The 104729-nt window shown below is 51.1% G+C and overlaps 2 protein-coding genes across 6 annotated transcripts; one reads left to right on the forward strand and one right to left on the reverse strand.

Annotated features, from left to right (window-relative positions):
* Positions 1–14216: 14216 nt before the first annotated feature.
* Positions 14217–51324, reverse strand: Itgb2 (integrin subunit beta 2). 3 transcript variants are annotated; one of them, XM_052164570.1, is made up of 16 exons: positions 51205–51324; positions 38802–38862; positions 38365–38453; positions 35366–35546; positions 32496–32666; positions 30702–30943; positions 29387–29542; positions 28455–28550; positions 23055–23144; positions 21668–21808; positions 21036–21223; positions 19735–19979; positions 18999–19221; positions 18199–18404; positions 15091–15257; positions 14217–14736 (listed from the first exon to the last, which is right to left on the reverse strand). In XM_052164570.1, the coding sequence occupies exons 2-16, from the start codon at positions 38857–38859 to the stop codon at positions 14674–14676; spliced, it is 2316 nt and encodes a 771-aa protein (XP_052020530.1). In that variant the 5' UTR covers positions 38860–38862; positions 51205–51324; the 3' UTR covers positions 14217–14673. The 3 variants fall into 3 exon arrangements, with proteins under 3 accessions (XP_052020530.1, XP_052020531.1, XP_052020528.1); XM_052164571.1 differs by lacking the exon at positions 51205–51324 and adding an exon at positions 50371–50395; XM_052164568.1 differs by lacking the exon at positions 51205–51324 and adding an exon at positions 49896–49988.
* A 17701-nt stretch (positions 51325–69025) lies between these two features.
* Positions 69026–98150, forward strand: Slx9 (SLX9 ribosome biogenesis factor). Of its 3 annotated transcripts, none has more exons than XM_052163582.1 (6): positions 69026–69239; positions 71207–71315; positions 82625–82693; positions 88488–88638; positions 94715–94783; positions 96354–98150. In XM_052163582.1, exons 1-6 carry the CDS (start codon positions 69102–69104, stop codon positions 96475–96477), a joined length of 660 nt encoding a protein of 219 aa, XP_052019542.1. In that variant the 5' UTR covers positions 69026–69101; the 3' UTR covers positions 96478–98150. The 3 variants fall into 3 exon arrangements, with proteins under 3 accessions (XP_052019542.1, XP_052019543.1, XP_052019545.1); XM_052163583.1 differs by having other exon boundaries at positions 94718–94783; XM_052163585.1 differs by lacking the exons at positions 69026–69239; positions 71207–71315 and adding an exon at positions 82285–82390.
* The last annotated feature ends 6579 nt before the right edge of the window (positions 98151–104729 follow it).

Below are 104729 nucleotides of genomic sequence, written 5' to 3' on the forward strand. Positions count from 1 at the left end.
ATTGTGAGTGACCAGAACCGAGACAGTGAGCAACCAGACTACCAGTGTGGCCATGAGTGTTTAGTTATGCATTCCCTCGCCCTGCTCAAATTCCCCGTCCAGTAAACCAAAGTTAAACCCAAAGATAGACTTGGGAATCGTGAACCTCTTATGCTTGAGACCTTTCTTTGGCCAGCGCTGGTGTCAATAGGAGTAATAGTATAAACACTCGCATTCACTGAGCCATCTCTGCACTCCTGTATGACACACCTTATGGCCATAGTCTGAAGTTCCTATGGGCAAAATAGAATCTCAAAAAGGAAGTAGGGTATTTGGCCATATTATGATATTACATATCGTCTTAGGGTTTCCATTGCTGTGAAGAGATACCATGTCCAAGGCAATTCTTATAAGGAATTTAATTGGGGCTGGCTTACAGGTTCAGAGGTTCAGTCCATTATCATTAAGGTGGGAACATGGCAGCATCCAGGCAGGCATGGTGCAGGAGGAGCTGAGAGTTCTACATCTTCATCTGAAAGAAGCCAGGAGCAGACTACTGTTTTCCAGGCAACTAGGAGCGTTTCAAAGCCCACCCCCATAGTGATGCACTTCCTCCAATAAAGCTGTTACACTTCTAATAGTGCCACTCCCTGGGCCAAGCATATTTGAACCACTGCAGTCCACTCCCTGGCCCCTATAAGCTTGTTCAAACACATGAATCTATGAGGACCATACCTCGCCATAGAATAACACAAAAATACATTTAGTCCAACTTCAAAAGTCCCCATAATCTGCTGGAGAGATGGCTCAGCAGTTAAGAGCACTGACTGTTCTTCTGAAGGTCCTGAGTTCAAATCCCAGCAACCACATGGTGGCTCACAACCATCCATAATGAGATCTGATGCCTTCTTCTGGTGTGTCTGAAGACAGCTACAATGTACTTACATAATAAATAAATAAATAAATAATCTTTAAAAAATAGTCCCCATAATCTATAGCAGTTCTCAACAATGTTAAAAGTCCAAAGTTCAAGGTCTCCTGAGATTCATCCAATGACTTAACTGTAATCTCCTATAAAAACCAAAATAAAAAAAGCAAATCATGGGATATACATTACCATTCCAAAACTTCATAATGAGGAAATACTGGACCAAAACAAGACCAAAAGTCAACTGGGCAAACCCCAAATTCTGCATCCCCATGTCTGATGTCCCATTCCTTTCAGCTTTGTTGACTATAGCATCATTCTTTCTCCTGGGCTGGTTCCTCTCCCTGGTAGCAGCTTTCCTTGGCAGGCATCCCATGACTCTGGCATCTCAACCATCTTGGGGTCTCCAAGGCAACTTCAATGTTACAGCTTCTTGTTTCAACATCTGGGATCCACACATGATCTTCTGGGCTCCTCCAAAGGGCTGGCATCACTTCTCCACCTCTGCCCTCTATAGCACTCTAGGCTCTGGTTGACTCCATTCCAGTGCTGCTGCGGTTCTTAGTGATCATCCCATGGTACTGGCATCTCCAATTTGCTGGAGTCTTCTGCTGCAACTAGCCCTCACCAATAACCTCTCATAAGCTCTCTTCCTGGTGCCAAGCCCCAACTGCTTTGCATGATCCTTTCAGTCCTGGGCTACCAACTGCAACTGAGGCTGCACCTTCACTATTGGCCTTCTCTGGCGTCTCACAGGGCCAGGCCTCAGCTGCTCTTCATGACCCCTTCATACGTTCAAAACCAGTATCACCTGGGTGGTTTTTATACATCACCAAGTCCAGCTGCAACACAAGGTACAACCTTGGCTATCTCTGGAACACAGTTTCTTTATGCTCTCAGTAAACACTTTCCAGAAGATTTTACTGCAGTGATGCTGGTCTCTTCTTAATCACTGTTAATCTGTTAATTTTTAGTTCCAGCTAACCGGCATCAATTGTCCCAGAAGTCCCTTCTAGTCTTGACTCTAAAGCCAGAGCCACGTGGCTGAAGCTGCCGAGTTCTGCTGCTTGCAGGAGCTGGAACATGGCCCTCTTGTCCTATTACATTATCACCAGCTTTCTGTTTTCTAACTGCCTAAACTTGGCTGTCCTGGAACGTGCTCTGTAGATTGACTTTGAACTCAGAGTTCTGCATGCCTTTCTCTTGGGGATTAAAGGTGTGGTCCACCACGCCTGGATTTAAGCTTTTCCTCACATAGAACTTGCTCTGTCCCAGGTTGGCCAGGAACTCAGAGATCTGTTTGCCTTTGTCTTTTGGAATTAAAGATGTGTACCACAGTCTTTTGCCCAGGTGGTGTGTAGCATTACCTGGGCTATTATTTCATGGCCACTATTTCTCAAGATCTGGATCACGAGTGTGCCCTCCATGGTAGCTCATCCCAGATTAAAAATACAAACCAAAACCAAAACCAAAACCAAAACCAGAGAATGACACCTAACACAATATAACTATTCCTGGTTTAACTGCAAACACAGAAACAATAAGCTTAGCCGGGTGGGATCCTGCCCCGAGGTCACCACTCCCTCACTCTGCTTATCTCCTTCAACACTGGATTCAGTTACGTTCTACTTTTTTTTTTAAGGTTTATATATCATTATAAATAAGTACGGGGGGCAGGAGCGATGGCTCAGCAGTTAAGAGCACTGACTGCTCTTCCAAAGGTCCTGAGTTCAAATCCCAGCAACCACATGGTGGCTCACAATCATCTGTAATGAGATCAGAGGCCCTCTTCTGGTGTGTCTGAAGACAGCTACAGTGTACTTACATATAATAATAAATAAATCTTTGGGCAGGAATGAGCAGGGCCAGAGCAAGCGGTCCTGAGTTCAATCCCTAGCAACCACACGATGGTTCACAACTATCTGTACAGCTACAGTGTACTCATATACATTAAATAAATAAATAAATCTTTATAAAAAGTAATAAATAAGTGGTGTCAGATCTCACCATGGATAGCTGTGAGCCACCAAGTAGTTGCTGGTATTTGAAGTCAGGACTTTCAGAAGAGCAGTCAGTGCTTTCTTAACCTCTGAGCCATCTCTCCAGCCTCTGTTCTACTTCTTGATGCCTCTTTATTCTTGGAGCCATACATTTTGTACTTTTCCTTTTGAAGCTTGCTGTGCTTGATCGAAAAGCTCTTCATGGGGCTAAACCAGAGAAGAAAGCCTCTGCTGGGCTTTTTTGAGACTTCCTTTGTCAATGCAATTAATAAAAATCTCTATTTTAGTCTCAGGGAGACTGTTCAGACAAGGGCAAACAGTAGCCATGCGCTTCACCAAAATATCACAAGAACACATACTGAAATTCTTCTCCACTGAAACCTCTTAGGCCAGGTCTACATAGTTAAAATCAGCGCCAGCACCAATGTCTTCCATATTCCTACTAGGATAGCCCCTTAATCCCCCACTTAAAACATTCTACTGCTTTCCAAAGTTCCAAAATCCAAACAAATGTATGGTCAGGCTTATCACAGCAATACCTCAGTACCAACGGCAAGGAAGGTACCCTTGGTACCTTCGGTCTTAGGGTTTTACTGTTGTAAACAGACACCATGACCGAGGCAAGTCTTATAAATGACAACCTTTAATTGGGGCTGGCTTACAGGTTCAGAGGTTCAGTCCATTGTCATCCAGGCAGGAAGCTCAACAGTGTGCAGGCTGACATGGTGCTGGAGGAGCTGAGAGTTCTACATCTTCATCTGAAGGAAGCCAGGAGCAGACTACTGTCTTCCAGGCAGCTAGGAGGGTCTCAAAGCCCACCCCCCACAGTGATGTACTTCCTCCAACAAAGCTGTGACACTCCTAATAATGCCACTCCCTGGGCCAAGCATAGTGAAACCACCACACATATTATGACAGGAATGTATGTCACTGTCTGCTCCCTTTTCAAGGCAATGGCTTTCACCTGCATAGAGATTGTTTAGGCAAGGAGTTAGTCACGGAGTAACTGGTTAGTGCTGGGTCTCAGACCTGGGGCAAGTGGGTGAGGTGTGTATTTAACATACCAAAGTGGACCAGGCCTCCAGGTTCTCCCAGCATTCCTCAATCCCTTACCTGTTACAGGGCATGGCTGGCACACCCTGCGGGCTTCCCCTCTCCTAGAAGCTCTACCCTATATAATCCATACATTTACATTTTTGCATTTCTCTCTGTCTGTCTGTCTGTCTGTCAGCACATGCATGCATGCTTTGCGCTTTCTTTCTCTTCCCCCTACCTCTGTCGTCTTCCCCATTGTGACTTGCCTGTTCCTTGGGACCAGGGAACTCAGTGCCTGATAAACCTGCCTCTATATACTTTAATTTGGCTTGAACTGGCTCGTTTTGTCAGTGGAGAACAACGTATCATCTGGTGCTGGAACCCGAGAGAGCTGAGTCCCCAGCTACGTGAGGGATCACTCCTTTTCCCCATCTTTCTCTCTGCTGATCTGATGCGATCGGCTTTGGACTTGGTGAGTGAGATGAGGTGAGTAGCCATCTCACCTTGGAGCCTCTGAGCACCCGGCTGCTCCTCCCAGCTCTCCAAACGCCCTGGATCCCTGCCCAGAACTAAAGTCATGTAAGAGGAAAGTCAAGAATTTCCACCATCGGACTGGTCTGTGAGCCTGACTGTAGCTTTTGTAAACATTTTTTTTGTTGTTGTTGCTCTTAAAATTTTTCCTTTATATTCTTTTCACTACTTTGTGGGTTCTTTTATCTTCCGTGGCTCACGTCAGCTTCCCCGGGCTCAACGGTCACCGACTGTCTTCTCAGTCGGCTAGCCCACTTCACTTTCGACTGTCTCTTATTTTCTCTCTTCAAAAATCTCTTCTCTCCTTTAGCACTTCTCAATCTCCTTTCTTCCTGAACCAACTCTCTTCTCCGACCCTACTCTTTCATGTCCTGGAACCTACTTCTGCCTACTCCCCAATCCTTCTCCTCCTCCCCCTCCTCCCCCTCCTCCTCTCCCTCCTCCCCTTCTTCCTCTCCTTCCTCCCCCTCCTCCTCTCCTTTTCCTCCCCCTTCCTCTCTCCCAGCTAACTCTCAACCTCCACTGGCTTGTATATCCTCTCCTGCTCCCAGAAGTCCAAGAGCCAACTATGACTGAAGAGCAGAGGGTCATTAAAAGAGCCAGGCACATGAAATATTTCATACTATTCCTGTCTGTGGGGCATTTTACTGATCAATGACCCTTGGGAGAGAGCCATCTCCTGGTAGGCGGAGTCGGGTTACAGGAGAACACAAGCCGAGCTAGCAACGAAGGGAGCAAACGTGGAAGCGGTGTTTCCTCTGAGATTCTACCTCAGTTCCTGCCTTGAGCTCCTGCCCCGGCTTCCCTCCATGATGGATCGTGGTGTGGGAGTGTAAGCCGAGTAGATGCTTTCCTTGCCCCGTTGGTTTGGTCGGTTGGCTTTATCCTAACCACAGGGAAGCTAACTCATCCGCCAAGGAAGCCGCAGCTGTCTTTAAATACCCTGTTGGAATTAGGCACTGTTCTTTCTACTGTCTCAGAAACTCAGGCTCTAGTGGGGTTGTCCACCTCATGAATATACACTAACCTTACACAAAACAACAAGCCCCAGGCCCCTTACTGTTGCCAGTTCTTAGGCTAGCCAGCTCCTGTCATCTTTGAAGTATACTAACTATTTATTTATTTCACTAAATAAATCAGATTTTCTGATTATCTAATTCTGTAGATGTGGTCCATCTACATCTGTTAGTGAATTCTTTCTTCATTGGACCAAGAACCTCCTGGACCCCTGGGTCTAATAACAGCTCTATCAGAGCAGTAATGGAAAAATCAGACCCAAGGGTTATGGGTTGCCCATGGTCAGAAGTCCAGAAGGCTCACAGGGACTGGTATGAACTAAAGTTCCTAGGAAAGAAATATATCTATGCTGAAGATTCTACAAGGTCACTTAGGTTAGATTGAAATGTTGTAGGTTGCAGTTCCAAAGTCAAATCTAACCAGAAATTAGTTTTAGTTTCCCTAATAGCCAACATTACCTGCCTCTGACCTAATATCTTTCTTACGATTAGGTACAACTTCTAGAAAACATTTTTTTGTTTGTTTGTTTTTTTTTGAGACAGGGTTTCTCTGTGTAGCCCTGGCTGTCCTGGAACTCACTCTGTAGACCAGGCTGGCCTCGAACTCAGAAATCTGCCTGCCTCTGCCTCCCAGAGTATTGGAATTACAGGCATGTGCCACCACCACCCGGCTACATTTTTTTTTCCAAAAAACTTTTTGAAGATTTATTTATTTTATGTATGTGAGTACACTGTCACTGTCTTCTGACAGTGCACCAGAAGGAGGGTATCGGATCCCATTACAGATGGTTGTGGGCTACCATGTGGTTGCTGGGAACTGAACTCAGGAGCTCTGGAAGAGCAGTCAGTGTTCTTAACCTCTGAGCCATCTCTCCAGGTCCTCTGGGAGACATTCTTAGCAGACCATTACATTCTGCCAAGTGCAAATCTAAGACTGCCATCAGATAATATCTGAGACCTACAGGGGAGCTTGGCCTGCTTGGTTGTAACGTGCCTAGACGCAGTTTAATATATTTGAAAAGCGCCTTGATTTATGACTTTGTTTTGTTCGGTAACTGTGAGAACTTTATTAAACTGCCTGCACGTTTGGAGCATGGTACTCAGGACAACCCGAGTCCACGTTCCTAAGCTGTGGCCATTCCTCTTGGGCTTGAGGATAAACCATCTCATTTCCTTTGAGGTCTGCATTTTGAGTCAGCAGGAAGCCATGAGTTCAAGTCCAAGCTCCTCCCATTCCCACCGCCATGACCTCTAGTTTCAAAGCCCCAGTGAGTGTCAGTGGCCACTGCAAACAAACGCCAGCCAGCACAGGATAAGATCCTGGGACACAGATTAGAGCCCAGCGCCAGTGTCCCAAACCTGAGCATGCTCAGTGCCTGGTACGGCGTTCACAGGAAGTCTCTGCCTGCTGCCCTTAAACAAGGACAAAAAGTCATTGGTGTGTTGGTGTGCTAGGGAACATTTAGCAGGCTGGTCTCACTTCCTTCTGGTGCAGCATAAAGTTCCCCTCTGCATGCAGCTGTGAACAGGGAATAAAAGCTTACCATGCTCCCAGGCAAACAGCCCTCATGGAATCCTCTATTATACAAACAGAGGCTTGAGAACCTACTTGCATGCATACCTTTAATCCCAGCTTTTGGGAGCCAGAAGCAGGCGGATTTCTGAGTTTGAGGCTAGCTTAGTCTACAGTGTGAGTTCTAAGACAGCCAGAGCTACACAGAGAAACCCTGTCTCAAAAAACAAAGAAAGAAAGAAAGAAAGAGAGAGAGAGAGAAACAACGAAAGAAAGAAAGAAAGAAAAAGCCCACTTGTACAAAACAAAACAAAAAAACAGTAGTCATGATGAGCCTGGTATAGAATGTCTAGAGAAGCTTGCATGTTCTTATCCTAGCATCAAATCACACAATATTAATTCGACATTTTGTTTTCATTTAAATCACCTGTGTGCGTGTGCACAGGTGCGCGCCACAGCACTTGCAGAGATCTGAGGACAATTTTCTGAGGTTGGTTTTCTCCTTCCACCGTGAGATCAAACCCAAGACATCAAGCTCTATGGCAAGCTTTTACCCGCCAGGCCATCCCACTGGCCCCACGGTGCTAATGTAATGAGGGTAATGGGGGTCGGAGGACACCGATCTATATTAGCCCATGTGCAAGAAATGCTACTGGTAGCAGCCTACAAAACACAACCGAGTCTCGGGACAACCTAGGCAGAAGCCGTAGAGATGGTCCCCTGTCCCCAAATGGCAGGGCAGGTGACATTGTCCAAAATGACAGGGCTCTGGCTAGGTAAACAAGAAGGATCATTATCAGGTGAACAAGCCTAAAGGTTTCAGTTTACCAGAAAAGCAGATCTCTCAAGGCAGTTTCTGTTGACCAGAAACCACCTTCAATCCTCCAGTAACCTTCCTGCAAAGGTCAGCTACCCTCTAGCAAGAGGACCTAGCTCCCGGTCAGTCTGGACAGCCTAGACAGTCGCTTCAGCTCAGACCCTTCCGCTGCTGTCACAGAAAATCTACTTGCAGCCGGGCAGTGGTGGCACACGCCTTTAATCCCAGCACTCTGGGAGGCAGAGGCAGGTGGATTTCTGAGTTTGAGGCCAGCCTTGTCTACAGAGTGAGTTCCAGGACATCCAGGGCTACACAGAGAAACCCTGTCTTGGAAACAAACAAAACAAACAAAACAAAAAACAAAAAAACAAAAAAAGAAAACAAACAAACAAACAAACAAACCCCCCCCCCAAAAAAAAAGACAGCTCTGCACAATTACGATTCAAAGTTGGCAAATATAGACAAACTGTGGAGGAGCCTGAGGACACTGGGATGATGCTACTCACAAGACCTGGTACTTTTGATCTCCAGCTTTTCCTTTTCCCCTTCCATCTGTTCTCACTATAAGAATGAGTGCTCCAGCCCCCCACCCCCACCCCGTCCATACCAGGCCGCTGCTATGCCAGTTCCCACAGGGTGAGCATTGTGAATGTTAAGATGGTTAAGTCACCTTCCATTTAAAAGGTGCTCCAGAGCTGGAAGGATGGCTCTGTGGTTAAGAGTATCGACTACTCTTCCAGAGGTTGTGAGTTTGAATCCCAGCAATCACATGGTGGCTCACAAGCATCCGTAATGAGTTCTGATGCCCTCTTGTGGTGTGTCTGGAGACAGCTAAAGGGTACTTACATATAATAAATAAATAAATCTTAAAAACAAAAAAAAAAGCTACTCCAGAAATGTTTTGATGGGTATTCCTTGCCCCCTGGCCTCTGTGTTCTGCCAGTTGACTGACCATGCTTCTCTGAGCTGACAGTCCACGCTTCTCTGAGAGGCTCACCATTTACCACTAGCTTCTCTTTTAGAGAGGAAACTTAGCATATCTGCCTAGCTCTAGTGTTGTTAAGGGTTATCATAAATATAAAGATTTTGTCTTTATCTGGAAACTGAATGATCAAAGGTGGGTTGGAACCCCCCCCCCCATTAATTTTTACTACAACAGTGTATGTGGTTTTTAGAGACAGGGCTCCTCTGTATAGCCCTGGCTGTCCTATTATCCTAAAACTCACTCTGAAGATCAGGCTAGCCTCAAACTCAGAGATCTACCTGCCTCTGCCTCCTGACCACTGGGATTAAAAATGTGTACCAGCATACTCAGCTAACATTAAAAGGAAGAAAGGAAGGAAGAAAGGGAGGGAGGGAGGGAGGGAGGAAGGAAGGAAGGAAGAGAAAGAGAGAGAAAGAGAGAAAAAGAGAAAGAAAGAAAGAAAGAAAGAAAGAAAGAAAGAAAGAAAGAAGCCTGGCCTGAGGGCTTGGGAGATGGCTAAATGGAATGGGTGAGACTGTTTGCTGTGCAATCATGAAGAACTGAGTTCAAATCCCCAGACCCAGTTGTGCAAGGTGGTAGCACTTTGGTGAGCAGAAACACCAAATACATATACTGTATGTATATACACGCATGCGTGCGCACACACACACACACACACACAGAGCAGCCTACATCCCCACAGCTTTAGGCACATGGCAGTGAAGAGGGAGAAGGGCACCTGATGTGACCATACATATGACATCCACAGGTTCCTCTTCGGGTGTTCAAGAACTTCCACCCAGGAGTGACTCACAACATAGCCTGTGGCCCAGAAAACACAAGCAATAAAGATGAGAGAAACAATGATACTGGAAGTCAGGGGGTGCTTGCTTTCCCAAGGAGATGGCTAAAGAACTCCACAGACACTGGTGATGGCGCAGGCCTTTAATCCCAGCATTCTGGAGGCAGATGCAGGTCCATCTCTTGAGTTTGAGGCCAGACACGGAAGTCAGCCCAGGCAGTGAGGTAGTTGCGTCCAAGAGCCACAGAAAAGCCTCTCTCAAAGCCCGGCCCAGCCACGTGGTATGGGTGCCACAGCCCAGCAAGTAGGGGCATTCTAGGGTCACAGGTCAGAATTTCTGATACCTGAGTCAGCTGCGGGGATTTTCTGTTTTATTTGGTAGTATCTGTGTGACTGGTCTCTTGCCAATGTGAGGACATTCCTTAGTTGGCCACAGAATTCCATTCCCACCGCAGCATGAAAAGTGATAATTGGGACCCATCTCGTCCCCTGGCACACTTCGTCACCAGGTGCTTCTCTATGTGAATGGGACAAATCGGCTTGCTTGCTGGGTAGGGACTTTGAACCCCCGGAGGGGAGCTGGCTAGGGGTGGGGCTAGGGTCCTTGGGAGACCCAGGTCATCAGCGCTCTGGGGCAAGGGAGGGGCTGTGCCTGGGGATGAAGCCCAATTTTCTATGGTTGGATTAAGCAAGGATGAAGAACCTGTTTCTCTGGAATTCGGAATGGCCACGATGGGGCTGTGAGGGGTTGTTTGCTTCACTGGTTTGGGACCTGGTTTGTGCTATCTGCGGGCTTTAGAGCTCAGGAATTCAGAAAACTAGTTTCTCAGCCCAGTCCTTCCCGGGAGCCAGGTGTTCAAGGATTTCTTTATTATTATTTATAGGTGTGTGTGTGTGTGTGCATTGTGAGTGTATGCAGTGTGTGAAGGTCATGCCAGGAGTCAGAAGAGGGAGACAGATACACACACACACACACACACACACACACACATGCTTTAGCTGGAGTTGCGAGCCTCCTAATGTGCCGCTCCTCTGATAAGGTAAAAGATGCTCTCAGCCACTGAAACATCTCTGTACCTTCACCTTCAGCAAGATGGAAGATGTCATTTGTTCAAGGTGACATAGTAGAGACTCAGCCCGGGGATAGAGATTCACTTTTTTTTTTTTTCTTTTTTCCTATTTTGGTTTTCTCAAGACAGGGTTTCTCTGTATAGTCCTGGCTGCCCTGGAACTCACTCTGTAGACCAGGCTGGCCTCCAACTCAGAAATCCGCCTGCCTCTGCCTCCCAAGTGCTGGGATTACAGGTATGCACCTCCACTGTCTGGCCAGGAGCTTCACTTCTGTTAAGTCCAAAGTGGCCCCTAGGCTCCGCCCCACAGTTGCCTGGCAACAGTTAGGCGTGCCTGACTCACTATAAAAGGGCCTGCTTGCCCCCTCCTCTCTCTCTTGCTCTCTTCTCTTGCTCCTTACCCTCATCCCACTCCCCTCTGCCCTCCTCTCTCTCCTGCTCATGGCTGGCCCTACTCCTCTCTGTCTCTCTCTCTGTCTCTCTCTCTGTCTCTCTCTCTGTCTCTCTCTCTCTCTCTCTCTGTCTCTCTGTTTCTCTCTCTCTCTCTCTCTCTCTCTCTCTCTCTCTCTCTCTCTCTCTCTCTCTCTCTTGACTCCCCTCCCCATGCCCTGAATAAACTCTATTCTATACTATACCATTGTATGGCTGGTCCCTCAGGGAAGGGATGCCTCCGCATGGGCCCTCAGAGGCACCCCTTCCGCCACAGGGGACCATAGTTCCTCCACCAAACCTTTCCCTTCTTCTCCTTATCTTTTTATAAAATACAACACAAATGGCAGTGCAGATGACAATCTCAACAGAAGGACTTTGGCTGGGTAAACAGAAAGCCTAAAAGTGGGTTTCTGTTTACCAGGAACCTCCCTTAAGACAACCCTTGGGCAAGGTCATCTAGTTCCCGGTCAGTCCTACTGCCGGTATCAGCTCACAGATTCCCCCACCCTGTTAACATATAAAATATGTTTGCTTTTCTGCCATTTTGTTTTCTCTCTGTCACCCAACCCCTACCCCAGATACCCTCTGCAAAAATTTGATCCCCAATAAACTTTTATTTCTCCAGGCGGAGTGGTCCGTTTCAGTGCTTTCACTGTTCCCTAGCTTATGGCCTCCTCCCTGTGGGCTCAGCCTACTGCCCCTGGGCCATGTAGATGCCGGGAACAAAGCCCAGGTCTTCTGCAAGAGCATCAAACATCCTTAACCGCTGAACCATCTCTCCAGCCCCTGCTTAATTTTCTTTTAATGTTTCAGATTAAATAAGACAAAGTCAGATTCATTTCCTGAACGTAGAAGGACATGGCTTCGTTAATGAGGGTAAAAATTAATCTTTGGTGACTATTTCAAATACACATATTTTGGAAGTAAAGTATGTCTCAATTTGTTATTCTTTCTGTTCTAACAAAAATACCTGAGGCTGGACATTTATGTGTGACACAAACCCGTCACCCACAGGTCTAGAATCAAGGCACTAGGAGATCTGGCAACTGCTGACGATCAGCTCAGTTTGCAAGACAGCTCTTTCCCCCTCCCCTACCCCCACCCCCACAGGGTTTCTCTGTGTAGCCCTGACTGTCCTGGAACTCACTCTGTGGACCACGCTGGCCTTGAACTCAGAAATCTGCCTGCCTCTGCCTCCTAAGTGCTGGGATTAAAGGCCTGGGCCACCACTGCCCGACTGCAAGACAGCTCTTACAAGCTTCCTCGTGTCTAATTCTACCGTGAGATTTTGGTCCTTTTACTTCTCAAAGTCCTTACTCCCTTCCACCACTGCACTTTGGAAGCATTCACACACCACCACACAGTGAGTTCGCAGGCAAGAGGTGATAGTGTGGTACTCAAGAGTAGCCAGAGCCGGAAGCCAAAGACTGGCCCACCAGCCAGCCAGCCACACGCAAGGACGACAAGAGAGTTGTTAAGCCCATCAGAGGGGGATCGTTGCCTTGGCTGAGGTCAAGCTCCTCCAAAAGGAGTGAGTATTGTCCAGGAAATGTTTCAAGGCCTCTGGGAGTAAAGGCTGACTGGCGCTGTCAGGGCAGCTCCGGGTGGGTGGGTGGTTGGGTGGGGGTGGGGGGGGGGCGCTGGCAAGGGCCTTCCGCAGGCCATGGCAGGAAATCTTCCAGCTGACGGTAGACAGCAGCTAGTTGTGCCAGCAGGTGGCGCTAGACAAGGGTCCCTGCCGCTGTGCCTTGGTCCTGGCTCTAAATTAACTACCATGCAGGCTGAGTTCTGGAGATCTCCTTGAAGTCAGAGGAGATCCACTGTGTTATTTACTCTACCTGAAATGCATCATTTGCTTTCCGACCGAATGGAATGTTTTTTCATCAACAGTTTTCTCTGGACTTTGAACAATTATAGTCCTGAGAAATGGGCAAAGTATCATTTGAAAACACGTTTTACACAGGGAACGTGCCGACACACTTCACTCGTGTGTGTGTGTGTGTGTGTGTGTGTGTGTGTGTATGCAGATTTGAATACGAGTGAGCGTGCCCCCTGTCTAAAGGTGAGAACCCTTGAGGACTTCTCTGGCCACACCTAGCCCTTCTTACTCTAAGGCTCGGGCCCATGAGCTGGGTGGCCGGTTACACGGCTGGGCTATGGTTTGGATATGGAATGTCCCGATACAGAAGCTCCTATACTGGAGCCTTGGTGATTAGTTAGTGGTACTATTTCAGGAGGTTCAACTTAGCTGGTAGAAATAGATCCTTGGGGGGAGGAGGCGGGGCTGGAGAGATGGCTCAGTGGTTAAGAGCATTGACTGCTCTTCCAGAGGTCCTGAGTTCAAATCCTAGCAACCACATGGTGGCTCACAACTATCTGTAAAGGGATCTGATATCCTCTTCTGGTGTGTTTGGAAACAGCTACAGTGGACTCATATATATAAAATAAATCCTGCCGGAGCAAGTGGGGCCGAAGCGAACGGGGCCAGGAAAAATAAAAAAATTAAATAATGAAAAGAAATAGGTCCTTGGGGGTCGGTCCTTGGGCTAGTTTCTCGATGGCCGCATCCTGTCTGTTTCTGCTTCCCGACAGCCATACAGTTTGGAGAGAATGCTCCAACTGACAGGAGCTCTGCTAATGGGGCCAGGCAACTGAACCACCAGAGACCATGAGGCAAAATGACCTGGTCTGCTGGGTCATAATTCTCAGAGACCCAGGAACACCAAGATCACTGAATACAACTTGGGGTGTTCATTCACTCCTTCAGAACTTGAGTCAGCAGTGATTTCTGGGTCACTTTCAAAACAACCTCTGAGGAAGGGGCTTCCTACTCATCCTCTGCTTTGGGCTCTGGTTACCGCCCCGCCCTTCTAGGCTCGGGAGCAGGAGAGGGGAGGTTGGGCGACTTTCTGTCATGTGACCCCCTCGTTGGGCAGCCACACAGGATTTAACCCTGGGTCTCAGAGGGCTCCATACAAACAGGCCCACGGACAGGGAAGAAGAGAATTAAATCTCCCGTTCCATGGCCCAGATCCCACCTGAACCCTCAGGGTGTAGATGGATGACAGCAGGCGGGACAAAGCACTTTACCTCAGCCGCCTTGCCCCAGAGGACTCCACACAGCTTACCTTCCATGGGCAGCACGGATGGAAGTTTTATTATATTACATACATGATTATGATATAATCCGTGGAGTATCGTTTTATACTCACATATAATACAACGGACAGGATATTAACAATATAATAATAGTAGTTTTATACCCTGATGAGTTTAAATATAAATAAGTTGGGGCCACCTTTACTGAGACTACTGTCTCTCTATACGCAAGAAAACCGTGGGCGGAACCTCTTGGGACTCGGAACAATTCTTAAGGCTCTGTGGCAAAAGTGTATAGGTCGAAAGATGAGTCCGTGGAAACCCTGGCAGACTTGATATAACGGCGGAAAGAAACCGAGCAGGTTTTGGGATCCTTGGAGGCATGGCACGGGGGTGAGCTGTAAGGCACGTGGTGTTTGCAGAGGGGAGGAGGCGTGGTCTGGGGGAGGGGTCTCATCTGCTTGATTTTGCTATCTCGTGCTCTGCTCTAGCCTTCGGCAAACTTGGGGTTCATGACCGTGGTCGTGGCACTCTTGAAGAGGGGGTTGTCCTAGAGAGGAACCGGAGACGCTCTTGTCAGTGCGGGGAGGGTGTCAGGACTCCAAGAAGCCACCCGATCAGTTCCAGTCACTCTGAGGAGCCACCCGGGACAGGAAGCTTTCCCAGGACCAGTCTCAGGGCTAAGCCTGCGCACCACAGCACGCTCTGGGAGACTGGAGGTTAAGCTAAGCTGGGGCGAGGCGTGCGCCATCTCCCCAGGATGGCCCCAGTCCCACTGTGAGAAGTGATGGAGTTGGGGAAGGCCCCTCTAGTGGGTCTCCCAAGCACCGCTGGGACAGAGAGAGGTCAAGAAGAGGAAGCACCCGTGCGCCACGGGGTTTCCCGCAGAAAGGCCACCACTCACGTTGTTCCACTGGGACTTGAGTTTCTCCTTCTCAAAGCGTCTGTACTCCCTGAGGTCAGTCAGGTGGGTCAGGGCCTTCCAGATGACCAGGAGGAGGACACCAATCAGCACGATGCCTACCACGGTGCCCCCTACGATGGCAGCCACTTTGGGGCCTTTCACACACTCTGAGGAAGAAGCACACAACCACAAGTGTCAGCCCCCTCCCCACAGCAGCCAGTGTACCAAGCTATTCCTGTCACAGGGGGAAATCGCCCATTGCCACACCTTGTGAGGAGATGAGAGAATCTAGCCACGCCCCCACGAGAAATAAGATCCGCTCTGGTGCTTCTGAATGAAACCTAAGGGCTGTTTGGCCAGGTCAATGGCCAACCCGAGGAAAGCTTGGTTGAGATGACGTCATCCCTGGTTGCCACCTACTGAGCTGTGTTTGAGGCACCCCTGACTATCAGTCTCATCGTGCAGTTATGGGAATTGGCAGAACTGTCTGAGCTGGCACATTCAGGCAAAGGGATTCCATGGTAACCAATGCCAGTCAGCTAGGGGTGACCATGTGATGAGCAGAACCCTGTCCCAAAGTCCAGGGTTGAGCTGGCCTCCCCTGGGTGTGGGTCCTGGAATGTAGTGAGCTATCCAGCAGACTGTGACTGTGGGACCGAGGTGGGTACTAACAATGTGAACCTCTCCCTGCTGGGTGGGTCCCCAACAACATTGTCATAGAATCTTTCATATCACTGTGGCTGTTTCAGGGAGGCCTGTTTGTCTTCACAGAGGTTAAACAAATTTGGCTAAGGTGGCACGAAACCAGACGTAATCTCCAATGTGGCTACAGCCAGCAGACTCAAACGCCAAGGGCAGAGTCTGGATCCTATCTGCCTTTTAAGGGTTCCTGACTTGAAGACAGGCTCTGGGGGCTGCAGGTCTTGGTCCTGTAGAAACCTGGATGCTGCTGACCTGAGCTTCCGGTGGTCACCTGAGCGGTTTCTGTGAACAGTTCCCCTCAGCTCTCTGAGTCTAGATGCGATGGGTAGCTGACATCCCAAGGCTGTTTGCCTAAACCTATAAGGCATTCTGTTCTATCTTTTGCCCAAATCCATCATGCCCAACAAAGGTTATTCAATATACTTCCAAGCTATTTAGCATCTGGTTTTTTTTTGTTTGTTTGTTTGTTTTAAGACAGGGTTTCTCTGTGTAGCCCTGGCTGTCTTGGAACTCACTCTGTAGACCAGACTGGTCTCAAACTCAGAAATCCATCTGCCTCTGCTTCCCAAGTGCTGGGATTAAAGGCGTGCGCCACCACTACCCGGCAGCATCTGACTTCTTAAACCATCTTTTAGGGACCCCAGGATCTATCACCTGTTTCTCTCAGTGCCACTTCTTTGGGTTCCATTTAAAGGGGGGCTCAACACCACCCTCCAGCCCATCCTGCCTGCTCATCTCTTCTCTGTTAAGTCCTAGACCAAACAACAGTTTTACCTGCGTCTACTGCTGCCCCAACATAATTTGTCCGCTTGGCTAACGACAGGACACCATTTATACAATAACAAGATTAAATCTGCCCTGTCCAGCTCCTGACAAGAACCTTCACTACTTCCTAAAGTGACTGTGTTTCCCTGGCCCCTCACAAAACCATGCACCTTGTTCCCTGACAGGACTGTGTCTGCTTGGTTCCTGATAGGATCGCATCCATGCTATCCTCCAGCAGGGCAAGACCCACCTTATACCCTAGCAAAGGAGCTGATGGACGGGACTTTTAAAAACACCACTTGGAAGCCGGTGAAATGGATCAGCCGGGTGACCTGAGTTTGATCCCATGTTTAAAAAGGTTACCAATGGGCACGCATGTGTGTATGCACTAATCATGATAAAGAAGTAGAAATTACAGAAAAAAAATAAAGACTTTAAGGAAACACAGCCAAGTATGGTCACTTTCTGGAAATTTCTAATGGTTTCCCAGAATGTTCAGGAACAGGCGTGTGCTCTTCCAGGACTTGTGGGGCATCATGGGGTGTTGACTGACCAACCACACACCCTCTGCTTCCCCTGTCCCATAGCTTCATCTTCATATCTAGGAGAACTGGCCCCAGGAACCCTTCTTCCTTTAGCATGTGACACTAGAGACCAGGTCATGATCTCTAAGCTCACCGGTCTTTCTGGGTCTGGCAAAGACCACAGCCATGTGGAGGGCCAGCCAACAATGTTTGGGGAAGGAATCACCTCCACGTCCCTGAAGCCCTCCACGGGGCATTCTGAAGAAGCAACAGATACCATCCCTCAGGATCCTGCCAAGGGATGAGATGCTCTGGCTAGACAAGGAGCCACTGAAAGGGCATCCTGCTTGTGGTGGCTTGAAATGGGAACGGTCCCCATAGATCCATGTATTTGAATGTTTAGCCCATGCCTTGTGGCACTATTAGGAGGTGTGGCCTCATTGGAGTGGGTGTGGCCTCGTTGGAGTGGGTGTGCCTTTGTTGGAGTGGGTGTGCCTTTGTTGGAGGAAGGATGTCACCATGGGAGCAGACTTTGAGATCTCCTTCTCCCCCTGCCCCCCAGACAGGGTTTCTCTGTGTAGTCCTGGCTGTCCTGGAACTCACTTTGTAGACCAGGCTGGCCTCGAACTCTGAAATTCGCCTGCCTCTGCCTTCCAAGTGCTGGGATTACAGGCGTGCGCCACCACCGCCTGGCAATGACAACCTTTAATTGGGGCTGGCTTACAGGTTCAGAGGTTCAGTTCACTGCCACGCTTCCTGCCATGATGATAATGGACTAGATTTCCGAAACTGTAAACCAGCCCCAATGAAATGTTTGCCTTGGAAGCCTTGGTCATGGTGTCTGTTCACAGCAATAAAACCAAACTAAGACAACACCCAATGTGTAATGGAGTAACCACCAGGAGACCCCATCTGCTGTTCATCTCCTTACAAGGCCAGGTAAGGAGCAGGAATGAGAGGGTCACAGGACAAGGCAAGTGAATGGCTGTCAGTTGCCCTGCCCAGGTCTCCCGATGGCTCCTCCTCCTGCTGCTCAGCCTGCCTTGTTGCTATGCTCCACGGAGCCCAGACCGTGAGCTCTCATGAGCTCTCATCCCCAGGGACCACTCAGCCTCACCTCGATTGTCTTCCACATGGATGTTGTAAATGCCCCATCCGTCCTTCTGCTGCAAAGTGTACTCTATCCAGCAGCCCTCCGAGTCCCTCTCTTTGCAGGGCTTTTTCTCCACAGGGGGAGTTTGCAGCAGCGTCATATTGGCACACTGAATGCTACAGTTCTTCTCATAAGGTCCCTTATCAAATTTCAGGCACTCGGCACAAAAGCTGCGGAGGAGTCGGGTAGGGTAGGCGGTAAGAAGAGTAAGGGCGTGTGGTGTGGGTGTTCAGGGGTGTGCGGGTAAGCAGAGATGCATGCACTAATGTGTCAAAGTTTGTGGGCCAGGACGTCTGGGGGTATGTGGGTACACTGGTATTTGAAGGGGCATGGATGGACCCAGCTGCAGAGCTATGCAAGGTGACACGGGTGACATGGATGATTCGGGGGAAAAAACATGGTCGTGTCTGGTGCGCGGTGTGAAGAGAGTGTGGTCATTTGCAAACTAGGTGGTCCCAGATAGAGGTTCTGGGAGCTTTCAGGTCTCAGGGTAACCAAGTGAGGGACGAGAGGCACAAATTGTGTTCCTAAGAGGGTGTGGAAGGCAGAGCCAATGTTAATGGAAACTTCATCCAAAGGTTGAAGGGGGCAGAGGCCTAGTACCACTCCTGTGAAGCCAGAACTCCCATAGGCATGCAAGAAGGTGGGTGGTGGCAGGGACACTGGGCCTGTGGAATCCTGCTATGAACTCTGAAGCAGTGGTGTCCCCAAGGGCTCCCGGGTTGGGCAGCAGTGAGGGTGATATGGGCAGTGGGAGCACTCACGTGTGGTTGCTGAGGCAGGGCAAGGTGCAGCCGGGACACTTATCGCACAGAGGTGGCTGGTAGTTTCCATCACATATACACTTGTTGCACTGGCACCGGCCACGGCCACTGCATTCCACCAGCCGTGCATTCAGACAGCCTATGGTGGACCTGTCACACTGGCAGGCTGAGCCCTCAAAACCATCCTTGCAATTACACTGGCCACAGGAGCAGGAGCCCCTGTCTGGAAAACAACCGAGGTTAGCACGACTCACTTCCCTACAGGCTGCTAGGAACAGGGATGCATCCTCCCTCCACCGTGCTCCTCAGACCACCGTGCTCCCCATACTGATCAAGGAAGACTGGACTTAAGCCCCCGCCACCTTTCTCCCTCCTCACATGACCCCTGAGCACCATGGAAGGATAGCCTGGCAAAGCCACAGAGACCAGGGATACCTTCCTGCCCTGCATCTTTGGCAACATGGCCGCCAGCCAGCCAGATGGGACTTCCATGTTGTCTCTGAAAAGCTCTTGGATCAGGACATGACTATTACCCACCACTGCCTTCCCAGGACAATGCTGACTAACATGACGCAGACACAGATGCAGACACAGACACAGACATGCAGACGCGCATGTGCAGTTGCAAATGTGGACACAGGTCATGCAGGGAAGGCTTGCTTGCCTGTCTGTCTGTCCCCAATGTCCTGCTTAATATCTCTTGGTATGCATGGACAAAAAAGCCCCCAACACTCACCTGTGCCACCGCAGACTTTGCCGTCATATCTCTCACAGTTGACATTGTCGCACTCGCAGTATCGCCCAAAGATCAGTTTGTTGGGGACATCACTGGTGTGGCACACACACTGCCCACAGATGCAGTCTCCCAGCCCCGAGCACACAATGGAACTATTGTCCTTCCGGCAGTTGCCCTCCAGCTCCTGGCTGCTCCGGCCCTGCGTCTGGCACTCACAGGTTTTCCCAATGTAGCCAGACTCACACCTGGTGTGATGAGGGAGGGGTTGCGATTAGGTGTGCCCTTTGGATGCAGACACCCGTCCTTCTCGGCCCAGCAGTCACCCAAACACTTGTAAAGTATGCCATAGCATACCCGCTCTCTAAAGGTCTCCTGAGCATGGGTCACGTACTAGGCAAGGATGTCTCCGGGGTCATACAGTAACTGGTCTATGGGCGTGGTACCTCTGGCAGTCTCAGCTGGGAGCTGCCTGAGACTTGTGCTAGTGGATTGTCCCAAGAAGCCAGGATCTGTCCCCCCTGACCTAGCCTTGGAAGGAGGTCTGGTGGGGATCTGAGATCACAGCCTTATCATCGAACTAGGTAGACAGAAGAATGTATGGACACCGTATACAGCTTAGTAAGAGGAGAAGAATGGCAACAGCTAACACAGACACACCCTGCAGTGTCCTCCTGCAGGAGGAAGCCTCAGAATTCACTGACCAATGGCCTAGTCCTCCAGGCAAGTAAGCTCAGCCTTGTAGAGAAGCCACCTAGGGCTGTACACTTAGAACCAGGGCAAAGTGCTACCGGCCGGGGGCAGCCGCAGAAACCACCACTGTTAGAGTTTCTGGGAGGAGGTATAATATATAGCCAGTGCAGGTCTGAGGTGTGGGATAAAGCGCCTCAAAGATCAGAAACTGGGACAGCAGTGGGGAAAAGATGGCTGGTACCCAGACCAGTAACTATAGCCTGTTCACTGGTCACAGCCTTCCTCCTCCATGAGGCAGAGCATCTTAAACTGATGCCTGCCTGGGTTTACGTGTCCACGGGATGGCTTTAGGGCCCAGGCTACTGGGAGTGGTCATCTGTCCCAAAGAAACTCTGACTGCTCAGAGTCTCTGAGCTAGGCCCAGAGGAGCACCTGAGCTAGGCTATGGGAGCACCTGCTGAGCATGGCTTCCCGCGTGAGCTTGGCCATACCTCCTTCACTTGAAGACATTTGTCTCATGGGCAGGCAGGTCGTGGGTTGCTCGTGACTACCTCCACACAGACACCTTTTTCACAGACTAACATCCCACAGGCCACACCTCCCCTCCTCACCTGCAGATGCCACACTCCATGACTCCCTTGCCTCTACAGAGACTCTGCTCCCGGCTCTGGTCTCGGCACTGGCACTCGCACAGGGGAAGGACATGCACGGTCACTGTGTCCGTGAAGCCCAGTGCCCGGATGACAAAGGACTGCTCCTGGATGCACTCCGATGCCGTAACCTTTACCTGGAAGGTGACCTGTAAGAAAATGGCGGTGTTCAGTTGGGGATTGTGGGTGACCAGGGTAATAATAATAGCCTTGCTTTTTGTCCCTTGCTAGGTGTCCAGAGGTGCATGTCCAGAAGTTGCCCCTAGAGGGTGCTATCATCCTATGCCCATTTTTCTACCCAGAGCCATTGTAGATGGAAATGTGCAGGTATTCACTGTGTTGATAGGTGTGGAGCTGCAGCAGAGATCATGTCTGGTCCCTCCCCTAATGTTCCATCTGGCCTCCTCTCAGATGTTTAAAGGGAGGAGAGGCTGAGTACTGATCCCTAACGGTTTCCTCCCTTGTTTATTCCTGTGATCCTCCTTTTTCTTCATAGCCATCCTTGGGAGTGAGTGGGTCACCAAGGTCTCCACAGGATCCTCCAACACCCTGGTATAGAGACCCTGGTAGGTGTGCAGGCAGGCCAGGCTCACCGGGATGTTGATCTGCACGCCGTCACAGTCCCCTCGGGATTTGCCTATACTCGATGCTCCGTTACTGCAGAAGGAGTCATAGGTGACTTTCAGGGTGTCCGGGAGGGTGGTGTGGTCCAGGAAGACTCTAGAGGAGAGTTTCTATGGGAAGAGAGCAGCTATGCTCAGGAGTGACAGATGTGGCTGTCCCTGCCCCGCCCCAGCTATCTCACTCCTCAAGTCCCTCCTGCACATCAGCAGATGACTCAGACACCTAACGGGAGCTGAGTGGTTGTGGCAGCATGGGACAGCTGGCTGGGGTCATGGGGTTGCTCTGAGACGGGTTACTGGCAGGTGACTGTCACAGACACGGGCTGTGGACCCTGTGAGGACTATCCCTTTGCTGTTGAACCGCGGGGTTAGCAGAGGAGGAATGACAGACTGGTGAAGTGATACGAGATCTGAGGCACAGCTGCAAAGAGAAAGAGTACAGGTAGCATGCAGCAAGTAGGCAAAGATGGCGTCACCTAAGTCATCCCTGTGAAGATAGAGCTAGGCACGCCTGGGCAGTGGCCAGGTAGAGGAGCCTGCTTGTGGCACCTGGGGCTCACAGGGCCAGAGAAGAAAACAGGATTTCCCCCACCCTGGCCCTGGGCTTGTATTCTAATCAGCAACAGTCGCGAGAGGCTTCCCATATGGTATGTGCTGCCAGCCTTCGAGATGTTCGATAACAGGATGCGGGCCAGACCTTTGGGGATACCTGTCACTGAGAGTAGATTTCTGTTATTGCTTGGGACTGGACGTTGTCTGAGCCCTGGGCTGTGTTTGGTGCATGCTGGTGTTCACCAGGACACTGGGCCAATGAGGCAAGCAAATCTGCATGCATTTGGACAGATTGCCCATCCCAGAGAAGGAGGAGGAGGAGGAGGAGGAGGAGGAGGAGGAGGAGGAGGAGGAGGAGGAGGAGGAGGATGGATGAGGGGTCAAGGAGGGCTCACACAGAATAAGGTTAGGGGCTAGCATACAAGAGGCACAAGGAAGTCTTCACAAGGCCACTGTGATGAATTCTGGGGTCTCCCCACACCCTGAGAAGTTCCATTCTGCCTTCTCCAGCCCTCTACTTCCTGCTCTTTCATGGTGACTGCAAGGAAGAGCCAGGAAGAAGGACCACTGGTGTTTCAGGAAATAGCAGTTAGGGTCTGGGACAGAGCAGCCATGAAAGGACACAAACCGTCAAAGTAGCTGGTACGTCTCCCCTTCCTTCTTTCCCCTGCCCTGCCTGCCCAGCTGTGAGGATCTCAGCAGGAGCCCCAAGACAATGTATCCCTCTCAGCCCTCCCCAGCCATTCACATGCCGACCCACAGGATCCTAGCCAGTCTGACACGCCCAGCTTTGCTGGAGACTCACATAGTAGGCATTCTTGATGAGCTGCACCACGTTGCTGGAGTCTTCGGACAGTTCCCCCACTGCTGACTTGGGGATAATCTCTGTGAGTTTCTGTTGATGAGAAGATCAAGCTAGCGCAGGCCCCTTCACAGCCATGAGGCTTGCGATGGGTGCCCAGGGCCTCCCTCTCTCATGAGCTGGCTCGTAGGACGTTCAAGTTGGTGATAATACCTCTGAATGCCAGCAACAGATTCTTGGAGCAAAAACCAAGCAGCCAAGGCCTGGTGGAGCAGCCTCTCACCCTAGCTGAAGAGCCATCAATCTCTTAGGTTCTGGGCCTGGAAAGCGGCAGGCCCTGAAAAGCTGGGTCGAGTGTACCCAGGCCTCTCTTCACAAGTTCATGGCCTGTCTGGGTTACTCAGCTAGTGTCTCAGAAGAAAAACTGAGTAGATGGCTAAGGGAGAGAGACAGAGAGGGAGAGGGAGAGGGAGAGGGAGACGGAGACGGAGACGGAGACGGAGATGAAGACAGAGACGGAGAGAGAGCTAATTCCAGGATAGCCTATTCTACACAGAGAGAGAGTTCCAGGACAGGAACTACACAAGGTTACACAGAGAAACCCTGTCTCAGCTCCAGAGTCCTGAATGGAGGTCACACTCCTGGGCGTGATTGTCCACAGCAGACATTTCAATCCGATGGCAACTCTGAATTAAGAACACATGATGGTATTCCTACCCCATCAGCACAATATACAGATAACAGTAAAGTGTGGTGAAATCACAGGCAGTGGTTAAGTCTTGACCAGATCAATAATTTCAGATTTCTAACTTAGTAGTGATGGTTACATTACCCTGTGACAAGGCCGCTCCTCAGAGAAGGTGGGCCAGACAGAGCCCTTGAATGACAGACATCCTGCCGTCTGTCCTTTCCTCACACCTTTCCTAGTGTTACTCATGGGCACGCCACACTTCATGAATGGGGAGTGGTCATCCCTCTCCCACACACCTCCACATAACTGACGTCCAGGCCACCCAGGCACAGCGCCCTTCCTTGAGTCTCTGGAATAAAGTCTGTCTGTCCCTCTTGTGAGTCCATCAAAGCTTAACATCCACCCCGGGTTCTACGGTCCACACTTCATTTGCCCCTGCACAGGACCAGTCCCGGCTAGGAGAGCCGGGCTCTTCTAGGCCCTGTTTGTGCATGCCAAGGAGGATCTGGTGTGGACAGTCTCCACATGTTCCCTGTGTTCTTGAGCATCTCCCAAGAACAGAGAGGATTAGGAAGGCCTGTGACCTCTGCTGTGGTCAGTCTTGTCAACTTGATTAAATCTGGAGCCAGCTAAGACATGCCTCTGGACAAGCCCAGTTTGGTTGACTGGACAACTCCTCTCGGCCTTTTGAGGAAGCAGCCAGGAGCCTTTGTGGGATGCTCCAGCTGTTACTGGTTGCCAGGCATTCTAGTGGATCACCTTGTACAGTATGTATGCAATTCTGCCAGCTTGGCTCCTCTACAGAGCCCCGCCTGATTCAGCTGTCAAAGCGCAGGGAGCGGTGGGTATGGGACTTGTCTCCTGTCTGCAGATTTCTCTCTCACTGCCATGTTGTCTTCTGAGATACAGCTCATGCCACCAGCAGTGAAGAGTTGGGGCCTGCTACGACTGTGAGGAGAGGACAGTCCATAGCCCAACTACAGACAAGGACACTGGGTGAGTGCGTGCGTGCGTGTGTACGTGCGTGCGTGCATGCGTGCGTGTGTGTGTGTGTGTGTGTGTGTGTGTGTGCGTGCGTGCGTGCGTGCGTGCGTGTGTGTGTGTGTGTGTGTAATGTTCTGACTTTGGAGCAGTCTCTTGCTTCCACTGGTCACCCTGTCCTGTGCTGAAGCTAAGCCACCGCCTTCCATGGCTGCTCCATCCTCCACTCTAAGGATTCCCCAAGTCTGTCCCTCCTTGCCCCTAATGTCTCTTCAAGGTGTACTCTCTGGAGCCTGACAGTAGAAGTGTTGGCATGGCGGTTACCTCAGTAATCAGGGCTTGCCTCAGACCTGCGATGTGGCTGACTCCCCATTTCTCATTCAGCAATGTGCAGCTCGCAAAAAGTCATCTTCCCAGATGTTGTGTGCTCCCCGCCCCTCCCCCAATCGCCACACTCCACCTCACATCCGAGCCCTGTAGCCTGTCCATTTGGAAGTACCTCGGTTGCTCAGAGCTGTGACGCAAGGAAGGTGGGCTTGGGTTCACACTGGGCTGCTGTCTGTGAGGATAGGCAGGGACTGCCGAGGAGCTGTGGTTACTCTCAGATGACAGGGCGGGTGCTGTCTGAGGTCACTTGGTGACTGAGCTCAGAGTCCCCACAGTGGTCTTTCTGGGTGGGCATTGCTGCCTCTCTTGGAGGAGGAAGCTGGGTCCCTTCTTTAGATGTGTTGAGAGGCCAAATCTTTTACGTTTAGACTCCATTTTAGAGAACTTGACCTAAGTTTGAACTCAGGTAAACTAACAGGCTGGTACCTAGCATTAGTTTCCAAGTTGACCCCCCAACAAAACCCGAGTCTAGCTCCAGTCTCTAGGCTAATCCCCAACAAGACCAGTGTCTCCAGGCTATTTCAGCGTCTCCAGGCTATTCCCCCAGCAAACCTGCACCCCCAGGTCACAAGCCCATCTCCTAAAGACTTCCAATGCAGAGGGGAACAGAAATTAAGTTTATGACATGATTCCCAGCACTAGCCAATTATGTTAAAGGCCATGGTAGCTTCCTTCCTTCCTTCCTTCCTTCCTTCCTTTCTTTCTTTCTTTCTTTCTTTCTTTCTTTCTTTCTTTCTTTCTTTCTTTCCTTCCTTCCTTCCTTCCTTCCTTCCTTCCTTCCTTCCTTCCTTCCTTCCTTCCTTCCTTCCTTCCTTCCTTCCTTCCTTCCTTCCTTTCTTTCTTTCTTTCTTTCTTTCTTTCTTTCTTTCTTTCTTTCTTTCTTTCTTTCTTTTTTTTCTAGACAGGGTTTCTCTGTATAGCCCTGACTGTCCTGGAGCTCACTCTGTAAACCAGGCTGGCCTCGAACTCAGAAATCTGCCTGCCTCTGCCTCCCAGAATGCTGGGATTAAAGGTGTGCACCACCACCGCCCGGCCATAGTAGCTTTCTAATTAGATATTTGTACACTTATCCCCTGCTTGCTGCTTACTGTAAAGCCTTGCCCAGATAGACATTGAGGGCTCCTCTCTCCACCAAAACTGTCTTGAGGGTCGGTGGTGAGCTGAGGGGCCCGAGCTAGCTCAAATAGAATAAAGACCCTGCTGTGAGTTGCATCAGATTGGCTCCTGTCTGGTTTTTTGTTTGCTTGTTTTTTGTTTTTTGGGGACCCACTACCATTTCCTTGGCACTACAGTATCTGGGGTGGCTGAGATCTGTGGTTCTCTGACCCTCATGAATGAGCCATCAGACATTACAAATTGATTATAGCCATCGTGTTCCAGCCTTCAGGTCACATGACAGATAAACACATCTCATTCTGGCTCGGGGTCCTATGCTGAGCAGACCCTGGGAGCAGAGATTCTTCTAGAGAGAGAATTCATCATGCCCCCGATCCCAGCCACTGTCCATTAAGATCAGTCCACAGGTTGGGCTGCCTATGCCCTGCACATTCCAAAGGAAGGTAGCCCTGGGCAGTAGCTCCCGGCAGGTGTGGGTGGGTGCCCCCCAGGCCATGAAGGGTCCACTTACTGTCAGGTGGGACTGGAGATCCTGGTCAGCCATGAGATCAGCCCTGAGAGGGGAGGAGCCACGGAAGCTCAAGCCCCAGCTCTCTCTTAGCCTTTCTAGTCGCCGCTGACTTTACCCTTATACTGTGGCAAGCTGACTGGCAGTCCAGTGGACTTAGCTTAACTCTTCAGGCCTGTCCAGCAAGTCGCTGAGCCAGGGAGAAGGCTTGGGAGACTGGCCACACCAGAGACACTTGCCTGTGTGAACTTGTCCTCTGAGGATACGGCCTCACCTCCCCAGCTAGCTTGTCAAGGCAGGACATACACATGATATAGCAGCAGAAACACAGGGTGAGCCTCAAGTAGCATTTTGAGGGGCCACGGGGAGCCGCCCCAGCCACCAGTGAATACTTCCTAACTTTCTGGCTGCTTTTTGCTCCGTGACACCATGGGACCCAATTACTGCCATCATGAGAGGTGAATGGATGGAAAGGGGAGTCCTACAGTATGAACTGAAGGGTCCAAGGGTCTCCTGACTACAGATGTGGAACTTCGCCTTCCTTTAGGAGCCACCCTAGAGGTGAGCTCCCTGAATGCAGAACCTTGGGGTCACCAGGTGTGACTGCTTTACAAAGAGCAAAGCCAGCTGCTTCCTCCCCAGGAAGATGCACTGCTGTTTCAAAGCCAACGGCAAATCCAAGATCCTGTTTGCTTTGGTTTTGGCTTCTGTTTGTTGAGGTGCTTTGGGGAGACTTGTCTCGAACCAACACATATAGGAAGGAGGTGTCCCCCTGTGGGCAGAACTGAGGTCTCCTGAGGTGGTAGCAACACAGGAGTTTGGCTCCATCTGAAGGCTCAAAAGGAGCTTCTTTTTGAGGGAGGGAGGGAAGGAGAGAGGGGGGAGAGAGAGAGGGAAGGGGAGGGAGAAGGGAAGGAAAGGGAGAGGGGGAGAGGGGAGGAGAAGGGGAGGAGGGGATGATGGGGAGAGGGGGGGAGGGTGATGGGGAGAGGGGAGGGGAGGGTGATGGGGAGAGGGAGGGGGAGGGGAGGGAGAAGGTGAGAAGGAGGGGGAAGGGGAAGGGGAAGGGGAGGGAGGAAGAGGGGAGAAGGTGAGAGGGAAGGGAAAGGGGAAGGGGAGGGAGGGAGGGAGGAAGGAGGAGATGGGGGAGAGGGATGGGGGAGGGGAGGGAAGAGGAGAGGGGGAAAGGGAGGAGGAAGGAGAGGGGGAGGGGGAGAGAAAGAGAGGGAGAGAGGGAGGGGGAGGGAGAGAGGAGAGAAAGAGAGAGGGGAAAGGAGAGGGAGAGAGGGAGAGGGGAACGGGGAGAGGGAGGGGGAAGGAGAGGGAATGAGGGAGAGGGGGAGGGAGGGGGCAGAGGGAAGGGGAGAGGGAAGGAGAGGGAGAGGGAAGGAGAGGGAGAGGGGGAGAGAAAGAGAGAGAGAAAGAGAGAGAGAAGTAGTTCCAGACAGCTTTGTTCCAGGAGAAACAAACAAACAAAAAAAAAAAAAAAGCAAGCAGCCCTGTGAAATTTCAAGACAAGCCGTGGACACTGTGTGGCCTAACAGCAACTTCAACTTCCCTCACAGGATGCTCACTCACAGAAAACTGTGGCTGCTGGGCAGGCCCACCACCCACAGGGCAGCACAGAAAGCAGAACTAAGGCAATACTGGGCAGGGCCCGGCCAGCTTGTCACTCCCAGCTGAGATGGCCTGTCGCCACATTGCACAAGGCTCCGCTTACCTCATAGGTTTTCACCATCTTCTTTGTCACCGCAAAGATGGGCTGGATGTTGCTCTCGGAAAGTTTGTGCGCCAGCTGGCCCACGGATGGGTAGTCCTGGAGAGAGGGGACAGCTTGTCAGGCAAACCTTCCAAGACACGTCCAGGCTGACAGAGCATCATGAGCCCCGGCTCAGGCTGGGCCTCGCTTGGTGTCAATCTACTAGCAGGTGACAGGCTTGGCAGGGAACCAACCAAACCCTTTGAAATCCACGAAGAGAATCCTGACAACTGTGGTGGCTAATGCTAGGTAAAGAAACTACAGTGAGCCACCACTCTGGGTGCCAGCAGGGCCCTGAGGAACTGGCCTATGGGCACCTAGCAAATCTCTACGCTCCACTAGCACTAGATTTTAGACACTACCCCTCACCTCCATGATGAATAGCAGAAGGGCATGATATCCAACTTGGGGGGGGGGGTAAATGGTCATAAGATACCAGGAACCCCAGATTGTTTCTGCCACCAGCTCCAAATCACTGGGTTCCAGGTGGTCCCTGCAGTGTTTGGGCTCAAAAAAAAAATCCTTTATGGTAACTTTGGGGAGGCAATGAGTGTGCAGGGATAGCCTGGGGCTCTGACAAGGTCATTGCAGGCAAAGCAGCACTCATAGAGACCGTGTGGTGGATGGAGAAGGCTGTGTGAGGCCCTCTGCTGTGAGGACCACGGCCAGGATTGCCTTGCGGGCTAACATGGGTGCCGGGAATCAATCTTGTGTTATCGCCAGGCTCTCCTGGGATCGCCTCTGTGATCTGTTATTTGTATTAGGAGGAGTCTGGGTTCTGTTTGGGTGACCTGGGCATGTGACCCTGCTCTCAGCCTGTCCCCTTGTCATTTCCGCGACTGTTATGTAACCAGTCTTGGTACGGGGCGTGCCAAGGCAGGCAGAGCACTCACAAACTCATTGCTCCTCTTGTACATGTTATCCTCCAGGTGGCAGCGGCCATCGTTGGGGGTCAGGATGGCACCCAGTTTCCCATCGCCGGCAAAGTGGAAGCCGTCGTCTGTGGCGAACACCAGCAGCCTCGTGACATTGCGCCAACCAATTTCTTCCTGGAAAGAAGGCAGCCGGGGGTTACCTGGCTTGGTTTCCCCGTTGGGGCACTCAGGGGAGAAGAGGTGTGTGTGAGAGACAGAGAGAGACAGAGAGACAGAAAGAGAGAGACAACCAGAGAGATAGAAAGACAGAGAAAGAGACAGAGACACACCCACAAAGACAGAGACAGAGTCATAGAGAGTGAAAGAGACACAGAGACATAGAGACGGAGACAATGAGACATAAAAACAGAGTTGCAGAGAGAGACAGAGAGATAGAGAAACAGAGACGTGGAGACAAACAGATAGACAAACACACACAGATCAGACAGACAGACAGACAGATAGACAGAGGAAGCTAAAGAGAGCCCCAACCCAGTGCCAAGGAATTGCCTAAGCCGCCAGCTCCCAGCATGCCCTGCAGCAGTATGAGGTAAGAACGGAAACACATCTGATCTAAAGAAAGATGTCTTCGCAGCTCTCTTCAGACCCGGAACTAGATTCCAGCAACACAGCCGTGAAAGAAACAGAGCATGGCCTTGTCTGTTAAAATGCAAACACCTCCCAGGCACAAAAGAGGGGACCAAGGGACGTCCACAGGGGAGCTGAGTGCCCGGAATGATTGAAGTCACATCCACTTGTGGCACCCATGGATCGTACCCTAGTCCAACACACGTGTAGAGTGTGTGTGCCCACAGCATGAACCCAGCAAGGGAATGAGAGGGGACCCAGGCTGAGTTAGGATGGGCTCGCTGCAATAACCACATGATAAAAGACAGTCTGGGACTGACAGGCAGGGATGTGGATGAGGTGACATGGGAGCTAATGACAGTCCTCACACTCTTGATCAGAGAGGGAAAAGGCTTTAGGAACCAGAAGACCTGCTGCTGGGTGGCCTAGCTCACAGGAACATCGCTATGAGGGCCTGTCAGTCAGCACGGACATGGGCAGGTGTTTTTTGTGTTAGGAGGAGTCTGGGTTCTGTTTGGATGACCTGGGCTCACCCAATACACTGTGGCTGGGAGTGATGCGGAGGCTGCCCTTCTGAGGCCCAGGGTGACCAGATGGGGGTGAGTCCCTGAACAGACTCACCGACCAGAGCAAGAGGCTCCAGAGCCCTGGTGAAGGGCCTGAGTTTGAGGAAGCTGGGAAATCTGAACAGGGACAATGGCCTCACCGGACAGGCAGCAACTTGCATGATGGCGTCCAGCCCACCCTCGGGGGCGTCCAGGTTTCCAGAAATCAACTGCTTGCCGACCTCTGTCTGGAACTGGTTGGAGTTGTCGGTTAGCTTGAGCACGTGCCGAAAGGCAAAAGGGGGTTGGCAGGCCTTCTCCTTGTTGGGACACGGGTTCCTCAGCTTCTCGGGATGGGTGTTGACAAAAGGCAGCACCGTCTTGTCCACGAAGGACCCGAAGCCTGAGGGGTACATGGTATGAGGCAGGGGGACAGGGGACAGAAGCAGGAGCCAGGACTCTAGGCAGGACTGGGAAGCCTGAAGCCTGAGGGATATAAACAGGCTGGAGGCGCAGGGTTGAGGCGGCAGGCAGGACAGTGAGCCTTCCAGGGAACTAAGGACCAAGCCTCAGTTTCCCCAACAGGGGAGAAAGCAAGATGGTTGTGCGAATATGACAGCTGAGTGCGTGGTGCAAGCGCGTGTGTAGCCATGTGCGACTGAGAATATGTGAGCCCGTGTACAAACATGAGTGTGCGTGTGGCAGAGCATGTATATGGATGTGGTCATGCACATGTATGACCATGACTGCACATGCAAGTATCTGTATGGATACATGTGGCCTTGTGTATGCAGCCATACAGGCACACACGGGTGACTAGACATGTGCAAAGGCATTCCAATGTTCTTGTGTATGGGATCCTGGACGTGTGTGTGAGCATGTATACACACATGAGTGTACGTGCACACAAGAATATATGCGCTTGGGCTGGAGAGATGGCTCAATGGTGAAGAGCACTGACTGCTCTTCTAGAGGTCCTGAGTTCAAATCCCAGCAACCACATGGTGGCTCACAACTATCTGTAATGAGATCTGATGCCCTCTTCTGGTGTGTCTGAAGACAGCTGTAGTGTACTTATAATAATAAATAAATCTTTGGGCCGGAGCAAGCAGAGGTCCTGAGTTCAATTCTCAGCAACGACATGACAGCTCACAACCATCTGTACAGCTACAGTGTACTCATATACATAAAATAAATAAATAAATCTTTAAAAAAAGAATATATGCAGGGTGGTGGTGGCACACGCCTTTAATCCCAGCACCTGGGAGGCAGAGGCAGGCAGATTTCTGAGTTTGAGGCCAGCCTGGTCTACAGAGTGAGTTCCAGGACAGCCAGGGCTACACAGAGAAACCCAGTCTTGAATAAACAAAAAACAAACAAACAAAACAAAAAAATGAATATATGAGCTTGCATCCTATGTTCAACTGTTTATGTGGGCATCCTTAGATATAGATGATGAGGCAGAGGAATGTTCTGGAGTGAGTAGTGGTACCCTGTTCCCTTGTCCCATGTGCTTGGTGAACATGGTGGTGTTAGTCAGTGTTGTAACCCTCACCCTGTGACACTTGCCCTGAGACGCCCTGCCCGGTGACCCCTGCCCCATGACCCCTACCCTGTGACCCCTGCCCTGTGACCCTTTCCCTGTAATTTACTCCCACTATTCTGTTAATGCATGGTTGCTCTGATGAGATAAACTTTTTAGTACTTAGCATTGCAGGACTTTTGTCTTTTAAACATCAAAATATAAACTAGAGAAAAAGAGGTTGGAGGAGCCCACAGGTCGTAGCAGCCTGTGACCAGATGTGGCCCCGGAAGGGAGTCAGGATTGACTATGGCTCCACAAACACTGCCAATGCAGCTCCCCAGCTTCTGCCTCTGTGGATCCATGTGCATGGATGTGTGTGGCGGCAGGGAGTTCCCGAGGTTGAAAGGCGTGTGTGCACTGCAGGTCTCACCGATGCGGCCCGACTCAGTGATCTCGTTGAGAGCCTGAAGCAGGTCCCCGCCCAGCTTCTTGACGTTGTTGAGGTCATCGAGCATGGAATAGGAGAGGTCCATGAGGTAGTACAGGTCGATGGGGTAGCCCTTGGCCCGCCGGAAAGTCACGTTGAATGCGGCAGCCTGCCCTGTGTGGCAGAGGAAAGCCAGGGACACTCTGAGCCTGGCTGCAGTCTCAGACCTCACCCAGTCCCCAAATTCCTTTTTTCCTCCAAAGATTCATTTGTTTATTATATATAAGTACACTGTAGCTGTCTTTAGACACCCCAGAAAAGGGCATCAGATCCCATTACAGATGGTTGTGAGCCACCATGTGGTTGCTGGGAACTGAACTCAGGACCTCTGGAAGAACAATCAGTGTTCTTAACCACTGAGCCATCTCTCCAGCCCTGTCCCCAAATTCCTATTGTGCTCCCCCCCCCCCATTTCCTATGACCTGGAAGGGGTTGTGACCAGAACACAGGACAGGCAGATTTGAGCTCAGATAAGAGGGCTCACCCCAGGTACATGAACGCCTGGATGGTGGAGGGTTTCTGTGCCATGCAGATTCATGTGTTGGAAGCCTAAACACACAGATTGGGGTGCTAGAAGTAGTCAGGCCAGAAGGGTGGAACCCAATGGAGGGCTTGTGATGTTTACAAAGAAGGCCCAGAGAGCCACCCCTCCCCTCCTGCCTCAGCCTGGGCGTCCTAGCTCAGGTGAGCCAGCTTGCCAGAACAGCCCTCCGGGGGCCAGCAGGGCCAGGGCCTTAGAGGTCAGGGCCAGAAGTCCCAGAGCAGAGAGCCTGTGCCAGCTCCCAGGCCATCCATGGAACAAGCTCTGTCCTCTGCTGTCACTAGGACAACCTTCCAGACAGACTCACCCCCTGCCTCCTTTCTTGCTGTTCTCCCTTCTCCCTTTCTCTGTTCCTGACAACCTGCCCCTTAGATCCTTGTGCTGGGTAGTTTGGACACAGACCAGCATCACTTGGCAAGAAGCTCCCTGAAGGACTGTGCAGATGAGGCTGGCCTGTGGGCAAATATATCTGTGGGGGATTATGCCGGACTGCCTTAATTTATGTGAGAAGACCCGGCCTGAGAGAGTGGGCGGGAAAGCTCGCTGGCCCAGGGGTGGGGGAGGGAAGCCTGGTCTGTTTAACAGGAAGTGAGCAAAGCACGAAGCGAAGCGATCGCTCTCTGCTCTGCTGTAGACGTGGTGTACAGCTGCTTCAAGTTCCTGCCGCCTCGACTTCCCTGAAACAGTAAACTGCGACCTGAAATCGTGGGCTAAAATAAACCTTTCTTTCCACTAAGTTGCTTTGAATCAGGATGGTTTATCACAGCAACAGAAACGACCCTGGGCTGGTTCTCCAGGATCTCCCTCTCCCGCTCTCTCCCTAGGGAGCCACCTCTGTCCTTCAGCTGCTGGCAGGATTATCTGCTGGGGGTCCCCCTTGCTGCCCCGCCCAGGTTTGCTTCACTGCATCTGCCCTGGGGCAAGCCTGGTTTAAACAGCTATGCAGTTCCTTGGCTACTGGACTCTCACTTTGCCGAGAGTGCCTAAGCCTTGTAAGAGTCGATGAATGGTCAAGTGTAAAGAATCATCTATCTTTATTTTATGTGCATTGGTCTGCCTGGATGGATGTCTGTGTGAGGGCATCAGACCCCCTGGAACTGGAATACAGACAATTGTGAGCCACCATGTGGTTGCTGGAATTGAACCCAGGTCCTCTGGGAGCAGCCAATGCTTATAACCACCGAGGAATCTCTCCAGCCCTGAATGGTGGCCTCTAAATGGTTTGGTTTCCCCCCTTGACTGCTCTCCCAGAGGTTCTGAGTTCAATTCTTAGCAATCACATGGTGGCTCACAACCATCTGTAATGGGATCTGACACATTCTTTTGGTGTGTCTGAGGACAGCGACAGTGTGTTCACATACATAAACTAAATAAATAATTCTTATTTTAAAAAAGGCACAGAACACACTGCTAAGAGAAAGTCTAGTCGGGGCAGTAGTGAGTGCATGTCTTTAATTCCAGCACCCAGGAGGCAGAGGCAGGAGGATTTCTGAGTTGGGGGCCAGCTAGGGGGTCTACAGAGTGAGTTTCAGGATGGTTAAGATTACAATAAAGAAACTGTATGTTGAAAAACCAAAGAGACAGAGACACAAGGAGAGAGACAGAAAGACAGAGACACAGAGACAGTGAGCGACAGAGACAGACAGAGAGAGAGAGTCCAGACACCCAATGCAGGCAGTGGGAATGAGGAAATCCACCAAGGGCAGAGCTCAGACTTCAAGGTAGTTTTTTAAAAATTACAGCTAGAAAGTGGTGGTGCACGCCTTTAATCCCAGCACTTGGGAGGCAGAGGCAGGCAGATTTCTGAGTTCGAGGCCAGCCTGGTCTACAGAATGAGTTCCAGGACAGCCAGGGCTATATAGAGAAACCTGTCTCAAAAAAACAAAAACAAAACAAAAAACAAAAAAATTACAGTTATTTGTTCCTTTATGGGGAGGGAGTGGCTTGTACACATTATAATGTGTCCGTGTGATTAGAATACCACTTGTAAGAGTTGGTTTTTTCTTTTTTATCTTTTGGGTCCTTGGGGACTTGAACTTGTGTCTCCAGGCTTGGCGGCAAGCACTTTTACCTACCGAGACCTTTCACTGGTCCAGGTGCTCAGACTTTGGTGGTGAGACGTTTCCTCACCCAGCTTGTTCCACTGTCCAACCCAGAGACATGCGCCACCTGTTAGCCTTGGTGGGTAGCCCAGGCTGAGCTCCTAGATGCCTTGTACCACCCCCACCCCACCCCCCACCCCCGGTCCACCCTAACCAGGTCCCAAACCTACCTGGTCGCAAGTAAAGTGTCACTTTTTGTGGCGATAGCTGCTTCTGTTGCCCCGGTCGGTCGAACTCTGGATCAGCATTGCTCTGGGGGTTCATTATATCATCGGCTGGACAGCCCTTCAGCAGCAACTGAGCCCGTGTGTCACAGCGCAAGGAGTCAGGCTCCCCTGTTCCAGTGAAGTTCTAGAGGAGGGGTCTGAGGTCAGGCAGAGGGCATAGGCTGGAACAGTGGGAACCAGCCATATTTCCTTCTTACCTGCCCTTGAAACTTCAGTTAGACATCCCGGTGGGATGCGGTAGCCATCTAGGGCAGACCAGACTCCCAGAGAGCCTAGGTCTCCCTGAGAGCTCCGGGTTACCAGAAGCATAGACCTTTCTCTATCTTTTGGGCACTGAGTCCATCAGCAAAGACATGGGGCCCTCTACTTCCGGCCAAAAGGCTAATCAGCATCCTTTAGCTTGAGTATTGGCCAGAACTCTCAGCAGGACCTTTGGGAGATGCTGAGGTGAACAGTCTCCTTAGGTTTATGTGACAGCCCTTGGTGAGATACAGGGCAGAGATTGGGGTCAAGTCTCTCCCAGTTCATAGGAAATCAAGTTGCTGAGGAGACTGGAGAGCCCAGGGCACCTCCATGTGACCACCATGTCCCTTCAAAGGCCCCTTGGATCTGACATGAAAGTATTTGGCTGTTCTTGGTCCTGAATTGGAGCCTGTTGCATCCAAAGCAGGTCTGGCTCAACTACAAGGAACTGGAAGGCACCGGGGACTGCCTGTTTGCTCTTAGAAAGTGAACCCAGAGGAAAGACAACCCAGAAATTCAGTAGACACCATCTCCTGAGTGCCTCTGCTCTGCACTGACTTTCAGAGCCACATGCTAAGTCTTTGAGAAGCACAAGCGACCTGTGAGAACAGAGGGAAGAGACGCTAACTGGCAATCCATATAGAACTAGCGGTCTGGCTGTTCATTTCAGATGAGCACAAAGGCTCAAGAGGAAGAGAGAAACACCGGCCCATCCGAGAATGACTTGTCCAAGGCTTGGACCACAGCCCTCAGTCACAGGATAGAGGTTACAACATCAGACTCTGGAGCTTTGCCTACAGTGGGGGTGTTTGCTGGAGGCAGAAGCCAAAAGCCTTGTGGGATGGAGAAGATGAGGAGAGTCGCAGAGAATGCTGGGAGCCCACTTGTCACGAAGGCCTAGGAGCGTTCTTCAACTCTAACTCTTGGGTCAGGGGAGGGGAGGCCAGGGTACAGTTAGCACAGCTTGGTCGGTCCAGAGTAAGAAAAGTCTCAGAACAAAACAAAATGACAAGAGAGCTCATATGAACGGGACTCAGAGCAGCTTAGAGGGGCCAGGTAGCCAGATGTGGACAGGTGGAACATCACATTGGAAAAATAATAGTCATAAACTATTGACCAGAATTAAGATCTGCACATTTACCAATAGAGGTAGGGGTATGGAGAGAGGGAGGGAGGAAGGAAGAGAGAGAGAGAGAGAGAGAGAGAGAGAGAGAGAGAGAGAGAGAGAGAGAGAGAGAACCACTTCATAACCACTACATTGGTAATGGAGCCTGCCTGAGTCTCTGGTAGACAGACAGCAAGGTCACAGACCTAGTTTAGCGGAGACAGCCAGCCTGATAGCGCCTCACAGATGGGCAACAATATGCCGCTCAGTATGAGGGGACACAGGAAGTGAGGAGTAACTGGAAGGTGGCACCTCTGGAAACACCATTAGCCCAGGGATGTAGGGACCACATATGCTTCATGCAGTGAACGGAGGACGTCATCACTGCATGGTGTCCCCAGTGTACCCTGGAGCTGAACCCGAGGACACATTGGCCTGGAGGCACCAAGGGACGTTCTACACTGGTGGCTCCTCTCACCCTAAAATAACAAGGACAGGAAGAGGAAGAAGACTAGGATTGTTCTGGAAGGAAGGAGAGTAAAGTGTCATCCTGTGTGACCTGAGACTTTCACCAGTGTGAAAATCTGGCACATTGGGTTGGGCCTGTTGGGTTGATATGTTCAATCTCCCAAGCTTGATAACAGGATAAAACTCGGCATGTGGCACATGTGAACACACACACAGACACACACAGACACACAGACACACAGACACACAGACACACACACACACACACAATGATGGTCAGGGTTGACTATCAACCTGACAGAATAGGAAATCACCCAGCCTCTGGGCACATTGGTAAGGAATCAGGTTGATTAGGTTCACTGAAGTGGGAAGACCTTCCCCGTGTGGTGGGTTTGGGTTCTGGACTGAATGGCTTTCAGGAAGGCAGTCGAACATGGACATTTGGCACTTGGCTTCCTGACTGTGGATATAAAGTGACCAGCTGCCCACACCTCCACCACCCTGGCGTCCCCACCACGACAGACTCTAATCTTTGACCGCGAGCCACAGTGAACCCTGCCTTCCTTAAGTTATATTTACGACAGCAACAGAAATTGTAACTAAGCACACTTACTGGGTTTTGTAAGCTAATACCTTATTCTCAAAGACCTATGGCAGAAAAAAAAAGCACAGGGCCTGGCTGGCTGGCTGTGGCTCCCACCAGGCATGATGAGAAGAAAGTAATGTGTGTGTTTCTCTGTGTGGTCAGCAGCTTGGGGACCCCTGGGTGGAGAGTGTGATAAAGATTTAGTCCCAGGGGAGGGGCCCTCTATAGGAGGAGGGGCAGCTGTACTGAGGGACCTGATTCAAAGATAGAAAGTCCCCGTCGTGCCTGACTGGGGCCTTCGCTCCCACCTCTGCTCTTAACTCATATCTTGAAATGGGACTGTCCCCTCCTTTGTACCCGGGGTCAGCTCGGTTACCATGGTATACTTATACCCCATCTGGAAGCCTTCCTGCTGAGCCATTTCTACTATGTACTATGGAGAACCTCCTAATGACCCTGGATTCAGAGAGAAGAGGAGGTTCCTACCCTGGCAGCTGGGAAAGGGTTGAGACTCTGTCAGGTGACCTACGCAACTCTTACCAGCTTTTGGCACCACGAGCAGCCAGGCCCCGACTGGATACAGTCCCGACAGTTGCTGACTTTGTACTTGGTGCATTCCTGGGACACAGCTGGGGAGACAAACAGGCTGAATGAGGGCTCCGCATCCACCCTGACTGTCCTCATGAATAAATGGGGTTCAAATGTCGATGAAGCTTTGGGGAGGGTACAGGCTAGTGCCTACAGCCTTACTGGGGTCTAGGGAAGGCTCTGAGTCACTTCAATGGGATTCAAAGCGGAGCTCTAGAGAAAGTCAGCCCCCTCCTCCTCTTCCATGGCAACCAAAACCAGCCTTGCCTGAGACTTTACTCCCAGGGACTGGTCCTTCCTCAACCACCTAGGAACTTATACCCAAGGAGACATGAGGTGGGACTGCCCTCAAGGAATGTCATGTGTAGGGACAGCTCCGTAGAACTCACCAGATCCCAGGAAGAGCAGTCCAGCCAGGGCAAGCAGCAGTGAGTGTGGGTCCAGCATGTCCTGTGGAGAGAAGGGCCAGGTGACTCCAGGCTGATCACCTGAGGAGTTAGTTCCTCCTTGCTGGCCTGCTGCTACGGGGTATGAGAATAAGGCAGGGCCAGCACAGATATCACCCAGCTACCTCAGGGAGGGATGTGGGGACCTGACTGGCTCAGGATCAAGTACCTGGAAGAACAGGCAGCCAGCCCCTGTGGGGGTACCACAGGCACGCACACACACACACATACACATATACACAGAGAGAGAGAGACAGAGAGACACAGAGAGACAGAGAGACAGAAAGAAAGGGATATAGAGATAGATAAATATATAGATATATAGAGATATAGAGATATAGATATGATAGATATAAAGATAGTGCTAGGTAGATAGATAGATATAGATATACAGATGACAGACAGATAGATGACATACAAATAGATAGACAGACAGACAGACAGATACACATGTCACACAGCCAGGTCCATCTCCATCCCACAAGTGCATCGGCCCACACACTGCCCAGGGCTATAGCCCCTGTACACTCAAAGTCCACAGTGGGCTTGGACCACAGACCTGGTTGACCTAGACAGCAGAACTGGGCCCAGGCAGAGCCATGAACTTGGAGTTCTTGTGGGGCAGAACTGAGCTGGCTCCCAGAGCCTGCCTGTCTCAGGTTGTCTCAGGCACTCTTTGAAGCACTGATTTTATTCTTGCCCTGGAGGATATACCTGGGGACCGTATTGGAGTTCCTGTCCCAGACATGGGGCAATAGGCTTCTCAGAGCTCACGCAAAGCCTGAACTACCTACCCTACCCCACCACTGGTCATCTGCTGCTGTGTTTCTATAACCACTGCCCTTGTCTTATTTACAATCAACAGCATTGCTGGCTTTGAAATAATGGAAGTTGGGGGTGGGGCTAGCTGGGGCTGGGGTGCTGAGAGGCCTGGGTTGTAATGTCCTTCCTTACAGCTGGGCACTGACTGCCAAGTAGCGATTCTCCCAGATCCTTGCTGCTACCCTCTTAGGTAGTAGTCAGAGTGGTCAGGGCTCAGCCCACAGAGGCCTAGAATGTTCTAGGTGGGGTGGCCCCTGGGTCTGACTTCCTAAGACATGAGAAACTGTGGTGGGCAGGCAGGAAGATATGCCAGCACCAGGGACCGGGTTGACAGAAACAAAATTAACCTACTTCCCCATGCCATGACCTCTGCAGGGCAGGGCCGAGCTACCACATATGCTGAGTGGAGATGGAGGCAGGGTTGTCAGGCCATCAGAGTGGCCTCAGAGTACAGGTGGCCCCTGACACCATCTTTGCTTCTCCCTCTCCCTCTCCTTCTCCTATTCCCTTTCCCCTCCCCTCCCCCTCCCCCCTCTCTTTCTTTGGTTTTTTTTGAGACAGGGTTTCTCTGTGTAGCCTTGGCTGTCCTGGAACTCACTCTGTAGACCAGGCTGGCCTCGAACTCAGAAATCTACCTGCCTCTGCCTCCCAAGTGCTGGGATTAAAGGCATATGCACCATGCCCACCAAGGGCCCATAGGTTTTAAATGAAGCCCACTCCTCCTCCCCATTTAGGGGAAAACAGGACTTCCTTCCCAGCTTTCTGAGTGTAGCAGACTATATAGCAAGGCTGGGTGGGGACTTTGGGCCACTGGAGCCCATCCTAGCTCTGAAGGTTTCCGTGTCCCTGTCTCAGGTACCCAGCTGAAGCTGAGGCAGCTGTGCTTGGTCCACCTCTGTCTCCTCAGCCAAGAGTGCTTTGCCACACTGGTCCACACATACAAGTCCACCAACTCGCCTGGCTGATCTGGGGACCTGGTGCATGTCCCTGAGATCTGCATGCTGGCCCTGTAAATCCAGTCAGCTTCCAGAACAGCCCCCTTTCTGAGGCTGCTGTGGGAGGAGATGGAAGAGAGCCCTTCCAGGCCACAGTCATGGTGCTTCTGGGAGAGGCCCCCACCCCCATGAAAGTCAGTATTCAAACTCAGTTCTCCTAATGGGGGAAACGGAAGCACCAAGCAGCACCAGGATATAGGGCTGGGTATCATATCATACCTATGTGCACAAGCATGAAGCACTCGTGTGCACATGTGTGTGCACCCCCCCCCACACACACATACACACAGAGTTCAACTTGGTTACAAGACCAACCCACAGACCACACTTCCCTGACTTTGAAACATAGGAAATGGGTGGTGGCCAGGGTAGCCACCTCCTGCTCCGTGTCCAGCATGTAGAAAGGAGCCAGTTTCACCTGGGCCCACTGTGTCCCACAGAGGACCCCAGACAATGGCAGTGGCCTGAGTTTGGCAGGTGGATGGATGAAGGCCAAGGTTCCGGAGCTAAAAAGAGTCTGGGACTGTGCTCCTTCTCAGCCAGCTCCTGTCTCTGTGGAAATCAGCATGGGGAAAGGCCTGCCTGGCCAGTTCTGAGCAGAAACCGGCACCGTAGAACTCCGAGAGAGCAAAGCTTGTCTAGTTCTTTCTGCCTCAGTTTCCTTCGTGTAGCTGGAGTGGATCATGGGTACTGAGGGCTAGAATGGTCCATGGCTTTGCCTGAAGTCCTGATGTATGGAGAAAAAAAACATAGTCTCTGGTCTAAAACCTGGAATATGCTTATCAAGGCTGGCAATGGTCTGGGGGCCTCCGGGAGCTCCAACTTCATCCTAAGAACTTAACTCTTGACACACTAAGGAGCTATGGGTTTCAGTAGCAAGGCCCGCTGTGTTCTCAGTCTCTGATGTCCTTGAGATATCCCATCTTCCCCTGGTACAACATTGCTTGATTACCTTCTCACTCTTGTCTTATTGTCACTTAGTCCCATTATATAATAGGTTTGTTGTTGTTTTCAGACACTGTCCTACTCCCTTAAAAACTGTATATAAGATGTTCTTCTTATTCTTCTTTTTGTACATCAGGCTGGCCTCGAACTCAAAGATTTGCCTGCCTCTGCCTCCCGAGTGCTGGGATTGAAGGTGTGCACCACCATCTCCCAGCTGGCTGTACTTCTTAATAAAGCTGCTTGGCATCAATCATCAGCTTGTGCATAACCTCTTGGCCTCCGATCCCCTATCTTCTTTACCTTCTCATCTCTCCGCCCCTCCCTCTTAGGACCCTATCAGAAGAACAATAATCTGCTGGCCCAGGGCACGTGGGACCTGCGCTCCGAAGGACAGGTTTGAATTTCAGTGTGTGATACTTTTACTGCTGCCCCTTCCATTTAACCAGCCAGCCAGCAAATGACTGACTGGCGACAGGGGACAGTAGCTCCCAGCTCCCTGGAACTAACTGTACCACCAGTACAGGCAGGAGGGTAGAGCTGAGTAAAAATACCTGTAGGTGGTGGGTACCATCCTCCTGGCTACCTAGCAGCTCTGCCGATGTCTCCTCCAGCTCCTGGGCATCTCTAAGGCTCTTTGGATCGTCAGACAGGTACCCTCACCAAGTCATGGGTGCAACTTTACGCAGAGGCCTCCTGAGAAACCCTGTCCCCCCGTAGCTGTCAGAACCGTGCACCAGAGCCACCCCTGATCTCTACCATCTGTTCAGCAAGTGCTGGCGAAACTCAGGAAGTGGTGAAGATCAGCAGGCCCCTAACCCTGTGAGACCTGGGTTGTCCTTCCCTGAGGATTCCCTTGGGGAAGACGGCATCCCACAAAGGAGTGAATAAAAACCTCACTTCATGATGCATAAAGCACCTGGGGCCTGTGATGGGAAAGTATCTACATCCTATGTGTCCTCATGAAGAAGGAATTGCACATGGCAAAAGAGGAAACAAGAGACAAAAGGTAATTCGGGCAGGGTGTGGTGACCTACAATTGTAATCCTAGCACTTGGGACCAGGAGTTCAAAACCACCCTTGGCTATATAGTGACTTCAAAGCCAGCTGGAGGAGTATGAAACTCTCTCTCTCTCTCCCTCTTCTGTCTCTCTCATACACACACACACACACACACACACACACACACACACAGAGCAGATGGTGATGTAAGAAAGTCAGCAGAGGCAGACTGACTATAACAAAAGGCTAGAGGTGGGTGGCCTCCTGTCCCCAGTCAGAGCACAGCAGGCGCCTGACTGATGGCATAGGCGAAGACTGGCTGAGCCCCAGGGTAGTTTAGGAGAGACTAGATGGAGTCCTAGGGCCACCTTGTCTCAGGAAAACAAAAAGTAAAGACCTGTGGTAATCGCAGGGGATCACAGCCTAGCCTTGAACTTTTTCACCAGAATCAAGATGGAGTCTCTTCTGCCTTTTACACATTCACAAGAGGAGCAGAGGCAGATGGGCTCTAGGGTGTTGGAACTCTACTCGGGGGTCAAGCAGCTCCAGGAACAGGTCAAGACATGATAGGAACAGAGTGGCCGGCTTCTGAGCTCCGGGCAGACACAGGGACAAGGTTTGTTCCAGTTCCCTTTTTGTTGCTGTGATAAAACACTTCCACCACAAAGCAAGTTAGGGGAAGAAAGGTTATTTCAGCTTGCAGCTCACAGTCATCACTGAGGAAAGTCAGGGCAAGATGTCAAGGAGGAACTTGAAGCGAAAAGAATGGAGGAGCCCCGCTTAATAACTCACCCTCCCACGGCCTTACACTCTGCCAGCTGTCTACATAGCCCGTGACTGACTGCTCAGAGACTGGCGCTCTACACGGTGGGCTGGGCCCACCTACATCCATTAATCAAGACATTTCCCCGCAGGATGGTCCGATCCAGAAAGTTCCTCAGTTGACTTAACACTGTGTAAAACTGACAAAGCTAATTAGGACTAGGGGCCTCTAGGAACTGAAGGAGTAGATGGGTTCCTAGAGCCCCAGGTAGACATGGAACCAAAAAGCTAAAAGGAGTCAGAGGGAGCACTGATTTAGGAGGAGGGATTAGAGGGAGCACTGATCAGGGAGGAGGGATCAGACGGAGCACTGATTAGGGAGGAGAGGTCAAAGGGAGGACCAGTTAGGAAGGAGGGGTCAGAGGGAGCACTGATTAGGGAGGAGACAGATCTAGGGACTCAGAAAGCCCCCAGAGCCTGCCTGCAAAGGAAACTTTACAAAAGATAGATGTGGACACAGTGGTGCTTATGATTGGTGGAGTCCAGGGATACTGGGGGCTGTGGCTACTGGCAAGATGGGGTTAAATGGGACTCCTTTCTAAAACAATTTAAAAGCAGGGCAATAAGCTGGAAGTACTTGGACAAGCCTTTTAATGCCGGCATTTGGGAGGTAGAAGCAAGTGGATCTCTGTGAGTTCGAGGCCAGCCTGGTCTATAGTGAGTTCCAGGTCAGCCATAACTAGAAAGTGAGACCCTTTCTCAAATACCAAATAAATATGTTAATTAATTCATTAAAATGAATGGAAAAACAATGTACTAAAAAGTCCCAAGTCTTCGGGAAACTCAAAGCATCCTGACAGACATGCCAGTACACGAGAGGCATCCTGCTGTCTAAGGTGATCTAGTGTGACCCAGCCAGGGCTCCAGGGCATCTGCTGTGGTCACCGAAGGATGGCTGGAGCGCTTGGGAGAGTGGATGTTGGTAAAGCACGTGTGTAAGGACCCAGACTTCAACCCCAGAGCACGTGTTGTTTTAAAAAAAGAAAAGGGAAAAAAGAAAGGAAGGAAGGGAGCAGGAGAGGGAGAGGGAGGGAGAGGGAGACAGAGGGTTGAGAGAGAAGAGAAGAGAGAGAGAGAGAGAGAGAGAGAGAAGTGCTTGCAATCCCAAAAGGGTGATAGAAACAGGCAGCTCCTTGGAACGTGCTGGCCAGCCAGTATGGACTAGTTTGTGAGCTTGAGACCAGTGAGAGACTGTTTCAAAGGAGATGGTGGTTCTTGGGGATGACAGCTGAGGTCTTCTGACTTCCACCGAACACCCAAAGGAACACACACACACACACACACACACACATGCAAATACACACATGCAAATACACACAAATACAAACACATTCACAAACACACATACACACAAATGCACACATACAAATATGCACACATACACAAATACGCACACATACACACAAACAGAGTGAAGAGGTATCTGTACAACTCTGTTTAGAAAAATGAAGCAGAGCCGGGCGGTGGTGGCGCACATCTTTAATCCCAGCACTTGGGAGGCAGATGCAGGTGGATTTCTGAGTTCGAGGCCAGCCTGGTCTTCAGAGTGAGTTCCAGGACAGCCAGGGCTACACAGGAAAACCCTGTCTCAAAAAAACCAAAAAAAGAAAAAAAGAAAAAGAGGAAAAGAGAAAAAAAGAAAAGAAAAATCAAGCAGAGACAGAGACTCAGGAATCAGAAGTTCAAGGCCACTCTTGAGTGAGTTTGAGGCCAATCTGGGCTACATTAAAAAGCCTGTCTCCAATAGAACCCACTAAAGATAAAAAAAAAAAAAAAAAAAAAGACAATACAAGGGTGTGTGCTTTACAGTAAAAAAAACATGTTCACAAAAACTAAAGGAAAACAACCCAGGTGATACTATTAGAAGAAACAATTCCATGCATAATAAATTATACGGAGAGAACCATTAATTCTAGTGTAAGCAGCAAATGCTAAGTTTCCTCTCTAAAAGAGAAGCTAGTGGTAAATGGTGAGCCTCTCAGAGAAGCGTGGACTGTCAGCTCAGAGAAGCATGGTCAGTCAACTGGCAGAACACAGAGGCCAGGGGGCAAGGAATACCCATCAAAACATTTCTGGAGTAGCTTTTGTTTGTTTGTTTTGTTTTTTTTTTAAGATTTATTTATTATATGTAAGTACCCTGTAGCTGTCTCCAGACACACCAGAAGAGGGCATCAGGTCTCATTACGGATGCTTGTGAGCCACCATGTGATTGCTGGGATTCAAACTCACAACCTCTGGAAGAGTAGTTGATACTCTTAACCACAGAGCCATCCTTCCAGCTCTGGAACACCTTCAGAGGCCTGGTATGGACGGGGTGAGGGTGGGGGGCTGGAACACTCATTCTTATAGTGAGAACAGATGGAAGGGGAAAAGGAAAAGCCGGGGATCAAAAGTACCAGGTCTTGTGGGCAGCATCATCCCAGTGTCCTCAGGCTCCTCCACAGTTTGTCTATATTTGCCAACTTTGAATCGTAATTGTGCAGAGCTGTCTTTTTTTTGGGGGGGGGTGGTTTGTTTGTTTGTTTGTTTTTATTGTGTTGTTTTTACTTTTTTTCCAAGACAGGTTTCTCTGCGTGGCCCTGGCTGTCCTGGAACTCACTCTGTAGACTAGGCTGGCCTCAAACTCAGAAATCTGCCTGCCTCTGCCTCCCAGAGTGCTGGGATTACAGGCGTGTTCCACCACTGCCACCACTGCCACCACTGCCACCACTGCCACCACTGCCACCACTGCCACCACTGCCACCACTGCCACCACTGCCCGGCAGGCATAAAGTTTCTTAAATGATAGTGATCATTTCAAATTCAATACGGGAGCCACACTTCTTCTTCTTCTTCTTTTTTTTTTTTTTTTTTTTTTTTTGTATTTGATTTTTTTTGAGACAGGGTTTCTCTGTATAGCCCTGGCTGTCCTGGAGCTCACTCTGTAGACCAAGCTGGCCTCGAACTCAGAAATCCACCTGCTTCTGCCTCCTAGAGTGCTGGGATTACAGGAGTGAGCCACCACTGCCTGGCTGTGCAGAGCTGTCTTAAAAGCTCTAGTGGAGGGTTGGAGAGATGGCTAAGAGCACTAACTGCTCTTTCAAAGGTCCTGAGGTCAATTCCCAGCAACCTTATGGTGGCTCACAACCATCTGTAATGGGATCTGACGCCCTCTTCTGGTGTGTCTGGAGACAGCGACAACGTACTCATATAAATAAAATAAATACATCTTATTAAAAAAAAAAAAAGCTGTGGTGGACACGCTAGGGGAAATTGCTTCTTAAGGTTCCCAAAGCCATTGGTGTTTCTGTCCCCACTACCACTACTCTTCCTGAGGAGAGTTCTATCGTGACCTCGGGAACAGTAGCGGTGACCTCATACTGCTGTGGGGCCTGCTCATCAGTCCTTTGCTTGCCAGCCAGACACACTTGCTGGTCTCTTCTGAGTCATGGACTGGGGTATTCAGGCGAATCTTAGAGATTCAAGACTTCATTTTCTTAAGTCTTGCTCCAACCCTGCCCTACAACCTCTGCTGAGTTTCTGAATGCTCCAAAGCCCCCGCCGTTCCAAACAGCACCACAGGGCACAGTTGATGGCTTCCCCTGGGGCTGACCATAAGCATCCTTAGACCCTGGAGCTCAGGGACATCCCTGCCTGCTGCTTAGATTAGAGGCTTCTGTCCCCAGAAGCTTCCAAAAGCAGCAGCGTTGGGGCCTTGCAATCCCTACATCTCACTGGCCAGATCTGAGCATCTTGGCATGCCCATGTCCATATCTCTTTTGCATAGGCCATAACCCATTGCAATGAGTCACTGGTAACAGGTAGGGACCCTGTTATGGATGGCCCACTGGGGTTGGGGCCAGCTTCTGGAGGTGGACAGTTGTCCTCCAGAAACAGTAACGGAGATCACGCCACTCACGATCTCCCCGCTGGCAGGTGGGCTAGCCTGTGTCTCTATTAATTTGTGCCTGGCCTCAGTCTGTGGGTTTGCGCTAAAAGACCCAGCTTGTCACCTAGGCCACATGAAGCCAGGCACAGTTGCAAGTGATGTGCACATCGGCTCCACCCCAGAGCTGATGCTTCTAAACCCAGCTGCAGAGGGGCCACAGACGGGCCACTCTGTTTCCTCTCTTCTCAATGGAGGCAAAGGGTCCTGCACAGGTGACCCTGTGTGTCTATGTGGCTGAGCTACAGGGTTCCCACACTGGTTCTAACATGGGGCTGGGCATTACTGGGCAGGTACTTTCCAAGACTAACCTCTGTGTCAATAGACTCGACAAAGTAGATTTTCCTCCCATAGTGCACCAGGCCTCGTCCTATCAGTTGAAGGACCTGCCTCACGTTGGCTCAATTCTGTAGAGAATTCTGAGTCCTCTAGACCCTAAACTAAGGCCCAGCTTTCAGGGATGGGGCAACGCTATAAAATAGCATCACGAGGCTGAGGTATGGCTTCCTGCTTAGCTTGTTTCTGAGGCAAAGTGCCAGGCTCTTCTCTGTCAGCTCCAAGGGGTGTTGGGTCCAAACCTTCTAAGATTCTACACAGATCATCACAGGGCTGGCTGAATGGGGATGTGGGTGTTCACTGGGATCCAAGGGGACGACCCAGCAGAAGGCAAATCTCTCTGGGCCTTACTCCAGTGTTGCTTTGATGCCAGGGGGCTGAGTAGACCAGATGCTGTGTTTTCCAAGGAGGGAGAAAGGCTGTCTGTCAGGCACATGTCCTGCATGGGCCTGGACCTGATCTGACCTCTGCGAATCCTCCCGTTCTTTACCAAGGAACCACTTGCTGGGTGATGACAGGGGTGACCTGACCCCAGCTTTATAATAAGAACTCTGGCTATGCTACAGACTTGCTCTGCTGTGGGAGAAGGTCCTAAATAAAGGACTATAAGACTCCTCTTAAAGTTGTAAGCAAATCCTATCAGACTAACCATAGGCAAGATCCACATGCAGAGGCAAGACCTGGTATACACAAAACATTTTTTGTTTTGTTTTGTTTCAAGACAGGGTTTCTCTGTGTAGCCCTGGCTGTCCTGGAACTCACTCTGTAGACCAGGCTGGCCTCAAACTCAGAAATCCGCCTGCCTCTGCCTCCCAAGTGCTGGGATTAAAGGTGTGTGCTACCACCACCCAGCTTACACAGAATTTTTATTTACCTGATGTAACTGTCGCCTCAGAGGCTTAGTGCTTCTGTTGGCTACCCTAGGTCTAGTCTTGGAAGCTTCTAGCCTTTCTAGCCTTCGTATAAAGGATGTTTTCAGCCTCTGAGGCTTGCTGTTGAAGCTCTCCCTTTCCTAGTTCTTTCTGAATTCTGGCTGATTCAACTCAGCTGTTCTGGCTCAAACTCCTCTCCAGGTTGACTGATTCAATTTGACCTCTCTCAGTTTCTCCTGAGCTGCTCCGTTTGGCTTCAGACTAACTCTAGCCATCTGTTCTGATCTCTGGCTCCTTCTCATTCTCTGGCTCGTTCTATCTTCACCTGTGTCTAGCTTCTTCTCCCTCTACAACCTGTTTCTGTAAAACTTTCCCAGTAAAAACTCTGCCTCCTTCTCCTTTCCTCTACCTCCTCTTTCCCCCTCCACCTCTCTAGTAGCTTCTCTTTTCTCTCCCAGTAAGAGTTGGGCGTATTCCTATTCGGTCAAGCCTTTCTCTGATTCGTCGCTTCGTCTGCCACTCAATTAGGCATCACATTCAAACGCGGCTGCTTCCTTCTGCAAACTCACTTTACCTTCATTGTTTGGGAGTAAAGGTGTGAACTAAGGGTGTGTCTGTATTCCAGCCAGGAGGATTAACGGTGTGTGCTAAGGGCCATACCATAAGTAGAGACCCTTTTGTACCCCTCCGGTAAATAACGCAATTTTGGGGTTCACAGTGTGATCAAATAGCCTGCCACAGCCTGGACCTCAGGCAGCAGAGATCTGTGCTTTAGGGAGACAACAGGAGACAGCAGGGCTCTAGTACTTGGCGTATTAGGGCCACCTGTCTCAGCCTGGCTAGCACCTCCCACTATAGAAGTGTCACAGAGGCTTCTCCATGAGGCCTGGGATTCACTCAAGCCTGCTGGGTCTGGAGGAAAGTAGCACTTCCTTTTGAGGTATGCAAAAGAGAATGGAGACTGGACACAGCCAGTACTGGGTTGGCTGCCTGGGGTTATCTCCTGAGCATCCCCCAAGCTTGTCCATCAGCCAGGCGGAGGATGCCCTGAGCTGATTCCTCCCCCTCCACTCAGACTTGAACTGTTTGTAACCTCTGGGTGACTGAGTGCACTTGGAAGCCTTTGGGACGCTCAGCTGACACAGCTTTAGGCAAGGCTAACCCTCATGCCCAAAAGGGGAGAGATGTGAACTGAGGGGCTGTCTCAATTTGCCCCTCTCCACAGAGCCACCCCACTGGGGCTCCGTGTAGCTCCCCACACACACACTCAACCCCTTCCTCCACCCCCATAGCCCTGCTGCCTGCCCGGAGCCACCTGTACCTGGGTGACGACGGAAGTGGAGCTAGCGGGAGCTCCCCACAGGAGTGAGTTTTGAGTCATTGTTGACTGCAGACATTTGGAGTTTGCAGAGCCAGTCAGCCTGCGCTCTCCTTTCCCCAGAGTTCCGCGGCCTCCCAGGCTCACACCCTTTCTCCACAGAGAGCAGAAGGCTTCCTCCCGAGCTGTGTATCAAAGATAGCCCCATGCACAGAACTTCCTGCAAAGGATGGTTGTCTGGCTCGTCCACCCCCACAATCGCAGCGACGACAATTCGCCCCAGCGTAATGCAAGCCTGCAGCAAGACTGTGTCCACATACATCAACAGAGAAAAACAGAACCGTGGAAGAAAGGTGGAGGTAGGAAACTTGGGCCTCTCCAGTCCTAACTAACACTCAGGATTTGTTCATTTTACTCCTGCTCTGGCAGAGGTCCCACTGTAGGGCAGATATCAACAATCTCTTAGCTGCTCACTCACCGGTGGTTGTGGAAAGGGTGTCTGTCACCTGAGACCTGCCCTCATGGAATCCACCTCACAGGGCCAGCCAGCCAGCCCCTTATATAGCCCCTGCAGGCTGGTCTCAAAGTGCTAGGCCTCAAAAGCATTCATCCTCCCCCATCTGGGATGTGTCCCTGTGGTCACTGGCCCCAGGCCTGGCCACTACTGTATGTGGGATTCTTGGGTAGAGGACTTCCTTATTATTTGCTATGCTGTGGGTTGGGCTGGGCTGGGCATTTTGTAACCCAGGTCCCAGAGACTTGCAAGGCAGGCTGAGAAGTCCCCCCATTCTAAGGAAGATAGGGACGACGGGCATCTCAGCAGTTCCTTCTCTTGTTTATCTCCTTCAATCTGACAACCACCTCCATGACCACAAGTATCTACTTCCATTCATAGTAGGTGGGTGACAGTATGTGACCCCTTCCCTCCCACAGCTTGTCCCAGCCGTTTCCCCCTCACCATCACAGTTAACCTTCCTCAGCCCCAGGCATCCGCGACTATCACACAGAGAGAGAATCAAACACAGTCTTCTGCCTGATGACCCACATTCAGCTCCAGAAGTTGCCAGAACTCCTGAGACTCTGCCCAACTGTGGTACCATACCTCCCACCCATGGTCATCAGTCAGGAGGGTCTGAATAACCAGTAGCCACATGTAAAAAGGTCTCAAGACCATTTTTTGACAGATAGGCCAGGTGAGGGATGTGGAAAGGCCACCAGCACTCTGGGATCATAAAGAGAAATTCCACGGGAAGAGCCCACCTCTGAGGTGTTTCCTGTAAGAGCTACCTGACCACAGGAGCCCCGCACTTACCCCTCTCGGGCCCGGGAAGCCTCCACCCCGTGAATCTGACTGACTGGAGATGTCTTTGCCCGCTTCTTGCCAGCTGGCTCTGTGGTTGTGTCTGAAGAACACAGGCGCTGAGGCCTCTGCCTGATACTTCCTGTTCTAAGTCATCGCCTAGGAGGAAGTTGAGTGACAGACACATGGCTCATTGGCCCACATGTGGGTCTCACCTCAGCCCCTTTACATGTGGGGTGTTAGAGAAGAGACACTGAGAGGGGGTGGGGCTGTAGGTGATGACAAGGTTTTGCCTCAAGAGTAGAGGGGCTACTGTTGGGAGCAGCAGCCATTGATGGCGTCGAGGGGCTCTCTAGCTTGTCAAGAAGCGGTAGGGATTCATGGACCAGCAGGCGGAGGCGGATTGTGTGGGTTCGCAGTCTGGGAGAGGGACCCAGCTACCAGTGGATGGGCTGAGGCAGGAGCCCATTGGAGGAAGCAGGCAGGAAGGAGGAAGGATGCTGTGGAAGGTTCCTGAGCAGAAAAATGGTGCAGAGTGGATCGCAGAAGGATGTGCTAAGTAACACTGTAGGAACACAATCACAAAGTCGGTGGTGGACAAAACCCCACCTGACGAATTGCAAGACTAGAGAAGGGTCAGAGAGACTCAGAGTGCGAACCTTTAGCATGAGATGTGAGGTGTCAGACATGTTAAGAAACTGTTCATTCTTTCTGTAACAATGTTTCCCGTGGTTACATCCCACTACCTCCATCTTTAGGGTCACATGCTGGAATGTTGCCAATGGTAGGAGACAATATTGCAGATTTTCTTCCCTGTAATCAGGATGGGGGTTGGAGGTGGGTGCACTTAGAAGAGGGCCATGAGTTGACCACAGTGGGGGGGGGCGGCGGCTGGAGACCTGGGTGGTCATGTGCTACTCTTTCTTCGTGTGGAATACTTGGTAGAATTTTTAAAGACATTCACACGAGGATAAAGCTGTTGAGTGGGGACAGTTTCAGCTACGCAGGACGTCCTGGTGATGATGGGTGAGAGGGTTACAAGAAGTTAATAGGTCTGAGCCTGTATGTGTATTTTCTCTATTTTTTCACAGTTGAAAAATAATGTGCAAAAGATGCCATCGGAGAAACTGTTAAAAAGAACAGCGTTGGGCTGGAGAGATGGCTCAGAGGTTAAGAGCACTGACTGCTCTTCCAGAGGTCCTGAGTTCAATTCCCAGCAACCACATGGTGGCTCATAACCATCTAAGATGAGATCTGGTGCCCTCTTCTGGCCTGCGTGCATGCAGCCAGGTGGAAAGCTGTGCATATAATAAATAAAATATCATATATATGTGTGTGTATATATATTATGCATATAATAAATAAAATATCATATATATGTATATGTATATGTATATGTATATGTGTATGTGTATATATATATAAAAGAACAGCGTTGGAAAGCAGGTGTAATGGTTCACACGTAATCCCAGAATGTAGGAGGCCGAGGCAGGAGGACCGCTGTGAATTCAAGACCAGCCAGGCAGAACTGTAAGATCCTAGCTCAAAAAGGACTGGATGCAAAAGTCAAGAACGAAAGACCTACACGTGCCTGTAGAAAATACTAACAAAACCCACCCAGAAATACCAGAAAGGCATAGTTCAGAGGCCAGGGAGACGGCTCAGGGGGTAAAGTGCTTGCTAGAGGAGCCGGAGGACCTGAGTTCAGAGCCCCAAAGGGCACCCATAAAGCCGGGTGTGGTTGTGTGTGCCTGTGGCTGTGTGTGTGCCTGGTATTTGAGAGCTGGAGATTTGACCAATAGGATCTATGAGGCTCCCCGGTCAGTCAGCCTAACTCATTGGTGAGCTCCAAGCTCAGCAAAGAGATCCTATCTCAAAAACTAAGGTGGAGGGCGGTGGAGGGAGACACCGGATATTGACCTCTAGCGAAGCACGCATGCGCAAACCCGGACAACCGTGGGCATACGCCGCAGCACACACAACAACAACACCACAATCTTGATCAGGTCACACAGGTGGAAAGCCAGCACGGGAGCAAGCGGATGCCACAGACCTGCAGACGAGTGCAGTGTGGTATCCGTGAGGGTTCTTATCACAGAGACCAAACACCTGACCAGGAGAGCGGTAAGGCCACCCTGGTTGGGGAAGACCTTGGTGTGTGTTGGGGATGAGGGTTGAGCTGTTTGCTCTTGTCTTGGCAAATCAGTGAAGGGGCTCAATAGGGGATTAAATTTTTCTTTCTTTTTAAAAAAAAAAAAAAAAGGTTGGGGCTGGAGAGATGGCTCAGTGGTTAGGAGCACTGACTGTTCTTCGGAAGGTCCTGAGTTCAAATCCCAGCAACCACATGGTGGCTCACAACCATCCATAAAAGAGATCTGACCCCTTCTAATGGGGTGTACTTACAACTTAAGTACAACACTTAAGACAACTACAGTGTACTTACATATAATAAATAAATAAAAATTTTAAAAAGGTTTATTTTAATTTTATTTTAAAATTTCTTTTATCTTAAAATTAGCTAGCTAACTAATTAATTAATTTTATCATTGTTGTTTTGAGACAGGACCTCTATGTAGCCTTGGCTATCCTGAAACTCTCTATGTAGACCTGGCTCGCTTCAAACTCACAGAGATCTTTCTGCTTCTGCTTCCTGTGTGCTGGGATTAAAGGTATGCACCACCTGTTATTAAAGGTATGCCCAACTTTTTTTTAAAAAATGTGTTTGTGTGTTTGTTTGTGTGGGTTCCCCTGGAGGTCAGAAAATGTTGGATTGCCCCTCCCGCCACCACCCCAGCTCATGGGATGGTTCTGCCCACTTACAAGATGGGTTTTCTGTTAATTCTCTCTAGAAACACTTTCACAGAAATTCTCAAAGGAGTGCCTCACTAATTCTCTAAAGGTCATTTCTTAATCAAAATTAACCACTGCCAGTGTGACGCAGAGAAGCAGACAGGCCAAATAGAATGGACACTGTGTGTGAAATGTTTGAATGAATATTCTAACTCTGCACACCATGATGTCAAAACACATTGGGCTCACTCACTGGGGGTACAAAGCAAGTCCCAGTGCAGTTCAAGATACAGAACTCTCAAGGAAGTCAAAATTAACTACTAAGGAGACCACGAAAGGAGAAGCCCTGAGCCCCGCCACACTTGGAGACCAACCCGACAGAGTGAGAAGCATCTGCATCTGTTTGAAGGCATGGCAAGGCTGGCCACAGGGTGCACCTCAAGACTGAGAGCGCTTGGGGAGAGGGCTCAGTGGTTAGGGGCATACTGTCTGGCAGGTCTGGTGGTGCACATCTTTAACCCTAGCACTTACGAGGCAGGAGCAGGTAGATCTCTGAGTTTGAGACCAACCTGGTCTATGAAGCGGTTCTAGGGCTCCACAGAGAAACCCTGTCTCAAAAAACCAAAAAACAAAAGAAGAAGAAAAGGAGGAGGAGGAGGAGGAGGAGGAGGAGGAGGAGGAGAATCCTGGTGCTGTCTGCTCTTGCAGATGACTGCAGTTTGGTTCTTAGTACCCATACCAGGCAGCTCACAAGCATCTGTAACTCCAGCTTCAGGACATCTAAAGCACTTTTCTGGCCCCCTCAAGCGTATACATACACAGGATTTAGAAAAATAAACCCATTTAAAAAGCACAATGGCGAGATTCTTCTCAGGCAAGTTTCACAGCAAAAAAGGAGAAATAAACCCATTTTAATTCTATGCAAATGATCTGGTCATACGTTTCTTGGAAAGAAATGTACAAATAGTCAACAAATATAAAAAAATACTAAGCATCCCTACTTCTTAGGGGAAATGCAAATCAAAGCCACAGGAAGCGATGATCTCTCACTCCTGCAGAATGGCCATTACAGGACAAGAAAGGCAGACGCAGTGAGGGTGTGGGGCAGGGGGATGCCTATGAGCTAAATGACAGGCACTTTAGAGTCACACCATGGGACAGACCTCACGTGGGAGGCTTCCTGGGGAGGGGTATACAGAGACTGTGTCTGTACTGGGGCGGTGGGAGGAAGAGAGTGAGGAAAGGAGGGACTAGCACAGGGGCGGGGCCGGGGGCGGGGGGAGAGGGATGACAGACACTGTTGATAACAGTGGGGATGTGTCACATCTTGGCAGCTGGCGATGACATATCCTGCTATCACTGGGTCCCCAGGGTAGGCGGTAGTGATGCCTGATTGCTGACACTATGAACTTCTCGTAGGGCTGCCGATTAGCATGTCCGTGATGGAGAACCAGACGGAACTTCCTCAGAAACTCACAAATAGAACTAGACACTGGGTAACTATCACGGCTATGGGAAATTAGTGTGCTGAAGATACGTCTGAGCACAGGACCAAAGCCATGGTTGAGCTTGGAATCCATTGATGGATAAACGGGTTAAAATGTGTGTGTGTGTGTGTGTGTGTATGTATGTATATGTGTGTGTGTATGTATATGGTACATGTACATGATGGAATATTACTTGGTCACAAAAAAGAATAGGATCCTGCCATTTACAGCAACATTGATGAGGGTAGAGATCATTATGTTAAATGAAGTAAATCAAACAACACACATACACATACACACACACAAACAAAAACTCACACAGTACTAAAATTTGAAAATTAGTGAAATGATTTTGTAGAAAAGCTTTTACACAATTTAGAGACAAGGAATGTAGGCTTTCCATACGCCATAGACTTGCTCTGGTGATCTGAATGAACTTTCCCCTCCCTATGGGCTCCCCACCCCCTCACATCACCCACAGGTTCACATACATGAGCAGTTGGCTCTTGTTAGCCACACAGTTTGGGAAGGTTATGGACCCTTTAGGAGGTTGAGCCCTGCTGGACAAAATGAGTCACTGGGGGTGGAGTTTGAAGGTTTATAGCCTCGCTCCCTTCCAGTTCACTCTCTCTCCTCTGTGTTTGCAGTTGAGACTGTTTGGTTTCAGACCCCCAGGCTGCTTCCCACAGAGTTACTTTGTATTATCTCTTAAGTGTATATGCGCATCTGTATGGGTGTGTGTCCTGTGTCGGGTTAGGGTTAGGGTTAGGGTTAGGGTTAGGGTTAGGGTTAGGGTTAGGGTTAGGTTAGGGTTAGGGTTAGGGTTAGGCTCCCCCGTGTAGTGTTGAGACTCAGACTGCAGCCCCCGCAGAGCAGTGTGGCTTTAACAGATGTGTTTGTGCGCTGAAAAAGTCTTTTCTGGTAAGCAACGATGGCTTTTGAATCAGTATCTTATTTCCCTTCCAGTAGTACCTTCAGTTCTTGGTGGAGCTGTGGGGCCATCATGGTTCCTGTCTGTGGAAATCCTGTGGGGAGGTCTTTCTGTCTTAGACCTGCTTAGACAGGGAGGCAGCGCTCTTTATTTTTTTTTAACATCATATATTTTTTGTTTTTTATTTTAATTTTTAATTTTTATTTTTAATTAATTAATTAATTAATTAATCTGGTGTTTTTCAAAACAGGGTTTCTCTGTGTAGCCCTGGCTGTCCTAGAACTCACTCTGTAGACCAGGCTGGCCTCAAACTCAGAAATTTGCCTGCTTCTGTCTCCCAAGTGCTGGGATTAAAGGCGTGCGCCACCACCGCCGCCTGGGATAATTTCTCTAATCTAGGTGGGCAGCTTGTATCATTATCAATTGGCTCTGAAATTATTGTGTGGGCATCTTGTAAATTGAAGATTTATTGATATATAAAGCTGACTGATGAATTATAAGCTTCTAGAGTTCTGATTTTACCGGGCTACTGGGTATTGTGACAGCTAACTGTGAGGTGGGCGGTCGTTGCATTGGGCTGGTGTGCCAGTGACCCACTAAGGGACTTAGCGAGTCGGGTGGAGACTTTTCGGGAGCTTGGGGAATGAGAGTCTGCTGAGATGAGACCACTCCCCAGGGGCCATGTGGCCCGCCAGTGCCTGGTGACCAGTGTAGTGCGAGATATTGCTAGTCATTTTTAATATTTCCAGAAACCCATTCCCCTTTTCTTTGTCCTCCCCTCCTTCTCTCTTCTCGTGGTGACTTCCCAGATCTTCATCTTTGGGGCCAGCGAACTTCCCTGACAGCAACTTCTAAATAAACTTGGTGGCGCACATCTGTAATCCCAGTATTCAGGAGGCAGAGGCAGGCGGATTTCTGAGTTTGAGACCAGCCTGGTCTACAGAGTGTGTTCCAGGACAGCCAGGGCTGTCTTGTTACACAGAGAAACCCTGTCTTGAAAAACTAAAAAACAAAAAAAAACCAAACAGACAGAAAAACAAAACAAAAAACCTGCATTTAATATAATCTAATCTGACTTGAATTGGCTCATTTTACCAGCGATAGACAAATAACCCATCAGAGATGTGACCTCTCAGCTTCTTGCTCCAGACCCATGTTCCCATGTCTCCTCAGCATCGGGAATTCTCTCTCCAGAACCATGTCTTAGTTAGGGTTTCTGTTGTTATGATGAAACACCATGACTAAAAAGCAAGTTGGGGAGGAAAGGGTTTATTTGGCTTACACTTCCAGATCATAGTCCATCATTGAAGGAAGTCAGGACAGGAACTCACACAGGGCAGGAACTCAGAGGCAGGAGCTGATGCAGAGGCCATGGAGGGGTGCTGCTTACTGGCTTGCTCAATCTGCTTTCTTATAGAACCACCAGCCCAGGGCTGGGCCCTGTCATTGATCACTAATTGAGAAAATGCGTTACAGCTGGATCTCATGAGGCCTCTCCTTAACTGAAGCTCCTTCCTGTCTGTTGACTCCAGCTTGTGTCAAGTTGTTACACTGACCCAGCCAGTACAAACCCGAAGCCCAAATAACCTTTTCCTCCTACAAGTTGCCTTGGTCACAGAGTTTTATCACAGCAACAAAAGTAACTGATACACCCACAAGTCTCTCTCCGAGGTGATTCTAAAGTAGTCAACTTGACAGTAAACAACAACTCTAACATCTACACGAAAATTGTCAAGAGACAATTCCTGAATCAGAATGGGGCAGAATAAACATTCGCAGTGGAAAGGAGGAAAGGGGGAAAAGAAGATGGGAAACAGGAGAAAACCATCAGAAAACAGAATTCTGAGCCACAGGACTCAGCCCACCACCTCAGAGAGTCTCACGAAGTGCCAATGGCTCATGACACCAATTCCAAGCCTGATACGGACAGGTGGGGTTTCAAAACACGACCGGACTCTACTTCTGAAGTGAAGCCAGCTCTAAATGTGGCGATGCTGGTAGAGGAAGAAAAGGAAGGGCAGGGAGGACTCACTTAGGAGCCAGGGGAGACGAGATGACATGCTGAACCGCAGAGAGCTGAGGGCACGGATGGTTGGCATCTGTGGAGGATCGGGGGGATCTGGAATAATCCAAGCTCCTGACAGCTAAGGGCGGCTTAGAGAAAAGGGAAGCTTGCCGTGGCAGATCTGGATGGGGACAGAGGCCACAGACACAGCTGGGGACCTGCAGCAGCTGGGTGAGCAATAAGGCTCAGCTTGACTTTGAGTCTGAATGACTGGCAAGGATCACAGGGAACAGGATATGCGCGGAACACAGCTATAATGACCCAGCAGGGAGACACCTCTTGCCTCGGTGGTCAGTTGTGGTGTGTGTGTGTGTGTCTGTGTGGTGTGTGGTGTATGTATGTGTATGGTGTACATGTATGTGTGTATGTATGTGTTTGATGTGTGTGTTGTGTATTTGTGTGTTATATGTGTGTATGTGTGTGTGTTATGCATGTATGTATGTGATGTACATTGTGTGTGTTGGTGGGTGACTGGGGACACTCTATGAAAGAAAGACAGCCACTACAGGAGGAATTTGAATTCAGGCTTCTTAGCAGAAGGGGGAGCAGCCTCTGAGGGACGGAATTCAGAAGATTTGAAGATCTTTTTATTATTACACAAAAGGTACCTAAAACACGTCCGTTTCCACAGACCCAAAACTTGTCTGACCTGGGGGCTCTCTTGAAAGACCCATCAATCTAAGCAGTCCTCACCTGTGGAAGGCGTCCTGGTTTGACAGGCTTGTCTCTGGACTAAGCCATGCAAAGGCTCTGAGAAACCTTCCAAGGAATAAGTCCATAAAAACTCAGATGGTGCCAAGCAATGGTGGCACACACCTTTAATCCCAGCACTTGGGAGGCAGAGGCAGGCAGATTTCTGAGTTCGGGGCCAACCTGGTCTACAGAGTGAGTTCCAGGACAGCCAAGGCTACACAGAGAAACCCTGTCTCGAAAAACCAAAACCAAACCAAACCAAACCAAACCAAACCAAACCAAACCAAAAAACCTCAGATGGCAATCGCTGACAAAAGTGTACTTTCAAGCTTAGATACTGTCACTCACTCCAGATTCCTCCAGATACAACAGTTCTGCTAAGACTCTGTAACTCTGTGTGTGTGTGTGGTACATGTGTGTGTGTGTGGTATGTGGTGTATGTGTGTGTGGTGTTTATACGTGTGGTGTGTGGTGTGTAGATGTGTGGTGTATGTATTTGTGTATGTGGTGTGTGTGGTATCAATGTGTGTGTGGTGTGTGTGGTGTATGTACCTGTGTGGTGTGCATGTATGTGTATTTATGTGTTTGATGTGTGCATTGTGTATGCATGTGTTGTATGTGATGTGTGGTATGTGGTATGTGTGTTGTGTATGTGTGTGCTATGTGTGTATGTATGTGTTTGTGTGTGCATTGTGTATGTGTGTATTATGTATATGTGTGGTGTATGTGTGCATATGTGTGTATGAGCGTATGTATTTATGTATGTGGTATGTGTGTATGTGTTATGTGGCATCTATGTATGTGTATTGTGTGTGTGGTGTATATGTATGTGTGCATGTATATGTGTGTTGTGTGTGGTATATGTTTGTGTGGTGTGTCTGTATGTGTGTATGTATATGTTTGGTGTGTATGTTTGTGTGGTGTGTATGTATGTGTGTAGTATGTGTGTGATGTGTGTGGATGTGTGTGTGTGGTATATGTGTGTGGTGTGTATGTGCATATGTGTGTGTATGTGTTTGGTGTGTGTGTTGTGTATGTGTGTGTGTGGTTTGTGTGTGTGGTACATATGTGCATATGTGTGTGTATGTGTGAATGTATGTGTTGGTGTGTGTATGTTGTGTATGTGTGTGTGTGGTTTGTGTGTGTGGTATATATGTGCATATGTGTGTGTATGTGTGAATGTATGTGTTTGGTGTGTGTATGTGTCTGTCAATGCATGTTTTTCACCTCACCTTCCTTCCCCCACCTTTCCTTCTGTCTTCCCGCAGAGCTTCAGTGGAGGGATAAGCAAGGGCAGGTGCTGGGGACCCCGTACCACACTCATCTGGATTTCTGATACGTGTGGAAATCAAAGCCCACTCACACTTTGTGACGTGACATGCTGGCAAGTAGAGAAAGAATTCATCTAACATGCCAGGCGTGCCCTGCCTAGAGGAAAGAGGAACGGGAGGAGCAGGAAGCTACCAGCCTCTTCAGTGGCAGTGAGGAGTAGAGGCCGGCTGGGCACCAGGCTCAAGCGGAGAGTGGGCAAGCCGCTGGACTTTAGTTGTACTCGGTCCAAGCTGGGAGGGCGAGCGGCGTGGTGCCACAGAGCAAGCGTGAGCGTCCTTCCTACAGAAGTGCTGAGACACAGCCCTGGGCCCTTGCTGTCCCCTTTTGTAGGCCCAGCTGGGTCATCTGTGTCTCTGTCACTCACGCCTGTAGGAGACTAAGGCCACGAGGGACAGGCAAGGGCTCTCTTTGGTACAGAGGCCAAACAATCAGCCCTACAGAATTGTTAAGAGGCCAGCAGGTCAGCAGCTGGGCATGACACAGAGTGAGTGGGAACCCAGAGCATCATCCAGGCCTAGTAGGCCAAAGTTAGAGGAAGAAAGACAGGAAAAAGAGTGCTAGGCCATAGATCCGTGGGTAGACAGGAAAAAGAGTGCTAGGCCATAGATCCGTGGGTAGAGTGCTTGCCTAGCATCCAGGAAACCTTGGGTCCAACCCCGAGCCTGTAATCCCAGGACTTGAAAGATGAAGGCAGGAGGGTTGGAAGTTCAAGACCATCCTTAGCTATGTCTGATTCTGACTTAAAAAAAAAAAAAAAGGCTGGAAAGATGACTCAGTGGTTAAGAGCACTGACTGCTCTTCGAGAGGTCCTAAGTTCTATTACCAGCAACCACATGGTGGCTCCCAACCATCTGTAATGGAATCTGATGTCCTCTTCTGGTGTATCTGAAGACAGCTGCAGGGCAGGCAGTGGTGGCACACACATGTAATCCCAGCACTCGGGAGACAGAGGCAGGCGGATTTCTGAGTTCAAGGCCAGCCTGGTTTACAGAGTGAGTTCCAGGAAAGGCGGGACCACACAGAGAAACCCTGTCACAAAACAAAACAAACAAAAAAAAAAAACAAATCCAAAAAAATAGGAAGACAGCTACAGTGTACCTAAAATAAACAAATCTTTTAGAGAAAAACACAGAAAAAAGAGGGTGTGGAGACTCATAAGTATGTGCACACGCATGCGCGCACACGGTCACTCGCATGTGCACGCCTACGTGCCATTCTTGGAGATGAGTGGGATTCTGGGAAGTGGTGCTGTGGTGCTTGATAGTGAGGGGATGCCAGAGAGTCAGTTAATCGGAGGGGTCAGCGATGGATGGGAGAGGCAGGTCGGTACCAGCAAGGGCCAGCCTGCCCACGCTGGGGCTCGGTGCCAGCAGAGAGAGCCAGGAGGAAGAACTGAGGCCGGATGCACTTTGTCCTTTTAATATGCTCAGAAACTGCTCGCACACTGCCCACAACCCTGGGGCCTCCCCGCCCCCTCCCATCTGACCGGTTCAAATTTCCCTCTGGCCCAACTCTGGGTCTTTTGGTGCCCTGCCCCCATCCTGGTCTATACCTTTTCGACTCCTTCCCCTGAGAAACTTCCTTTTGCAGCATAGATTTAGCATTGGCCCCCTCTGCGGTGAGCCAGGGGCGGGAGGCGTTTTTGGCACCGGAGGAGGTGAGAGGAGGGGCAGGCAAGAGCTGCTATGGGAGCCGCGGAACCGGAAACCTGTGGGCAGTGCGCAGGGTGCTGGGCTCTTGCGGGCTCTTACTTGGCACTTTTGAATCACACAAACAGGAGCTAGGGGATCCAGGACCTCCCAGTGCCGGGCAGCCAGGTGCGAGCGCAGGAAAGAGGGAAAGAAGCTGGGTTGTTCCCATGCCCTCCTAGTCCTGACCTCAATGGCTCCTCACCCAACCACTTCCCCTAAGACAAGCTCTTTCTCCTTTGACTTCCTCTTTGTGGGAAGGAGCCGAAGAAGCCAAATTCTTGCTTCCTTGAGTCACCGAAAGATGTCGCAGTCAATAGGATAAAAATGCGAACGAGGGGTGGGTGTTACATGACCCTTTGGTGGGGTCATGTAACAGATCTAGTGTAAGGGGGTTTTATGGAGGAGGGGAATAGTAGAGGGGACGCCGGGAAGGCAGTGCTGGGCAGAGGAGGTGGGATAGAGGTCGACTTGGATAGAGGCAGACAGGCAGACAGAGAGACACAAGTCAGAGAAGGCAGAGAGGACACACACACACACACACACACACACACACACACACACACCGAGGGCAGAGAGAGGGATCTGGGGTGGCTGGGGGCCTTTTCAGCTGAGGCACACCTAGCACATCTAGCAGTGGCAGGTCCTAACAGTGCCTGCTAAGTCCCTGGGAGGAGGCCTGTGGGATCACCTGTTTGCTAACAACAGTATTTAAGGACTTTGGGACTTTGGCCCTCATGGGAATAAACCCTCATAGGCTAAATCCAAATTCCTAGCTCTCCTCAGAGGGACTGACTGACAGGCTGGACTCTGTGGGCCTTATTCTGAGAATCATTTTAGACACTTGCTTGAAAGTTGGGAAAACGAGCAGGCTCTGAGTCAGAAGAGGTTGAGGGGAAAAAAAAAAGCAATTACCAACTCTGGAGGAAAATCAGAAAGTTGTGTGCACAGAAACATAATTACCATTTAACTCAGCACTGAACAACATTTGTGTGATCAAAACAACAAAGGGTTAAGAAACCTGGTTAATTAAAGCCAGGTGGTGGTGGTGGCATCGGTGTCCTGCCTTTTAATTCAGTCACTCAGGATGCAGAGGCAGGCAGATCTACATGAGTTGGGGTCAGTCTGGTCTACAAAGTGAATACCAGGACATCCAGGGCTACAAAGAGAAACCCTGTCAAAATAAATAAATAGATAAATAAATAAATAAATAAATAAGTTAAAAAAAAAAGAAAAAAGAATTGGGGCTGGAGAGATGGCTCAGAGGTTAAGAGCACTGGCTGCTCTTCCAGAGGTCCTGAGTTCAAATCCCAGCAACCACATGGTGGCTCACAACCATCTGTAATGAGGTCTGGTGCTCTCTTCTGGTGTCTGTAAACAGCTACAGTGTACTCATACATGAAATAAATAAATCTTTAAAAAAGAATTGATTAAAAATCAAACTAATACAGGACTATGTGGGAAGAGGGAAAGGGAGGAAGGAACATTTTTATTACCAAAACCTGTAGGCCCAAAAGCCTTCCCACTAGCCCGATCCCCTCCACCCCAAGAGCCATGCCAATCTGTGGGACTGTCGGAGGGCTGCTTGTGGGTCATACGGGAGGCACCTAGCCTCAACCAGGCCCTGCCTGGGTCAGACCTCTGCATGCCCTTAGCCCGTATCTCTTCTCATCCCAGTTCTTACCAAACCACTGCTTCCTGCCCAGTGTGTGGTTTCCACTAGGGTTGGAACAGAGCTACTTTTTTTTTTTTTTTTTTTTTTTGGTTTTTTTTTTGAGACAGGGTTTTTCTGTGTAGCCCTGGCTGTCCTGGAACTCACTCTGTAGACCAGGCTGCCCTTGAACTGAGAAATCTGCCTGCCTCTGTCTCCCAAGGTCTGAGAATTGACGTCCTGAGGAGAGCATCTGGACAGCATTTGATTCAATTCCTGACTTCTGAACTCTTGCTTCTCTGGGTCCTTTCTCTCCTCTTCTCTGTCTATCTGGGAGTCACGCTGGCTGAGGTAACATCAGGGCGCAGCACAGAGGACAAGCAGCAGTCAGATCCATAAGGTACTTCATGTCTTCCTCCAAGCCTCAGTTTCCCTGACTGGGACATATAACAGGGGCCTGGAAAAGCCCCTGGGCTCAGAGCGAGGTCCAGCACATGTGAAGATTGTAAGTAATCAGAAGCGGAGCACTGGGGTGTGGCTCAGGGGTGGGGTGCATGTTTAGGGATGTGTGGGGCCCTGGGTTCCAGCTCTCACATGCTGTGTGGGTGTCTGGGAGAGAGGCACAGAGGAGATTCAACCTGAGTGATCATCAGAGTGGAGTTACCTTTGAGTTTTGTTTGTGGAGTGAAAAGTCTTCATTTGAACTTTAAGAAAATCATAATTTTTATGTAATATATTTTAAATTAAAATATAGTTTCATTGTTTCCTCCCTCTACTTCTGGCCATGCCATTCCCTCACATCTTTCCTTTAAAATCGATAGCCTCATTTCTTTATTATTGTTTTTTATATATTCATATATATATAATACACAATATACATATATAAATATATAGATACATATATATGCACATATCTATACATATATACACACATATAAATACACACACATATATGTATACACATACATATATAAATGCATATATACACACACATAAATACACAAATACATATACACACATAAATTTATATATGTATACACATACATTTATATATGTATAAAATACATGCATACACACATATGTATAAACATATATGTACACATGCACATACCCTCACACATGCACACACATGTATAAAAACATATATACGTATTCACACACACATGCACACACATATATAAACGTGTGCATATATACATATAGGCACACACACACATATATATGTAGAGAAGATTCTTTGGTGAAGGGTGAGAGTACGTGTGTGTTTAGGGATACATTTTTAGAATGCCGGAAGGAGCTATGTTGGTGTAGTGGGTTCTCTTCCGGTCCCTACCCTCACTCCCCCTGGGTAGTTTGCTAAGTTTCACCCAAGCTTTCACAGACACTTCCTCCTGACTTTTCTGAATCCGTGTGCGCCTCTTTAATTGTAATGGAAGGAACTGAGTTATTCTCCCCTCACTGCCAGAGATGTGGAATGGTCAGATCTTGGTCTTCCCCGATGAAAGAGGGTGAGAGGACATGGTGGGGTGACATGGGCGGTGACACAAGGAAGGACAGGTAGACCTACATCAGGGAAGCAGCTCCCCTCCCTGCCACCGAAGAGGAGATGGCTTGAGGGTTGGAGTTAGCAGCATCATAGCGGGACTCTCTCACCCCGTCCCTGGTCTGAACACCAGGAAGGCCTCCAGAACACAGCCCATGCCGCACCACACTCTCCTCTGGGCTTCTGTCACTCCAAGTCACCCCTCATGTCACACACTGTTTTGTCTCTGAACCCATCCCCTGCCCACCCCCACTTTTTGGCACTGAAATACTGGCATAGACTGACCGGCAGTGCCCCGCCCCCTGCCCTTCCCCCCCCCCCCCTCGTCCCTGTAGGGTTTAAAGAGCAATAGGTGAAGTGGCTGTGGTGCTCTATGCCTGTAATACCAGCACTCGGGAGCAGGGGGAATCTGAGTTCAAGGCCAGCCTGGTCCATATAGTGAGTTCCAGGGCTATATAGAGAAACTCTGACTCAAAAACCAAAACAACAAATAAACAAACGGGTGGTAATGGTCTCTCTAGCTAGGCAACCTTAGGGCTCAGCAAGTACAGTGGCTATGTTGACTGCTGGTCAAGATCTTTTTTTAAAGATATTTATTTATTTATTATATGTAAATATACTGGAGCTGTCTTCAGACACCCCAGAAGAGGGAGTCAGATCTCATTACAGATGGTTGTGAGCCACCATGTGGTTGCTGGGATTTGAACCCAGGACTTTTAGAAGATCAGTCAGTGCTCTTAACCGCTGAGCCATCTCTCCAGCCCGCTGGCCAAGATCTAAAGATAGTAGCGGTGGTAGCAGTCAACTGTGGATGGGTGCCCAGACCCGGGAGGAAGCAGCCAGGGAGCTCTGGGCAATAGGATCCAAGTGGTGTTAGCGCTTTAGCCGACTCTCCTGTGTTTTGAATTATTAAATGATACCTATGTATCCATTTTATAATAAGTAAGGAGGCTGTTGTAAATCAACTTCACAGAAGCACTCAGGCCCTGGGAACCAGCCCTCTCTACTCAGCAGGCAGACTTAATGGGAAAAGAGAGATAGAGTTTGGCCAATCATATAATTGATCTCTGAGGACAAGGCATCAGAGCCACCATCTGGGCTCTCTACTGGGGCCTCTCCTATCTCCAGTCCCCTCAGTCCTGGGCACTTTATTGAAATTGTGGCATGGGTCTTCCCCTTATCTATTTCCTCTGAACCGCCCTGCGTGTCACCACATGGTTTCCCGCAGAACAGGCAGGGACACACATTCTGGACGAGTTGCTGGGCCTTTCCCCCTCCTGGAGTGTAGGAGTGTGGGGCTGCCTCAGTCTCAGTTTCCCTGACTTCAAACTTAGGCCAGGGTCTCTAAAACAAAGTCTGAATTTAAAAGATTTGGCCTCTCATCAGTACACACACCAGGGTGTCTGGGAAGTCCCAGAACAAGGACACCCAAGCCTGCTCTTTCCCATCTCTGGGAACTGCTGGGAAGTGGCTCTGTGCCCTTTGCAGGTTGACAGAGGTGGGTGGGTGGTAGGACTTGGGCCTTGGTGCTCAGCAAGCCCTCCCTCTGCCAGAAGCCGAGAAGGACAGGAGGCCGATTCCCTGACCCACTGCTTTGAGCGACTGGCCTAGCACCCTGGATCAGAGTCGAATTAGGATTCTGTACTGCAGGATCAGGGCCTGGGCCTCCGAAGTAGTGTGTGTGTGTGTGTGTGTGTGTGTGTGTGTGCCAGGTCTGTGCTTGGGCTCCGCCCTCTACACTCTGACACCCTATTGAGCCACAGGCCTCTTTTCTGCCCAGCCCTGGGAATCTGTGAACTCCAGCTACTGAGTTGCTAGCGGTCACTTCCTGGTTCTCACTTTTCTCACAGTCCCCCAGCAGCCCATTCTACACCCCACCCAACTCCACCCCCACCCCTATTGTAAAAGCAGAAACAGGCTTGAAAAAGCTCAGGCCTTGGCTAAGTCACCCAGGGAAAGGCAGACCTATGCTCTTACCCAGCAAACCTGGCCACCTCCCTGGGAGGCTCAAGGGGGCCCTCCTCCCCGAGAAAAACCAGGCAGAACTGTCTTGGATCAGTCAGTGGGGCTGGGGATGAACTGAGAGGAGATCTGGACCCTGCTGATTCCTGCAGGGGAGGTGGGGAGGGGCTGGCAGCTGGGAGTCCCTGGTTGGGTACGATGATACACTATCCACCGCCCGCCCCAGCCGGTCACCCAGTAGCTGACTGAGAAACCAATTTGCCAGGAGTCAGGGAAGCGCGGGACACGAGCGCCCTCAGGCGTCAGGAAAAAGTAGAGGATGTTAAAGAATTAACTAGCACCCCCTTGTCGACTTGTGAGTTCCTTGGGACAAGGGTGGCAACTGGTATGCGCTGGAACTGGCTTTAAGCAACTCACCCTCCATGGGGGAACCCGGGGCCCAATGGACATCCCAGAGCACGGGACAGGAACACTGCTGAGGGCTGAGAAGGAGAAAACATTTAGGGGGTGAGGGACGGGGGGTCTGCCCTAGGTAAAAGCTAGGCCAGCTTTCAGGGTGGCCCTGACTGGTAGGTGCTCTGGGGAGATAAACCAGGTTGTGAAGAATTCAATGAACTTTATTCCCAGGTCATCTCAAAAGAGGCTCGTGAAATTAACTTTTATTCGCCAGATGTCAGTGTTGTCTCAGAGGCTTACTGCTGAATAAGATCTCCTTTGCTAGCTCTTTCTGAATTCTGACTGGTTGATTTTCAGTTCAGCTCAAACGCCTCTCCAAGTTGACTGAGTCGATCTAGTTTGTCTGAGCTTCACACTAAATTGCACTGCTGGGCCTGCAGCCACCCACTCACTCACTCACCGTTCTAGTTTGCTGTTTGTAGCTGTGATAAAACACTTATCAAAGCCAACGTGGGGGAGGAAGGCGTTCAGTACATCTTACAGGTTGGAGCTCATCAGCAAGGCAGGAGCAGGAACCTGGAGGCAGCCGCCAAAGAGAAACGGCAGAGGAATGGTGCTTACTGGCTCCGCTCCCTGGCGTGCTCTGCCACTTCAGATACGGTGGGGCACCCGGCTTTGCTTTGGGCTCAACAAATCCCATCTCATTGTGGATCCCGGCATCCAGGATGCTCTCTAACTGAGAAGGGGAGAACGCAGAAGGCCATTACCCTGGCTGTGCCTGGGCCCAGCTTTCTCTTGTGGCCCCAACCACAGCCCACTTGGTTTTTGTATTTTATTTTATAGGTGTCATTTGGGTGGACAGTTGGACAACAGCGCACTGGATGCACAGGGGGTGCTGGGCGCGGAGCCGACTGTGCAGGAGGACCGAGGCCGCTCAGTAGGCCTGGTTCCCATCTAAGTGGAATTGCAAAGTCCAACTCCAGGACCTGTCTAGAGGACGAAACGCAATGCTGCACAGAGGCCCATATGAGTAAAACCGGCGTGAACCTGTCTCCCTATTCTACCCCAGACGCGCCCCTTGGAAACATGGCGTAAGATGCATCCGAGGCGTCTATCGTTTTATTTCCCTGGCTCTTTACAAATAAGTGCAAAGATCTCCGAGCCTCCACATTGGCGCACGTCTCATACACGCTAGCAGGAGCGCACCGCGTAAGCGCCGCAACTGCGCACGCGCCACCGGAGGCACTTCCGGAGATCGGCGGAACGCCCCTCTCCGCCGCCTCGGCTCTATTTCCGGCCCGCAGGGAGCACTTCCGGGAGGCGCTTCCTGTAGTGAGGCTGCGTTGCTAGCCGGTGGAGAAACCTGCGAAGATGGGGAAAGTGAGGGCGCTGCGGGCTCGTGTGCACCGGGCGGCCGTGAGGCCCGACGGGGAGGCTGCACCCGGCCCGGCGCCCCGCGCCTTGGAGCTGGCCGTCCCACAAGCCCCGGTGGGCGGAGCGGGGGCGAAGGTGAGGTGCGGGGCCCGGGTCGGGCCAGGGCCAGGTCTCCGCTGAGCAGGATCTCCATAGAGCACGAGGCCTGCATGGTTGGGGTCTCCGCAGAACTGGGGGGTCTTCGCAGAGCCGGAGCCTGCAGGCCGCCGTGTTGCCTCTTATGTGTGTGTTGCTGCCACTCTGGTTAGGGTCCTGACCCGGCCCACCTTTAGCCATCTTGCCTTCATGGTTGAGGTGCGAGGCTCCAGAAGCGCTCCATCGCTGGGGGAGAGCATCCCACGACGCTCTGGAAATCTCTCAGGGCGCTAGCAAAGGCTCTTTAAAATCCGTACGAGGCTCTTTAAAGGAGAGGGCATGCCCGAGGTTAGGTAACCTAAAAAGTGTTAACAGTCATCCACCGTCCACGGAATAGAGGGAGACTGGTTTCTTGCGTTGGGTTCTTTCTCTTAGCAAGATATTGTCAGGGTTGTACGATAGATACAGCCACACACAGGCCACGTTCTTTGCCTGGTGCTCCTCTTTCAACTGCCTGTCAGTGTTTTGGGGTTTGCATAGGAGCAGCAGAAGGGATATTATTGGACCCTGGAGCCTATGGCTTCCCATCAGAAATGCTAAAGCGTGTTTTTCAAGCATTTACTGTGCACCACGTGTCATACACCTGGAAAGCTGACAGTTTCGTTTGACAGATGAGTTTTTTTTTTTTTTTAATCTTTTATGCATATGTTTTGAGCGCCTGGGTGTTTATACCGCATGTGTGCCTGGTACTGTGAGAGGCAGGAGAGAGTGTGGGTCTCCTGGAACTAGGGTTGGGGTGGTTGTGCGTGCTGGAATCAAGCACAGGTCGTTTGCAAGAACTGCAAGTGCTTTTAACCATGAGTCATCCATTTCTCCAGCCCCTAGTGGAAATTCGTTCATAGTCTCACACTGTGTGTGTGTGTCTGTCTGTCTGCCTGTCCGTCTGTTCCTCCGTCCCTCCGTCCGCAGAGCAGGACACCTGCATGACTGGGTCTCCACAGAGCAGGGGCCTTGCAGTCCAGGTCTCTGTGTCTGTCTTTCTGTCTGTCTCTGTCTCTTTCTGTCTCTGTCTCTCTCCCTCTCCCCTCCCTCCCCACGTTGTGTTTTTGAGACAGGGTTTCTCTCTGCAGCCCTGACTGTTCTGGAACTCACTCTGTAGACCAGGCTGACCTCGAACTCATAAGAGATTGTCCTGCCTCTGCCTGCCAAGCGCTAGGGTTAAAGGCCTGTGTCCCTGGCACTTGCTCCTTGCTTTGGGTTTTGGCATCTTTTTTATTTTTATTTTATCTCATCTCATTGTTTGTTACTCTTTTGAGACAAGATTTCACCCTAGCCCAGCCAGCTTGCCACTCTCTGGGCGCCCAGGCTGGAGTCCACTGTGCCCAGATTTCCTTTGTTGTTGTTGTGGTCAAACTGAGAGCTCCTTCCGTCTCCTCCCACACCCTCCCTTTGCTGTGCAGCCCCTGATGTCTTATCCCTCTCATTTTCCTTTTAATTTGGTAACTTGGCTCAAACTTAAGTCTTGTGTTGACAGAGACTGTTCTTAAGCCCCTCCGGCCAGCTGTGTCTACCTTATTGGAAGGCTCTGTGGTTGGTATTCCTAATTTTATTCCTCAGAGATGCCCAAGGACCACTTAGAAGACTCCCTTTACTCACTCCCGGAGGGCTCATGGATACAGCGATGCTTTTCCTTACAGCTGCTCCCAGGTCTGCCTGTGTTTGCGAGGAGGCCGAGCTTGGGCCCTGTGCTAGTGGGGCTCTATTCCCAGCCGCTCTGCTCTGATTGTCCCAAGTCTGATGCTGGCAGGAAGGAACAGACCTGATCTGGGAACAGGGATGTAGCTACTCTCCTAGGGCCTCCCTGGCTGAGAAGTAGAGAATTTCTGCCTTGGCAGCTTCTTGCTGTGTGGCTCTAAACCAAAGGTCCACCTGACGTTGTCCTCTCTCTTCTCTTGTTGGGACTGCAGGACTGGACGTTCGTTCACAATGACATCTTTGCCAGGACGCGGATAGACCCTAGTGCATTGGTGCAGAGGCTGGAACTGGACCAGAGGAGCGTGGTGTCCCTAAAGAGAGGTGAGTTCCTGCCTTTGGAGAGTTGAGAAGGCAGCCCAACTGTTGCCTGTGGGCTAGCCTGTGCTTTAAAAAAGATACTAGGCTAGTCATAGTGTTGTAGACCTTAAATCCCAGCACTTGAGAGGCTGAGGCAGGCCAATCTCTACATTCAGGGCCAGCCTGGACTACACACCTAGTTCCAGGACAGACAGGGCTATATAGAAAGACTGTGTCACAAAGCAAAACAAAAAGAGGTGTTACTTTTACAGGAAAAAGCAAAGTCAAGTCTACTGCAGTGGAAAGAACAGTGCTGAAGAGTCGCACGTGCCCGTGCCTGCCTGAGCCCTTTTGAAGCAGGCACCGCACTGCTCGGCAGTCCATTCATAAATTCTTCAGCGCGCATCCCTGGGCGTGCTTACGATGGATAAACTTACCTACAAATTTTTTTTTTCCCCCGAGACAGGGTTTCTCTGTGTAGCCCTGACTGTCCTGGAACTCACTCTTTAGACCAGGCTGGCCTCGAACTCAGAAATCCACCTGCCTCTGCCTCCCAAGTGCTGGGATTAAAGGCGTGTGCTTTACCTACAAAATTGATGCTGCGCCTGTATTGTCAGGGAGGCAGAAAGCAGGTAGGCCTTGTGACTGCCTGCTAGTCAAGATACTCCTAATTGCTGCTGAAGGTATTGTGAGCAGACCCACTCTTTTATTTCTATGACAGGGTTTCTCTGTGTAGACCTGACTGTCTTGGAACTTGCTCTGTAGACCAGGCTAGCCTGCCTCTGCCTCGCGAGTGCTGGTTTTAAAGGTATGCACTATCACACCTAGCTACCAATGGCTCCTTCCTTCCTTCCTTCCTTCCTTCCTTCCTTCCTTCCTTCCTTCCTTCGAGACTGTCTTAGGGTTTCTTTTTTTTTTTTTCTTTTCTTTTCTCCCCCCCCCCCCCCACCAGGGTTTCTCTGTATAGCCCTGGCTGTTCTGGAACTCACTTTGTAGACCAGGCTGGCCTTGAACTCAGAAATCCGCCTGCCTCTGCCTCCCAAGTGCTGGGATTAAAGGTGTGCTCCACCACCTTAGTCAGGGTTTCTATTCCTGCACAAACATCATGATAAGAAACAAGTTGGGGAGGAAAGGGTTTATTCAGCCTACACTTCCACACTGCTGTTCATCACCAAAGGAAGTCAGGATTGGAACTCAAGCAGGTTAGGAAGCAGGAGCTGATGCAGAGGCTATGGAGGGATGTTTCTTGCTGGCTTGCTTCCCCTGGCTTGCTCAGCTTGCTTTCTTGTAGAACCCAAGACCACCAGCCCAGGAATGGGCCCTCCCACCCTTGATCACTAATTGAGAAAATGCCCCACAGCTGGATCTCATGGAGGCACTTCCCCAACTGAAGCTCCTTTCTCTATGATAACTCCAGCTTGTGCCAAGTTGACACTCAAAACCAGCGAGTACACTGATTCTCTTTATGTAGTCCTGGCTGTCCTAGAACTCACTCTGTAGACCTGGCTGGGCTTGAACTCACAGAGATCCGCCTGCTTTTGCCTCCTGAGTGCTGGGATTAAAGGCATGTGCCACCATACCCAGCACTACCATTGGCATTCTTTTTTAAAAAAAGATTTATGTATGTGAGTACACTGTCACTCTCTTCAGACACACTAGAAGAGAGCATCAGACATTACGATGGTTGTGAACCACCATGTGGTTGCTGGGATTTGAACTCAGGACCTCTGGAAGAGCAGTCAGTGCTCTTAACTGCTGAGACCATCTCTCTGGTCCATCACTGGCATTCTTAACTGGTCAGTCCCGGTGTATGTAAAAAGGTGACAGACCCACCTCATAGAGACTGAGGTTACCATATCCAGAAAGGTCCAGGCATTCAGCCAACACTGGTTTCCTTGCCCCTAATTCCTGAGGTGGCCTCAGATGACCAGGCCAGACAACTCCAGAGGAGTTAGCATTTCCTTCTAGGGACAGCGAGATGTTTGTAGGTTTCAGATGAGCTGTGGGCCCTCTTACTGCCAACTGGACCCGAAGAACTTGGCCTTACCATGGTAGTGCCTCCCTCAGCTCTGCCTTATCCTTTTCCTGTTAGTGTCTCTGTCAAGCCCTGTTTGGATGGGCCTGGAGGCACCTGCCGCCCTCTGACCTACCCCCCCTTGATGGCAATGCTTCTTCAGAAGGGTTAACGCAACAGTTGATCAGGCAGAGCTTGAAGACTGTACCTGATCGAGTCCTTTAGAAAATGATGTTTTAAAAATCTGTATACCCATAAATGTGCATAAAACCTTAAATAAGGGACAAATCACACCTGATTTCTCACAACCTTTGTAGAGTGACCTTTAGCCTCCTTAGTAGCATGTATTTCCCATGGCCTGCCTCTTTGAGAGGGTCATAGGGACGGAAGTCTTAGTGTGAGACAGAGATGGGCTTGGGGACGTGGGAGGGCCCCTTAACTTGGACCATGTATGGCTCTGGCCAGAGAGTCACCCTGGTTCTCCATGCCCAGGATGCCTCAGTTCATGTGTTTGGGCACAGGGTATCCCAGGAGAATGTAGGACTCGTCCATCTGCAGCCATCTTTGGCCCTTAGGGGTGGTCTCTGAGACACCTCCAGGGACTCTTCCCTGGTGTACATATCTATCACTTGTCCCCTATTCAGCCCTTACCTCTTTGGGGGCCCCTCTGACTGGCTGTGTTTCCAGTTGTTACTCTAACCTTGAGTCCCTCATAGACGTCTTCAGTTAACTTTAGGCTAGACATAGGTGACTGTTGGACCTCACAGAATGTCCTGAGGAAGTAGGGTAGACCTGGCTCTCCTCTGCCTAATAGCATAAAAGATCAGCAGCTTGTTGGACATAACATTGCCTGCAAGACCCTCTGGGGACAGCCTCATGTGGGACGAGGGACTGTGGTTGGAAAACCCAATCTTTTATTATATTCAGACATTCAAAGCCTGTGTCGCCCCGGGTCCCAGGTCTGCATCTCACATCACTCTCCACATGATTCTTCTGGCTGTTTGGTACCTTCTGTGTTCTTGGTACTGGACACTGTGTTCCTGGCTAGCTTAGTCTCTGAGCCAGGCAGGTGGAGGGACACCTGACTTCAGTGGTCATGAAGGGAGCTGAATCCTTGACTCCATCTCTTGCTGCATTGGGCATGACTTGGTGCAGCAGACCTGACTGGGGCAATGCGGGATGGAAGAAAGGACAGGCACACGTCCAGGAAACCTGGGGTTGGGTGACCTCTGGCAGGCTGTGCTTACGCTGATGGAGGACACCTAGGCAATCTGGGAACTCAGGGGTGTCTTATGGTTTCTATTGATGTGATGAAACACCATGACCAAAATAACATGGGGAGGAAAGGGTTTATATGGCTTACATATTGCAGTTCGTTGAGGGAAGCCAGGAAGGAACTCAAACATGGCAAGAACCTGGAAGCAGGAGCTGATGTAGCAGCCACAGAGGGATGCTGCCTGCTGGTTTCCCCTTCCCATGGCTTGCTTAGCCTGCTTATAGATCCTAGGACCGCCAGCCTAGGGATGGCCCACCCACAATGGGCTGCCCCCCACCCCCAATTGATCATGAGTTAAGAAAGAACTGTACAGGGTTGACTACAGCCTTACCTTATGGAGGCATCTTCTCACTTGAGGCTCCCTCCTCTGATGAGTCTAGCTTGTGTCAAGCACCAGTAGCTAGCCTAAGGGCTCTCTGTAGGGCAGCAGTCCCGTGTTGCAGTCATCTGCAAGGCCGAAGGTGTAGTTGGTGGGCTTGGTACTCACTGATCAATGGTAAACACTGTCCTTGGACCAGAGCAGGACTTTACTATTTCTGTGGGTCCTTGGGGTCCTTCTCTGTGCCCATGTCAGAAGTCTACATTTACTCAGGACGTCACCTGCCCCCATAGTCTGCTCCGTGACCTGCTGGCTTCAGAGGACAGGCACTGCCTATGGGCGCATCACTGTATGCACCACTGCGACGCCTCTTGCTCCTTGTCTCATCCTCACCAGGACAGAGTCAGAAATAACTCCACACTTGCGGCCCAGGACTGAGGTGGCTGTTAGTGGGATGGCCCTAAGGAGAATAGACATCACTGACCACCCTGCGTGCACACAGGCTCTCCTACCATGTGCAGGCTTGTAGCCCCAGGAGGTGGCGTGGCCTGTGTCCCTGGGAGTGCTTTGCTGGTGGCAACTCTCATCTTTCTGTTGGTGTCTTGGGAGCCAGCCCCCTTCCTGCTCCCCTGAGCTTGTCTTGTGGCAGACAAGATCTCTGCCTGGGAGGTGCTGGGCTCTGCCCAGTGTTGTGGGGCTTCTGACTCACGTGTCCTCACCTCTCCCTGGGAGAAGGGGCGAGGCAGGTCTAGAGATCCTCTATCCCTGGCCAATAAAACTCAGCTTTGTCCTGCAGGACAGAGGGTCTTCCCTGTGGGATCCTCCTATGAAGTGGTTTGTGGCTCTCCTGCCTGCTCCATTGGCAGGTGGTGAAGGAGTTGTGGCAGGCAGCACGGAACAGTCCCCCACCCCCCCATGTGCTGGGTTACCTGGTGCAGTCAGCTTGAGCTGGTGCAGTGAGCCTGCACGTGACACTGCCTAGCAGATGGTCACAGCATGCTGTCTCTCTGCTGTCTACCTTTACTGACCTTGGGCACGAAGCTAAAACGTGACAGTGCTATTCAGAGGAGAAAGTCTACAAGCACACGTTCAAATTTTATTTCCAGTTCTCTGTCCACACACTAGAAGACTGCAGAAAACAAACCGATCCATTCCAGATTATCATCTCCCCTCTAGCTCCGAGTCATGGGCAGGATGAGGCAAGTCTTGCAGAGGAGAGGAGCCAGGGTGGGGTCGGCGCTCCTAGAGTTAAGGCCGTGAGAAGCATGTGAACCACTAGTCGCTCTCGGTCACACTCTTGGACATGGTGCAAAGGCCACTGGGAGTTGTGGGGGAAAGCGGTCATTTGGAGCCCTAGTCTGGGTGATGTGGCCCCAGGAAACCCAGAATGCACCCCGTGGTCTCCTCAGGTACCATGATAGGTAAGCTTCTGGGCCTGGTTGGTTGTATCTTTTTAGCCCCTGACCTTGGCTGTGAGTAAATGTGCTTTTACAGGCTCCCCCTATGAGCGGCAGTCCTCTGTGAGCACATACTCTGGACAGCAGAGGGCAGCAGAGGCTCATTTCCTTCCCTGGCCCTGGGGCAGGGACTGCTGCAAGCCACGGCCTCCTACCCAGGAGGGTGAGTTTCTGTAGGAATTCTATGTAAGGACTGCTGTGAAGTCAGGGCTGTGGCAGCCCGCAGGACGCACTCTGTCTCCACCTCGATCCCAGCCTTAGCCCGCACAGCACACAGCAGGGAATTACGGGAACATGCTCCAGGAGCAAGTCACAGCACGAGTTGACCCCTGCTGCAGTGCTGTGTGTTCTGGCTGCTGGGCTGTGAGAGCGCGTGCGCAGGAACAAGAGACACACACTCCCTGTGGGGTGCGAGGCTGACACTGGCAGACAAATCTTGTCGAGACACCAAATCACAGTTGACAGACATGGTCCAGTAACTGTTTCTCTGTGTCCCTTCCAATGACATTCCTTGAGTCCTCGGTTACCTAGTTGTGGAGTGTGATGTGGAAGTGATTGGCTGTGCCAGCAGGGAGCGAGCAGAGATCTGGGAGTCCGGCAGTTCCTTCCTGCAGCCTTAGTTTATAAGGTTTATAAGGTGCCACGCCCTCTCAGATTCTCTCTTTCCAGAGCTTGAGCATAGAGGCTGGTAATGAAGCAAAGGCCGCATGCGTCCGTGATTATGACAAGAGCATGTTCCAAGTAGCATGACAGGCCACACCTGCATTAGGCTAAGGCTGCCTGTTCTAAGGCTGTGTAACCGTTTAGACACGCAGTGCATAACATGTAGTAGAACATGTGTTGGCTCCCCCGCCTGTGTGCCTGCTGTGCTCTGTGGCGGACTGTGTTGCATGCCCACCTCTACCCAGGGGGATTGCCCTTCTGTGTTGGTGGTCCGGCCCAGAACTGCTTGGGCCTTGTATCCCTAGGCCCCAGGAGACAGGATCTGGTGTAGAGGGCTCTTGGGATCCTGGCGTGCTCAATCTTGAGGATAGTTGGATATGACTCCTTCCCCCTGTCCTGCTAGAGGCCTGGCCTTAGCTCTGTGAGTATAGAGCCAGCCCTGTAGCAGAGGCTTGACCATGAGGGCCCAGCCTCTACTTGGGAGTTGTCTGAAGAGTAAGGGATAAGCATCAGCAGGGACACCTGACCCTGCCTTGGTGACCCGCTGAGCCTGGTCCAGTGTGGGTCCTGCATGTGGCATCATGTTAACTGTCCACCCGTGTTCATGGGGCCTACTGCATGCTCCCTCAACCGTCCACCCGTGTTCACATGGGACCTACTGCATGCTCCCTCCCTGGTCTGTTCAGAGCCACACGCCCACTTGCTTTCAGGACCCACCCGGTCCTTTAGCCTGTGGGTGCTCAGAGAATCGTCACTGTGCTCTGTGCCAGGTCATCTCACCTGACGACAAGGGGGCGTTATTTCCTCCCAGTGGCTCTTGTTCGGGATCAGAAGACTCAGGAGCTCTGTCCTTATAGGTTGTCCCCAGCTGCTTCAAAACCCTCCAAGGGAGCGGAGGCCCGTGCCTTCCACCAGGACACTGAAGGCGGTTAGCTCTCTAGGGGCATCTGTTCCGTTTGGGGTGTTTTGGACACTCGTTGGCCCGAGGAGGACAGGCAGGAGTGGATGTCCTCTGAGCATGTGGGGTGCTGTGTCTAAGCTAGTGCTGTGGACCAAGTAGCTGGGCTATTTTGGGGCCTCAGCATGTTCCTGCCATTCGAGAGCTTGACTGGAAGGATCCCACTGAGGCTCTGCCCCTCACCACGTCATCCATCCGCAGCTGAGCTGAGCTGAGGGCTTGAGATAAAATTTGTGTGTGTGTGGGGGGGGGGGGGTGGACAAGAAGAGGAAAGGCTTGCTTGTGTGTGCTGTGTGCAGATGTCACCTTGTGTTAGCAGCTCCTTTTTTATGGCCTTGACCTTTGACCTGACTGCCTCCCTTTGGATACCCTTGCCCTGTGTATTCCCCAAGCTCCACAGGGGGATGCTGCCGTTTTAGGGCCTTGGCAACCTCGGGGGGCTTTGTAGGGTTTTCCTGGCCCACTGCTACCCAGGTGCCTTCCTGAGCCACTGTCCCTGTCCACAGTCGGGAAGCAGAGAGCCATGGAGACTGTGTTCAACTCATTCTCCTTTTCTGCAGGCCGTGGGCAGGAGGCGCTGCCTGTGTTAGGGTAGTTCCTCCCACCGTATTCAACCTCGTTAGACATCCTGTCAGCTGCCATACCTAGCCCTTCCTCCTTTTTACAGTTTAGCTGCATGTCTTATTGCTAGTCTGTGTGTACAGTGCGTGTAGTGTGTACAGTGCGTGTATGTGTAGATGCACAGGAGCCACCTCATGTTTGGAGGTCACAGGGCAGTGTGAGAGAGTTGACTGTTGCTGTCCGCTGGTGCCAGCACTAAGTGCCCGAGCTCTCCAGTCCAGGCCGCTCGTTCTGAAGCCCACTCTCACCCTGGCCCACGCTGACCTTGAGCTCAGGGCTGTCTGGTTGCCCCATCTTTCCAGCGCTGCTTATCTGAGCTATTTTGTCACAGTACTGAAAAGCTGACCAACACAGAATGCTTGCCCCTCTCCCTTGGTGCTGTGGCTTCTGAGCATCCTGGGAGGACCTGGGAGTGACATCTCCGTCTCTCTGGTGCAGGGCTGAGGTTACTGCTGTTCTCGCCCTTCCTGTCTGTCCAGTAGTCTTACTTTCAGCCTGGTCGATGGCGATTGGTTTAGGTCTGGCTTTGTTGCAAGTTTTATTTTAAACATTTTGCTCATCCTTCAGGGTAAGCTGTAGATGGGGGTCAGTGGCTGTGCATTTGGGCCTGGCCTGCCCTGGGCCCAGTAATCCTGGTACCTGTCCCAAATACCAGTTCACTGGTAAAGAAGCTGTGGCTGAGATGTCCTGCCCCAGTCCAGCAGTTGCTACTGTCATGCCAGAAATGCTTGCTGGGCCCTGTCTTCTTCCTTCATAGGGTGGGGGCTGCAGCTGATGCTGTGACAGCTGTTAGTCAGGGAGAGGCCTGGAGGAGCAGCACCTCTAGCCCTGTTGTCCTCCTCACAGCTAGCGCTGAGTTGCTGTTCTGTCACAGTGGCTCCCGTGAAACCCCTCTGTTTGGGCAGCGGCCATAGCTTTCTGTGCACCTATTCTAGCCAGCACAGGCCTGCTGACGTCACGGACATCCCTTTCCCCATCGTGAATGCTACCTGTATCTGTCTGTCGCTGCCTGTTTCTGGGCCTGTCTTTCTGCCCACGGGGAGTAACCGTCAGCCTATGCAGAGTCAGTGAAGCGAGCGAGGATGAACATCAGTGCCAAGTGCAGTAGGATCCCGGGGCTGTGTCAGCTTCAGCTCCTGCCTGACCTCAGCATTCCAAGCCCTTTGCATCTGCAGGAACAGCCTGTTCGCTTCTGTTTCTCTGGAGCGACGGAGGGCTAAAAAGGTCACATTCTAGCTGGCGTTCTCAGTAGCCCGTTTCGTTCTGTGGTGCTAGGCATGTTATTACTAGGGCTAGTCTCCACTGACCTTGGTGCTATTTTTACTTTGGAGTAATTGCAGAATCACTAAAAGTTGACAGAATCATCTAGAGAGAATGACTTCCTGTCCCCTGGGATGTCTTACCATTGGGCTCTTCTGTGTGAGCTCTTCCCACCCCCCGTTGGTTCTGTCTTGGCTGTGCCATTTTTCTTATAAGTTTCCATGCACCTCAGAAAACCCCCAAGTCCCACCCCGGCCTGACATCCCACTCTTAGACCTGTTGTCACCTCACTTGTGGTTTGACATTGCTTCTAGTCATGTGGCACCTGCCTAGGTATGGTGCACTGGAGTGCAGTGCAGTGCATTGGATGCTCTTGTCTGTCAGACCAGCCGGAGCGCTAGCTACTGAGCCCTGGGCCCGCCCAGCCCAGCCCAGTGCGTGCAGCCCCAGGCTTTCTTCTAGGGAAATGAGCAGTAGTGTGAGAGCAGGAGACAGCCCAACCCCAGGCTGGGAGCATCACCCTGACCCTGACTGTGGGGGAACTGAGGCACTCGCTGCTGGCTGAGGCTCTGTGCCAGGTCCCTCGAAGTAACTCACAGGGTCTCCAGCTTGTCCTGACAGGGCCTGCTTCAGCCTTGTTTATCCTTACAGATGCAGGTCTCCACTGTACAGTCCAGGAGCATCTACATGTTTGAAAAGGCAGGAGACTGTTTCCTATACATGTTCTTGGGAGCTACAACCATGTCAGTCCTGGGAAAGGCCCTTAAGGCCGTGGGCATGGGCCATCCTTGTGTTCTGAGGCAGACTAGCAGCAGAGAAAGATTGCAGTGACCCGATTCCCACCCTGCCTCCCACCCAGGTACCGGAGGCCCAGTAGCCACTGAGGGCTCCTCGTAGTTCCTCAGTTCCATGAGTACTCCTTCCTCACCATGGGCAGGGCTGCTGCTCTGGCTGGACAGTGTCCCTCACTGGCTCCAGCTACCTTAGACTGGGCTGAGAGCATCCTTGGAGAGAGGAGGGCCAGCTAGCACGGCCCAGCCCTCAGAGCTAGCTCCTCAGTGCTGACAGTGCTTTCTGCTCACAGCCCGGGGTCTAGGCCCCACCCAGTCAGTCAACTTCTGGTTATTTGGGATAGACAGGTCCAACTGGCGTTAGTTACCACAGAACATGCTGCGCTGAGCCTTGGTTTTCTCCTTTGAAAAGTGGGACTGTGTCATCTGGCTCCTGGTGCAGATATATCTCCACTTGTGTTCTTAAATGTCCCCAGACAAGTGAACACTCAGCCGCCCTCAGAGAGGCCCTCTGCCTGCAGTGGTGACCAGCAGAAGCCGGCACTCTATCCCAGGCCTCTCCCTGGCTGTCAAGGTGGACTGGACCCAGTGGCTTCAATGCATGCTGTGTTACAGCTGTGACAGGGAGGGCGTGGGTGTCCTGGTCCTCCTTGGCCAGCAAATGGCATCCTCTCTCTCTCTCTCTGGTCTCCCTCATCTAAGGAAAAGTCAGATCAGGGCCACCTTGATGGTCTCATTTCATCTGAAAAGGGGACCTCACTGTATTTAGACCACCTTTGTGTGGGACCTGTGCCTTCAGAAGTTTGGATTATTCGTTTTCATTTTATTTATATTAGTATTTTTCCTGCAAGTATGGAGGTGCACCCCGTGTGTGCAGTGCCTGTGGAAGTCAGAGGAAGGTGTTGGACCCTCTAACTGGAGTTGCAGTGGCTGTGAACTGCCATGCAGTAGCTGGGAACTGAACCCCAGTTCTATGTGAGAACAAGCGCCCTTAACCACTGAGTCACTTCTCCAGCCCCAAGACCTGCGTCTGTGACAAAAGAACCTGGCCGAAGCCACGCAAGGGAGAAAGGGTTCGTTTGGGTCACAGTTCCAGGTTACAGTCCATCAGTTCAGAGTCATTAAGGCCACAGGAGCTTGAAGCAGTCGAGAGTACCACAGGCATCCTAGTGCAGAGCTCACCCTCTGCAGCCCTCAGTCCAGAGCCCGGCCCCTGCAGCCGTGCTACCCACATTCAGGATGGGGCTTCAGACCTTAACTCAATTGAGAAAGTCCCTTATCAGCCAATACACCCATGCCAGTCAGCAGCTGGAGCTAACCATTGCACCCTGGCTCACAGATACTGGTGTTACTTTTCCTTTTGAGACTCACCGTGTAGCCCAGGCTGGCCTCAAACTTAAGGCAGTCCTCCCCCTCGGCCTCCTGAGTGCTAGGCTTTTAAGAGGCACGAGCTTCCATGGCTGCCTGCCATCCCTCTAAAGACCCAAGAGTTAGCACAGTTCAGCCGTTACAGTAGGGATGTGCCAATCTGCACCAGAGCTGGTTATTTGAGGCCAGGAGTGCAAGGAAGAGGACAAAACCAATCAGGGGAAGCTGCCACCGCAAGATAGGCGGGAGAGCTGGAGATGAGAGGCTGTAGGCTCGCTTGTGTTCCAGGGATGGGTGCTATCTTGAGGACAGGAGGAGTCACGAGCACTCTGTTTTCATGCTTTGGTCTTAATGCCGGCAAGCAAAGTGAAGGTATGTCATGTCCAGGACCTGGTGCTGGCGCCGTGACATCCTCACATTCCCCAAATCCACTGGGGCCAGCGGAGCTTGGAGAACCTGGCAGTGTCGTACCAGCACAGGGACGCGCTGCTGCCTGGAGCCGGAGGCCGGTCATCACCTGGGCACTCACAGGCTTACCATTGACCTCTGCAGGGATGGGGGACAGGGACACTGGCCTCATTTCTCACTTCTGTGCTCTCTCCTCAGGTGCAGAGCCAAAGGCCATCTTGCCTAAGAAGGAAAAGCTGAAGCTTCGCCGTGAGCGGTGGCTACAGAGTAAGTTCGCATCCTTCTCTTGTGAGCTAGCCACATCTGCCCCATCCTCACTCAGATGCCTCTGCCACATGGATGGACTTCTACCCATGGAGGCTGGTCATGTCCCTGTCCTCTCAGACCCTGAGGGTCCAGGAGGTGTGCCGCTCTAGGAAGCAAAGAAGCAGCATCAGTGGCTGGCTTCAGTTGGCCACACCTGAGGCGATCTGGTGGGAGCCTCCTGCAAACTCCTTGCTTCCTCCTCTGTACAAAACCATCCCAAAAGTTGTTGCTCTCTGTCCCTTGGAGTAAAAGTGGTCTGTCTGGGGCTTCGTGATGAAAGCTTTAACTACAGAGATAACGTGCATTTATGTGGTCAGAACCATGTGCATAGGTGAGGCCTGTCTGCTGTTCTTTCCAGGTCTGTGTGACTCATTTTATGATAGAGTGGCTCCATATGGTCCAGGCTAGCCTAACTGGGTAGCCAAGGCTGACCTTGAGCTCCTGGCATTTGGGCCTCTGTTCTGCAGCTGTGGGACCGCAGGAGTGAGGCAGCTCGCCTGGCGTGGCTGGCGTTGAGTGTAGGCTCTGTCTCCAGCCGAGTGTCTGGAGCAGATGGAGCCGCTCTCCCTCGCTCCCTTCCTGGAATAGGTAGTCATTTTCCACAGAGCTGATTATGTGCAATGTTTCCCAAGCATTTTCTGTGTTTACTTGAAAATTACGGAGATTGCTTTGTAATTTTTCTCTTAGCTGTTATCTTTCTTTTTAGTGTGTATCTGCCAACTCTGGGAGTTAATTTGGAACAGTTTCATCTTTATGTTCTTAGATGATTAAATATGATTTACCTTATTTTTGAAAACTTTAAATAAAGGGGTATTTTAAAAGCAGTATTTATAGGAATTAGTCAATTTCCTCAATGATTACTAGTTTTATATTTTGTTACTTTTTGGATTTTTTTTTAAAGATTTATTTATTTATTATATGTCTGTCTTCAGACAGTTTTTCTTCTCACTTCGGCCCCACTTTCTTGCTGTAGTTGTCTTCAGACACCCAGAAGAGGGCATCAGATCCCATTATGGATGGTTGTGAGCTATCATGTGGTTGCTGGGATTTGAACTCGGGACCTTTAGAAGAGCAGTTGGTGCTCTTAATCGCTGAGCCATCTCTCCAGCCCTGTTTTTTTTTTTTGTTTGTTTGTTTTTTGTTTTTTGTTTTTTGTTTTTTTTGTTGTTGTTGTTGTTGTTGTTGTTTTTTAAAAGAAGTTGGCTGCTCTGGTCATTTTCCCACAATTCCCAGCAAAAGGACTTGTGTTCTCTGTGGGGCAGGAGGTGCTGAGGCTTTGGCATGACCTAGCCATGTCTGAGGTGTGCTTCTTTGGCATGGACGTTTTTGTTCCTGGCGGTTGACGTGAGTTGATTTTTATGCCTCATGGTTTCTTCTAAAATATTCTGATTTCATCAGCTCTGTCCACACTGCCAGCCCCACCCTACTGGAGATTGAACCTAGGGTCTTTCGTATTCTGGACAAGCACTCTACCACTGAGTTATACCTCCAGCCCTGCTTTCTCATTCATGTCCTTTTTGTGTGTATGAGTGTTTGGGCCACGTGCCTGCAGAGGTCAAAGGACGGCCTCAGATCTCCTGGTCCTGGAGTTATAACCGGTTATGAGGCCCCTTGTGGGTGCTGAGAACTGAACCCCAGGCCTCAGGGAGGACTGCTACCTGCTGAGTGTGTCGTCATCTCTGTCTGTGTCCCTGTCTTCAGCTAGGTTTACTTCTCTGTCACAGCCATTGCCTAGTTCATCCTGCCCACCCGGCAGCTCTTTCTCTGCATTTTGAAGGAAGTTGAGGGCATCCGTACACCCGCTGGCAGATAGGCTGGCTAGCTGGTCTGTTCTCTTGGGAAGAAGATGTTTACCTGGCCTCAGGCATCAGCAGTGACTTCTGACCGCTGCGTGTGCCACCTGCCTGCCCGGTATGAGGTGCCATGTCCGGCAGGTCTGTGGTCGCATTAGTGCTTTGCCTCCTGGGAGTGCCTCTGCCTGGCCGCACGTCACGCAGCAGTGGCCAGTCCCATGGCCAAGAGGCACCACACTGTTCATGTGACCTGCTGCCCCAGCTCCTGTTGGTGATGTCTGCCCTTCCAGCTCCTCTGTGGTCAGTACGGCTGAGCAGCGTTTGCTCTAGAGTCTCTGCGGACATGGCTTGTAGTCCTCTTACGTAAAGACTTAGGAATGGCATGCTGGGTCATAGGGCAGGTGTAAGTTTAGTTTTGTAAGCACTGCCAGACATTCTTCTGAAGCCGTCCGTGGTTCATGTGCCCCCTCCAGCATCATAGGAGTTGTGGTGGCCCCGCAGCCGTCCATACTGGTGGTGCTGCCACCATCCTCCATCATGACTGGATGGCTGGGCTGCCGTCTCATGGGCTGCAGGTCTGTGTTCTGTGACAGAACACTGCCACACGTGTGCATCTCATTCTTCTTGAGGTGCTCTGCGTGTGCTGGGGACCTGCTGGTCCTGGTCAGTGGGGTGTGCAGTATTCCTTGCAGACTGTCTTGCCCATTTATTTTCTTAATTTTGGAGTTTAATTATTAAAAATCTAACTCATAGTTTCTTTTCCATCTGGTTACAGTGTGTCTTGTTTTAAGAAGATGTTGCTTAGGTTGATTTCTGTGAGTCTGAGGCAGCCTGGTCTACAAAGTGAGTTCCAAGACAGCCAGAGCTATAGAATAGACTCTGCGACAGACAGACAGACAGACAGACAGACAGACAGACAGACAGATGACAGACATAAAACAGCACCCTGAATCCCAAGTCATGAAGATCTTTTTCTGTTTCCTTCTGAAAGTGTCACAGTCTGGCTTGCCCTTAGGCTGTGGTCTGCCTTGAGCTGGCGCCTGTCTGCTGCAAGTTGGTGGGTGGTCCTGCCACGGTCTGGTGCGGATAGTTTTCCTCTTTGGATTGTCCTTTTGAAAGTCACATGGCTTCTCTCCACAGCTTGTGCTGTGACCCATGGCTCTAGTGTCAGCAGGTGGGACGGGCACACACTGCTCCTTCATTGCTCTGTGCATTCTCCGCACTTCATCCAATTTCACTGTCATCCTCCTTAAAGACGACAACAGAAGCTGAGAGGGATTGTGACCAGGCCATACCCAGTCTGTGGACCAGCTTCAGGAGGGTGGGCTGCCCACACTGAGTAAGTCGAGGAACGTGATAGGCCTCTCATCATTGGCCAGGCTTCCTTAATTACTGTTTTCAGGGTTGTAGGCTCTCTCTGTCTCTGTCTCTGTCTCTCTCTCTCTCTGTCTCTCTCTCTCTCTCTCTCTGTCTCTCTCTCTCACTCTCTCTCGCTCTGTCTGACTCTGTATGTGTGTTGTGTTTGGGACAAATTTGCTAATAAAAGCTTTTAAAAAGTACAAGTGATTATCTTTTTTTTTTTTTTCATTTTTTAGTAACAGACTGTGTCTTGTGATCCAGCCCAGGACCTGCCTCAGGCCTGGTAGCCATACTGGATTCTCTAGGACCGTCGGCAGTATGTCTCTTCCGTGGTGGTGGACCCTGTTAATTGTTTGCACACCCTCCCTGCTGTCACTGTGAGGAACTGTCCCCAGCTTTACCTTTCCCTGCCCCTTCTCCATCTTGCTCCCCTTGGCCTCCCCAGGGTCAGAGTTCCTGTGCTCCCCCTCCCTAGGGCAAAGTGCTCCCCCTCCCTGGAGCAGTGTGTCCTGAGCATGGGGGCCTGTGGAAGTGTGCGTGGGCCAGGAGTCCTCCAGGACTCTGCCCTCCGGCACCTAGAGCTCGGCTGTTCTGATGCTGGGGGGACCCACCTGACGGAGGCAACTCAGAAGCCGCATCCATCGCACGGCTGTGATTTTCTTTTCCTGGATCCCAGTGTTGTGTGTCTTTACTGTGTTTTGGCCTTTTGTGGTTCTCCACTTACTTAGAGTGTCTAGCTCAAGTAGTTCATCCTGGGGTGGGGGGGGGCAGGGATGGGGGGGGGGGACAGCGGCAAGTGCGGCCACCTCTCGTCTCTGTCCGGCACCCTTCCCCGGGCTTGGTGTTTGAGTGGTAGGAGACCTGCTCTCGTGCTCAGTCTGTTTAAATAATGTTTCGTTCACGTTGAGATTTTTATGGTTTTGAGACAGGGTCTTCTGTATGGGTGACCTTGAACTCTTATCCTCCTGTCCCTAATATTTGAGGGTTTTTGTTTTCATCTAGTTTGTTTGCTTAAGAAAGGATTTAGATTTCCCAACTTGGTTAAAAGTCGTGTTGCATTGTGGGTTAGGGATTGGGGCTGGGCACATCTCTTGACCCCGTCCACTCCCCCACTGTCTTGGCCTTCCTGGTAGCAGTGAGCTGCCAGACGGGAGTGCCAGCATGCGGTCAGCGCTATCTTGTTGAGCTCAGTAGAAATGAACTATTTATTATCTTGGATCTGTTTATGGTTTGCTTGTAACTTTATCGTGGGTAGATAGTGAACTTTACCACATCTCTTCTGGCACATCTAGTGACCAAGTTTTTCCCCTTTTAGCCAGTATTGCCAACAGTCATGGTGGGTTACAACAACTTCCAGATACCAGACTCTCCTTGCACGTCTCTGCTGCCCTGTTGGGCGTCTTTGGTTTGGATTTGCTTCTGTGTGTTTGGGCTGCACATCTCCCTCAGCCTTGTTGTCCTTTCCCTGGGTGTGTCATCCTGTGTGTGTGTGTGTGTGTGAGGGAGTAGCCCCTTAGCCCTTATATCTGCAAGGAAGGTCACCCCTCTCCCCTCTGCTCCCTTTGGGAAGAGCAGCTGGTTTCGATGAGGTGCTAAGTGAATTGTTTGCTCTGTTCCGCCTAGACTGTGGAAAAAAAAAACAGCAAAATGTCACCTTATAAATCCACAGTCTGTTAGGCCGCACTGGGCAGAGGCCTTGGAGGGCTGTCCCTGCTCAGGGTGAAGTGATGGACTCTGACATATTGGCCCTGCCTGGGTTGCTCAGGGTGCCTTTCTGACTTGCCCTGTGAGGCATCTTCCCAGTTGTGGAGGGTGGCAGAGTTGGCTGTGTCTTGCTGAGGGGAAGCTGCTGCTTGCCCCCCTCTGCTGGGGCACCCCATGTTAGAAGTATAAAGATCCTTATGTGGCTGTGTCCTCAGAGTGGGGACTCATCCTAGAACTGCATGTACCCCACAGCTGCGTGCCGGAAAATAGCCAGGTTACGTACTTGTTACATTGGCAATTTGGAATACACCGTTTGAAGAACATTAAATCCCAAGACTGTGCCCCCCCCCCCAACTCTCTCATACATTAGTGCTGTGCTCAAGTGAGACCTGGCCACCCACCCTGCTCCCTGCCGTTCCCCGTGGCTGACAGTTCCACCCTGTGGGACCACTCTCCCCTCTTGAAGTCTCAGGGAGGTGCTGCACGGTTCTAGATTGCCCAGGATAAAGGACACCGTGGCTTCTCAGTAAGTTACCAGTGAAGCCCAGGGCCTGCATCTACCCACTGTCCCCGTGCCAGCCCTGCTGTGTCTGTGTGCCCAGGCCCTGCACTGCACCCCTATAGAGGAGGCAGGCCTCTGTTTTGCAGCTCCAAACTCTTAGTCAGCCCTGTAATTAAAGTGTGCCTCTGTGATTAAGAAGAAAAAAATAACTCAAAGCTGGCCCGCCCCCCAACTCTTTAGGGGCACAGAGCAGGTGACAGTGGGGTAACAAAGAACACTTGTGCTCTGTGGGTGCGAACAGGCCTCAGGGTACCCACAGGGTGCCTTGGCATTGGTGGCCTCTGAGGGGGCCGGGGAATGGGGGTTAATTGACATACACTCCTGTCTCTACCCTCAGAAATCGAAGCCATAAAGCTGGCAGAGCAGAAGCTCAGGGAGGAACGAAAGCGCAAGGCCATGGTGGTGGTAGGCGACCTGCACCCCTTGAGGGACGCCCTACCCGAGCTGCAGGAACTGGAGGCCAACCGCCAGCAGCAGCGAGCCACACGGTGAGTGTCTGGCGCCTGCCATCCGTCTCTGACGCAGCTGGCCTGGATGGCTGTGACCCTACATTCAGAGGGGAGGAGAGGGATTGATGGTGGACTCTGAAGGCTCCCATCTCTGAAAGGTGAGGGAGTCGATGCTCTAGCCACACATGCCTCAGAGAGCCTCCTCCTGCCCTGAGCTCTTGAATGTAGTGTTGTGTAAGCCGCCTGGGCCCGCCCTGGTGGAAGCCTGCCTAGCCCACCAGTGTGTGCTCCCTCATGCCTTCCTCCTCTGGCTGGCCTCAGTTTCCATACTATGTCCGTGGTCAGCACAAGGCCTCCACCTGACCTTCCTGCTCCCCTTGCAGACAGTTCTGACATCCCTGTTCCTCCCTCCCCTGAGCCTCTATACCTGGGCACACTGCATGGAGACCTCAGGGAGAGGGCTGGAGCCCACACAGGCCTAATCACACCTGTCCTTGTTCAGTGAGAGGGTGAGGATGGATGCAGGCTCCGGCTCAGCAGGGCGGAGCTGCACTGGGGGGAGGCAGGTGGGGGGGGACAGGTGGGGGAAGGGCAGATGGGGGAGGGGCTCCAGACTCTGCTCTCAAAATGCAGCTTTCTGCGTGTTCGTCTGTCATTTCTGTTTCCTGGGGGTTTGTTTTTGTTTTTTTGTAGGGTAGTGGTGATGAGGGTTGACACTTTCCACACTGACCTGTAATTCATTGTGTACCTCAGACTAACCTTAATACAGTCCTCCTGCCTCAGCCTCCCAAGTGTGTAAGCCACCACATGAGGCTTATTTCTTCTTGTTTTGCCTTTAAAAAAAAAAAAAAAAAACCTTTCTCCCAGTGAGTTTTCATCTGAGTTTAGCAAAGGTTCCATGCAGTTGTCTGTGAGCCCTCGCCCTTGTCGTGGGGCAGGCCGCGGGGCAGGCCTCGGGGCAGGCCGCGGGGCAGGCCGCGGGGCAGGTGGGTGCCTTGCTGTAGAACCAGATGCCAAGGGCTGAGTTCCCAAGATGGGTCACCCATTCCTCTCAGGTCAGACATGGCTCCGCTGCAGGGTCAAGCCTCACCTGAGCAGCGCCAGCGATGCGCATTCCATTCCTGTTCTTAAGCATAAACTGTGACCCTGGCCAAGGATCCCTTCCTCCTTACAGCTTCTCTTCTGAGAAATGGGCTCGGGGCTCCCAGACCCGGGAGAGCCCCACAAGCAGCCTGCTGCTCACCAGCCCAGCGAGGGGTGCTGGGCCCGGAGCCGCCCAGGATTGCTTCGGCTGTGACAGGAGAACGCTCCCATCCTGCCCCAGCTCCGGCTGCCTCCTCACACGGTGCTCTTCCTCCCTCCGCTTCAGAACAGCTTTAGAAGCTAAGCATGGCGGCGTGTGCCTATAATCTCAGCCCTTGAGTGGTTGAGGCAGGAAGACTGCTACAGGTGTGAGGTCATCCTGGAAGATAGCACGAGACCCTGACTCAATAAGGAGGAAATACCAATGGCAGTTCAGATTTACAGAAGAGTGGCGAAGGCAGCTAACATCTGAGTTAGCGTCACGGTTTGTCGCAGTGAGCCAGGATGGAGCCATGTGTGGTCACACATCTAAAGCAGTGGTCAGGGGACTGAGGGGACAGCTCAGGCTGTGAAGTTCCCGCTGTGCGTGTTACCTCACCTGAGTTTGGATCTTCAGCACCCATGTAAAGAGCTGGGTGTGGTGTCTGTAACCCAGCGCCTTGTGGGTGGAGGCAGCGACATTTCTGGTGCTCATTGGCTCACCAGCCTAGTCAAATTGATGAGCTCAAGTAAAATAAGGTGGATGGGCTGAGGAGGACACCTGAGGTCGGCCTCTGGCCTTCATATGCACGTGCGTGTACACGCACACAGGCAGAGATGTACATTCCTGTATGAACACACCTGTAGAAACACACACCGTAAAATGAAATAGTTAATTAACGGGAAGAAACTTAGCCTGTGGTTCTCCTGTTTCCTCAGGCTCCTTCTGGCTGTGAGCTTTTCAGACTGAGAAGCATTTTGGGGGTGGAGTGGGATAGGTTTTTTTGTTTTGTTTCGGTTTTTTCTTGTTTTGTTTTGTTTTGTTTTGAGATACTCTGGGTCAGTAACTGGGGAAGAGTCAAAACTCCTGTTCAGCAGAACCCAAGACTCTGCAGACTCATCTCTGAGGAGAAGGATCATAGTGCCCCACCTGGGCCACTTCCTTCCCAGAGTCACAGAGTAGAAGGGGACAAAGCCCCTCACAGTGAGAATCCTGGGAAACACCTCTGCCAGGTGGTCCAGAGACAAAGCGTCTTTCTATAGGTTCCCACAGGCCCGTGAGCACCTGCTTTATGCATTGGGCATCCATCCAGTGCTGCTTTAACTGCTGAAATTGTTCCAGCAGTGGCCACCGTCACTTCTTTTAGCAGCTCCCAGAAGCTTTGATCTGCCTCTCTGTAGGGTGGTGTGTCTGAGCACTTCCTCAGTTTCTGATGTCAGCAGATGCTGGGCGCTCGCTCACCTTGGGCATCTACCGCCTGGCCCCAGTACCAGGTGTCTCCACAGAGCCTGGTTCCTTGCCTTGGAGAATGATGTCAGGCATCAGGGTCTGAGGCTGGAGTGCTGGTCACTCCAGAGTCTTACTTCTAATAGAGCAGGTGCCCGGGCCAAGTACTGACCTGAGCACGCGTGCTTGGAGTTAGAAGACCGTCCTCACTCTGGCCGCTGTGTGGGTGCGCCAGAGACAGCTCACTCCACTTTGGTGATTCTAGAAGGATTTGGTGGTCTCAGAGCTGTTACATCATGGTCACGGTTCATTTGGGAAAGGAAAGAAACCCACGGCAGAGCACGGGGAGTCTCAGAGGCAGAGCTGGAGACTGGATGGGAGGCTGACCCGGCACTGAGGGCTGCGGTGGACGTTCCCCGTGCCAGGGACTGCCTTTGGCCATCTCTCTATACTTTCACCCACCAGCCTCTGGGCCACCTAATACCTTGGAGTTCAGGCCCCAAGTATCTCTTTACTGTGTTAAACTGGCTTTGTCCGGGCCACTGCTTTTCACAGTGGGAAGGAAGGTGCTATATCTAGATAGCTGCACCAGGGTCCAGCTGGTTTCTGCCCATCCCTGCTTAAGCTCAGAGGGACATGATGTGGGACAGACCTGTGGCCCTCTCTCATTGCCTGGCCCGCTGCAAGTCCATGCTGTGGCCTAGCATTGCTCCATGACAGACTGGCCAGAGGGTGTTCACAGTGCCCTCCAATAACTGCAGGAGTGGCTGCCCTCTCACTTGAGCCAGGCTGGGCGTGGTCTACAGAATTCCTGAGGTAGACTGAGGTCTACTGTCTAACTTAGGAGAGAGAAAATTCTCTAGAACAAGCCAGATGTGATGACACACGCCTTTAATTCCAGCACCTGGGGAGGCAGAGACAGATAGGACCGTGAGTTCAAAGCCAACTTGGTCTACAAAGCAAGTTTTACAGAGAACCTCTGTCTTAAAAAGCAAAACAAAGCAAAAAAGAACAGGGCGTGTGCTTTTCCACTCATGGCCACTTTTGTACCTGAGAAGGTGGTTTGGGTTTGTTTGTGTGTTTGTTTGTTTGTGGTTGTTTTGGTTTTGGTTCTTTTAAGACAAGGTCTTACTATATGGTTCTGATTAGCCTGGAACTCACGATGTAAAACAGGCTAGTCTCAAACTCACAGAGGTCTGTCTGCCTCTGCCTTCCTAGTGCTGGGATTAAAGCATGTGTTATGCCCAGGTCCTGAGGAGGTTTCATGTAACCCCAAGTACATAGCAAATCAAACCCTGTCAGAATAAATCATAAATTAATTTATTTAAACATAAACAATCCTGTGGGATACATATAATTTTATCCTTATCAAACATGAAAGCATATTTGCATGCTGATGAGATCAATATGCTTGTTTAACTTTAAAGAATTGGATCTTGGGCTGAAGAGATGGGTCAGTGATTAAGAGCACTTGCTGCTTTTGCAGAGATCTCTGGTTCAGTTTCAGCAGAGCTGCTCACAACCACCTGTAGCTTCAGCTCCAGGGCATCTGACGCCCTCTTCTGGCCTGTCTGGGCAACTGCACCCATGGCATTCAGTCACAGACACATGTACACATAAGTGAAAATAAAACAAGTCTTAAAAAATAATAAATCCTGGCTGTGTATTAATAAGGATGTAGTGCGTCTTTCCTAATTTTCAGATACTCTGCATTTTATATTAAAATCATAAGGCTGAGAATGGCGCCTTCACAAGGTGAACAGTATAGAGGAAAAAGTATGGATCGGGCTGTCTCAGAAACTGCTAGAAACTGTTTTCTAATTCCAAGCACAATTTCACTCATCATTCATTCATTCATTCATTCATTCATTCACTTTTATGAAACTCAAACAGCAGTTATTAGTCAAGGATTCTAAAACACACAGTGCAAAGATACCCTGATCCTGGCATGAAGAACGATAAGAGCACATCACAAGCGTCTGTCTCCACAGTGACAGCTTTGTGCTTCTGAGAGCCAGAAGTTTTGCGCAGGGGATGCTGCCGTTCTTCCTTGGGACCGTCTCGCGTCTGAGCAGAGGGGTCAGACAGTGCCGGGTGGTACTGCATGCTGGGCGCATTCAGGACCGAGGCTGCAGTGAAGGCGCGTGATCACAGCTCAGGCGAGCTCTGCCAGCGACATCCTGGATGGCTTTGCGTTCAGTTCTGAATTTATTTTTGGCTGTTGTATGTTTGGAAATCTACCGCTTTTAAATTTGTCAGTTATGAAACACCACATGGGGCTGTGCTCTAGGAAGTCCGCCGTCTGCCTGTGCAAGAACTTCAGAGTTAGACTGTGTTCTTACTTCCCGGGTCTGAGTTTGAGATCTCTCTGTGCCTGTGCATAGAGTCCTATAAGACCTGGGCTGCAGCCACCATCCTCAGGGCAGAGCTGGGCCGCACTTAGGGAGACTTTCCGCATCATACAGCCAGTGAGACTGAGAGGGAACCAGCTAGCTCACCCGAGGCGGTGGTCCTCTGCGGGAGGAACGGCTGGAGGCACTGGCTGTTACTGCAGGACCTCTGGAAGGGCCAAGCAAACAGGCCTGAGGTTATCATCCGAACAGACTGGGGCAGGGAAAGGGTTGCATGCGGTCTGCCGGTCCTTCCCTGGGGTGGGGACCAGACGCCAGGGTGTGAGAAATCACTGAAGATGCAAAAGCACCGCTCATTCATATTTGAAAAGGAACATGTAGATCAGGCCTGCTGCTCAGGAGTCTAAATTAGGTGTGGGCCCAGGACACAGCAGTGCTCTTGGCCCTTCCTCTGGCTGCCTCCTGCTCTGGGCTTCTCTTTCAGTGTGCTCTGGGTCCTTCCTCTCTGCCAAGGTCCCTTGCTGCTGCGTGGGGCTGCCTCTCCCTTTCAGATATTAGACCAGGCGCCCCAGGATGTTGTAAGAATGCACCTGGCATGACCTGCAGCCATCAGAATTGACCTTAGGAGATGTGCTGCCTGGCCCTGAGCCCCAGGCTCTCAAACTAACCTCTCCCCCCACCTCCAGTTATACCTAGTACAGTGGCCTGGAAGGGCCTGAGAAGCTTGTCATGATATACCCCAGTCTGGTGGTCAGCAGGCACTACCCTCTTGCCCTGGAAGGTCCCTGGTATACTCTGGCATCTGTCGGCAGTGTGGGTTGGTGCCTGGCTCCTAAGGTCGCCCTGGAATAGCAGGTACCACATACCTCTAGTAGTATAGCTCCCTCTTCTCATCAGAAGTGAGAGGACAGATGTCAGATGCCCGTGTCTTGTCAGGAAGTACTAGGTGGTTTTAGAGGTAGATTCTGCCCTGGCAGTGGAGTTGAGACTCCAGGGCAGGCTGCCGCCTAGATGGCGTGTTCTCCGCTCAGGTTCGGCAGGTGGCAGACTTGGGGTACAAAAGTGACGTGTTTTCCTGGGGTGATAGACCTTTCTATATCATTGTATAGCCCTGTGACACGGCTCATCTAGATCCGGTCTCCACAGCCAGCGTATAGTATGGAATCCTGAACTCCTGGTGCCATAGACTCTAGGGACCATAGAGATGAATGTTGTGGCGAAATGGGTCAGACTGACTCCGACTCTGTATCCACAGCAGGGTGACCAGCAAGCCCAGGCCAGTGGAGCTTAGCCGAATGAGCACAGCCCAGAGGCAACAGCTTCTGTGAGTACAGCCCTGCCCCACAGGGCCTTCTTTCTGATCTCCTGATCTACACCCCCACCTCCCTCTCCAGCCCCCTCCCATCTCTAGCTCCCACCCTCTTCTCTGTCCTGGCTTGGTTTAGGACTACAGGTGGGAAACATTTTTTTGGAACCAAAAATTTTGCTGTCTGTAGTTAGGCCTTGGGCACCTATCTGAGGTTCCTCCAGGGAGAGGTAATGGCATCTAGTGCCTCCGGGGTGGTGGCTGCAGTGTGTGATTATCATGGGTCACACACAGAGCCCGCACCTCATCCATCAGCAGTGTTACCCTGCTGGCTGCCTGGCACTCTTCTCAAATGTGAGCTTGGGTGTGAGATTCTGCCTCTGCCCTTGAGCCTCTGTGGACCTGGGTGCAGTGCTCTGCTGTCTTCAGGGGAGCCTGAGGCAGCCTGGCTCTCACCCACGCAGGGTGGTTATTCTGTCTGGACACACTCTCTTAGTTTTTAGTGGTGAGTGAGCTGTGTCAGTTCTTCCTGAAGCTCTTCATGCCCTCTCAATGTACAGATAGTAAAGTCTTTTTAGTGATTACTTTTGGTTTTAGAAATCAGTATAGAATTTTACAGCCTCAACTCTCTTCCCAATACTGGGGATTGTACCCAGACCCCAAGACATTCTGAGTTCTACTGCTGAGATATAACCTGTTTCCTGTGTTTGTTTGGTTTTAGGGTTTTTATTTGTTTTTATTTTTGTTTTTGAGACAGGGTTTCTCTGTGTAGCCCTGGCTGTCCTAGAACTAGCTCTATAGACCAGGCTGGCCTCAAACTCAGAGAGATCCACCTGTTTCTGCCTCCCAAGTGCTGGGTCTAAAGGTGTGCACCACCACTTGGCTCTTGCTTTTGTTTTTTCGAGATAGGTTCTTACTAAGTCTGATCTTGTAGTTCCTACCCAGTTTAGTCTTGAACTCTCTCTGATTGAGTTGGGCAGCAAGTGGAGAAAAACAGAATGGGTTTTCTGAAACCTCAAGCTCACCCTCAGTGACACACCTCCTCCAACAGGGCCACGCCTCCTAATCCTTCCCCAATAGTTCCACTAACCGAGGAGTAAACATTCAGACATAGGAGCCTGTGAGACACTTGCCCTGTCTGCTGACTTGCACTGCATCTGTGTCTTCAGGCACTCCTGAAGGTCACCATGCCGCCTTAGAACAGGATGAGAGGGCCTGCCGGCCCAGGCTCTCGCGGGTCTGAGAGGCCTGAGCTGCCTGTGTCCGGAGCTGCCCCACGGCTCGCAGCTCTCCGAGGCACGTCTATTTTGGGCTCATTTGGGAGGAAGGCACCTCTTACATAAGCAACTGCCACTGCTCCCTGACTGTCAGCGTCTGCCTTGGCAGCAGCCCCAGCCTATCCCTCTTAGACCAGCTGGTGGGGTGACCCCTCCGGTGGTTGGGGGGTGCTCAGCCTGTGTGCCCTGGGACTGTACCTTGTCCCTGCTCTGGCCGCTGCTGTCTGCTCCAGTTTTAGGTGTTGGGCTGTTGTGTGGGTCCTGGGGGTTCTTGTTCTCCCCGTGCTGACCTCTGCTTTACTTTCTTTCAGTGAGGAAGAAAGGACCCGGTTTCAGAAGCTGCTGGCCAGCCCAGCCTACAGAGCCAGTCCCCTGCTGGCCATCGGGCAGCAGCTGGCACACCAGATGCAGCTGGAAGGTGGCGAACAGCTCTGACCGGGACCGTGTGTGCCGTGAGGTCCAGAGGATTCAGTGGGTGGAGGTGCCGACAGCTCTTGAATCCTGTCCTGTACCTGCATGGCCACCGAGCCAGTCTTGAGACCCAGGGAGGGCAAGCTAGAGCTGCCGGTCAGGACAAATAAAATGACTTCTGGACTGTGGCTTCCATAGCCTGGAGCCCATGCGCGGCTTCCCTTCGCACTTAGAGCCAGCCACTCCTGCGTTTCCAAGGCACAGCTGACCCTGGGACACGCCCAGGGCCCCCAGCTAGGGGTCAGAGTTGGGGAGGTTGCTCTCATGGGGATCTGCACGGCTGCACCAGTGTGAAATTAGAGGTCTGCCAAGTAGCTTGATCCCTGAGGACTTGGCGTTCCTCCCCAGCCGTGTGGGACCCTGGTCCCAGCCGGGCGCTCCACTAGCCATCTTGCTTCTCACACCAGTTGCCTTCAGCCAAGCCATGTCTTGTGGCTCCTACCTCTCTCAGCCCAGGTTACTCACGCCTTTTCCTCTGTGACCAGAGAAGCAGATGGTCCTGCCTGGAGGCAGAACAGCCCGGCCCAGGAGGCTCTTGCCTGGATGGCCAGGTAGACCTGTGTCAGGCACTGGTGGGTTCTCATAGCATCACCTACAGCCCCACAGCTCACACAGGCCATGTTCCACCTTACATGTGGGCGTGTCTGTGGCACTGCTCACCCCAAGGTGCTCCTTAGCCTCTTACAGGGGCCACGTGCTCATAGCTCCCCGGTCCTGTGAGTGGGGAGCGGGCAGAACAGGGAGTCCCCCAGGCCTGGTGTGGACACCTAGGGCACTTGGTGACTGGAAGAGGTAAGACTGAATAGATCTAAACTGGGTGAGGCAGAGGCGGCAGATCTCCAAGTTCAAGGACAGCCGGGGCTACACAGAGAAATCTTGTCTCAAAAAAAAAAAAGAAGGGAAAAAAAAACCAAATAAGCAAATAAAATTTTAAAAAGTAGAGTGAACCTGTCTGGACACAGACTCAAGTTCCTTTCATCAGAGGCCATTTCATCTGTCTGCTGAGACACTGCAGCTGCCTTGCTGGGGGGAAACAGACTGTCATCAAGAGAAGCCCTGCCCAGCGTGCCTAAGGCCACCTGAGGTGTAAGCACTATCCAGCGTGCCTGGCACAGCTGAGGAGATTTCCGCCTACCTTGTTTGGTCTATGCTAAGATTTCTGTAATGTGGCTTGAAGCGACTCTGGTCTGGCCGTGGTGAGCACCTCTTCATTATGCCCTGCAGGAGAACCTAGGGCTGCCCTTCAGGGTTCTGCCTGGGAGAGCATTCCACAGGCCAGCTTCATGTTCAGGTCAGAGCACCACGCCCAGCCAAGGACACTAATGTGCAGTGAACAGGAGAGGAGCCAAGGGGACATCACTGGGACTACCTCAGAATCGGTGCAAAAGGTGATCTGAGGCAAGTTATGTGTCTGAGACTTGGCAGAGCCGCTCTCAGCTGGCCAGAGGCTAGACACTGGGCAGGCAGGACTCTGGAGACTGAGGTCGCCTCTTCTCACTTCAGACAAAGCATGCGTTCTCATGTGGGCGGACACAGGAGGCAGATGCCAAGAAAGCAGTCCTCTGCGTGGATGGTGGGGGTTTGCTGGATTCCTGTATCTCCTGATCTTTATAGAATAAACACGAATCACACAGCAATACGTTTCTGTGAAAATGTACAGTGCGTACAGTCCCTGGGCTTTCCTGATTTGAAGGTTAGATAGCAAATGAAATGACCGTGCTGCACACAGTACCTGGTTCCTCCTGCCCTCCCTCCGCGAGGTGGAGCCTGGCTTCTCTGGACACACTCTGCTCAGGACACATTCCCCTCCACACTGGGCTGCCACCAAGGAGACACCAGGGACAGAAGACAGCAGGAGGCAGCCCTGCCTGCCTCATCCCTGAGGCTGAGCGACTGCTGAGCTGGGGAAGGGCAGCTGTGGGGACGCCACTGGAGCTGGAGCATGCCTGTCCCAGGAGACAGTGGCTCCGTCGGGAGGAAGGGGCCAGTGAGGTTACATCTTTGGGAGCGCGTCCTTGCATGGGACATTGGAATCCTCTCGTTTTCAGTCACATAAACTGAGTATTGCTCTGTGGTGTGATGTCATCACCATGGGGCCACATCTGCAGGGACAGACCCCAAATATTTCAAGAAAGCATGCTCAGGACAGGAAGAACAGTCGTTGGCCCCAGAGCACGGGCCTCCCAGCTAAGTGGTGTCCTGTTGGGCCCAGACCCTGAGTGTGGAGGGTTTCTTCTGCCAGCCCCATTCTCACTGGGGGTGGGGGTGGCATTTGGGAGGGAGGCCAGCCTGAGACCAGGGGATTGGGACACTGAGGGACCTCCTCTCAGCCACCAGTCAAGTGATGTCAACCCCTTTTTATATCTCCACTCTGGTGTTCCTGGCCGCCAGCCTGCTAGAGCACAACCTCCTGAGCCTACGCAGACCATACAGCTTACCCTTGCTGGCCGGGATAAATTATAGCTGGCCTTTGGTTCAGATGAAAACACCGTAAGTCAGAATGCATGAAGCACCCCAGCCGGGTTTCTCTGCCCCTACAGGCTTGGGCACTCACAGGAATAGGACTCTCACAGGACTTGGTACTGCTCTGAGTTTAGAACCACGTTGACGTAACCAAACAGTGGGGTGTGGTGGGAGCCAATTTCCAACCAGGTGGCATAATGAAATGGTCTGGAGACTGAATGCTCACAGCCCTGCCCCACGCTGTTCCTCTCTGCTCTGGTCCCAGGATTTGGGGATGCAGAGGGGAAAGGAACGTGTGCGCTTGCGTGAATGCACTCAAAACAGCCACACTATAGGGCCCTCTGAACTGAGCGTATTTCTTGTTGTTGAGACAGGGTCTTAGTATATAGCCCAGGTTGGCCTCACACTTGTGGCAAAACTCCTACCTCAGCCTAGCAACTGCTGGGATCGTACGAGACTCAGTCTGCAGTGACTCCCAAGTTTGCCCAAACTCGACCCTTCTGGGAGTGTGAAGTTTCTCGGAATGGGAAGTTGGTCGTGGCATCTTAGCAGTTCTCTTTCTCTGAGGTGGGCAATCCCACTGGGTGATTGGAGAGTGATGCTGGAGAGCCAGGAGCCTGGGGAAGGGACACAGCAGTCTGGGGGTGCAGCTGCATGGCCGCACACACAGCTGTGCAGTGTGCCCTGAGTTCTATATTAGCTGTTCATTTTCCCATGGCCTGTAAGCCATGGACAGTGCCCTGTCATCGGATGAATGAATGAATGAACGAATAAGTAATGGAATGAATGGATGAATGAATGAATGATGGGGTAAGTGGATGGAGAGCACTTCACTTTTCAAGCTGCTCACAGCCCCCCCCCCCTCTGCTTAGTGATCCCCCTTTTCCTTCTGCCTGGGTCACAAGCACCCTGGACTACCTTTGGAGGGGACTTGGGGTTTCCCAGCACGGGCTGGGAAGGAGAGGAACAGGCTATAGGCAGTGGGCTGCAGCCGGCGTTCCTCGGTTCGCCAATTGTGGTATGCTGTAGCTACTCCACCCACCACAGGCTGGAATCATAAACTACTGGCTGCCCTCAGCAGACAACTATACCCAAAAGGCCCATCAGGCCAAGCGCTACAGCCCGAGACATTTGGTTATGCTAAGTGAAGAACAATTCTCCAGGAGGCTTGACCTGGATGGGGGAGGGGGTTTGCCGCTCGTGTGTGAGACGCAGGCACATGCACGGCTCCCAGGCTGTGTAGCAGCCCAGGCCATCAGCTCCCAGGCTTCTGTGCTGCTTAGAAGCCAAATGTTAAATAAACACCAGGCGCGCTTCTTCTGGAATGTTCCTCGCACAGTGATAACATCACCATGAGACACTGGGAGTGCTGGCTGGTACCCAGGCCTGGTCCACATGTGGCTCCTGAACACGGCCTGGCAGCTGTGGGCAGGGAGGGCCCCAGCCTCTGGTTCTCAGCCACCAGCATGGCCCGTTTCCAGAAAGTACTATCAGCGTGTGCTTCCAGGATGTTGAGCAGCCAGCTGGCTGGGGTGATAGCAGACAGGCCTCGGAATTCTCTTTGAAGTCACTCGTGGGTGCCTGGGCTGAGCCCTGGCCCTGAGACCACCTACTTTATTTATTTATTTTTTTAAAAAAGCATTTATCTTGACTTTAGATGGATGGGTGCTTTGCCTGCAAGTATATCTGTGCATCACGTGGATGCTTGGTGCTTGTGGAGTTCAAAAGGGTGTGACAGATCCCCCAGAGTTAGGGTTATTGATGTTTGTGAGCCACTGTGTAGGTGCTGGGGTTGAACCTAGGTCCTCTGCAAGAATAGCACTGAGCTATGCCCCCACACCTACCTTATTTTAAATAGAGCCAGCCCCAGTTCAGGTGTGTTTTTTTTTTTTCTTCTAAGTCTGTTAAGATAATGTAGTTAGGGGATCATAACGGTATGGATTCAATCTGCCTCAAGATTAAGAACACTACAACAGGGGTTTGGTGAGATGGCTCAGTAGGTAAGCGTACTGACTGCTCTTGGTCCTGAGTTCAATTCCCAGCAACTACATGGTGGCTCACAACCATCTGTAATGAGATCAGACACCCTCTTCTGGTGTCTGAAGACAGCTACAGTGTACTCACATATAATAAATCTTCAAAAAAAAAAAAAAAAGAATGCTACAACGGGGCTGGAGAGATGGCTCAGCAGTCAAGGGCACTGAATACTCTTTCTAGAGTTTCTTGCTGGTCCCACAGACCCAGCGTTCATGCAGTGTCTGTCATTCCTCTGGAGTACGAGTGGCCTCCGTGTCTGTGTAGCCAGTCTATACCATCTGGAAGAGAAGGTCACAGCAGGGGGAAACTGAGGTCTGTGGGGAGAGCCTTCCTCCTGAACGCTCAGCCTGAGTGCTGAGCCCCACCTCTCTTTCTGCCAGCTGCTGCCCTTTCTCCACCCAAGTTTCAGGTGTGTGAGATGCACAAGCCCTTGAAGCCACAGGGGCAGCTCTGGCTCCCCAGCAAGCAGGGTCACCTGTCTCTACAGCCTCAGGGTCAGGGGTTAAACAGCTCCACACACAGGTGCAGTCACGGCACACACCGGGTCCACACGTGTAGGCTCACTCCATAGACAGGATACGCACAGACACCATACACTCACAGGATACACTCAGGCAAGCATTCAGGCTGCGGAAAACGTGTGTCGGTGTCTGAAGCAGACCTTGTTCTAGACTAGTGGGGTCAAGCTTCCTAGCCGTCCTTCTCTTCGAAGACAGTGACGGAGGAGGTGCTTTGGAAGTTGGTTCGTGAACCGGGAGCATCAGGCCTTTGCTATTCTCTGTTCTGAATCTGTAGCCTGGCGGTGGTGTGGATCCTGTCGCCAGTCACAGTAACCTGAAGACTAGATGAGTAAGATGCCACAGGCCTTCCAAGTTCTCCCTTCATTGTTTGAAGAGGTCCTTGGCCTCGAGGCCTTGGGTTGAGTCATCAGGTTCCCTCACTACACAAGTCTCAGCTAGCAGGAGTGCATGCTGGGACCTTGAGGGATTGGCTACATGCTGTGTGATGGCAGGGCAAGTTGAAGGGAGCTCTAATTGAAATGACACCTCAGGTTCCTGGGTGACTCTTTTCGCTAACAGAGCCCCTCCAACACCAGAGAGTTCTCACTACATCTCTCAGCGCCTGGTTCTCCATCTTAGCTTCTGCCCCGTGTTCTGGGGAACACCACGGGCACAGGCTGGGCCTTTAGGAAGGACCAGCTTCGGAGTGTCTCTGCACATGGCCTGTAGTTCAATCACCAGCTCTTCTGCCTGTCCGTCTGTCTGTCCTCAGGGCCTGCTCTTCCCCTGTGGACTCACCTTTAACTCTGTCCAGATCTGTCCACTGTCTGCCCGGCCTCATCTATGGACGGCCCTTCCCAGGCTTTCTGGGTGTGAACAAAGCCCAGTTCCGAGGGCAGAAAGAGCACAGGCTGAGATGTAGTCCATCCAGGAATTCCAAGGAAGCAAGAGATCCCATTGCTCCATCTACGAGCTGCTTATGCACCACGCATACATCTGGTGCCCAAATGCAGTGTGGTTTGTCAATGAGAAATCTGGAGAGTTGCCCACTGTTGCCCACAGCCTGGATACCAATCCTGTTCTTCTCGTACTAAAGCAGCTGCCAATGCCCCAGCTATCATATTCACACAGTCTAGACAGGAATGAACTGGGCAGAGGGGAAACGGTAATAGAGCCAGGAAAAGTTGTGATGTCCCCTCGTGATGGCTTTCTCCGAGACCCACCAGCAATGTCCAGCTGGACCTCACTGCCCAAGGCTGGGCTACACATGCTTCCTAGATTGATGGAGGCCGGATAAATGGGAGAAAGGGGAAGGAAGTCCCATCCACAGAGACCACCCTGTCCTCTATTCTGGGGAGAAGCTACCCAGCCTCCCATATAATTTGTCCTTGGCCACAACCAACCAGGAGACTGGGGACTTGGACATCCCAAAGGAATCTAATCATCCTAGAGGTAAGTCCCTTCCCAGATGCCAGGAAGGGACTATTTGCTTGAGCCAAGGCCAACAACTGTCACCATCCCAAAGCCCAGAAGATAGACAAGGAACTGGCCAGGTCCATGCCTACCACAGTGTACTGGCTGATTTTTGTATGTCAACTTGACACAGGCTGGAGTTATCACAGAGAAAGGAGCCTCCCTTGAGGAAATGCCTCCATGAGATCCAGCTGTAAGGCATTTTCTCAATTACAGAGCGAGGATTGGAGGGCCCATTGTGGGTGGTGCCATCCCTGGACTGGTAATTTTGGGTTCTATAAAAGAACAGGCTGAGCAAGCCAGTAAGAAACATCCCTCCATGGCCTCTGCATCAACTCCTGCTTCCTGACCTGCCTGAGTTCCAGTCCTGACTTCCTTTGGTGATGAACAGCAGTGTGGAAGTGTAAGCTCAATAAACCCTTTCCTCCCCAACTTGCTTCTTGGTCCTGATGTTTTGTGTGTGTGTGTGTGTGTGTGCAGGAATACAAACGCTGACTAAGACAGATAGGAACCTGATTTCCTGACTTGTGGGGTTTTAGACAGCCTTCGGGGACACCCCCACCTCACTCCGGTGCTTGCTGACGTCATGGGAAATGAGGGGGTGGGATGGAAAGATGCCTCAGGTGTGGTAGTCGGATGGAAGAAGAATCCACAGCTGGGAAGCAATGGAAGTTCAGAGGGTTCTGAATGGGGCATGACGTTAGGGGCCCAGGGTACCTGGCCTTGACTAGCCAGGCCTACAACCTGTATTTCCCAGCCCTCCTGGTGGTTGGAGCCCCAAGGAAGGGATAGCTTGTGGGGACCAGAGCCCCAAGAGTATCACTTGATGGCCACAGCCCATCTAAGTATGAGGCTTCCCCAGGAGCTGTCCACGCCTGCTGTTCTCTAAACTGACCGCAAGCTCCAGTCTCTGGTCTGACTAGGCCAATGAGGGAGCCAGGACTCATTTTACGTCTACTGAAGCTCGCAATCTGGCTGGACAAGTGGGCAGGAGGTGTCCAGCAGGAACAGTGGCTGTCACTAGGTTGTCTTAGAAGCTGTGGGGAGAATGCCACTCTGTCTGTGGAACTGTGTCCCCCCTCATGGCCCAGACCGAAGGGTAGAAGTCCAAAGGCATGTGACTCTAGCGACAGGAGAGGCTCTCCGAGTGTGGCCTATAGCAGCTCTTGGCTAGGCCATGCGCCACAAAGCAGACATTCCAGCTCCCAGGCAGCACAACTAGAGGGTGGGCGGGGAGCAGATCTAACCGCGCCAAGCCCTTGCGGCCTGGTGCTGCGGGGCTCTTGTCCCTGGAATGGGGGTCTTAGCAGATGGTCCAGATCAGCCCCTTAAGAAATGTCTGCCAGTCTGGAGGAACAAGTGGCCCATCATGGGGAGCCAGAGCTGACCCAGGCCTGACTTCTGGAACCCTCGGCAGGGAACACCTTTCTCGTGCCCTCTTCATTCCCAGGCAGCTCCGAGGCTCCCATATACCTGAAGCGGAAAAGAGGAAGCCTTGCCCTGGACCTTGTCTTGGGCAGCTCTAGCCTCTCCCATCTTGGGCTTTTGACCTTAGGTTGAACCTGGAACCCAGGGCTGACCTGGGGGTGGGGAGGGTCCTGGCCATGGCACGGCCGGCTAGGACTGCTGAGTCGGGGTAAGCTGTGCTATAGGAGATGCCTTGGGCTCGTTGAGACCCCAGTGTTTCCTCTATCTGCTAAATTCTAACTGGTTCAGTTTCGATGCCCCAGCCTCCAGCAAGGA

This window comes from Apodemus sylvaticus, chromosome 19 (genome assembly GCF_947179515.1).
Source record: "Apodemus sylvaticus chromosome 19, mApoSyl1.1, whole genome shotgun sequence".
NCBI lineage: Eukaryota > Metazoa > Chordata > Mammalia > Rodentia > Muridae > Apodemus > Apodemus sylvaticus.

Excerpts from the sequence above, each read along its gene's own strand:
- Itgb2 (XM_052164568.1), bottom strand. The coding sequence starts at position 49,955 with ATGACTCAAAACTCACTCCTGTGGGGAGCTCCCGCTAGCTCCACTTCC. Across the intron at positions 23,145-28,454 it reads AGATGGTGAAAACCTATGAG|AAACTCACAGAGATTATCCC; the intron begins GTAAGCGGAGCC and ends TCTCATCAACAG. Across the intron at positions 15,258-18,198 it reads CCATGTGGAAGACAATCGAG|AGTGTGTGAAAGGCCCCAAA; the intron begins GTGAGGCTGAGT and ends CTTCTTCCTCAG.
- Slx9 (XM_052163582.1), top strand. The coding sequence starts at position 69,102 with ATGGGGAAAGTGAGGGCGCTGCGGGCTCGTGTGCACCGGGCGGCCGTG. Across the intron at positions 69,240-71,206 it reads TGGGCGGAGCGGGGGCGAAG|GACTGGACGTTCGTTCACAA; the intron begins GTGAGGTGCGGG and ends TTGGGACTGCAG. Across the intron at positions 82,694-88,487 it reads CCGTGAGCGGTGGCTACAGA|AAATCGAAGCCATAAAGCTG; the intron begins GTAAGTTCGCAT and ends CTCTACCCTCAG.